Below are 144,179 nucleotides of genomic sequence, written 5' to 3'. Positions count from 1 at the left end.
CACCTGTACATAAAGAGAGGAGCAACAATGTCACCTGTACATAAAGAGAGAGCCAACAATGTCACCTGTACATAGAGAGAGGGTGACGGAGAGAATAGACAATGAAGAGAAGCGAAAATCGCCATCTTCCTGCTCCAAATAATGCAGAGAAGTTCCCCTGCAACCAAATTATTCCCCCAGCATGCACCTGCACCCAAACCCTCACATAGGTCACCTGCAGCCACACATGCAGCACAGGGGGAGGGGTCACCTGCAGCCACACATGCAACACAGGGGGAGGGGTCACCTGCAGCCACACATGCAGCACTGGGGGAGGGGTCACCTGCAGCACAGGGGGAGGTGTCACCTGCAGCCACACATGCAGCACAGGGGGAGGGGTCACCTGCAGCCACACATGCAACACAGGGGGAGGGGTCACCTGCAGCCACACATGCAGCACAGGGGGAGGGGTCACCTGCAGCACAGGGGGAGGGGTCACCTGCAGCCACACATGCAGCACAGGGGGAGGGGTCACCTGCAGCCACACATGCAGCACTGGTGGAGGGGGTCACCTGCAGCACAGGGGGAGGGGTCACCTGCAGCACAGGGGAGGTCACCTGCAGCCACACATGCAGCACAGGGGGAGGGGTCACCTGCAGCCACACATGCAGCACAGGGGGAGGGGTCACCTGCAGCCACACATGCAGCACTGGGGGAGGGGTCACCTGCAGCACAGGGGGAGGGGTCACCTGCAGCCACACATGCAGCACAGGGGGAGGGGTCACCTGCAGCTACACATGCAGCACTGGTGGAGGGGGTCACCTGCAGCACAGGGGGAGGGGTCACCTGCAGCACAGGGGGAGGGGTCACCTGCAGCCACACATGCAGCACAGGGGGAGGGGTCACCTGCAGCCACACATGCAGCACTGGGGGAGGGGTCACCTGCAGCACAGGGGGAGGGGTCACCTGCAGCACAAGGGAGGTCACCTGCAACCACACATGCAGCACCGGGGAGGTCACCTGCTCCCCCTAGTGTCAGTCATACACATTACACCTACATAAGACCAATAGATACAACATACAGAGTAAAAACTAAACTAGTGCGCGGGGAGGGGCTATCTATAACGACCAATCACACTCCGGCTCTCACTTCCCGGAGGTCAGTTTCGAAATGAAAGCAGTGATGTGATTGGCTGTAACAGACAGACATCCAAACTATTCTATATAATGTGAAAACCATAGACAGACCCGGGATCACAGCCGCCGCTCTCCAATATCGGGGCTGAGACTCTGCCGCTAGTACTCCGGCTGTAACGTTTAAACCCGGCGCCGGTGTCTGCGGGCGCGTACTAGTGACGTCACTGAGATACTTAACCCCCTCAGTGAAGACCTGAGTCTCCGATAAAATGGCGCCCGCGCGCAGACTTAGACACCGGCCATATTATCAGAGTCCCGGCTACAAAAACATGGAGGGGGCGGCATGTATCGGGAGGATCTGTGCGGACACCACGTGATGCTGGGCTCGTTCTGTAAAAGACTTCAGCGCTTCCCGCTGCTCCTCCCTGGTCCCAGCTTCCTCCAGTCATGAATGGTCGAGTTCTGTCCTCAGAGTTATTAATACACCGGATACCAACAGATCAGGAGGAAACTGCGCCAAAGTGGGACAGGGCGCTAACCGGGGACGTTACGACTCCTCAGACCCTTTATATAGACGCCTCTAAAAACTCCAGAGAGGCGCAAAACACGTCTGACGGCCGCGATCTACGACACGTTTATGAGCAAAAGAATTGTGGATTATTTTGTGTAGAAAAAACGTTAAAAAATAAACCTGCCAGGAAATGACATCACCAGTCTCCGCCTCCTGCCATGAGATTCCATCACCAGTCTCCGCCTCCTGCCATGAGATGACATCATCGGTTTCCGCCTCCCGCCATGGAATGACATCATCAGTCTCCGCCTCCCGCCATGACATCACCAGTGTCCGCCTCCCGCCATGAGATTACATCACTAGTCTCCTCCCGCCATTAAATTACATCACTAGTCTCCGCCTCCCGCCATGAAATTACATCACTAGTCTCCGCCTCCCGCCATGAGATTATATCACTAGTCTCCGCTTTGAGATTACATCACTAGTCTCCTCCCTCCAAGAGATTACATCACAAGTCTCCGCCTCCCGCCATGAGATTACATCACTCGTCTCCGCCCCCCACCATGAGATTACATCACTAGTCTCCGCCTCCCGCCATGAGATTACATCACTAGTCTCCGCTTTGAGATTACATCACTAGTCTCCTCCCTCCAAGAGATTACATCACAAGTCTCCGCCTCCCGCCATGAGATTACATCACTAGTCTCCGCCCCCCGCCATGAGATTACATCACTAGTCTCCGCCTCTCGCCATGAGATTACATCACTAGTCTCCGCCTCCCACCATGAGATTACATCACTAGACTCCGCCTCCGGCCAGATTACATCACCAGTCTTTGCCTCCCACAATGAGATTACATAACCAGGCTCCGCCTCCGGCAATGAGATTACATCACTAGTCTCCGCCTCCCGCCATGAAATGACATCACTAGTCTCCACCTCCCGCCATGATGGCATAGATGACGGGGGCTGGGTCACCAGTGAATCACAATTGGAACATGGTGCAGATGCCTGAATTCAGTCCCTGCAATTGATCTTGGAGGTTTATTAGGACGCAATGTTCAGGATTACCGCAATGTCCAGTTTTATGAAGATCTCTGGGGTAAGCTGCGCCGGATTTATGAAGATCTCTGGGGTAAACTGCGCCGGATTTATGAAGATCTCTGGGGTAAACTGCGCCGGATTTATGAAGATCTCTGGGGTAAACTGCGCCGGATTTATAAAGATCTCTGGGGTAAGCTGCGCCGGATTTATGAAGATCTCTGGGGTAAACTGCGCCGGATTTATAAAGATCTCTGGGGTAAGCTGCGCCGGATTTATGAAGATCTCTGGGGTAAACTGCGCCGGATTTATAAAGATCTCTGGGGTAAGCTGCGCCGGATTTATGAAGATCTCTGGGATAAGCTGCGCCGGATTTATGAAGATCTCTGGGGTAAGCTGCGCCGGATTTATGAAGATCTCTGGGATAAGCTGCGCCGGATTTATGAAGATCTCTGGGGTAAACTGCGCCGGATTTATGAAGATCTCTGGGGTAAACTGCGCCGGATTTATAAAGATCTCTGGGGTAAGCTGCGCCGGATTTATGAAGATCTCTGGGGTAAACGGCGCCGGATTTATGAAGATCTCTGGGGTAACCTGCGCCGGATTTATGAAGATCTCTGGGATAAGCTGCGCCGGATTTATGAAGATCTCTGGGGTAAACTGCGCCGGATTTATCAACATCTCTGGGGTAAGCTGCGCCGGATTTATGAAGATCTCTGGGGTAAACTGCGCCGGATTTATGAAGATCTCTGGGGTAAACTGCGCCGGATTTATGAAGATCTCTGGGGTAAGCTGCGCCGGATTTATGAAGATCTCTGGGATAAGCTGCGCCGGATTTATGAAGATCTCTGGGATAAGCTGCGCCGGATTTATGAAGATCTCTGGGATAAGCTGCGCCGGATTTATGAAGATCTCTGGGATAAGGTGCGCCGGATTTATGAAGATCTCTGGGGTAAGCTGCGCCGGATTTATGAAGATCTCTGGGGTAAGCTGCGCCGGATTTATGAAGATCTCTGGGATAAGGTGCGCCGGATTTATGAAGATCTCTGCGGTAACCTGTGCCGGATTTATGAAGATCTCTGGGGTAAGCTGCGCCGGATTTATGAAGATCTCTGGGATAAGCTGCGCCGGATTTATGAAGATCTCTGGGATAAGCTGCGCCGGATTTATGAAGATCTCTGGGATAAGCTGCGCCGGATTTATGAAGATCTCCGGGATAAGGTGCTCTGGATTTATGAAGATCTCTGCGGTAACCTGCGCCGGATTTATGAAGATCTCTGGGGTAAACTGCGCCGGATTTATGAACATCTCTGGTATAAGCTGCGCCGGATTTATGAAGATCTCTGGGGTAAGCTGCGCCGGATTTATGAAGATCTCTGTGATAAGGTGCTCTGGATTTATGAAGATCTCTGGGGTAACCTGCGCCGGATTTATGAAGATCTCTGGGGTAACCTGCACCGGATTTATGAAGATCTCTGGGGTAAACTGCGCCGGATTTATGAAGATCTCTGGGGTAAACTGCGACGGATTTATGAAGATCTCTGGGATAAGCTGCGCCGGATTTATGAAGATCTCTAGGGTAAGCTGCGCCGGATTTATGAAGATCTCTGGGGTAAGCTGCGCCGGATTTATGAAGATCTCTGGGGTAAACTGCGCCGGATTTATAAAGATCTCTGGGGTAAGCTGCGCCGGATTTATGAAGATCTCTGGGGTAAACTGCGCCGGATTTATAAAGATCTCTGGGGTAAGCTGCGCCGGATTTATGAAGATCTCTGGGATAAGCTGCGCCGGATTTATGAAGATCTCTGGGGTAAGCTGCGCCGGATTTATGAAGATCTCTGGGATAAGCTGCGCCGGATTTATGAAGATCTCTGGGGTAAACTGCGCCGGATTTATGAAGATCTCTGGGGTAAACTGCGCCGGATTTATAAAGATCTCTGGGGTAAGCTGCGCCGGATTTATGAAGATCTCTGGGGTAAACGGCGCCGGATTTATGAAGATCTCTGGGGTAACCTGCGCCGGATTTATGAAGATCTCTGGGATAAGCTGCGCCGGATTTATGAAGATCTCTGGGGTAAACTGCGCCGGATTTATCAACATCTCTGGGGTAAGCTGCGCCGGATTTATGAAGATCTCTGGGGTAAACTGCGCCGGATTTATGAAGATCTCTGGGGTAAACTGCGCCGGATTTATGAAGATCTCTGGGGTAAGCTGCGCCGGATTTATGAAGATCTCTGGGATAAGCTGCGCCGGATTTATGAAGATCTCTGGGATAAGCTGCGCCGGATTTATGAAGATCTCTGGGATAAGCTGCGCCGGATTTATGAAGATCTCTGGGATAAGGTGCGCCGGATTTATGAAGATCTCTGGGGTAAGCTGCGCCGGATTTATGAAGATCTCTGGGGTAAGCTGCGCCGGATTTATGAAGATCTCTGGGATAAGGTGCGCCGGATTTATGAAGATCTCTGCGGTAACCTGTGCCGGATTTATGAAGATCTCTGGGGTAAGCTGCGCCGGATTTATGAAGATCTCTGGGATAAGCTGCGCTGGATTTATGAAGATCTCTGGGATAAGCTGCGCCGGATTTATGAAGATCTCTGGGATAAGCTGCGCCGGATTTATGAAGATCTCCGGGATAAGGTGCTCTGGATTTATGAAGATCTCTGCGGTAACCTGCGCCGGATTTATGAAGATCTCTGGGGTAAACTGCGCCGGATTTATGAACATCTCTGGTATAAGCTGCGCCGGATTTATGAAGATCTCTGGGGTAAGCTGCGCCGGATTTATGAAGATCTCTGTGATAAGGTGCTCTGGATTTATGAAGATCTCTGGGGTAACCTGCGCCGGATTTATGAAGATCTCTGGGGTAACCTGCACCGGATTTATGAAGATCTCTGGGGTAAACTGCGCCGGATTTATGAAGATCTCTGGGGTAAACTGCGACGGATTTATGAAGATCTCTGGGATAAGCTGCGCCGGATTTATGAAGATCTCTAGGGTAAACCGCCGGATCTATGAAGATCTCTGGGGTAACCTGCGCCGGATTTATGAAGATCTCTGGGGTAAACTGTGCCGGATTTATGAAGATCTCTGGGGTAAGCTGCGCCGGATTTATGAAAATGTCTGGGGTAAACTGAGCCAGATTTATGATGATCTCTGGGGTAAGCTGCGCCGGATTTATGAAGATGTCTGGGGTAACCTGCGCCGGATTTATGAAGAGCTCTGGGGTAAGCTGCGCCGGATTTATGAAGAGCTCTGCGGTAAGCTGCGCCGGATTTATGATGATCTCTGGGGTAAGCTGTGCCGGATTTATGAACATCTCTGGGGTAAGCTTTGCCGGATTCATGAACATCTCTGGGGTAACCTGCGCCGGATTTATGAACATCTGTGGGGTTACCTGCGCCGGATTTATGAAGATCTCTGGGGTAAACTGCGCCGGATTTATGAAGATCTCTGGCATAAGCTGCGCCGGATTTATGAAGATCTCTGGGATAAGGTGCTCTGGATTTATGAAGATCTCTGGGGTAAACTGCGCCGGATTTATGAAGATCTCTGGGATAAGGTGCTCTGGATTTATGAAGATCTCTGGGATAAGCTGCGCCGGATTTATGAAGATCTCTGTAATGAAGGGGGTAGAGAAACGGACAAGTGAGCCCTAATCTACCCGCCACTCTGTCCCTGCCTACTTGCAACGACCCGCCCTAGGCGACGGGGTACAACTGGGCGGCGGTCCCTACGCTCAGTAAGTGCACGACAGACAAACAGACAAGGGTACACAAGGCTAAGGGAAATGGGGCAGTTGCCCACGCCAACACCCTGAGCAACAAGAGTGGTGAACGAGCCGAGTCAAACCAGGAGTGAACGAGGTACCAAACGCAGAGCAGGAGAGTAGTCAGTAAGCCAGGGTCAGTATGGAGCAGGATCAAATAGTTAGAAGCTGTAGCTGGGCCAGGAAACCACACGAGAAGAATCACAAGCAAAGTAGGAACAGGAAAGGCAGGTATAAATAGACAGAGGGCGGGAGCTAGCTCCGTCTGGCCAGGCTGCGATAGGCTCTCCCACTCCTAAGCCTGCCATCCTGAGTGGTGGAAGATGGAGTCGGTCTCAGAGACATAGACTCAGGTACAGACTGATTACCTATGGGCGTATACACAGAAGTTGTGCCTGGCAGATCCTTTACAATCTCTGGGGTAACCTGCGCCGGATTTATGAAGATCTCTGGGGTAAGCTGCGCCGGATTTATGAAGATCTCTGGGGTAAGCTGCGCCGGATTTATGAAAATCTCTGGGGTAAACTGCGCCGGATTTATGAAGATCTCTGGGGTAAGCTGCGCTGGATTTATGAAGATCTCTGGGATAAGCTGCGCCGGATTTATGAAGATCTCTGGGATAAGCTGCGCCGGATTTATGAAGATCTCTGGGATAAGCTGCGCCGGATTTATGAAGATCTCTGGGATAAGCTGCGCCGGATTTATGAAGATCTCTGGGATAAGGTGCTCTGGATTTATGAAGATCTCTGCGGTAACCTGCGCCGGATTTATGAAGATCTCTGGGGTAAGCTGCGCCGGATTTATGAAGATCTCTGGGATAAGCTGCGCTGGATTTATGAATATCTCTGGGATAAGCTGCGCCGGATTTATGAAGATCTCTGGGATAAGCTGCGCCGGATTTATGAAGATCTCCGGGATAAGGTGCTCTGGATTTATGAAGATCTCTGCGGTAACCTGCGCCGGATTTATGAAGATCTCTGGGGTAAACTGCGCCGGATTTATGAACATCTCTGGGATAAGCTGCGCCGGATTTATGAAGATCTCTGGGGTAAGCTGCGCCGGATTTATGAAGATCTCTGTGATAAGGTGCTCTGGATTTATGAAGATCTCTGGGGTAACCTGCGCCGGATTTATGAAGATCTCTGGGGTAAACTGCGCCGGATTTATGAAGATCTCTGGGGTAAACTGCGCCGGATTTATGAAGATCTCTGGGGTAAACTGCACCGGATTTATGAAGATCTCTGGGGTAAACTGCGCCGGATTTATGAAGATCTCTGGGGTAAACTGCGACGGATTTATGAAGATCTCTGGGATAAGCTGCGCCGGATTTATGAAGATCTCTAGGGTAAACCGCCGGATCTATGAAGATCTCTGGGGTAACCTGCGCCGGATTTATGAAGATCTCTGGGGTAAACTGTGCCGGATTTATGAAGATCTCTGGGGTAAGCTGCGCCGGATTTATGAACATCTCTGGGGTAACCTGCGCCGGATTTATGAAGATCTCTGGGGTAAGCTGCGCCGGATTTATGAAAATGTCTGGGGTAAACTGAGCCAGATTTATGATGATCTCTGGGGTAAGCTGCGCCGGATTTATGAAGATGTCTGGGGTAACCTGCGCCGGATTTATGAAGAGCTCTGGGGTAAGCTGCGCCGGATTTATGAAGAGCTCTGCGGTAAGCTGCGCCGGATTTATGATGATCTCTGGGGTAAGCTGTGCCGGATTTATGAACATCTCTGGGGTAAGCTTTGCCGGATTCATGAACATCTCTGGGGTAACCTGCGCCGGATTTATGAACATCTGTGGGGTTACCTGCGCCGGATTTATGAAGATCTCTGGGGTAAACTGCGCCGGATTTATGAAGATCTCTGGCATAAGCTGCGCCGGATTTATGAAGATCTCTGGGATAAGGTGCTCTGGATTTATGAAGATCTCTGGGGTAAACTGCGCCGGATTTATGAAGATCTCTGGGATAAGGTGCTCTGGATTTATGAAGATCTCTGGGATAAGCTGCGCCGGATTTATGAAGATCTCTGTAATGAAGGGGGTAGAGAAACGGACAAGTGAGCCCTAATCTACCCGCCACTCTGTCCCTGCCTACTTGCAACGACCCGCCCTAGGCGACGGGGTACAACTGGGCGGCGGTCCCTACGCTCAGTAAGTGCACGACAGACAAACAGACAAGGGTACACAAGGCTAAGGGAAATGGGGCAGTTGCCCACGCCAACACCCTGAGCAACAAGAGTGGTGAACGAGCCGAGTCAAACCAGGAGTGAACGAGGTACCAAACGCAGAGCAGGAGAGTAGTCAGTAAGCCAGGGTCAGTATGGAGCAGGATCAAATAGTTAGAAGCTGTAGCTGGGCCAGGAAACCACACGAGAAGAATCACAAGCAAAGTAGGAACAGGAAAGGCAGGTATAAATAGACAGAGGGCGGGAGCTAGCTCCGTCTGGCCAGGCTGCGATAGGCTCTCCCACTCCTAAGCCTGCCATCCTGAGTGGTGGAAGATGGAGTCGGTCTCAGAGACATAGACTCAGGTACAGACTGATTACCTATGGGCGTATACACAGAAGTTGTGCCTGGCAGATCCTTTACAATCTCTGGGGTAACCTGCGCCGGATTTATGAAGATCTCTGGGGTAAGCTGCGCCGGATTTATGAAGATCTCTGGGGTAAGCTGCGCCGGATTTATGAAAATCTCTGGGGTAAACTGCGCCGGATTTATGAAGATCTCTGGGGTAAGCTGCGCTGGATTTATGAAGATCTCTGGGATAAGCTGCGCCGGATTTATGAAGATCTCTGGGATAAGCTGCGCCGGATTTATGAAGATCTCTGGGATAAGCTGCGCCGGATTTATGAAGATCTCTGGGATAAGCTGCGCCGGATTTATGAAGATCTCTGGGATAAGGTGCTCTGGATTTATGAAGATCTCTGCGGTAACCTGCGCCGGATTTATGAAGATCTCTGGGGTAAGCTGCGCCGGATTTATGAAGATCTCTGGGATAAGCTGCGCTGGATTTATGAATATCTCTGGGATAAGCTGCGCCGGATTTATGAAGATCTCTGGGATAAGCTGCGCCGGATTTATGAAGATCTCCGGGATAAGGTGCTCTGGATTTATGAAGATCTCTGCGGTAACCTGCGCCGGATTTATGAAGATCTCTGGGGTAAACTGCGCCGGATTTATGAACATCTCTGGGATAAGCTGCGCCGGATTTATGAAGATCTCTGGGGTAAGCTGCGCCGGATTTATGAAGATCTCTGTGATAAGGTGCTCTGGATTTATGAAGATCTCTGGGGTAACCTGCGCCGGATTTATGAAGATCTCTGGGGTAAACTGCGCCGGATTTATGAAGATCTCTGGGGTAAACTGCGCCGGATTTATGAAGATCTCTGGGGTAAACTGCACCGGATTTATGAAGATCTCTGGGGTAAACTGCGCCGGATTTATGAAGATCTCTGGGGTAAACTGCGACGGATTTATGAAGATCTCTGGGATAAGCTGCGCCGGATTTATGAAGATCTCTAGGGTAAACCGCCGGATCTATGAAGATCTCTGGGGTAACCTGCGCCGGATTTATGAAGATCTCTGGGGTAAACTGTGCCGGATTTATGAAGATCTCTGGGGTAAGCTGCGCCGGATTTATGAAAATGTCTGGGGTAAACTGAGCCGGATTTATGAAGATCTCTGGGGTAAACTGCGCCGGATTTATGAAGATGTCCGGGGTAACATGTGCCGGATTTATGAAGATCTCTGGGGTAACCTGTGCCAGATTTATGAAGATCTCTGGGATAAGGTGCTCTGGATTTATGAAGATCTCTGGGGTAAACTGCGCTGGATTTATGAAGATCTCTGGGGTAAACGGTGCCGGATTTATGAAGATCTCTGGGGTAACCTGCGCCGGATTTATGAAGATCTCTGGGGTAACCTGCGCCGGATTTATGAAGATCTCTGGGGTAACCTGCGCCGGATTTATGAAGATCTCTGGGATAAGGTGCTCTGGATTTATGAAGATCTCTGGGATAAGCTGCGCCGGATTTATGAAGATCTCTGTAATGAAGGGGGTAGGGAAACGGACAAGTGAGCCCTAATGTACCCGCCACTCTGTCCCTGCCTACTTGCAACGACCCGCCCTAGGCGACGGGGTACAACTGGGCGGCGGTCCCTACGCTCAGTAAGTGCACGAGACAAACAGACAAGCGTACACAAGGCTAAGGGAAATGGGGCAGTTGCCCACGCCAACACCGTGAGCAACAAGAGTGGTGAACGAGCCGAGTCAAACCAGGAGTGAACGAGGTACCAAACGCAGAGCAGGAGAGTAGTCAGTAAGCCAGGGTCAGTATGGGGCAGGATCAAATAGTTAGAAGCTGTAGCTGGGCCAGGAAACCACACGAGAAGAATCACAAGCAAAGGAGGAACAGGAAAGGCAGGTATAAATAGACAGAGGGCGGGAGCTAGCTCCGTCTGGCCAGGCTGCGATAGGCTCTCCCACTCCTAAGCCTGCCATCCTGAGTGGTGGAAGATGGAGTAAGTCTCAGAGACATAGACTCAGGTGCAGACTGATTACCTATGGGCGTATACACAGAAGTTGTGCCTGGCAGAGCCTTTACAATCTCTGGGGTAACCTGCGCCGGATTTATGAAGATCTCTGGGGTAAGCTGCGCCGCATTTATGAAGATCTCTGGGGTAAGCTGCGCCGGATTTATGAAAATCTCTGGGGTAAACTGCGCCGGATTTATGAAGATCTCTGGGGTAAGCTGCGCTGGATTTATGAAGATCTCTGGGGTAAACTGCGCCGGATTTATGAACATCTCTGGGGCAAACTGCGCCGGATTTATAATGATCTCTGGGGTAAGCTGCGCCGGATTTATGAACATCTCTGGGGTAAGCTGTGCCGGATTTATGAAGATCTAAGGGGTAAGCTGCGCCGGATTTATGAAGATCTCTGGGGTAAGCTGCGCCGGATTTATGAAGATCTCTGGGGTAAGCTGCGCCGGATTTATGAAAATCTCTGGGGTAAGCTGCGCCGGATTTATGAACATCTCTGGGGTAAGCTGTGCCAGATTTATGAAGGTCTCTGGGGTAAACTGCGCCGGATTTATGAAGATCTCCGGGGTAACCTGTGCCGGATTTATGAAGATCTCCGGGGTAACCTGCGCCGGATTTATGAAGATCTCTGGGATAAGGTGCTCTGGATTTATGAAGATCTCTGGGATAAAGGTGCTCTGGTTTTATGAAGATCTCTGGGATAAAGGTGCTCTGGATTTATGAAGATCTCTGGGATAAGGTGCTCTGGATTTATGAAGATCTCTGGGGTAAACTGCGCTGGATTTATGAAGATCTCTGGGGTAAACTGCGCCGGATTTATGAAGATCTCTGGGATAAACTGCGCCGGATTTATGATGATCTCTGGGGTAAGCTGCGCCGGATTTATGAAGATATCTGGGGTAAACTGCGCCGGATTTATGAAGATCTCTGGGGTAACCTGCGCCGGATTTATGAAGATCTCTGGGGTAACCTGCGCCGGATTTATGAAGATCTCTGGGGTAACCTGTGCCGGATTTATGAACATCTCTGGGATAAGGTGCTCTGGATTTATGAAGACCTCTGGGATAAGGTGCTCTGGATTTATGAAGATCTCTGGGGTAAACTGCGCCGGATTCATGAAGATCTCTTGGGTAAACTGCGCGGATTTATTAACATCTCTGGGGTAAACTGCGCCGGATTTATGAAGATCTCTCGGGTAAACTGCGCCGGATTTAGGAACATCTGTGGGGTAACCTGCGCTGGATTTATGAAGATCTCTGGGGTAAACTGCGCCGGATTTATGAACATCTCTGGGGTAAGCTGCGCCGGATTTATGAAGATCTCTGGGTAAACTGCGCCGGATTTATGAAGATCTCTGGGATAAGGTGCTCTGGATTTATGAAGATCTCCGGGGTAACCTGCGCCGGATTTATGAAGATCTCTGGGATAAGGTGCTCTGGATTTATGAAGATCTCTGGGATAAAGGTGCTCTGGATTTATGAAGATCTCTGGGATAAGGTGCTCTGGATTTATGAAGATCTCTGGGGTAAACTGCGCCGGATTTATGAAGATCTCTGGGATAAGCTGCGCCGGATTTATGAAGATATCTGGGGTAAACTGTGCCGGATTTATGAAGATCTCTGGGGTAACCTGCGCCGGATTTATGAAGATCTCTGGGGTAACCTGCGCCGGATTTATGAAGATTTCTGGGGTAAGCTGCGCCGGATTTATGAAGATTTCTGGGGTATGCTGCGCCTGATTTATGAAGATCTCTGGGATAAGCTGCGCCGGATTTATGAAGATCTCTGGGGTAAGCTGCGCCGGATTTGTGAAGATCTCTGGGATAAGTTGCTCTGGATTTATGAAGATCTCTGGGATAAGGTGCTCTGGATTTATGAAGATCTCTGGGGTAAACGGCGCCGGATTTATGAAGATCTCTGGGATAAGCTGCGCCGGATTTATGAATTTCTCTGGGGTAAACTGCGCCGGATTTATGAAGATCTCTTGGGTAACCTGCGCCGGATTTATGAAGATCTCTGGGGTAACCTGCGCCGGATTTATGAAGATCTCTGGGGTAAACTGCACCGGATTTATAAATATCTCTGGGGTAAACTGCGCCGGATTTATGATGATCTCTGGGGTAAGCTGCGCTGGATTTATGAAGATCTCTGGGGTAACCTGCGCCGGATTTATGAAGATCTCTGGGGTAAGCTGCGCCGGATTTATGAAGATCTCTGGGGTAAACTGCGCCAGATTTATGATGATCTCTGGGGTAAACTGCGCCGGATTTATGATGATCTCTGGGGTAAGCTGCGCCGGATTTATGAACATCTCTGGGGTAAGCTGTGCCGGATTTATGAAGATCTCTGGGGTAAACTGTGCCGGATTTATGAAGACCTCTGGGGTAACCTGCTCCGGATTTATGAACATCTGTGGGGTAACCTGCGCCGGATTTATGAAGATCTCTGGGGTAAACTGCGCCAGATTTATGAAGATCTCTGGGATAAGCTGCGCCGGATTTATGAAGATCTCTGGGGTAAGCTGCGTCGGATTTATGAAGATCTCTGGGGTAAGCTGCGCCGGATTTATGAAGATCTCTGGTGTAAACTGCGCCGGATTTATGATGATCTCTGGGGTTAGCTGCACCGCATTTATGAACATCTCTGGGGTAACCTGCGCCGGATTTATGAAGATCTCTGGGATAAGGTGCTCTGGATTTATGAAGATCTCTGGGATAAAGTGCTCTGGATTTATGAAGATCTCTGGGGTAAGCTGCGCCGGATTTATGAAGAGCTCTGGAATAAGGTGCTCTGGATTTATGAAGATCTCTGGGATAAGCTGCGCCGGATTTATGAAGATCTCTGGGGTAAGCTGCGCCGGATTTATGAAGATCTCTGGGGTAAACTGCGCCGGATTTACAGTATACCTCCCTCAAGCCTGGATTACTCAGTTGCTTGTTATACAGTTTCTGGCATGTGATAAAATCTCTCCAGATTCTATTTGGTAACTTTGTTCTTGTCTATGTTTTTGTTTGTACTGTGGGACGTGTTGGTCCTCTGAGAGATCTAGTTTTTGTATAGTGGTTTTATGTACACACACACACACACACTACTGTGCAAACATTTTAGGCAGTCGTGGGCAAATTCTGTAAAGAAAGAATGCTTTTTAAAAATAGTGTTGTTAATAGTTTATTTTATCAAATAAAATCCAAAATGAAGGAACAGAAGAGAAATCAAAAGCAAATTTATAATTGGTGTGACCACCCTTTGCCTTCAGAACAGCATCAATTCTTCTAGGTACACTTGCACACAGTCCTGGATTGTGTAGGATTATAGTCAGGTGTATGATTAACCAATTAAACCAAACAGGTGATAATGATTATCATCTTCATATGTGGGGTGAAACAAAGTCATTAACTGTAACAGAAACCACTGTGTAGAAGGCTTAAAACGAGGAACAGCCAAACTCTGCTACAAAGGTGAGGTTGTGGAAGACACTTTCATGTCACAGGTCCAACATCACAAGACTGAGCAGAGCAACAAGACACAAGGTAGTTATACTGCATCAGCAAGGTCTCTCCCAGGCAAAGATTTCACAGCAAACGGGGGTTCAAGATGTGTTGTTCAAGCTGTTTTGAAGAAGCACAAAGAGACGGGCAACGCTGAGAACTGTAGACACAATGGTTGGCCAAGGAAACTTAGTGCTGCACATCAAAGACACATCAGGATTACTTCCCTTCAAAACATATTTCTGTATTTTATGATGACCTGTGCGCTCACCTTCTCTCCAGCAGGCCTCTTTATTGTGATAAATGGGAGGGTGAATTACGTTCCTCCTTCTCTTGGTGTTCAGCTTTCTCCTGGACTAGGAAAGTCTCTAAATGGGTGAAACATTGGGAGTATTCCCAAAAATTGATGTTACGATGGTGCATGACTCCTTCGCAAATTGCGCAAAATATGATCCTACATACTCGGTGGTGTGCTGGAGGGGATGCGGGTGCAAAGGCTCTTACTTTCATATGTGGTGGCAATGTCCCGAGGTCCATTCCTTTTGGATAAAGGTATTCTATATGATTTCTCGAATGTCCTCCTGTACTATTAGACCGGACCCGGCCAAGGCCTTGTGCTTTAAGATGTCAGAGATTCCGCTAGTGTCACGGAGAGTTTCTAGTCACATTATTATTGGGGCCCCTCTATTGATTGCTAAGTCTTGGAAACTTAATGCCATTATTTCCACTTCCGAACTTATTAACCAGGTAAATGTCTCCTTCATGATGGAACGTATGTACGCGTTGAGGACACACCGGTTGCCTAAAATTATATTGCTCCGGGAACCTTGGCATACTTATTTAGCTTCCCTCCCCCCGGGTTCTAACCCTGTATCCTTAGCATCTCTCATTGTTTGATTACTACTCAACCTAGTTGGCATAGACTATCTTACATTGTGGTTGCTGGACTCATCCTACTATCCTTTGTAGGGTGGCATGGCTGTAGCCATGTGAAGGTATTGGTCTTTCCACATGTATATTGGCTGCATATTAACCTTATTAGAGTTTGTAAAGGGGTACACTACATGGGTTTATGCCACATTTCCGTTTCTGCAGGATTGCTGCAGCTCTTGAGCTATGTTATGTTCTGGATGGACAATGTATGTTTGTTTTTCTTTGTTTTATTCATCGACCTATTTTGCAATTTCCTTTGCTCTATGTCTCAGTAAGTACGACGTGAGACAAGACGTCTAGTTATTATTACTACTCTGTCTGCTTATGTATATTATGTGCTCATTTTTGTATCTTTGGCCTGATTTTAGATGTATTGCATTATTCTTTTCTTTGTATTTTCTGAAAACATTAATAAAAATCTAATGTTCAAAAAAAATTTAAATAATATTAACACTTCTATTTTTGGAAGCATTCTTACTTTACAGCATTTTTCCACAACTGCCTAAAACTTTTGCACAGTTCTGTATATAAATGTCAAACGTTAAGTCAAACTTGGGAAGGTGCCAACGACGTCACAAAGATCTGGGTCTGAACGTAAAATATGCCTATGTTTTTGAAGAATGTTTGTTATTTCGGATGTGTAGGTTTACATGTTATCACCTTTGCTGGATAAGGTTTGATTCTACTACAGAAAAGATCCTTTCGTTGAGTCGCTCTGGCTTAGGCCCTAGGTAAGTTTTTTGGGGTAATCATGTGTCCGAAATTTTAGATGCAGGGAGTCACACTCCTTTGTAAATCTAGAGGAGTTGGAGCAGTTTCCCTTGGCTCTTTAGGGGGCTGTTCTCCGGCTTCCACCAGCATCATTTACCTTTGCGCCGGCATCCTCTTCCCCGGCATGTACTACTTCCGTGCGCGCCCTGGTAACCTCTTAAAGGGCCAGCGCGCACACCACTATAAACCTCTCTGTCCCATCCCTGTGCAACCTGCCCTATTTAAATCCATCCTGCCCTCCTTCCTGTGCCTGAGTGTTGTTGTGTTTACCCATGCTCGTATAGCAAATGGTTCCTTAGTTGTATACTGTTTTCCGTATCCTGTAACTGTGTTTGTTCCTGAGCGCAGTCTAGTGTTGGAGTCAAGTTCATCCTCACTGCCACGCCAAGCATCATCTGTCACGCCAAGTGTCTTCTGTCACGCCAAGAGGATCCAGGAACATGCTCAGGAGGTCCGCTGGGAGAGATGGGCCTATAGACTGGCACCCAAGTTCCAGAGACCCCTACTGCCTACTTCAGTTGTTCCACCAGGAGAGCCAATGCAGGTGGACAGACTGAAATTGACCAAAAAGGAGAAACAGCGCAGACACTCTTCAGGCCACAAAGGCCATTTTGTGTGTCAATGTCCACAGAAGCCGGGAAAGGTTGGTTGGAGAGACAACCCTAGGTGGAACTACGCCAAATGCCAAATACGCTACCAAACTATCCATTCCAGGAACCATTGTCTCTGGTGAAAAATCACAGCCTGTCTCTGCTTATCTGGACTCCAGAGCGACTGCAAATTTTATTCTGCAGGACCTAGTAGATCGTTTCACTGGAGAGACCCCTGGTAGTTGTCTCTGTGAATGACCGACCTCTGCACGATCCTATTCTGTCTTTCACTAAACCGCTTAGACTACAAGTCGGAATCCTCCACTCGGAACAGATGGCCTTCTTCGTCTTGCCAAAAGCTATCAACCCTATTCTGCTGGGCCTGGCTTCATCTACAAGCTCCGGTTCTCGACTGGAGTTCCGGAGAGGTCCTCCAATGGGAATACAAGTGTCTTCACCGCTGCCTGTCACAGGTTCGTCCTGTTCTGCCTCCACTACTTCAGTCACTCTCTGGACTACCCACACATTTAATCAGCTTTGCGGACGTCTTTAGCAAGAAGGAGGCAGAGGTTCTTCCTCCACCTCATTTCTACGATTGGCCTATTGAACTGCTCCCGGACGTCTTACCTCCTCGTGGACGGAACTATCCTCTCTCCTTGCCATTAACCAAGGCCATGTTGGCTTACGTCAAGGAAAACCTTGAGGGGGTTCATTCAGAAATCTTCTTTGGATTCTTCTTTGTTGAGAAAAAAGATGGATCACTTTGACTATGTATCGATTACCGTGGTTTAAACTAAATCATGGCCAAAAACAAGTACCCATTGCCGCTAATCTCGGAGCACTTCGATCAAATTCGTGGAGCCAAGATTTTTACAAAGCTGGATCTACGTGGGGCTTATAACCTGATCTGGATCCGTCAAGGTAACGATTGGAAGACCGCATTCTACACCCGGGACGGTCACTACGAATATCTCGTGATGCCCTTTGGTCTGTGTAACGCTCCAGCTATATTTCAGGAGTTTGTGAATCACATCTTCCGGGATCTACTGTATGTCTGTGTGGTGGTATATTTGGACGACATTCTGATCTACTCAGATCTGACAACGCATAGGAAACCATGTTCACCAAGTTCTGTTGCGGTTAAGAGGGAATTGCCTATACACAAAACTCGAAAAGTGTATGTTTGAGAGAACTCTCTGCCCTTCCTGGGCTACATTTTCTCTGATCCAGTGGCGTAACTAGTGCTGTAGCAGCCATAGCGTCTGCTACGGGGCTTGCGGCATGAGGGGACCCGTACCGCCCACCATGGCTGCTGCAGCAGTAGCACCACCACATTCAATAGTATCTGCGTCCGAAGGGATCTCCCTGCTCTGCCATAGGCTGCAGGCCGGATGGCTTGTAGCCAATCAGGCGCAGGGACGCGATCCCTGCGCAGGCCGGCGTGATGTCGTCACTGTATCATGCCGGTCTACGCAAGGATCCTGTGAGCGTTGAGAAGGTGTGTGTAGAAGCTTCGTTCATTGCGGGAACCGGACCTAGGTGAGTAGAACGTATTTTTGTTTTATTTTTTTGGGGGGTGCCAGCTACAGGCGGGGAGCTGTATGGCACTATCTACAGTGGGGAGGGGCTGTATGGCAGTATCTACAGTGGGGTATTGTATGGCAGTATCTACAGTGGGGAGGGGCTGTATGGCAGTATCTACAGGGGGTTGTATGGCACTGTCTGCAGAAGAAGCTGTATGGCGCTATCTACAGGGGGGGCTGCATGGCCCTATGAACAGAAGGGGCTGTATGGCGCTATGTACAGGGGGGCTGTATGACGCTATCTATAGAGGGCTGTATGGCAGTATCTATAGGGGCTGTATGGCAGTATCTATAGGGGACTGTAGGACAGTATCTATAGGGGCTGTAGGGCAGGATCTACAGTGGGGAGGCTGTATGGCGCTATCTACAGAAGGGGCTGTATGGCGCTATCTACAGAAGGGGCGGTATGGCGCTATCTAAGGGGGGATCTTGTATGACGCTATCTATAGGGGGCTATATGGCAGTATCTATAGGGGGCTGTTTAGCAGTATCTACAGTGGGGGGCTGTATGGAAGTATCTACAGTGGTGGGGCTGTATGGCAGTATCTACAGTGTGGGGGGCTCTATTGCACCATCTACAGGGGGGTCTGTATGGCACTGTCTACAGAAGCTGTATGGCGCTATCTACAGGGCGGCGGCTACATGGTGCTATCTACAGAGGGGGCTGATTGGCGCTATCTATAGGGGGCTGTATGGCAGTATCTACAGTGGGGAGGCTGTATGACGCTATCTACAGGGGGGGTTGTACGGTGCTATCTAGAGGGGGCTGTATGGTGCTATCTACAGGCTGGCTGTATGACACTATCTACAGGGGAGGAAGTATGGCACTATCTACAAAGGGGAGATGGGGGGCACTATCTACAAGAGGGGCTGCATGGCACGGTATACAAGGGGGTCACTATTTACAAGGGGTTGTTGCACTGTCTACAGGGGGGCTGTATGGCACAACCTATGGGGTGGCACTATCTACCGGGGAGGCTGCGTATGGCACCCAGGGGAGGGGCCGTCTTTCCTAGTTATGCCCCTGCTCCGATCGTGGACTCAAGATGATCCAGAAAAGGTAAAGTCCATCTTAGTGTGGCCACATCCACAGGGCCTTCGGGCTATAGAGCGATTTTTGCGATTCGCTAATTTTTACCTTCAGTTTAGCCAAAACTTCTCGTATCTGACTGCTCCAATCTCTGCTCTCACTAAGAAGGGGATGAATGCCAAGATTTGTACTCCGGAGGCAGAGGTATAAGTTACCAGCCTTAAAGAGGGTCTGTCACCAGATTATAAGTGCCATCAATTCAGCCTCAGTTCTTCACTATCCTGACGTGTTATGACAGTTCTCTCTAGAGGTTGACGCTTCTTCCTTTGGTGCTGGAGCATTTCTGTTTCAAAGAAACTCCAAAAAGGTAAGGCAGTGGTTTGTGGCTTCTTCTCAAAATTGTTCTCTCCTGCAGAGCGCAATTACTCCATTGGAGATCTGGAGTTGCTGGCCATCAAGTTGGCCTTGGATGAATGGAGACATCTGCTGGAGGGCACTATTAACCCCTTTATCATCTATATGGACCACAAAAATCTCACGTAGCTACAGTCTGCGCGACGATCAAATCCTCGCCAAGACAAATGGTCATGGTTCTTCACCCGATTCTAGTACCTTCTCCACTTCCACATTCCCCCTGTTGGTCCTGGAGATCGGAAGAGAATTCTCCTCTGAGGACACAATTCCAAACTGGCTGGTGTCACGTTGGGTTCGTGGACCCACTAGGCCGTACCGCCTTCACACTAAGGCAGCTGGCCAACAGGGCGCAGGTCAGAGTCTATAGTTTGTATAGTGTACCTGTGGCAGCACGGACAGTAGCAAGGCAGGCTCGGCTGGGACTAGGCAGCAGGTAGACATCAGGCGTGGAGTAGAAGGACAGGTGTGGAATACAGCCCAGCACGACTACAGCTCAGCACAGCACTTGACCAGGATAGCACGGGGTACAGGATACAGGTACGGGGAACACTGGGAACTGGAAAACACTAGGAGACCATTTGCACAGACAAACTCTGGATACGACAAACAACGCTCAGGCATTGCAGGGAGGGGCACAACCCTTCTTATACAGTGAAGGAAATAAGTATTTGATCCCTTGCTGATTTTGTAAGTTTGCCCACTATCAAAGACATGAACAGTCTAGAATTTTTAGGCTAGGTTAATTTTACCAGTGAGAGATAGATTATATAAAAAAAAAAAAAGAAAATCACATAGTCAAAATGATCTCTATTTATTTGCATTGTGCACAGAGAAATAAGTATTTGACCCCCTACCAACCATTAAGAGTTCAGCCTCCTCCAGACCAGTTACACGCTCCAAATCAACTTGGTGCCTGCATTATAGACAGCTCTTACATGGTCACCTATATAAAAGACTCCTGTCCACAGACTCAATGACTCAGTCTGACTCTAACCTCTACAACATGGGCAAGACCGAACATGGGCAAGACCGAAGAGCTTTCTAAGGATGTCAGGGACAAGATCATAGACCTGCACAAGGCTGGAATGGGCTACAAAACCATAAGTAAGACGCTGGGTGAGAAGGAGACAACTGTTGGTGCAATAGTAAGAACATGGAAGACATACAAAATGACTGTCAATCGACATCGATCTGGGGCTCCAGGCAAAATCTCACCTCGTGGGGTATCCTTGATCCTGAGGAAGGTGAGAGCTCAGCCGAAAACTACACGGGGGGAACTTGTTAATGATCTCAAAACAGCTGGGACCACAGTCACCAAGAAAACCATTGGTAACACGTTACGCCGTAATGGATTAAAATCCTGCAGTCCCCGCAAGGTCCCCCTGCTCAAGAAGGCACATGTACAGGCCCGTGTGAAGTTTGCAAATTAACATCTGGATGATTCTGAGAGTGATTTTGTGAAGGATCACCACTATGTATATTTGTGTGCTTGCAAAAATTATTATTATTCTTACATAAAGCTTCTCAGTATATCATATTCTGCTATAATGCTATGTAGTATCATAAAATGGCACAAGATGGCGCCGGAGCAATGCCCTGGAATGTGAAAAAAGCAACATGAAGTTTTAACCCACAAACTTCTATAAACTTACTGAACAAATAAGAAAAGGGCATGTTTGAACAAGAACCAATTAGCACCTTGGAGGTGTCACAAGATCATATACTGATAATTGACGCTATATAAATTTTGCATTGTTTTAACTAAAGTTGTTGTGCTCCTATCTCATCGAGAGAGGATATTCTACCTGAGCTCTGCTTCTGGTGTAATTCTTCCCGCGCTACTCGGTGAAAACCAGGCTGACTAACTGGGAACGAGGATCTAAAACTTCACATTTGGCGCCCAACGTGGGGCTGTATTAGCCACTGACCGGTCCTTCCCATGACCTGACGTTTACATCTTCCTGATCGATCCGGGGACACTCACTGAGCTTGATCACCTCTAGGACACGGTAAGTTGCTGATAATATCGGCATCTTACTTGTTATCCGTGAGTGTTTCTGCAGATTGTGACGGATTGTGTTAGTCAGTCTGGGGAGGAGAGTCTGAACAACAGAGACTGTGTTAGTTGGCATACAGTCCCAAGAACCTAGTGTAAAGAACTGTTGTTTCCCTTTAAGTCAGCCTGTAGGTAAAATATAAATTCAAGATAAAGAAGAGACTGGTAATATTTGCGAAAATAACACACGAGAGATAGCTTTTAGAGGTAGGAGGTAAAACCTATAGATAGCATTAGTGGTAGGGGGTTGAAAACCCAAATTTAGTGGTAGGAGGTATAACCTGAATCAATTTAGTGGTAGGATTTAGTGGTAGGATTAGTGGTAGGAGGTATAACCTGAATCAATTTAGTGGTAGGATTAGTGGTAGGGGGTTGAAAACCCAGATTTAGTGGTAGCATTAGTGGTAGGAGGTAAAAACCTATAGTGGTAGGGACGTGTAGGGACGATGGAAGTCCTAAAAAGTGTGTTTAAAACAAAAGGAGGGACGCCTCCCAACTTTAAGTTCAGCGCGCGCAAGTTAGTTGAAAAAAAAAAAAAGGAAAAAAAAATATGTTGGTAAGATGAAGAAACTGATGGGAATATGCGGATTGCCCGCTGAAGGTAGATTGCAGCCTGAAAAATGGCCGGGAATTGTGAAAGAATTTAAAGACAAGAAAGGACAAGTAAATCATTATTTGTATGGAAAGAATGAACAGCCACCGCGTTAAAATGGCTGCCAATGTTAGTTATGTCCACAATGTGGACAACAGAACCCCCTAGTGGCAGAAATTTGTGCAGTATGTGGATTGGCCCGCCCATACCCAGTCCCCCCTTGTGTTCCACCAGGTGATGCAACTCAGGCCCCTCCACTGCAGCCCAAAACACGAAGCCCCCACCCCATACTGGTGGAACGCACCAGAACACTCCCCCCAGCGGCCATCTTGCTACCCCACAGGAAACTCCCACCCAGAAGCCATCCCCTTCCGCCCACAGCGGCCATTTTGCTACTCCTTCCGGACCCTATACACCCATATTCCCTCTCCTGACTCCGGAAGGTACTTATTATGTACCTCTAAAGCCCGTAACACCCCTATTTCCAGCGATAGAGACGACGCCCACCACCCTACAATCCGCACTACTCAATAGTGCTGCATTCCAAAGTCATCAATGTCAAAGGTCAATGGAGACACCCGACCTGCCCATTTTGTCTCCATATGCACCAATGCGACTGAATATCCATGACACACAATCCATTGTCTCCCGTATGTTAGTGTCACCACACACTCCCGACAATTTATTGGGGACAGATGTACTCAGTGCCCTGGGAGCCGCATTGGACTTTTCTTCTGGCACATCTACATTAACTTCTGCCATTCTATGCAAACTCCTTAGAATGGCAAATATGCCGGACACTGAAAAAGCCCCCAGTACCCCTCCCCTGTGGTTGGCAGACATTCCAGAAAAACTATGAGCACAAGATAAGATGGATGTAGGAGTTTTAAATGTGCCGCCTGTACAAGTAAATTTAAAACCAGACATGCAGAACCGTCCTGTCTGTATAAAGCAATATCCTCTGAGTCCACAGCAAGACGCTGCTATAGAAAAGATATTAACTCCTTACTGGAAAACAATCTCATAGTGCCCATAATCTCGCCTTTCAACACTCCTCTTTACCCAGTAAGGAAAAAGACACCGCCCGGTCAACCTGTACAGTAATGGATGGTACATGACCTACGGGCTGTGAATGCTGTGACAAGTGCATAACCCACATCCGCCGCTCAGCCAGGTCCCGGCACTGCAGTCTATTTCACAGGTATAACCCACATCCCCCGCTCAGCCAGGCCCCGGCACTGCAGTCTATGTCACAGGTATAACCCACATCCCCCGCTCAGCCAGGTCCCGGCACTGCAGTCTATCTCACAGGTATAGACTTAGCCAATGCTTTCTTCTCCATCCCGCTGGATAAAGAGTGCCAGCAGTATTTTGCATTTACACATAGGGGAAGACAGTATTCTTGGGTAGTGCTGCCACAGGGTGCCGCAAACTCCCCTGATATCTTCTCACACACCATGAAAGATATTCTGGACACCTGGCAGCCCACCAATCAGTCCTCAGTTCTACTGCAATATGTAGATGATTTGTTACTTTGTAGTGAGAGTCTGGAGAACAGTGAAACAGATTCTAAATCACTATTAATGTTCCTAGAAGAAGTGGCTGTAAAGCGAGCAAGCACAAGTTGCAATTATGTGCCAAAACCGTTGTTTTCCTTGGTCACTATTTCCCAAGGTATGAAATACTTAACCCCTGACAGGCTGGAAATCCTACAGAAACACCCAGTCCCTAGAAACCCCAAACAATTGAGAACCTTCCTGGGGTTAATAGAGTCCTGCAGAGCCTGGATCATGGAGGCCTCTGCTATGATGCAACCATTATATGACTGCCTCACCGCTGACCCATTTGTACTGTCACATGAGGCAATTGATAATTTTCACTCCCTGAAGCTGTCCCTGACTACAAGGCCAGCACTGGGACTTCCTGACTACAAGGCCAGCACTGGGACTCCCTGACTACAATAAGCCATTGACTCTGTTCTGCCATGAACAGGCAGGCCATGCCTCTGGAGTACTAGCCCAAGATCATGGAGGCCAGATGCGACCTCTTGCTTATTACTCCCTTGCTCTGGATCCCATTGTACTAGGATCCCCGACATGCATACGCGCTGTCTCAGCAGCAGCAGCTTTACTGGATAAAGCAACAGATATTGTTCTCCAACATTACATTATTGTGCAAGTCCCACACGCAGTGCAAGAAATGATGAACAGTCAAGACAAACACTTCAGTTACAAGACTTACTAAAACTGAACTTCCTCTTCTGTCCCCTAATGTGACTATTAAACGTTGTGTTGTTCTGAATCCAGCTACACTCCTGCCCCTAGATTCTGAACAAAAGGGGGGAGGAGTGGGGTGACAGGGACATGGACACCCCCTTATTGGAGTGGGGGGACAGGGACACCCCCTTATTTTTCAACTATCCACTGATGATGAACTATTTAATTTTGAACATGAACATGACTATCAAAGCCTAGTGGATATGGAATCAAACGGCATAAACAGTATATTTGATGTTGCTCTGATTAACCCTTATGCTGAGTATTTTGTAGATGGATCTCAATATTGGAGCGAAGATAAAAGGACATTTCCTCACTGGGTTTGCCGTGGTCCACAATGGTAAGGCCGTCATACAACAGTCCCCCCTCCACCAGCTCAGCTCAGGAGGCAGAACTACAAGCACTCGCTGAGGCGTGTAAATTGGGTAAGGGACATCGTGTCAACCATACACTGACTCCAGATATGCCTTTGGAGTTGCACATGACTTTGGGACAATATGGAGAGCCAGAGGCTCCATGACCTCGGCAGGTAAACCTATAAAGAATGCAAAAGCAGTAGAAGAACTTTTAGAATCACTGCACATGCCAGACCAAGCAGCTACAGTCAAAGTTCAGGCACACACTAATAACAGTGATCTCCTATCAAAAGGGAATGAGGCTGCGGATGCAGCGGCAAAGGACGCTGCTGCTCTCCCTCTGATGATGTGTGCCCTAGCCCATGGGAAAAAACACTGTGCAAAGGGAGCCATGAGCCAGCTAGTGTTACAGACATGGCGTGCTCCAGCCGCCAAATATACAGAGGGCTGCATGACATGTGCACAACACAAGCCTGGTAAAACCACCAAAACACCAGCTAAACCCACACCGAAGTCCTACTACCCCTTTCAGCGATTACAGGTGGGAATGTACCAATATGTACTTGTTTGCACTGATTTATTTTCAGGATGGCCAGAAGCTTTTCCAGTGGCTAAAGCAAATGCAGATACCAGAGCAAAGACACTGATAGCAGAGGTAGTGTGCCGCTATGGAGTACCAGAGTTACTGACTTTACCCAAGAACTATTGAGGAACATATTAAAAAGCCTTGGGATAGAACAAGCATTTCACACTCCCGATCACCCACAAAGCACTGGTAAGGTAAAAAGACTAAATGGAACTTTGAAATTGAAAATCCAGAAGGCCATGAATGAAACTTCTTTACCGTGAACACAATGTCTACCCCTGGCTTTATACTCTGTAAGAACCGCACCAAGAGGGAACTTTCTCCCTATGAAACATTGTTTGAAAATATGCCGAAGACAGGACTGTATTTCCCTCAGCAGTTACAAAAGCATTATGACAATATGACCACATACTTGGCTGCCCTACACAAACAACTGGAGAGGACACATAAACTAATCCTTCTATTCCAGATCCAAACTTTCTTTCAGGTACCCACTCACTACAACCTGGAGACTGGTGGTAACAAAGATACACAACAGGAGCAGTCTGGAGCCAAGGTACAACCAACCAGTAAAAGTACAGCTGGTCACCGCCACATCAGTGAAGCTCCAAGGACGAGCCAATCGGATACATGCAAGCCATTGTAAAAAAGGTTATCAGCCCAGATGACGTCGTCTCGATCGATGATGTTGCCCCTCGTGGGGACGATGACTCAAGTTCTCAAGGAGGAAGTGGACAATAAATTCATAAAATATCATCAAATTATAACAGCATTAACAAACTTATCTGATTGTTGGATATGCACACACAGTCCCATAAGCTCAAAATCCATGCCATACATGGCTGTGCCCCTTAGTGAGAAAGAACTTCTTAACACTACATGTTGGGATCCCTCAAAAGGTAAAGGATAACATTAAAAAGGTATACATGGTCTAATAGCAGTGTCCCTTACCCATAGCAGGATGGATGGAGGATCCCTGCTGGCAGGTAAATCTAACCCTGATACCTGGTAAGGCACGGATTCTCACACAAAAGGAAAATGGAACATGGGTCCCTAAAAAATGTCACTAAAACACTGACACTAGGTGAGATCCCCATAACAGAAATAAAGATAAGCTTCAATAAAACCCAACATTTACCGGTTTATTTGCTTATATTCTCTGTATGAAGTTACATTATAAATTATTAAGTAGGATGCCGAATTATTTTGTTTGATTTAGTTTAAGGGCCTGACATTGTTATTGTATGTACTTGGAACAACTTTTATATTACGTAGATGAGATCACCAAATTAGTATTTATTTTAACAATTGACAAGGGTTGGGGGTCCCCGGCAAGTGCCAGTAATTATGAACTAAAAGACTTTTAACAAGATTAACTCCATCACTGAGGTGCGGCAGGTGCAGCCGGAGCCAGTACAACGCGTTTATCATGAACTGACGGCAGTGTCACAATTCCAAGCAGCCGCCCAGACAAGTAACTTACCGGAGGAAAAGAATATATACGGAGGGTTTGTGGTGGTCACAATAAAACTCCACTAATCCGTCTATGTGGGAACTCACCCCAGGCTCATAGCACGAGGTGTTATGTACAGCCCGATGACGTAAACTAAAGGAGACGGTGTCTGACAGATGAGAAGGACCAAACCAAGTCCTGATGACATCAGCAAAGATCAAAGTAAAGACCAAAGACCTGAGTGAATCCGTCAGCAGCATCAAGTGTTTTAATCAGAAGACAGGAGAAGAAGAGGACAATGATGTACAAGACTTGTCAATACACTGGTGGGACCCCATACCCAAACCGGACATTGGTGATGGTATCATATTAGTTGTGGCCCTATTGATATATTGTTTAAGTTTTATAATCATAATATATAATTTCTGTAATTTAATATGAGGAAAGGGGGGTCCCAGATGAGTTCAAAGCACGTGATCTAGTGGCAGCAGGGTTTGAATCCATACTCCCAATAATTACAGTGAACAAGAATGTAGATTGGATAAATTATCTTTATTAGAACGAACAACGCTATGCCAATTACACTCGTGACGCATTACAGGGATTGGGAGACCAGTTAGGGCCCACTACAATTGTGGCTTTCCAAAATAGGTTAGTGTTAAATATGGTTCTAGCCGAGAAAGGAGGTGTATGCGCTATGGTAAAAAGGAGTTTACTGTACATACATTCCCGATAACACCGGCCCTAACAGTAAAACTACTATGGCAATTAAAAAACTGGAGAACTTGTCAGCTAAACTTAAGCAGAATTCTGGAATAAATAATCCTTGGGACCAGTATTTCAAATGGTTTTCCGACTGGAAGAGTGCCCATGCACAAGTAGAGGTCATTATTTTAATAATAATCGTTATTCTTTTGGTAATTGCAGGTTGTGTAGTTCCTTGTGTAAGAAAACTTATCACAAAGACTGTTGACCAGGCGATTCCCGATGTCGCTTTAACCTGCCTAGAGGAAAAAGATCTCTACACCGACGCAGAATCCGCTATTCCCCTTAAAACATTTATGTATTATCAGAACAATTAATCCAAAGGTAGGGAAAGTTAGGATCATTCAGGAACCAGGATAGTCCAGGTACAAAGGGGGGTCACTCATAAGGAGTAGCTCGTCTCAAACTGGTGAAGAAATCCAAAACCCCTACCCACCTGGTTTGAGTGACCAGTAGGTTGCTAAACTAATTCAGGGGCAGCAAGGGATGATAATAATAATAATTTTTAGGGGGGTCTGTGAAGGATCACCACTATGTATAGTTGTGTGCTTGCAAAATCATTATTATCCTTACATAAAGCTTCTCAGTATATCATATTCTGCTATAATGCTATGTAGTATGATAAGATGGCACAAGATGGCGCCGGCTTATGAGACAACGCCCTGGAATGTGAAAAAAGCAACATGAAGTTTTAACCCACAAACTTCTATAAACTTACTGAACAAATAAGAAAAGGACATGTTTGAACAAGAACCAATTAGCACCTTGGAGGTGTCACAAGATCATATACTGATAATTGACACCATTTTTGCTATATAAGTTTTGCACTGTTTTAAATAAAGTTGTTGTGCTCCTATCTCATCGAGAGAGGATATTCTACCTGAGCTTTGCTTCTGGTGTAATTCTTCCCGCGCTACTCGGTGAAAACCAGGCTGACTAACTGGGAACGAGGATCTAAAACTTCACAATTGGGAGAAGGTGCTGTGGTCAGATGAGACTAAAATTGAGCTCTTTGGCATAAACTCAACTCGCCATGTTTGGAGGAAGAGAAATGCTGCCTATGACCCAAAGAACACCGTCCCCACTGTCAAGCATGGAGGTGGAAACATTATGTTTTGGGGGTGTTTCTCTGCTAAGGGCACAGGACTACTTCACTGCATCAATGGGAGAATGGATGGAGCCATGTACCGTCAAATCCTGAGTGACAACCTCCTTCCCTCCACCAGGACATTAAAAATGGCTCGTGGCTGGGTCTTCCAGCACGACAATGACCTGAAACATACAGCCAAGGCAACAAAGGAGTGGCTCAAAAAGAAGCACATTAAGGTCATGGAGAGGCGTAGCCAGTCTCCAGACCTTAATCCCATAGAAAACTTATGGAGGGAGCTGAAGATCCGAGTTGCCAAGCGACAGCCTCGAAATCTTAATGATTTACAGATGATCTGCAAAGAGAAGTGGGCCAAAATTCCATCTAACGTGTGCAAACCTCATCATCAACTACAAAAAACGTCTGACTGCTGTGCTTGCCAACAAGGGTTTTGCCACCAAGTATTAAGTCTAGTTTGCCAAAGGGATCAAATACTTATTTCTCTGTGCACAATGCAAATAAATATATATAATTTTGACAATGTGATTTTCTGTTTTTTTTTTTTTTAAATCTATCTCTCACTGGTAAAATTAACCTAGTTTAAAAATGCTAGACTGTTCATGTCTTTGACAGTGAGCAAACTTACAAAATCAGCAAGGGATCAAATACTTATTTCCTTCACTGTAGCCCAGGGTGCTCTGGGAGTAATCAGCTCAATTTCCCACCTGCGTGTGCTTTGGCTTCTTAAGTCTGGACTCAGCTCGCGATCGCACCCTGGTGGTCACTGTGGAACAGGATGGCCTTATGTGCAGACATCTCTGGAGCGAAGGGCGTCTACTGGATGGCAGGAGTTCGTGGTCAGCGGCCACGAACGTTACAGCATCCCCCCTCTTAACCCCCTCCTCTTGGGACCAGAACAAAAGAGAAACCTCTTAATGAGGGTAGGAGCGATGAGATTCTCCTCTGGCTCCCATGACCGCTCTTCTGGACCAAACCCCTTCCAATCTACTAAATAAAAGGTTCTTTTAGTGTCCAGGATCTCCTTAACCTCTAAGGTGTCTGAAGAACCGCTGGAGGCAACCGCAGGGCTAGGAATCTTGGTATAGCGGTTCAGAACCACTGGCTTCAGGAGGGAGACATGGAAGGAGTTGGGGATCTTGAGGGTAGGAGGCAGCCGAAACTTGTAGGTGACAGGGTTGTTCTGCTGTAGGATCTCGAAGGGTTCGAGGAACCTGGGAGCAAATTTGTATGATGGCACCCTTAGTCGTACATTCCTAGAGGACAGCCAGACCTTTGTGCCAGGGAGAAATTGAGGAGGTTCTCGTCTCCTCGTGTCAGTCTTCCGTTTCATGCGGTCGACTGCCAATAGGATCGAGTCTGCTACCAGAGCTGCAGGAAGTCTCTAAAAGCGAAGTCTGCCACTGGAACCTCGGACGTATCGGGCACCGGGAGAGGAATTCGTGGGTGTTGACCATAGACAATGAAGAACGGTGTATTCCTTGTGGACTCGCCGCTATGATTATTACTTGAGAACTCAGCCCACGGAAGCAGCTGCACCCAGTCATCATGCTGCTTGGAGATAAAGTGGCATAGGTGGTTCTCCAAAATCTAATTAATCCTCTCGACCTGACCATTAGACTGAGGATGGTAGGCTGAGGAAAAGTCCAACTTCACACCGAGGAGTCCGCAGAGGGCTTTCAAGAACTTCGAGGTGAACTGAACCCACCGATCAGACACAATATGCTGCGGCAAGCCGTGCAGGCGGAGGATGTGTTGGATGAAAAGTTTGGCCAGTTGAGGAACAGGCGGAAGACCGGTCAGCGAAACGAAGTGGGCCATCTTCGAAAATCGGTCCACCACCACCCAGACAGTACTGCATCCCGCAGAGAGAGGCAGGTCCGTAACAAAGTCCATAGCTATATCCTGCCAGGGAGCATCGGGCACAGGCAACAGCTGGAGCAGGCCAGCAGGTCTGGAGTGAGCGACCTTGTTAGCTTCACACACTGGGCAGGAAGAAACAAAGTCCATAATGTCTTTGGGCAGCGTGCGCCACCAGAAATGACGGGCAATCAGGTCTCGGGTTTTACGGGTCCCCGCGTGACCTGCCAGTCTAGAGCAGTGTCCCCAGCGGAGGATTCTCCTTCTGTCAGCCAGGCGCTCAAAGGTCCTCCCTGGTGGAATGTCCCCAACTTGCAGGGGGTTGACAGAGACAACGCAAGACGGGTCAATAATATTCTGTGGAATTTCCATGGTGTCTTCCGTCTCGAAAAGATCTGGACAAGGCATCGGCCCTCAAATTCTTGTTAGCCGGGCGATAATGGAGCTCAATCTGGAACCTGGTAAAGAACAGCGACCACCTGGCCTGACGAGGATTCAGCCGTTGGGCCGTCTGGAGATAGGTAAGATTCTTGTGGTCCGTAAAAATTAGGATGGGATGAGCTGCGTCCTCTAGTAGATGTCCCCAATCGAGTAGTAGATGTCCCCAATCGAGTAGTTGTGTTCTGCAGAAGAGAACTTAGAGAAATATCCACATTCCATTGACTTGCCCTTGGGACCTGTCTGGAAGAGGAGTACACCAGCACCGACAGAGGATGCGTCCACCTCCAACGAGAACTGTAGAGACATCCGGATGATGGAGGATAGGGGCTGACGTGAAGGCACTCTTCAGGCTATTGAATGCGGACTCTGCCTCAGAAGTCCACACCTTGGCGTTCGCGCCCTTCTTAGTGAGGTTAGAGATGGGAGAAGTCAGTGAGAAGAAGTTTGGGATGAACGGTATGTAAAAATTGGCGAATCCCAGAAAGCGCTGTATGGCCCTCAAGCCTTGAGGACGTGGCCATTCCAGGACGGACTTTACCTTTTCAGGATCCATCTTGAGACCACGATTCGAGACGATGTAGCCCAGGAAGCGTAGAGCATCTTTCTCAAACACGCACTTCTCCAACTTGGCGTACAGATGATTCTCCCTTAATCGTAGCAGAACATGTCTCTGGTGCGTTATAGGATCTGGAGAAAAAAAATCAAGATATCATCAAGGTAGACCACAACACAAACAGAGGTGGTCACGGAAGATGTCATTCACAAAATCCTGGAAGACCGCGGGAGCATTACACAGGCCGAAGGGCATTACTAGATACTCATAGTGTCCATCACGGGTGTTAAATACGGTCTTCCATTCGTCACCCCGGCGAATCTGGATTAGGTTGTAAGCCCCACGCAGGTCTAGTTTGGAGAAAATCTTGGCACCCCGTAGACGATCAAACAGTTCTGAGATTAATGGCAACGGATACTTATTTTTCACCGTGATCTGGTTGAGACCCCAGTAGTCGATACAAGGACGCAGGGAACCATCCTTTTTCTTGACAAAAAAGAACCCGGCTCCTGCTTGGAAGCAAGACTTCCGTACGAAGCCCCGCTCCAAGTTCTCTTTAACATAGGCGGACATGGACAGAGTCTCTGGCAAGGAGAGAGGATATACCCTACCAAAGGGAAGGGATGCACCAGGAATCAGCTCGATAGGACAGTCATACGCCTGGGGTGGGGGCAGCGTCTCCACCTTCCTCTTGCTGAAGATGTCCGAAAATGTAGCATAATGACCAGGTAATCCTGCCACTGACTGAGACAGAGGAGGCTGAGCCGAACGAATCTGTATCAGGCAACGGTTGTGACACTCGGGGACCCACTGGAGAACCTCTCCAGAGTTCCAGTCCAGAACTGGGGCATGCAGTCGGAGCCAAGGCAGGCCCAGCAGCATGGAGTTAACAGCAAGACAAAGAATGAGAGGAGGGGGGCGTGGCCAGCTGCTGATGTGAGAGGACGTGTGTGGCGATAGCTCCGGGCCAGCATCCTGTCTAAAATCCTCCTGACGGTGCTGTAATCCTTGAAATCAGCCAAAATTCCTTACCAGCTGCGTCGGAAGGGAAGGACATCTTCCAGGAAAAAGATGAGCCCGCCTAAAGCGATGGACGCGGCGGAAAAGCTGAAATCATATGCCCGCGTGGTGATCCAAGATGGCGCCGGCGGGAGTTCTTCTGCGCCGGCCGCGGCAGGGACATCCACCCCTGCTCCCTCGGAACAGGATGCAGGAATCACGCTGCAGGAGGCATCGGATAAGCTGCTGACAGCCATCCTCAAAACACGTACGACACGAACGGCTAAGATCGATGAGGTGAGAGTGGACGTGGGCCTATTGAGGCAGGATCTGCAAAATGTGCGGGAGAGAGTCACGGAGACGGAGGGCAGGATTTCAACCTTGGAAGACCTTACTGCTAACATGCCGGCGGCTATTCAAGATCTGCACCGTAAAGTTGATCTGTGGCGCCAGAAAGCCGACGATTTAGAAAATAGATCGCGCCGCAATAATCTCCGCATTGTGGGATTGCCGGAGAGGGCAGAGGCCTGGAGAATTCGTGGAAAAATGGCTGAAGGAGATCTTTCCAGTTGCCTCCTTCTCGTTGGCATATGCGGTGGAAAGGGCGCACAGGGTTCCAGCACGGTTACCAGTTCCGGGTGCTCCCCCAAGACCACTGCTTGCTCGGATGTTGAATTGCAAAGATCGGGACACGGTTCTGTTGGAAGCTCGGAAGGCCGGCGGGATTCGATTTGAAAATGCCTCTGTGTCCATATATCCGGACTTTTCTCCTGATTTGCAGCGACAGAGGGCGTCATATGTCCCTATCAAGCGCCGACTCCAGGACATGCAGATTCCATATTCTATGACCTATCCGGCTAGATTGCGGGTTGTGGATGGAGATCGAGCCATATTTTTTACGGATCCAACTGAGGCGGAAGAATGGCTTACGAGCAAGCATAGGCGATCTCCTCGACGCTGATCGCTGTGCAGGCTGGGAGGTCATTGCCGATATATGGAACTCATGGATACCCCATATTGCGTGTAGTACAGAAGTTCCAGTTGAAAGTATCCTTATAAGATAATGATGTGATGTTGTAACATGTTATCTGCAACCTGCTATGGGGGGCCTGAGGTTCGTGTTATAAGCTGGGCAGTTTAGTCCTCATAATCTCTTCCTTATGTGTTCTGAATAAGAGAGATGGGGGACCGTTAATACGAGTCAGGTTTTAAAATGTTTTATAATATCTGGTGGATGGGATGCTGGTCGGGAGAAACGCTACTTATATAGATAGTGTGTTTGCGGCAGAAATACGCTAGCCGTAGAAACTACCCCCTAGAGTATTGGCTACAAAGGTTTGCTCCTGTTGAGCAATGTCTGTTCCTGATGTTGTTATGAAGGATACTGAGTCAACTCACATTACCGCAGAAATTGGCATAAATATTGTACACCTACGAGACATAGAGGGAACTGCAGACGGGGTCAGGACAATTGTCACTCAGGGGCTTGTGGTTAGGATCCTGGGCTACGGTTCTCCAATATGTGTTAACAGTACGAAATGGCAGGATTACGGTTAATGTCCTGGAAAGTCCGGGGAATGGGGTCTCCTGAAAAGAGGCATATGATATTCGCTGCTGTGCGGAGACAGCGTCCACATTTAACGTGTCTACAGGAAACACACATGACACCTGATACCGTGAGGAGTTTGAGTAAGCCCTGGGTGCAGTGGGTGGGACATGCCTCACACACCTCGTACTCTAGAGGGGTGGCCATCTTAGTGCATGTGGAGCTCCGTTGGAAATTGCTACAATCCAACATGGACCCAGAGGGGCGGTACATTTTTCTACATGCGGTTCTTGATGAATGTCCATATGTGATCTTGGGGGTGTATAATCCTCCACCAGCTTCACTGGCAATAATCCAGGAAGCCGTCCGATTTGTGTCAGCATACCCGGGTGATTATGATGGGGGATCTCAACTTGGTTATGGACCCTGGTATAGATAGATTTCAGGGGAATGGGAGTAGAGGTCCTGGAAGCCCCACCCAGTTAAGTCTCCTTGTAAAGGAAATGGGATGGATTGATCTGTGGAGAGCGACACAGAGGGATCAGAGAGTACACATGCCACACCCCACAATACAATGCGCTGTCCAGAATTGATTATATATTTGGATCGCCTGTGGTTTTCCAGGAGGTAGATTCTGTGGATCATTTACCGAGGGGGATCTTGGATCACAGCCCGATCTTTCTAACATTGAAAAGGCCACAGGCAGGCAGAAGGGGTATGGGTAAAATTCACCCGTTTTGGCTTCAGCTCATTCAACAAAACGATCGTATACCGGATCATCTATCAATATTTATAGAAGCACATGCTCAGATGGAAAATCGGTCGCTGGTGTGGGATACCCTCAAGGCCTATTTGAGGGAATGTCTCCGATCCTCCATATCCTATGTAAAACGAGCTTCCGCCCTGCAGGAGGAGGACTTAGCATATCAATGTTTACAGGCGGAAGGGGCATTTGTTCAGGATCCCACACCAGCTAACCGGAATGCCTGGCTGGATTTGGGTAGACAGTATCTACAGGTCTTGAGGGATAAGACTTCGCGCAGTCTATTCTTTAGTAAACAATCTCATTTTGAATTGGGCAATCAATCAGGTAAAATTCTTGCTCATATGGTGCGGAACAGTTCTAGATCCCCCCCGGTGATGGGTATAGTGGGGCCTGGCGATAGAACCTACACCTCCTCGAGGGATGTTCTCGAACAATTCACACAGTTTTATGATCAGCTGTATGCTTCAAAAGTTGATTATAGGATGGATGAGATGGAGAAGTATTTGGATGGAATATCGTTTCCTACATTGACAGCCGAGCGGGTGGCAATGCTTGATGCTCCATTTACGGTAGACGAGATTTTGGAGGGGATGGCGTCTATGGCTAAGGGGAAATCCTCAGGGCCGGATGGTATCCCCTTTGAGGTATATCTACAGTATGGGGAGCTGCTGGCCCCCCAATTGCTGGCCCTGTTTGAGCATAGCTACTGGAGCTCTGCTCTTCCGGAATCCATGTGTGATGCCACCATAATTGTACTGCTGAAACCAGGCAAAAATCCAGATGAATGTGGGTCATATAGACCGATCTTGCTGCTGACAGTGGATTACAAAATTTTGACTAAAATGCTAGCTAATAGGCTATGTAATGTGATAAAGGAGATCATCCATTCAGACCAGTGTGGCTTTATACCCGGCCAGTCCACTTCAGAGAATATTAGACGGGTACAGGTGGTGACACAGATTGGATGGGAGGAGCAGCAGGACTGGGCTGTGGCATCTCTAGATGCGGCAAAGGCATTTGACTCGGTAGAATGGCCTTATCTGCTGGCAGTGCTGCGAAGATTTGGGTTTGGGGATGGATTCATTAATTGGGTCTCCTTGTTGTATAAATCTCCACGAGCGCAGGTGTTGGTGAATGGGGTCCTGTCCCCTTCCTTTGGCCTCCATAGGGGCACGAGGCAGGGGTGCCCACTTTCGCCACTTCTTTTCGCATTGGCCATTGAACCACTGGCTCTTAACATCAGGAGGGATCCCGCATATATGGGAATTAGAATAGGAGACAGAGAGGACCGGATAGGGTTATATGCGGATGACATGGCGTTGTTTATGGCGAACCCCAATGCCACCCTTCCTAGGGCCATATCCCTCATTAACGTTTTTGGAAGGTATTCCGGGTTACTAATTAATTGGTCCAAATCATATCTGATGCCTTTGAGGCAGGATAACTGTGGATGGGGCACCCAGTTCTGCGGACTGCCAGTAAGACCAGAGTTCAAATACTTGGGGATTAACATTGCTAGGGATAGCTCTAGATCGTACGGGTTAAATGTAGAGCCCTTGGTCACGTACCTAAGGGATAAAATACAGGTGTGGAAAGGTCTGCCTTTGTCAGTGGCAGGACGCGTGAATCTATTAAAGATGATAGTATTGCCGAAGTTTTTGCATGTGTTGGAGCATATGGATGTGTAGGTGCCTAAAAGCTTCCTTAAAATAATAAATTCGCTGTTCGCGCCGTTTGTATGGGGGTGGGGGAGATCTAAACTCAAGCTGTCGATTATACAAAGACCTAAAGATGAGGCCGGAGCTGCGTTACCGGATGTTTTTCTATATTACTTGGCAGGTCAGCTCAGGTACTTGACTTCGTGGGTCTCCCCCCCCCCCCCTAACGACTAATGCTGAGTGTCATTTAGCCCGGGTGTTGGGCTTGAAAACCCTGTGGCCGATATTGGAACCGCATGATTTTAGACACCGCTCCCTGTTACCCTTGCATAAGTTGGCCAGACGAGTCTGGCAACAGGCTAAAGATCTACTGGGGTTTGTGGGGGTGGTGGCGGAGAGTCCGCTGTGGGATAATCCGAGTTTTTCCCATTTACACGGGATGGTGGGGAAACGTTACTGGTCCTCTAGAGAGGTAGCTGCTCTATCACAATTGCTAACGGAAGAAGGGTCGGTCATGACGGTGAATGAGATTCGGGCAGCATTCAATATACCACCGGGGGATGAATTATATTGCATACAGCTCCATCATGCTCTATTAGCACAATTCCCACTGAACTCCGTGACGTACTCTAGCTGTGATTTGGTGGTGAGGTTGAACACGCCGTTTACACGTGGAGTCGTTTCTCAAATTTATTCCTTTCTACTGGAGGCTAAAATGCGAATGGAGCCCCTTGTGGCTGAAGATAGGTGGCGTGCACTAATTCCACAACTCACAGCGGAGGAATGGAGGGAGGCTCAGGGTTCCCATTTGCTGGTTTCACCAGCGGCAAACAATAAACTAGTGCAACTGTTCTTCATCCACCAATGTTATTTGACACCCATAAGATTACATCATATGGGAAGAATGGCGTCCTCACAATGTCATAGGTGTGGAGAGATACGGGCTGATTTTATTCACCTAATGTGGAGTTGTCACTGGATTCTTAGCTTTTGGGAGGAGGTGGTTGCATTATTGACAGCAGTGCTGGGGAGGACGATACCTTGTAGGCCGGAGGTGTGTTTGCTGGGACTGCTCAATGAGGAGCAATGGTCAATATATGAGAGGACTTTCCTCAGAGAAACACTATTCATGGCAAGGAAGGCGGTGGCCATGATGGATGGCGGATAGGGCCCCGACAGTAGCGCAATGGCGTAAATTGGTCAATGACATACTTCCATTTGAGAAAATAGTGTATAAACACCGGGGGAAACCGGCTAAATTTGATTTGATCTGGAATGGTTGTTGCTCATCGAATCTCACTCACTGTACAGTCCAAGGGCTATCAGCTGCTCTGATTCAAGCTGGGGGTGGGAGCGGGTAAAGAAGTCGGGAGGTGGACACTTCCAGGTGCTTTGTTTTATGTCGTACAAGATGATGGGTGCGTTATTGCAGAACATAGAACTGGGGGCGTATTCCTACTTTCGTGATGTACCGGATTAAAAGTTTTGTTAGAATGATTTGATCAATCTGTAGTATGTATATGTGGTCTGCGAACCACGGTCTAACATCATGGGTACCTGCGAGTATTCCCTTTGTATGTATTGATTCTTCTGACATATGTACTATTGAGTGTATAATGTTATCCTGATGTATGTGATGGTTTGACTCTGACAGTTACTTTTAATAAAACGAGTTTAAAAAAAAAAGAATGAGAGGAGCTCGGAGTGGAGAGCTCCTACTTGAAGCCTCAGCGGCTTGGTCACAGCAATAAATGGGTCTGGCAGAGATAGTCCATTCACAGATGCAACCAACAACAGCCTCTCCAGAGGGGTAGTGGGCAATTGAAGACTATCCACCAGGTCTCTATGAATGAAATTAGCAGCAGATCCAGAGTCCTGATACGCAGAGCTCCGATGAGTTTTCTCGCTGGACACTATGGTCACGGGGATGGATAATTTAGATGGAAGTCCTTCTTTACTCAAGGTTGTCTCTCCTACCAACCCTAGGCTTTGGGGCTTTTGGGGACACAGACGCACAAGATGGCCTCCGAGGCCGCAATATAGACGGAGAGTCTCGAAGTGCATCTGCATGGTCTCTGCTGGGTAGAAAGCTTACACTGGTCCATCCTCAAACTCCTTAGGAGGGTCCGCATCAAAGGATAGCAGGGGTTGCTGCAAGGTAGAGACCGGACTAGGGAGGCCTCCCGACGAGCTTCTAGGAGCCGTTCTCGGATCCTTATATCAATCCGGGTAGTCAGAAGGATGAGGTCATCCAGGGTAGACGGTAGATCTTGAGCGGCAAGCTCGTCCTTAATCTTGGGAGACAGTCCCTGCCAGAATGTAGCTACCAGGGCCTTATTGTTCCACAACAGTTCTCCCACCAGGCGTAGGTTCAGCAAGGAAGCCGCTGCAGACGAGACTCGTCCAGGCTCCTCGAATACCATGCAAAATGTCCGGAGGAACCCCTGGAAGTCACGGGTCTCTGGTCCTCGTCTCTCCCAGATGGGACTTGCCCATGCAAGGGTCTTGCCAGTGAGGAGAGAGATGATGAAAGCGACCCTTGCGCCATCAGATGACAATGCCCTTGCATACAGGCTGAAGTGGATCTGCCAATGGTTCAAAAATCCACGACAGGTCCCTACGTCTCCATCCTAGCGGTCAGGAAGTGGCAAAGAAAAATGGGGATCAACACTGCCTGGAGGTGTAGTGGGAGGAACGGCAGCTAGCGCCTCCTGTCGACGTGCAATAATGTTCAAGGCCTGGAGGAGTTGGTCCTGTCCAGACCAGAGGTCTAGCATATCCGTCCATAGACGTCAGGCGTGGAGTAGCAGGACAGGCGTGGAATACAGAACAGCACGACTTCAGCTCAGCACGGCACTTCACCAGGATAGCACGGGATACAGGTACGGGGAACACTGGGAACTGGAAAACACTAGGAGACCATTTGCATAGACAAACTTTGGATACGACAAACAACACTCAGGCATTGCAGGGAGGGGCACAGCCCTTCTTATAGCCCAGGCTGCTCTGGGAGCAATCAGCTTAATCTCCCACCTGCGTGCGCTTTGGCTTCTTAAGTCTGTACTACTGAGCTCGCGAGCGCACCCTGGTGGTCACTGTGGAACAGGACAGCCGTATGTGCAGACATCTCTGGAGAGAAGGGCGTCGACTGGATGGAAGGAGTTTGCGACCACGGACGTTACAGCTGGGCACTCTGGTGTTCGTAAGACACGGGACTTTATATCTCATCCTTACTGGTGGCCCACTCTGCCTAGAGATATTGTGGACTGTGTTGCTTCTTGTACCAATTGCGCCCAAGACAAGTCCTCTCATTCCAAGCCTGCTGGTCTGCTCCAACCTCTGCCCATTCCTGATGGACCTTGGCAACACATTGCCATGTATTTTATCACTGATCTTCGTCCTCCTGCAGGTTGCACTACTGCCTGGGTCGTGGTGGACCGCTTCTCTAAGATGGCACATTTCATCACACTGACCGGTCTAACCCCTGCTCATCTGGCAAAGTTATTTATACAGCATATCTTTCGTCTGCACGGTCTGCCCCTCCATATCGTGTCTGATCGGGGTGTACAATTTACATCTAAATTCTGGAGAGCCCTCCGTAAGCTTGATGTAAAATTGGACTTTTCTTCTGCCAAGTTGAAAGAAATAATCAAATACTGGAAAATTCTCTTCATTTTATTTCTGTTCAACAGGACAACTGGGAGCAGCTCCTTCCTTGGGCCGAGTTCTCCTACCACAAACACACGAGTGAATCTACTGCCTCTTCCTCATTCATTATTGTACACAGCCATCATCCACGTGTTCCTCTTCCTTTGCCTGCTACATCTCAAGTACCTGCTGCTAACTTTTCATTTGGAGACTTTCTTCATATCTGGCAGCAAACCAAGTCCTCTATCCTACAGGTGGTAAACCGCCTGAAGAAAAATGCTGATAGAAAAAAGAAAATCCCTCCTCAATTTCTTCCTGGAGTCAAAGTCTGGTTGTCATAAAAAAATATTCGGTTGAAAATCCCCTTACAAATTTGCTCCCAGATTTCTTGGTTCTTTTGAGGTTCTCCTTCAGATCAATCCTGTGTCGTATAAGCTTACGACTGCCTCCCACTCTAAAAATTCCCAACTACTTTCATGTTTCCCTCCTAAAGCCCGTGGTCCTGAATCGCTGTAATTTCTCCCAGTGGTGAATCTGACACCTTCGCAGTCAAGGAGACTCTGGACTATAAGAAGGGAGGAGGAACCTTCTTCTACCTGGTTGACTGGAAGGGGTGTGTTCCTGAGGGAAGATCATGGGAACCTGAAGATAATGGAAAGTTCCCAGTTAGTAATGAACGGACTGGTTCCCGTTATTCCTTCCAGTTAGGATTAGATTATAAAGGTTAGAAGGAGTAAATATAAAACGTTGCTTTTATTAAGCGGTTAAAACGTGGAACATCAGACATTTACTTATAAAGACATCTACTGACATACAGAACATATTAGTGTCAATTAGATATCATGTACCGGTTCCTGTGTTAAGATTTTTGTTCCGAGTATAGTCCGAGTCTTATACGAGGATCATATATCGCATCCTTCCCCTCCCCTCTATCTGCGTAGTCCAGCTCATTGTGAGGTATTGAGGTCAGGTCCGCAATCAGACTCAGCCAATAAATTGTGAACTGGAACACGTCCCTGATATCGAACAGTTACATTTCACTAGATAGAACTCCTACTCTTACATGTTTCGCCCTATCGGGCTCGTCAGGGAGACATCTGGAGTTACTGATGACTAAATTCCTAGTGTTCGGCAGTGGCGCCTTGTGCCTCGCTCTCACATGCTTTATGTGTCAGTTGGACCCTCCCCGTCTAGAGGCTCGGCCGTGAAGCTGCCAATCAGCGGAGAGCTTCATCATCGTCATTACCTTCTGTGATTCTAATGTCATCATTGGAGCGATTACGTCCACGTCAGTATGGTGGTGTTTTTGCGTCACCCCTATTGGCCTCTAGCTTTGTCTATCAGTGATCGTCGTCCAGAACATTGTGCTCAGTTGCTATTAATCTTGCAGGTTCAGATAGGATGGCTCTTGTATTATTGGAGAGGTCCATCCCAGATCTATTATACACGTCTTACACTACAGAGGAGATTCCTGATAGTGCATGCCATACATATACACAGAGAGGGGGAGGGGAGGTTCAGTCAATCCGTTATTTCCCATCATTCCAATGTTACATATTCTCTAAGCCAAGTTTCTCTCTCGTGTGGTCGCGCGGGCTCGCTTTCCTCTCTCGTGCGGTCGCGCGGGCTCGCTTTCCTCTCTCGTGCGGTCGCGCGGGCTCGCTTTCCTCTCTCGTGCGGTCGCGCGGGCTCGCTTTCCTCTCCCGTGCGGTCGCGCGGGCTCGCTTTCCTCTCCCGTGCGGTCGCGCGGGCTCGCTTTCCTCTCCCGTGCGGTCGCGCGGGCTCGCTTTCCTCTCCCGTGCGGTCGCGCGGGCTCGCTTTCCTCTCCCGTGCGGTCGCGCGGGCTCGCTTTCCTCTCTCGTGCGGACGCGCGGGCTCGCTTTCCTCTCTCGTGCAGTCGCGCGGGCTCGCTTTCCTCGGTCTCGTCTAGTATAAGGTGGGGGGACAGGAGACGTGACGGCCGCTCACACCTATATTTTCTTCTTGGACGGGGTGAAAGCCATCGTATGTGGTAAACCTTTTGCGCTACGTCAGGTCCTAGATCCATAGTTCTGCGAGACAGCACCCACCACCATCCTTCTCCCCTATCCCTGCATAGACAGCACCCACCACCATCCCCCTCCCCCATATCCCTGCCGACAGCACCCACCCCCATCATAGACTACACCCCCCATATCCCAGCAGACAGCACCACCCACCATATCCCAGCATAGACAGCACCACCCAACATCCCCCACCCCATATCCCAGCATAGACAGCACCCACCACCATCCCCCTCCCCCATATCCCAGTATAGACAGCACCCAACACCATCCCCCTCCCCCATATCCCAGCATAGACATCACCCACAACCACCCCCTCCCCCTTATCCCAGCATAGACAACACCCACCACCCCCTCCCCCATATCCCAGAATAGACAGCACCCTACACCATCCCCCTCCTCCATATCCCAGCATCCACCACCACCCCCTCCTCCATATCCCAGCATCCACCACCACCCCCTCCGCCATATCCAGCATAGACAGCACCCACCACCATCCCCCTCCCCATATCCCAGCATAGAGAGCACCCACCACCATCCCCCTCCCCATATCCCAGTATAGAGAGACGGCGACTCAGTAACATCAGATCCACGTTTAATATTACAGAGACCCCCGATTCTTCCTCTACTGCTCCCCGCTCTTGACTCGCAGCACCACCGGCACCGAGGTGCAGGGGATCATCCCGAGGTCCGTGATCACCAGGTCCACCAGGTCCGGGGGGGTGACGTCATACACCAGGTTCAGGAGCCGCAACCACTGGTTCTTCTCCCACTCGTGTAACGGACATTTACCCTTCCGGGTCACGATCAGGTCATCGGGGTCATCTGCAACCAGAGAAGCGGCAGGTCACGGGACTACACCCCTCAATATCCACCCCAACATGTAGTCTCCATTATTAGTTATACCCGGGATGGAGGAAAGACGGCCGCCATTACTGGGGGTGTCGCCACGGCGTGAAGAAGATGTGACGTCTTCAGGGACAGCTGTGCCGGTGCAGCGCTCCGACCCGATCACATGATGGATCCAACAAGCCGAACCAGCGATCTGTCCCCCGAGGTGAGAGACGTCACAGAACGCGCTCAACCTCGCCCCCAGCCACCATACAAAATACCAGCACTTGATGTGTATGTGAGAAGACACCCCCCCCCCCCACTGCCGTTTCTACGGAATACCAGACATGGAAAAAAAGAAAAAGTCCAGAAAAAAAAATCGGCCAAAAAGTGAGCGCACGAGGCGGACGGAGCAGATCGTCCACGCCGGCCGCGATCATCGTCCTCCCAAACAACGGGTTAAATGGACGGACTACAAACCCCATCATCCAACACGAGACACTGTGTCGGCTTTACAACCCGCAAATTCAGTGGAGACAAAAGGACCAAACGGCGCTGCTCAGAAAGGATGTCAGATGTAATGAAATGTGAATAAATAAATTTATTAGGAAATATAATAGGCTACGCGTTTCGACGCCGGACCGGCGTCTTCATCAGGCCTGATGAAGACGCCGGTCCGGCGTCGAAACGCGTAGCCTATTATATTTCCTAATAAATTTATTTATTCACATTTCATTACATCTGACATCCTTTCTGAGCAGCGCCGTTTGGTCCTTTTTTCTCCGCTGAATTTGCAGTACCTCTTGACAACAAACTTGCTTTGTTTGTGCACGGATCTGGCAGCAGCTCTCATACGTTTGTGACATCTTAACCGGTGTCCACAACCCTAGGTGAGCAAATTTTCTTTCCATTTGCCCCTTGGTTTTATCGCTCTTATTTTGCACTATGTGGCGCCGTGTCTGTTTTATCTGTTTCTGGCTTTACAACCCGGGGACTGTGAGCAGCCACAGGACGCGACCAGATCTGACAACCACGAGAGGTGACGGCCGTCACCCGATACCGCAAAGGACCCGGCCCTGACCGTTCATCGCCTGGATCCGAGTTCATGACGCTCAGTCTCATCGTGCGTCGCCCAATCCTGTGTCCGGGACGTCACACGCCGCTGCAATCCGGTCAGTAGGACGGGGGTGGAGGAGACCAGATAAAATAACGGTGCGCCCCTCATGAGCCTCCGCCGCCGCCATCACTGCTGATCACAAACAGCTCAACACCCTCATAAAGCTGCAGCAAATAATTCATCTGTGTCCGCGCCAAACCACGTTCCGTGGAAAACGAAGAAGATTGAGACGGCAGCACAAAATGAAGTCATTCATCCACAGCTCGTCCATCATCATCGTTACCGATACATGGGGGCGGGGGGAGGGGCAGCCTCTAGGCGTGCGCCGCGCTCTCACCCAGTTCATTGGAGACGAAGGAGTCGGTCTGGACCTTCTCACAGAACTTGTAGGTCTCGCAGCAAACCAGCACCGGGACGTTATGTGCTCTGGCGATCAGCGCGATCTGGGAGGTTCCCACTCGAGACATCACATATCCGTTCGCCAGCAGAGCGTGTGCCCCCAGGAAAACCTTAGACACCTGAGGGTAAAACACAAAAAAACGCCAATCATGTACAGACCCTGCGCCAATCACATCACCGTGCACCATTCACATGACCCTGCATCTACCAATCACATACAGAGCCCTGCGCCAATCACATGACCCTGCATCTACCAATCACATACAGAACCCTGCACTAATCACATGACCCTGCATCTACCAATCACATACAGAACCCTGCACCAATCACGTGACCCTGCATCTACCAATCACATACAGAGCTCTGCGCCAATCACATGACCCTGCATCTACCAATCACATACAGAGCTCTGCGCCAATCACATGACCCTGCATCTACCAATCACATGACCCTGTATCTACCAATCACATAGAGAGCCCTGCACCAATCACGTGACCCTGCATCTACCAATCACATACAGAACCCTGCGCCAATCACATGACCCTGCATCTACCAATCACATGACCCTGTATCTACTAATCACATACAGAGCCCTGCATCTACCAATCACATACATAGCCCTGCATCTACCAATCACATGACCCTGCATCTACCAATCACATACAAAGCCCTGCGCCAATCACATGACCCTACATCTACCAATCACATACAGAGCCCTGCGCCAATCACATGACCCTACATCTACCAATCACATACAAGCCCTGGGCCAATCACATGACCCTGCATCTACCAATCACATACAGAACCCTGCGCCAATCACATGACCCTGCATCTACCAATCACATGACCCTGCATCTACCAATCACATACAGAGCCCTGCGCCAATCACATGACCCTGCATCTGCCAATCACATGACCCTGCATCTATCAATCACATACAGAACCCTGCGCCAATCATATGACCCTACATCTACAAATCACATACAGAGCCCTGCGCCAATCACATGACCCTACATCTACCAATCACATACAGAGCCCTGCGCCAATCACATGACCCTGCATCTACCAATCACATACAGAGCCCTGCGCCAATCACATGACCCTGCATCTACCAATCACATACAGAGCCCTGCGCCAATCACATGACCCTGCATCTACCAATCACATACAGAACCCTGCGCCAATCACATGACCCTGCATCTACCAATCACATACAGAGCCCTGCGCCAATCACATGACCCTGCATCTACCAATCACATACAGAACCCTGCGCCAATCACATGACCCTGCATCTACCAATCACATACAGAACCCTGCGCCAATCACATGACCCTGCATCTACCAATCACATACAGAGCCCTGCGCCAATCACATGACCCTGCATCTACCAATCACATACAGAACCCTGCGCCAATCACATGACCCTGCATCTACCAATCATACAGAGGCCTGCGCCAATCACATGACCCTGCATCTACCAATCACATACAGAACCCTGCGCCAATCACATGACCCTGCATCTACCAATCACATACAAGCCCTGCGCCAATCACATGACCCTGCATCTACCAATCACATACAAAGCCCTGCACCAATCACATGACCCTGCATCTACCAATCACATACAAAGCCCTGCGCCAATCACGACCCTGCATCTACCAATCACATACAAAGCCCTTTGCCAATCACATGACCCTGCATCTACCAATCACATACAAGCCCTGCGCCAATCACATGACCCTGCATCTACCAATCACATAGAGAGCCCTGCGCCAATCACATGACCCTGCATCTACCAATCACATACAGAGCCCTGCGCCAATCACATGACCCTGCATCTACCAATCACATACAGAGCCCTGCACCAATCACATGACCCTGCATCTACCAATCACATGACCCTGCATCTACCAATCACATACAGAGCCCTGCGCCAATCACATACAGAGCCCTGCGCCAATCACATGACCCTACATCTACCAATCACATACAGAACCCTGCGCCAACCACATGACCCTGCATCTACCAATCACATACAAAGCCCTGCGCCAATCACATGACCCTGCATCTACCAATCACATGACCCTGCATCTACCAATCACATACAGAGCCCTGCATCTACCAATCACATGACCCTGCATCTACCAATCACATACAAAGCCCTGCGCCAATCACATGACCCTGCATCTACCAATCACATAGAGCCCTGCGCCAATCACATGACCCTACATCTACCAATCACATACAAGCCCTGCGCCAATCACATGACCCTACATCTACCAATCACATACAAGCCCTGCGCCAATCATATGACCCTGCATCTACCAATCACATACAGAGTCCTGCGCCAATCACATGACCCTACATCTACCAATCACATACAAGCCCTGCGCCAATCACATGACCCTGCATCTACCAATCACATGGCCCTGCATCTACCAATCACATGGCCCTGCATCTACCAATCACATGGCCCTGCATCTACCAATCACATACAGAGCCCTGCGCCAATCACATGACCCTACATCTACCAATCACATACAAGCCCTGCTCCAATCACATGACCCTACATCTACCAATCACATACAAGCCCTGCGCCAATCACATGACCCTGCATCTACCAATCACATACAGAGCCCTGCGCCAATCACATGACCCTACATCTACCAATCACATACAAGCCCTGCGGCAATCACATGACCCTGCATCTACCAATCACATGGCCCTGCATCTACCAATCACATGGCCCTGCATCTACCAATCACATACAAAGCCCTGCGCTAATCACATGACCCTACATCTACCAATCACATACAGAGCCCTGCGCCAATCAAATCACCGTGAGTGAGTGTGTGCAGCTCTGGATGGGACTGGAGTAGATGATGTAAGTAGAGGCGAGTGCAGCTCTGGATGTGACTGGAGTAGAGGGCGCCAATCAAATCACCGTGAGTGGGTGCAGCTCTGGATGGGACTGGAGTAGATGACACTCACCTCGGGCAGGATGTAGGAGATGGCGGTGATCATGATGTAGGTGCAGTGAGTGCAGCTCTGGATGTGACTGGAGTAGATGATGTAAGTAGAGGTGGGTGCAGCTCTGGATGTGACTGGAGTAGATGATGTAAGTAGAGGTGAGTGCAGCTCTGGATGTGACTGGAGTAGAGGACACTCACCTCGGGCAGGATGTAGGAGATGGCGGTGATCATGATGTAGGTGCAGTGGATGCCGCAGGTCACCAGTCTCCTCAGGGTCTCTCTTCCCTCTAGTTTCGGCCGGCTGTCCACCACGATCACCCGGAACCTCTTGCCGCTATTATGAGCTTCACAGAGCGTAAAATTCACCAGCGAGGAGCTGCGACGGGTAAACACATAGAGGGGGGGGGGTCACTGACCGGAGACCCCGAAGGGGGGTCACTGAACGGAGACCCGGGGGGCACTCACCAGCCGTACACCAGGATGACGTCGTCCTCGCTGATCTTCTCGGCTGCAAGTTTGGCGATGGCCTGCGCCGCCAGCCCGATCTTCTCGTGGATGAAGCCATCGATGCACTGGAACAGCTGCTTCTTAGCCTGAGAAGAACCATCAGTGACACGTGTGCGCCCCCTACAGGTCATCACGGAGACCGTTTACCATTCAGATTATATCCTCCCACAATTCCCTGCCTATAGTTCTCTTCATCTTCAGTCTCCTCATTTATGAAGAGAATGCCAGAACTACAGTGACGACTGACACCCCAGAGACAGAGCAATAGGAGGGGGGTGGGGTGCAGGCTTACTATCTATTGGAGGTCTGTGGGACTCTCGTGCTGCATCCTCTCCTCCCATTACAGTGCAAGGACCCCAGCCCTGCCAACTACAGCGCGAGACCCTGGCCCAGACCACCGCAAGGACCCCGGCCCAGCTCACTACAGCGCGAGACCCCGGCCCAGCCCACTACAGCGCGAGACCCCGGCCCAGCCCACTACAGCGCGAGACCCCGGCCCAGCCCACCACGAGACCCCGACCCTAGCCCAGCCCACCGCGAGACCCCGGCCCAGCCCACCGCGAGACCCCGGCCCAGCCCACTACAGCGCGAGACCCCGGCCCAGCCCACTACAGCGCGAGACCCCCGACCCAGCCCACTACAGCGCGAGACCCCAGCCCACTACAGCGCGAGGCCCCGGCCCAGCCTACTACAGCGCGAGACCCCGGCCCAGCCCACTACAGCGCGAGACCCCGGCCCAGCCCACTACAGCGCGAGACCCCGGCCCAGCCCACTACAGCGCGAGACCCCGGCCCAGCCCACTACAGCGCGAGACCCCGGCCCAGCCCACTACAGCGCGAGACCCCGGGTATAAGGGATGAACAGCACTCACCTCCTCCTCCCCCATTTGCCGGCTGATATTGGAGATCTCCTTCTTTATGTACTTGATAGCATTTCCCATACTCACTGATAGAGGGCGACACTGAGTCAGAAAGCTGCAATATAAAGAAACAGCCTTATAACCAGACAACCCCAATATAAACTACCACCCTCATCATCCAGACAACCCCAATATACACTACCACCCTCATCATCCAGACCACCCCCAATATACACTACCACCCCCATCATCCAGACCACCCCCAATATACACTACCACCCCCAATATACACTACCACCCTCATCATCCAGACCACCCCCAATATACACTACCACCCCCATCATCCAGACCACCCCCAATATACACTGCCACCCCATCATCCAAACCACCCCCAATATACACTACCCCCCCATCATCCAAACCACCCCCATCATCCAGACCACCCCCAATATACACTACCACCCTCATCATCCAGACCACCCCCAATATACACTACCACCCTCATCATCCAGACCACCCCCAATATACACTACCACCCCCATCATCCAGACCACCCCCATCATCCAGACCACCCCAATATACACTACCACCCTCATCATCCAGACCACCCCCAATATACACTACCACCCCCATCATCCAGACCACCCCAATATACACTATCACCCCCATCATCCAGACCACCCCCAATATACACTATCACCCCCATCATCCAGACCACCCCCAATATACACTACCACCCCCATCATCCAGACCACCCCCAATATACACTACCACCCCCATCATCCAGACCACCCCCAATATACAGAGCTCCACTACCACCCTCATCATCATCCAGACCACCAGAACACTTGCACATTAGGCTGGTGGTGGCAGTAGTGCTGTACTGGGCAAATCAGCGGCTACCAGTAACCCCATCTTACCGGGTACACTGGATCCAAATATCACTAATCTCCTCTCCCACCAGCTCCCCTCACCCTTCCCCCTGGCGTGCAGCCTGCTCCTAGCCCCCCCCCAGTACCGCCGGCTCCCCACTCCCCCCCCCCCCCCCGAGTACCACCGGCTCCCCTCACCCTTTCCCCTGGCATGCAGCCTGCTCCCCCCCTCCTCAGTACAGCCGGCTCCCCCCCCTCCTCAGTACAGCCGGCTCCCCCCCCCTCCTCAGTACCGCCGGCTCCCCCCTCTCCCACCAGTACCGCCGGCTCCCCCCTCTCCCACCAGTACCGCCGGCTCCCCCCGCTCCTCAGTACAGCCGGCTCCCCCCCCTCCTCAGTACAGCCGGCTCCCCCCCCCTCCTCAGTACCGCCGGCTCCCCCCCCCTCCTCAGTACCGCCGGCTCCCCCCTCTCCCACCAGTACCGCCGGCTCCCCCCTCTCCCACCAGTACCGCCGGCTCCCCACTCCTCCTCCCCCCAGTACCGCCGGCTCCCCACTCCTCCTCCCCCCAGTACCGCCGGCTCCCCACTCCCGAGTACCACCGGCTCCCCTCACCCTTTCCCCTGGTATGCAGCCTGCTCCCCCCCCTCTGTACAGCTAGCTCCCCCCCCTCCTCAGGACAGCCAGCTCCCCCCCCCTCCTCAGGACAGCCAGCCCCCCCCCCCCTCCTCCTCAGGACAGCCAGCCCCCCCCCCCCTCCTCCTCAGGACAGCCAGCCCCCCCCCCTCCTCCTCCTCAGGACAGCCAGCCCCCCACCCCTCCTCCTCCTCAGGACAGCCAGCCCCCCACCCTCCTCCTCAGTACAGCCAGCCCCCCACCCTCCTCCTCAGTACAGCCAGCCCCCCCCCCTCCTCCTCAGTACAGCCAGCCCCCCCCCCTCCTCCTCAGTACAGCCAGCCGCCCCCCCCTCCTCAGTACAGCCAGCGCCCCCCCCTCCTCAGTACAGCCAGCGTCCCCCTCCTCCTCCTCAGTACAGCCACCCCCCCCCTCCTCCTCCTCCTCAGTACAGCCACCCCCCCCCTCCTCCTCCTCAGTACAGCCACCCCCCCCTCCTCCTCCTCAGTACAGCCAGCGCCCCCCCCTCCTCAGTACAGCCAGCCCCCCCCCCTCCTCAGTACAGCCAGCCCCCCCCCCCTCCTCAGTACAGCCAGCCCCCCCCCTCCTCAGTACAGCCAGCCCCCCCCCTCCTCAGTACAGCCAGCTCCCCCCTCCTCAGTACAGCCAGCTCCCCCCTCCTCAGTACAGCCAGCTCCCCCCTCCTCAGTACAGCCAGCTCCCCCCTCCTCAGTACAGCCAGCTCCCCCCCTCCTCAGTACAGCCAGCTCCCCCCTCCTCAGTACAGCCAGCTCCCCCCTCCTCAGTACAGCCAGCTCCCCCCTCCTCAGTACAGCCAGCTCCCCCCTCTCCCACCAGTACCGCCGGCTCCTCTCCCTTCCCCCTGGCGTTCCGCCTGCTCCTCCCTCCCCCGCTTACCTGATGGAAGGCTTCAGCTTGTTGACCAGGTCACGTGACAGCTCCTCTTGGGGTGGAGTGCTATAGTCCCGAATCACCTGTCATACAAGAAAGCAGCAGTGTGATTGGTGGAGGGCAGGAGCGGGGGCATGAGGGCGGAGCTGGGTGTTTCGGGTGGAGTCATGTTACCTGTTTGAAGCAATGTAATAACGCGATACAGCGGGAGTTGGAGCCGGTGACGATGCCCTGGGAGTACTGGAGTCCGAGCCGCACCACGGCCGGGTGTATTCCGGAGTGCGGTATGCTGGGAGACAAGGGCAGGTTATGACGGGGAACTCACCGTACATCGCGCCGCACACTGCGGGCGACACTCACCTCATCTGCTGGGTGAGCGGCATCTTGCGGCTGTACTGGTGCAGGTGGGAGAACAGGCTGACTTTTCTACCATAGTCCTGGCGGTAAGGAACCTGCAGACAAAGTAACCAGGAACAGTTCTACACCAGTTATAACCAAAGCTGCATCCTGGAATCTGAGAGCTAACCGGGTAATAGATTCCACTCCGTACAGTACACGACATATTCCGCAATACTAAAGCAGCAGAGTCTGCTATGAACACTACGTCTCCTACAATGCACCACAGCAGGGCAGTCAGGTGAAGCCCAGCAGCATAAACACCAACAGAAAAATAGCAGAATTGAGAGTGCAGCTCTGGATGTGACCGGAGTATCAGGAGAACCAGAGTTTAAAACAAAAGCCAGGGGTCAATCATAGCAGCCGAAACGCTAAACACGCCCACAGCACACTGCGGACCAACCTCCAGCGCCCGCACATCAATTACCCGCTCACCCCATGTCCTCTATGGGGCAAAGAGGGCAATTAATGCAATCCTGTAAAATATATTAAGATCAGGGGGAGCCGCCGCCAGAGACAGCCCCGCGAGAGGGAGGAGGAGGAGCAGCCGCCGCCAGACACAGCCCTGCGAGAGGGGGGAGGAGGAGCAGCCGCCGCCAGACACAGCCCTGCGAGAGGGGGGGAGGAGGAGGAGCAGCTGCCGCCAGACACAGCCCTGCGAGAGGGAGGAGCAGCTGCCGCCAGACACAGCCCTGCGAGAGGGAGGAGGAGGAGGAGCAGCTGCTGCCAGACACAGCCCTGCGAGAGGGAGGAGGAGCAGCCGCCGCCAGACACAGCCCTGCTAGAGGGAGGAGGAGGAGCAGCCGCCGCCAGACACAGCCCTGCGAGAGGGAGGAGGGAGCCATGGTTACACATCAAGACACTGCTCCGGGCCCACCTGTTGCCTTTCCAGTTTCTTTGCCAACTTCTTCTGTGCAGCTGGATCATCCACAAGGACGTGTTCTGGAAGACGCTTCACTGCAGAAGAAAAATCATCAAAAATTCACAACAATTACAGAGAAACTTTCACCTTCCCCTCCAGGTGCAGCGAGTGCCGTGTGTAACGGGCAGGGCTGCAGATATCGGTGCCGCTCTATTTGGCGCCCGATGTTTATATAACTCCCTGAACTGACAAGGGGGCGTGTGATGACAAGGGGGCGTGTGATGACAAGGGGGCGTGTGATGACAAGGGGGCGTGTGATGACAAGGGGGCGTGTGATGACAAGGGGGCGTGTGATGACAAGGGGGCGTGTGATGACAAGGGGGCGTGTGATGACAAGGGGGCGTGTGACTACAGTTGACTGTCCAATGCGCGCTCCCTCCTCCAGCTCTTGCACTGTCCGTAGCAGAGACACGCCCCCTTGCCAGATCGCAGACAAGTACAAGACTGATCTCTCGCTGAAGAGTAAGAGCGTGCGCGCACACACGTTCTCCTCTCTCCAGCTCTTGCTGTGGACCTGTCCTTAGCTGATTGGACAGTGTCACAAGCATAGTAACACGCCCCCTTGCCAGTTGAGGGGGTTATATAAATATTGTGCGACAAATATAACGGCGCCGATATCTAAATAACGGAGGAGGAAAGAAAAAAAAAAAGTAAAGTGCCCCAGGGTTTGTGCAGCCTGGTCTATTACATGCTGCACATCTATGGGCAGGTGAAAGGTTCTCTTGAAGGAGGAAACCACAGGGGTCGAAGACACAGAGGAGAAGATGCCGGGCGTACAGAAGGAGAGACCCAGAGGAGAAGATGCCGGGCATACAGAAGAAGGAGAGACACAGAGGAGAAGATGCCGGGCGTACAGAAGAAGGAGAGACACAGAGGAGAAGATGCCAGGCATACAGAAGAAGGAGAGACACAGAGGAGAAGATGTCAGGCATACAGAAGAAGGAGAGACACAGAGGAGAAGATGCCAGGCATACAGAAGAAGGAGAGACACAGAGGAGAAGATGCCGGGCGTACAGAAGAAGGAGAGACCCAGAGGAGAAGATGCCGGGCGTACAGAAGAAGGAGAGACCCAGAGGAGAAGATGCCGGGCATACAGAAGAAGGAGAGACCCAGAGGAGAAGATGCCGGGCATACAGAAGAAGGAGAGACCCAGAGGAGAAGATGCCGGGCATACAGAAGAAGGAGAGACCCAGAGGAGAAGATGCCGGGCATACAGAAGAAGGAGAGACCCAGAGGAGAAGATGCCGGGCATACAGAAGAAGAGCCGCAGAGGAGAAGATGCCGGGCATACAGAAGAAGAGACGCAGAGGAGAAGATGCCGGGCATACAGAAGAAGAGACGCAGAGGAGAAGATGCCGGGCGTACAGAAGAAGGAGAGAGACAGTGGAGAAGATGCCGGGCGTACAGAAGGAGAGACCCAGGGGAGAAAATGCCGGGCGTACAGAAGAAGGAGAGACCCAGAGGAGAAAATGCCTGATGTACAGAAGGAGAGACCCAGAGGAGAAGATGCCGGGCGTACAGAGGGAGAGACCAGAAAATGGCTGATGTACAGAAGGAGAGACCCAGAGGAGAAAATGCCTGATGTACAGAAAGTGAGACCCAGAGGAGAAGATGACGGGCGTACAGAAGGAGACACAGAGAAGAAGATGCCGGGCGTACAGAAGAAGAGACCTAGAGGAGAAGATGCCGGGCGTACAGAAGAAGGAGAGAAACAGGGGAGGAGATGCCGGTGGTACAGAAGGAAAGAGACCCAGAGGAGAAGATGCCGGGCGTACAGAAGAAGGAGAGACCCAGAGGAGAAGATGCCGGGCGTACAGAAGGAGAGACCCAGAGGAGTAGATGCCGGGCGTACAAAAGAAGGAGAGACACAGAGGAGAAGATGCCGGGCATACAGAAGGAGAGACAGAGGAGAAGATGCCGGGCGTACAGAAGCAGAGACAGAGAAGATCACAGTGTACAGTGGGAGACATGTAGGAGGAGCACATCTCTACCTGTTTGGCTCTCAGGGGGAGGAGCTTTCACCTTGCTGGGGGCTGGTCCTGCACTTGGCTCCGCCTTCTTGTTCTGCTTTTGGGCGCGCTCCGCCTCCTGTTTGGCTCTTCTCTCTGCTCGCAGCTCTGCCTTGGTCTTTCCTCCGGTTGGAGGAGGCTCACATGTGACTGCCGCAGGAGGTGGAGCTGCAGGAGTTGGAAACGGAGAGGAGTCCACTGCAAGAACAAAGAGAACATGGATGAGAAAGACCCCATAATGCCCTCCGGCCCTCACCAACCACCCCAATCTACCCACGAGGTCTGTCATACTCACCTCTCTGGTGGGCGCTTTCCTGCCCGCCTACCTGCGCCACCGCAGCGGCCTTCTCCTTGCTCCTCTTCTGAGTCTTCTTCTCCTTCCGTAAGCGGAGTTTTTCCTCTTTGGAGAGCTCCGGACCCTTCACCTGGACACAGAAAAGTACAACTCTCACCCGGCCTTTCCCGCAACACTAAAACGAATGAAAGTCGCCATACAGCAACCTCCGCCAGCGACTACAACACAGGACGTCAGGGCAGAGGAACACTAGAGCCTTATTCACACCAACTTATTTCTCAATCATGGGCGGTCCGTTTATACCGATCAAAATACAGAAAGAGACGAGAAAAACAAATGAGAAAACCAAAAGAACCAGCGGGAGAGGAAACAAACCTTCACCTGGACGGGATCCGTCCTCCGCTGCTCTCCACCTGTAAAAGAGAAACAATGAAGAGAAAGCGACTCCATCCCTGTAGTGATATAACTATATAATAGAGAGGAGGAGGAGGAGGAGACACTGCTGTAGTGATATATATATATATAATAGATAGGAGGAGGAGCAGACACTGCTGTAGTGATATAGATATATAATAGAGAGGAGGAGGAGGAGACACTGCTGTAGTGATATAGATATATAATAGATAGGAGGAGGAGGAGACACTGCTGTAGTGATATAGATATATAATAGAGAGGAGGAGGAGGAGGAGACACTGCTGTAGTGATATAGATATATAATAGATAGGAGGAGGTGACACTGCTGTAGTGATATAGATATATAATAGAGAGGAGGAGGAGGAGACACTGCTGTAGTGATATAGATATATAATAGAGAGGAGGAGGAGGAGACACTGCTGTAGTGATATAGATATATAATAGATAGGAGGAGGAGGAGACACTGCTGTAGTGATATAGATATATAATAGATAGGGGGAGGAGGAGACACTGCTGTAGTGATATAGATATATAATAGATAGGAGGAGGAGGAGACACTGCTGTAGTGATATAGATATATAATAGATAGGAGGAGGAGGAGACACTGCTGTAGTGATATAGATATATAATAGATAGGAGGAGGAGGAGGAGGTGACACTGCTGTAGTGATATAGATATATAATAGAGAGGAGGAGGAGGTGACACTGCTGTAGTGATATAGATATATAATAGATAGGAGGAGGAGGAGACACTGCTGTAGTGATATAGATATATAATAGATAGGAGGAGGAGGAGACACTGCTGTAGTGATATAGATATATAATAGATAGGAGGAGGAGGAGACACTGCTGTAGTGATATAGATATATAATAGATAGGAGGAGGAGGTGACACTGCTGTAGTGATATAGATATATAATAGATAGGAGGAGGAGGAGGAGACACTGCTGTAGTGATATAGATATATAATAGATAGGAGGAGGAGACACTGCTGTAGTGATATAGATATATAATAGATAGGAGGAGGAGGAGGAGACACTGCTGTAGTGATATAGATATATAATAGATAGGAGGAGGAGGTGACACTGCTGTAGTGATATAGATATATAATAGATAGGGGGAGGAGGAGACACTGCTGTAGTGATATAGATATATAATAGATAGGAGGAGACACTGCTGTAGTGATATAGATATATAATAGATAGGAGGAGGAGGAGACACTGCTGTAGTGATATAGATATATAATAGATAGGAGGAGGAGACACTGCTGTAGTGATATAGATATATAATAGATAGGAGGAGGAGGAGGAGACACTGCTGTAGTGATATAGATATATAATAGATAGGAGGAGGAGACACTGCTGTAGTGATATAGATATATAATAGATAGGAGGAGGAGGAGGTGACACTGCTGTAGTGATATAGATATATAATAGATAGGAGGAGGTGACACTGCTGTAGTGATATAGATATATAATAGATAGGAGGAGGTGACACTGCTGTAGTGATATAGATATATAATAGATAGGAGGAGGAGGAGACACTGCTGTAGTGATATAGATATATAATAGATAGGAGGAGGAGGAGACACTGCTGTAGTGATATAGATATATAATAGATAGGAGGAGGAGGAGGAGACACTGCTGTAGTGATATAGATATATAATAGATAGGAGGAGGAGGAGACACTGCTGTAGTGATATAGATATATAATAGATAGGAGGAGGAGGAGACACTGCTGTAGTGATATAGATATATAATAGATAGGAGGAGGAGGTGACACTGCTGTAGTGATATAGATATATAATAGATAGGAGGAGGTGACACTGCTGTAGTGATATAGATATATAATAGATAGGAGGAGGTGACACTGCTGTAGTGATATAGATATATAATAGATAGGAGGAGGAGGAGACACTGCTGTAGTGATATAGATATATAATAGATAGGAGGAGGAGGAGACACTGCTGTAGTGATATAGATATATAATAGATAGGAGGAGGAGACACTGCTGTAGTGATATAGATATATAATAGATAGGAGGAGGAGGAGACACTGCTGTAGTGATATAGATATATAATAGATAGGAGGAGGAGGAGACACTGCTGTAGTGATATAGATATATAATAGATAGGAGGAGGAGGATACACTGCTGTAGTGATATAGATATATAATAGATAGGAGGAGGAGGAGACACTGCTGTAGTGATATAGTTATATAATAGATAGGAGGAGTAGGAGGAGGAGGAGACACTGCTGTAGTGATATAGATATATAATAAATAGGAGGAGGAGGAGGAGACACTGCTGTAGTGATATAGATATATAATAGATAGGAGGAGGAGGAGACACTGCTGTAGTGATATAGATATATAATAGATAGGAGGAGGAGACACTGCTGTAGTGATATAGATATATAATAGATAGGAGGAGGAGGAGGAGACACTGCTGTAGTGATATAGATATATAATAGATAGGAGGAGGAGGAGGTGACACTGCTGTAGTGATATAGATATATAATAGATAGGAGGAGGAGGAGACACTGCTGTAGTGATATAGATATATAATAGATAGGAGGAGGAGGAGGTGACACTGCTGTAGTGATATAGATATATAATAGATAGGAGGAGGAGGTGACACTGCTGTAGTGATATAGATATATAATAGATAGGAGGAGGTGACACTGCTGTAGTGATATAGATATATAATAGATAGGAGGAGGAGGAGACACTGCTGTAGTGATATAGATATATAATAGATAGGAGGAGGAGGAGACACTGCTGTAGTGATATAGATATATAATAGATAGGAGGAGGAGACACTGCTGTAGTGATATAGATATATAATAGATAGGAGGAGACACTGCTGTAGTGATATAGATATATAATAGATAGGAGGAGGAGGAGACACTGCTGTAGTGATATAGATATATAATAGATAGGAGGAGGAGACACTGCTGTAGTGATATAGATATATAATAGATAGGAGGAGGAGGAGGAGACACTGCTGTAGTGATATAGATATATAATAGATAGGAGGAGGAGGAGGAGACACTGCTGTAGTGATATAGATATATAATAGATAGGAGGAGGAGGAGGAGGAGGAGACACTGCTGTAGTGATATAGATATATAATAGATAGGAGGAGGAGGTGACACTGCTGTAGTGATATAGATATATAATAGATAGGAGGAGGAGGAGACACTGCTGTAGTGATATAGATATATAATAGATAGGAGGAGGAGGAGGAGACACTGCTGTAGTGATATAGATATATAATAGATAGGAGGAGGAGGAGACACTGCTGTAGTGATATAGATATATAATAGATAGGAGGAGGAGGAGGAGGTGACACTGCTGTAGTGATATAGATATATAATAGATAGGAGGAGGAGGAGACACTGCTGTAGTGATATAGATATATAATAGATAGGAGGAGGAGGAGGTGACACTGCTGTAGTGATATAGATATATAATAGATAGGAGGAGGAGGAGACACTGCTGTAGTGATATAGATATGAGGAGGAGGAGACACTGCTGTAGTGATATAGATATATAATAGATAGGAGGAGGAGGAGGAGACACTGCTGTAGTGATATAGATATATAATAGATAGGAGGAGGAGGAGACACTGCTGTAGTGATATAGATATATAATAGATAGGAGGAGGAGGAGGAGACACTGCTGTAGTGATATAGATATATAATAGATAGGAGGAGGAGGTGACACTGCTGTAGTGATATAGATATATAATAGATAGGAGGAGGAGGAGGAGACACTGCTGTAGTGATATAGATATATAATAGATAGGAGGAGGAGGAGACACTGCTGTAGTGATATAGATATATAATAGATAGGAGGAGGAGACACTGCTGTAGTGATATAGATATATAATAGATAGGAGGAGGAGGAGACACTGCTGTAGTGATATAGATATATAATAGAGAGGAGGAGGAGGAGGAGACACTGCTGTAGTGATATAGATATATAATAGAAAGGAGGAGGAGGAGACACTGCTGTAGTGATATAGATATATAATAGATAGGAGGAGGAGGAGACACTGCTGTAGTGATATAGATATATAATAGATAGGAGGAGGAGGAGGAGACACTGCTGTAGTGATATAGATATATAATAGATAGGAGGAGGAGACACTGCTGTAGTGATATAGATATATAATAGATAGGAGGAGGAGGTGACACTGCTGTAGTGATATAGATATATAATAGATAGGAGGAGGAGGTGACACTGCTGTAGTGATATAGATATATAATAGATAGGAGGAGGAGGAGGAGACACTGCTGTAGTGATATAGATATATAATAGATAGGAGGAGGAGGAGACACTGCTGTAGTGATATAGATATATAATAGATAGGAGGAGGAGGAGACACTGCTGTAGTGATATAGATATATAATAGATAGGAGGAGGAGGAGGAGACACTGCTGTAGTGATATAGATATATAATAGATAGGAGGAGGTGACACTGCTGTAGTGATATAGATATATAATAGATAGGAGGAGGAGGTGACACTGCTGTAGTGATATATATATAATAGATAGGAGGAGGAGGAGACACTGCTGTAGTGATATAGATATATAATAGATAGGAGGAGGAGGAGACACTGCTGTAGTGATATAGATATATAATAGATAGGAGGAGGAGGTGACACTGCTGTAGTGATATAGATATATAATAGATAGGAGGAGGTGACACTGCTGTAGTGATATAGATATATAATAGATAGGAGGAGGAGGAGACACTGCTGTAGTGATATAGATATATAATAGATAGGAGGAGGAGACACTGCTGTAGTGATATAGATATATAATAGATAGGAGGAGGTGACACTGCTGTAGTGATATAGATATATAATAGATAGGAGGAGGAGGAGACACTGCTGTAGTGATATAGATATATAATAGATAGGAGGAGGAGGAGACACTGCTGTAGTGATATAGATATATAATAGATAGGAGGAGGAGGAGACACTGCTGTAGTGATATAGATATATAATAGGGAGGAGGAGGTGACACTGCTGTAGTGATATAGATATATAATAGATAGGAGGAGGAGGTGACACTGCTGTAGTGATATAGATATATAATAGATAGGAGGAGGAGGAGGAGGAGACACTGCTGTAGTGATATAGATATATAATAGATAGGAGGAGGAGGTGACACTGCTGTAGTGATATAGATATATAATAGATAGGAGGAGGAGGAGGAGACACTGCTGTAGTGATATAGATATATAATAGATAGGAGGAGGAGGAGGAGACACTGCTGTAGTGATATAGATATATAATAGATAGGAGGAGGAGGAGACACTGCTGTAGTGATATAGATATATAATAGATAGGAGGAGGAGGTGACACTGCTGTAGTGATATAGATATATAATAGATAGGAGGAGGAGGAGACACTGCTGTAGTGATATAGATATATAATAGATAGGAGGAGGAGGAGACACTGCTGTAGTGATATAGATATATAATAGATAGGAGGAGGAGACACTGCTGTAGTGATATAGATATATAATAGATAGGAGGAGGAGGAGACACTGCTGTAGTGATATAGATATATAATAGATAGGAGGAGGAGGAGACACTGCTGTAGTGATATAGATATATAATAGGGAGGAGGAGGTGACACTGCTGTAGTGATATAGATATATAATAGATAGGAGGAGGAGGTGACACTGCTGTAGTGATATAGATATATAATAGATAGGAGGAGGAGGAGGAGGAGACACTGCTGTAGTGATATAGATATATAATAGATAGGAGGAGGAGGTGACACTGCTGTAGTGATATAGATATATAATAGATAGGAGGAGGAGGAGGAGACACTGCTGTAGTGATATAGATATATAATAGATAGGAGGAGGAGGAGGAGACACTGCTGTAGTGATATAGATATATAATAGATAGGAGGAGGAGGAGACACTGCTGTAGTGATATAGATATATAATAGATAGGAGGAGGAGGTGACACTGCTGTAGTGATATAGATATATAATAGATAGGAGGAGGAGGAGACACTGCTGTAGTGATATAGATATATAATAGATAGGAGGAGGAGGAGACACTGCTGTAGTGATATAGATATATAATAGATAGGAGGAGGAGACACTGCTGTAGTGATATAGATATATAATAGATAGAAGTAGGAGGAGACACTGCTGTAGTGATATAGATATATAATAGATAGGAGGAGGAGGAGACACTGCTGTAGTGATATAGATATATAATAGATAGAAGTAGGAGGAGACACTGCTGTAGTGATATAGATATATAATAGATAGGAGGAGGAGGAGACACTGCTGTAGTGATATAGATATATAATAGATAGGAGGAGGAGGAGGAGACACTGCTGTAGTGATATAGATATATAATAGATAGGAGGAGACACTGCTGTAGTGATATAGATATATAATAGATAGGAGGAGGAGGAGGAGACACTGCTGTAGTGATATAGATATATAATAGATAGGAGGAGGAGGAGACACTGCTGTAGTGATATAGATATATAATAGATAGGAGGAGGTGACACTGCTGTAGTGATATAGATATATAATAGATAGAAGGAGGAGGAGGAGGAGACACTGCTGTAGTGATATAGATATATAATAGATAGGAGGAGGAGGAGGAGAGACTGCTGTAGTGATATAGATATATAATAGATAGGAGGAGGAGGAGACACTGCTGTAGTGATATAGATATATAATAGATAGGAGGAGGAGGAGACACTGCTGTAGTGATATAGATATATAATAGATAGGAGGAGGAGGAGGAGACACTGCTGTAGTGATATAGATATATAATAGATAGGAGGAGGAGGAGGTGACACTGCTGTAGTGATATAGATATATAATAGATAGGAGGAGGAGGTGACACTGCTGTAGTGATATAGATATATAATAGATAGGAGGAGGAGGAGACACTGCTGTAGTGATATAGAAATATAATAGATAGGAGGAGGAGGAGGAGACACTGCTGTAGTGATATAGATATATAATAGATAGGAGGAGGAGGTGACACTGCTGTAGTGATACAGATATATAATAGATAGGAGGAGGAGGAGACACTGCTGTAGTGATATAGATATATAATAGATAGGAGGAGGAGGAGGTGACACTGCTGTAGTGATATAGATATATAATAGATAGGAGGAGGAGGAGGTGACACTGCTGTAGTGATATAGATATATAATAGATAGGAGGAGGAGGAGACACTGCTGTAGTGATATAGATATATAATAGATAGGAGGAGGAGGAGGAGGAGGAGACACTGCTGTAGTGATATAGATATATAATAGATAGGAGGAGGAGACACTGCTGTAGTGATATAGATATATAATAGGGAGGAGGAGGTGACACTGCTGTAGTGATATAGATATATAATAGATAGGAGGAGGAGGAGACACTGCTGTAGTGATATAGATATATAATAGATAGGAGGAGGAGGAGACACTGCTGTAGTGATATAGATATATAATAGATAGGAGGAGGAGGAGGAGGAGGAGGAGACACTGCTGTAGTGATATAGATATATAATAGATAGGAGGAGGAGGTGACACTGCTGTAGTGATACAGATATATAATAGATAGGAGGAGGAGGAGACACTGCTGTAGTGATATAGATATATAATAGGGAGGAGGAGGTGACACTGCTGTAGTGATATAGATATATAATAGATAGGAGGAGGAGGTGACACTGCTGTAGTGATATAGATATATAATAGATAGGAGGAGGAGGAGGAGGAGGAGGAGACACTGCTGTAGTGATATAGATATATAATAGATAGGAGGAGGAGGAGGAGACACTGCTGTAGTGATATAGATATATAATAGATAGGAGGAGGAGGAGGAGAAACTGCTGTAGTGATATAGATATATAATAGATAGGAGGAGGAGACACTGCTGTAGTGATATAGATATATAATAGATAGGAGGAGGAGGTGACACTGCTGTAGTGATATAGATATATAATAGATAGGAGGAGGAGGTGACACTGCTGTAGTGATATAGATATATAATAGATAGGAGGAGGAGGTGACACTGCTGTAGTGATATAGATATATAATAGATAGGAGGAGGAGGTGACACTGCTGTAGTGATATAGATATATAATAGATAGGAGGAGGAGGAGACACTGCTGTAGTGATATAGATATATAATAGATAGGAGGAGGAGGAGACACTGCTGTAGTGATATAGATATATAATAGATAGGAGGAGGAGGAGACACTGCTGTAGTGATATAGATATATAATAGATAGGAGGAGGAGGAGACACTGCTGTAGTGATATAGATATATAATAGATAGGAGGAGGAGGAGACACTGCTGTAGTGATATAGATATATAATAGATAGGAGGAGGAGGAGACACTGCTGTAGTGATATAGATATATAATAGATAGGAGGAGGAGACACTGCTGTAGTGATATAGATATATAATAGATAGGAGGAGGAGGAGACACTGCTGTAGTGATATAGATATATAATAGAGAGGAGGAGGAGGTGACACTGCTGTAGTGATATAGATATATAATAGATAGGAGGAGGAGGTGACACTGCTGTAGTGATATAGATATATAATAGATAGGAGGAGGAGGAGGAGACACTGCTGTAGTGATATAGATATATAATAGATAGGAGGAGGAGGTGACACTGCTGTAGTGATATAGATATATAATAGATAGGAGGAGGAGGAGGAGACACTGCTGTAGTGATATAGATATATAATAGATAGGAGGAGGAGGAGACACTGCTGTAGTGATATAGATATATAATAGATAGGAGGAGGAGGTGACACTGCTGTAGTGATATAGATATATAATAGATAGGAGGAGGTGACACTGCTGTAGTGATATAGATATATAATAGATAGGAGGAGGAGGAGACACTGCTGTAGTGATATAGATATATAATAGATAGGAGGAGGAGGAGGAGACACTGCTGTAGTGATATAGATATATAATAGATAGGAGGAGGAGGAGACACTGCTGTAGTGATATAGATATATAATAGATAGGAGGAGGAGGAGACATTGCTGTAGTGATATAGATATATAATAGATAGGAGGAGGAGGAGGTGACACTGCTGTAGTGATATAGATATATAATAGATAGGAGGAGGAGGAGACACTGCTGTAGTGATATAGATATATAATAGATAGGAGGAGGAGGTGACACTGCTGTAGTGATATAGATATATAATAGATAGGAGGAGGAGACACTGCTGTAGTGATATAGATATATAATAGATAGGAGGAGGAGGAGACACTGCTGTAGTGATATAGATATATAATAGATAGGAGGAGGAGGAGGAGACACTGCTGTAGTGATATATATATATATAATAGATAGGAGGAGGAGGTGACACTGCTGTAGTGATATAGATATATAATAGATAGGAGGAGGAGGAGGAGGAGGAGACACTGCTGTAGTGATATAGATATATAATAGATAGGAGGAGGAGACACTGCTGTAGTGATATAGATATATAATAGGGAGGAGGAGGAGACACTGCTGTAGTGATATAGATATATAATAGATAGGAGGAGGAGGAGACACTGCTGTAGTGATATAGATATATAATAGATAGGAGGAGGAGGTGACACTGCTGTAGTGATATAGATATATAATAGATAGGGGGAGGAGGAGACACTGCTGTAGTGATATAGATATATAATAGATAGGAGGAGACACTGCTGTAGTGATATAGATATATAATAGATAGGAGGAGGAGGAGACACTGCTGTAGTGATATAGATATATAATAGATAGGAGGAGGAGGTGACACTGCTGTAGTGATATATATATATAATAGATAGGAGGAGGAGGTGACACTGCTGTAGTGATATAGATATATAATAGATAGGAGGAGGAGGAGACACTGCTGTAGTGATATAGATATATAATAGATAGGAGGAGGAGGACACTGCTGTAGTGATATAGATATATAATAGATAGGAGGAGGAGGAGACACTGCTGTAGTGATATAGATATATAATAGATAGGAGGAGGAGGAGGAGACACTGCTGTAGTGATATAGATATATAATAGATAGGAGGAGGAGGAGACACTGCTGTAGTGATATAGATATATAATAGATAGGAGGAGGAGGAGACACTGCTGTAGTGATATAGATATATAATAGATAGGAGGAGGAGGAGGAGGAGACACTGCTGTAGTGATATAGATATATAATAGATAGGAGGAGGAGGAGGTGACACTGCTGTAGTGATATAGATATATAATAGATAGGAGGAGGAGGAGGAGACACTGCTGTAGTGATATAGATATATAATAGATAGGAGGAGGAGGAGGTGACACTGCTGTAGTGATATAGATATATAATAGATAGGAGGAGGAGACACTGCTGTAGTGATATAGATATATAATAGATAGGAGGAGGTGACACTGCTGTAGTGATATAGATATATAATAGATAGGAGGAGGAGGAGACACTGCTGTAGTGATATAGATATATAATAGATAGGAGGAGGAGGAGACACTGCTGTAGTGATATAGATATATAATAGATAGGAGGAGGAGGTGACACTGCTGTAGTGATATATATATATAATAGATAGGAGGAGGAGGTGACACTGCTGTAGTGATATAGATATATAATAGATAGGAGGAGGAGGTGACACTGCTGTAGTGATATATATATATAATAGATAGGAGGAGGAGGTGACACTGCTGTAGTGATATAGATATATAATAGATAGGAGGAGGAGGAGACACTGCTGTAGTGATATAGATATATAATAGATAGGAGGAGGAGGACACTGCTGTAGTGATATAGATATATAATAGATAGGAGGAGGAGGAGGAGACACTGCTGTAGTGATATAGATATATAATAGATAGGAGGAGGAGGAGACACTGCTGTAGTGATATAGATATATAATAGATAGGAGGAGGAGGAGACACTGCTGTAGTGATATAGATATATAATAGATAGGAGGAGGAGGAGACACTGCTGTAGTGATATAGATATATAATAGATAGGAGGAGGAGGAGGTGACACTGCTGTAGTGATATAGATATATAATAGATAGGAGGAGGAGGAGGAGACACTGCTGTAGTGATATAGATATATAATAGATAGGAGGAGGAGGAGGTGACACTGCTGTAGTGATATAGATATATAATAGATAGGAGGAGGAGGAGGAGACACTGCTGTAGTGATATAGATATATAATAGATAGGAGGAGGAGGTGACACTGCTGTAGTGATATAGATATATAATAGATAGGAGGAGGAGGAGGTGACACTGCTGTAGTGATATAGATATATAATAGATAGGAGGAGGAGGAGGAGACACTGCTGTAGTGATATAGATATATAATAGATAGGAGGAGGAGGAGGTGACACTGCTGTAGTGATATAGATATATAATAGATAGGAGGAGGAGGAGACACTGCTGTAGTGATATAGATATATAATAGATAGGAGGAGGTGACACTGCTGTAGTGATATAGATATATAATAGATAGGAGGAGGAGGAGACACTGCTGTAGTGATATAGATATATAATAGATAGGAGGAGGAGGAGACACTGCTGTAGTGATATAGATATATAATAGATAGGAGGAGGAGGAGACACTGCTGTAGTGATATAGATATATAATAGATAGGAGGAGGAGGTGACACTGCTGTAGTGATATAGATATATAATAGATAGGAGGAGGAGGAGACACTGCTGTAGTGATATAGATATATAATAGATAGGAGGAGGAGGAGGAGACACTGCTGTAGTGATATAGATATATAATAGATAGGAGGAGGAGGAGACACTGCTGTAGTGATATAGATATATAATAGATAGGAGGAGGAGGAGACACTGCTGTAGTGATATAGATATATAATAGATAGGAGGAGGAGGTGACACTGCTGTAGTGATATAGATATATAATAGATAGGAGGAGGAGGAGACACTGCTGTAGTGATATAGATATATAATAGATAGGAGGAGGAGGAGGAGACACTGCTGTAGTGATATAGATATATAATAGATAGGAGGAGGAGGAGGAGACACTGCTGTAGTGATATAGATATATAATAGATAGGAGGAGGAGGAGGAGACACTGCTGTAGTGATATAGATATATAATAGATAGGAGGAGACACTGCTGTAGTGATATAGATATATAATAGATAGGAGGAGGAGGAGGAGACACTGCTGTAGTGATATAGATATATAATAGATAGGAGGAGACACTGCTGTAGTGATATAGATATATAATAGATAGGAGGAGGAGGTGACACTGCTGTAGTGATATAGATATATAATAGATAGGAGGAGGAGGTGACACTGCTGTAGTGATATAGATATATAATAGATAGGAGGAGACACTGCTGTAGTGATATAGATATATAATAGATAGGAGGAGGAGGTGACACTGCTGTAGTGATATAGATATATAATAGATAGGAGGAGGAGACACTGCTGTAGTGATATAGATATATAATAGATAGGAGGAGGAGGAGACACTGCTGTAGTGATATAGATATATAATAGATAGGAGGAGGAGCAGACACTGCTGTAGTGATATAGATATATAATAGATAGGAGGAGGAGCAGACACTGCTGTAGTGATATAGATATATAATAGATAGGAGGAGGAGGTGACACTGCTGTAGTGATATAGATATATAATATATAGGAGGAGGTGACACTGCTGTAGTGATATAGATATATAATAGATAGGAGGAGACACTGCTGTAGTGATATAGATATATAATAGATAGGAGGAGGAGGAGACACTGCTGTAGTGATATAGATATATAATAGATAGGAGGAGGAGGTGACACTGCTGTAGTGATATAGATATATAATAGATAGGAGGAGGAGGAGACACTGCTGTAGTGATATAGATATATAATAGATAGGAGGAGACACTGCTGTAGTGATATAGATATATAATAGATAGGAGGAGGAGGTGACACTGCTGTAGTGATATAGATATATAATAGATAGGAGGAGGAGACACTGCTGTAGTGATATAGATATATAATAGATAGGAGGAGGAGGAGGAGGAGGAGGAGGAGGGGGAGACACTGCTGTAGTGATATAGATATATAATAGATAGGAGGAGGAGGAGACACTGCTGTAGTGATATAGATATATAATAGATAGGAGGAGACACTGCTGTAGTGATATAGATATATAATAGATAGGAGGAGGAGGAGACACTGCTGTAGTGATATAGATATATAATAGATAGGAGGAGGAGACACTGCTGTAGTGATATAGATATATAATAGATAGGAGGAGACACTGCTGTAGTGATATAGATATATAATAGATAGGAGGAGGAGGAGGAGGAGACACTGCTGTAGTGATATAGATATATAATAGATAGGAGGAGGAGGTGACACTGCTGTAGTGATATAGATATATAATAGATAGGAGGAGGAGACACTGCTGTAGTGATATAGATATATAATAGATAGGAGGAGGAGGAGACACTGCTGTAGTGATATAGATATATAATAGATAGGAGGAGGAGGAGACACTGCTGTAGTGATATAGATATATAATAGATAGGAGGAGGAGGTGACACTGCTGTAGTGATATAGATATATAATAGATAGGAGGAGACACTGCTGTAGTGATATAGATATATAATAGATAGGAGGAGGAGGAGACACTGCTGTAGTGATATAGATATATAATAGATAGGAGGAGACACTGCTGTAGTGATATAGATATATAATAGATAGGAGGAGGAGGTGACACTGCTGTAGTGATATAGATATATAATAGATAGGAGGAGGAGACACTGCTGTAGTGATATAGATATATAATAGATAGGAGGAGACACTGCTGTAGTGATATAGATATATAATAGATAGGAGGAGGAGGAGACACTGCTGTAGTGATATAGATATATAATAGATAGGAGGAGGAGGTGACACTGCTGTAGTGATATAGATATATAATAGATAGGAGGAGGAGGTGACACTGCTGTAGTGATATAGATATATAATAGATAGGAGACACTGCTGTAGTGATATAGATATATAATAGATAGGAGGAGGAGGAGACACTGCTGTAGTGATATAGATATATAATAGATAGGAGGAGACACTGCTGTAGTGATATAGATATATAATAGATAGGAGGAGGAGGAGACACTGCTGTAGTGATATAGATATATAATAGATAGGAGGAGGAGGTGACACTGCTGTAGTGATATAGATATATAATAGATAGGAGGAGGAGGTGACACTGCTGTAGTGATATAGATATATAATAGATAGGAGGAGACACTGCTGTAGTGATATAGATATATAATAGATAGGAGGAGGAGGAGGAGACACTGCTGTAGTGATATAGATATATAATAGATAGGAGGAGGAGGAGGAGGAGGAGACACTGCTGTAGTGATATAGATATATAATAGATAGGAGGAGGAGACACTGCTGTAGTGATATAGATATATAATAGGGAGGAGGAGGAGACACTGCTGTAGTGATATAGATATATAATAGATAGGAGGAGGAGGAGACACTGCTGTAGTGATATAGATATATAATAGATAGGAGGAGGAGGTGACACTGCTGTAGTGATATAGATATATAATAGATAGGGGGAGGAGGAGACACTGCTGTAGTGATATAGATATATAATAGATAGGAGGAGACACTGCTGTAGTGATATAGATATATAATAGATAGGAGGAGGAGGAGACACTGCTGTAGTGATATAGATATATAATAGATAGGAGGAGGAGGTGACACTGCTGTAGTGATATATATATATATAATAGATAGGAGGAGGAGGTGACACTGCTGTAGTGATATAGATATATAATAGATAGGAGGAGGAGGAGACACTGCTGTAGTGATATAGATATATAATAGATAGGAGGAGGAGGAGGAGACACTGCTGTAGTGATATAGATATATAATAGATAGGAGGAGGAGGAGGAGACACTGCTGTAGTGATATAGATATATAATAGATAGGAGGAGGAGGAGACACTGCTGTAGTGATATAGATATATAATAGATAGGAGGAGGAGGAGACACTGCTGTAGTGATATAGATATATAATAGATAGGAGGAGGAGGAGACACTGCTGTAGTGATATAGATATATAATAGATAGGAGGAGGAGGAGGAGGAGACACTGCTGTAGTGATATAGATATATAATAGATAGGAGGAGGAGGAGGTGACACTGCTGTAGTGATATAGATATATAATAGATAGGAGGAGGAGGAGGAGACACTGCTGTAGTGATATAGATATATAATAGATAGGAGGAGGAGGAGGTGACACTGCTGTAGTGATATAGATATATAATAGATAGGAGGAGGAGGAGACACTGCTGTAGTGATATAGATATATAATAGATAGGAGGAGGTGACACTGCTGTAGTGATATAGATATATAATAGATAGGAGGAGGAGGAGACACTGCTGTAGTGATATAGATATATAATAGATAGGAGGAGGAGGAGACACTGCTGTAGTGATATAGATATATAATAGATAGGAGGAGGAGGTGACACTGCTGTAGTGATATATATATATAATAGATAGGAGGAGGAGGTGACACTGCTGTAGTGATATAGATATATAATAGATAGGAGGAGGAGGTGACACTGCTGTAGTGATATATATATATAATAGATAGGAGGAGGAGGTGACACTGCTGTAGTGATATAGATATATAATAGATAGGAGGAGGAGGAGACACTGCTGTAGTGATATAGATATATAATAGATAGGAGGAGGAGGACACTGCTGTAGTGATATAGATATATAATAGATAGGAGGAGGAGGAGGAGACACTGCTGTAGTGATATAGATATATAATAGATAGGAGGAGGAGGAGACACTGCTGTAGTGATATAGATATATAATAGATAGGAGGAGGAGGAGACACTGCTGTAGTGATATAGATATATAATAGATAGGAGGAGGAGGAGACACTGCTGTAGTGATATAGATATATAATAGATAGGAGGAGGAGGAGGTGACACTGCTGTAGTGATATAGATATATAATAGATAGGAGGAGGAGGAGGAGACACTGCTGTAGTGATATAGATATATAATAGATAGGAGGAGGAGGAGGTGACACTGCTGTAGTGATATAGATATATAATAGATAGGAGGAGGAGGAGGAGACACTGCTGTAGTGATATAGATATATAATAGATAGGAGGAGGAGGTGACACTGCTGTAGTGATATAGATATATAATAGATAGGAGGAGGAGGAGGTGACACTGCTGTAGTGATATAGATATATAATAGATAGGAGGAGGAGGAGGAGACACTGCTGTAGTGATATAGATATATAATAGATAGGAGGAGGAGGAGACACTGCTGTAGTGATATAGATATATAATAGATAGGAGGAGGAGGAGACACTGCTGTAGTGATATAGATATATAATAGATAGGAGGAGGAGGAGACACTGCTGTAGTGATATAGATATATAATAGATAGGAGGAGGAGGTGACACTGCTGTAGTGATATAGATATATAATAGATAGGAGGAGGAGGAGACACTGCTGTAGTGATATAGATATATAATAGATAGGAGGAGGAGGAGGAGACACTGCTGTAGTGATATAGATATATAATAGATAGGAGGAGGAGGAGACACTGCTGTAGTGATATAGATATATAATAGATAGGAGGAGGAGGAGACACTGCTGTAGTGATATAGATATATAATAGATAGGAGGAGGAGGTGACACTGCTGTAGTGATATAGATATATAATAGATAGGAGGAGGAGGAGACACTGCTGTAGTGATATAGATATATAATAGATAGGAGGAGGAGGAGGAGACACTGCTGTAGTGATATAGATATATAATAGATAGGAGGAGGAGGAGGAGACACTGCTGTAGTGATATAGATATATAATAGATAGGAGGAGGAGGAGGAGACACTGCTGTAGTGATATAGATATATAATAGATAGGAGGAGACACTGCTGTAGTGATATAGATATATAATAGATAGGAGGAGGAGGAGGAGACACTGCTGTAGTGATATAGATATATAATAGATAGGAGGAGACACTGCTGTAGTAATATAGATATATAATAGATAGGAGGAGGAGGTGACACTGCTGTAGTGATATAGATATATAATAGATAGGAGGAGGAGGTGACACTGCTGTAGTGATATAGATATATAATAGATAGGAGGAGACACTGCTGTAGTGATATAGATATATAATAGATAGGAGGAGGAGGTGACACTGCTGTAGTGATATAGATATATAATAGATAGGAGGAGGAGACACTGCTGTAGTGATATAGATATATAATAGATAGGAGGAGGAGGAGACACTGCTGTAGTGATATAGATATATAATAGATAGGAGGAGGAGCAGACACTGCTGTAGTGATATAGATATATAATAGATAGGAGGAGGAGCAGACACTGCTGTAGTGATATAGATATATAATAGATAGGAGGAGGAGGTGACACTGCTGTAGTGATATAGATATATAATATATAGGAGGAGGTGACACTGCTGTAGTGATATAGATATATAATAGATAGGAGGAGACACTGCTGTAGTGATATAGATATATAATAGATAGGAGGAGGAGGAGACACTGCTGTAGTGATATAGATATATAATAGATAGGAGGAGGAGGTGACACTGCTGTAGTGATATAGATATATAATAGATAGGAGGAGGAGGTGACACTGCTGTAGTGATATAGATATATAATAGATAGGAGGAGACACTGCTGTAGTGATATAGATATATAATAGATAGGAGGAGGAGGTGACACTGCTGTAGTGATATAGATATATAATAGATAGGAGGAGGAGACACTGCTGTAGTGATATAGATATATAATAGATAGGAGGAGGAGGAGACACTGCTGTAGTGATATAGATATATAATAGATAGGAGGAGGAGCAGACACTGCTGTAGTGATATAGATATATAATAGATAGGAGGAGGAGCAGACACTGCTGTAGTGATATAGATATATAATAGATAGGAGGAGGAGGTGACACTGCTGTAGTGATATAGATATATAATATATAGGAGGAGGTGACACTGCTGTAGTGATATAGATATATAATAGATAGGAGGAGACACTGCTGTAGTGATATAGATATATAATAGATAGGAGGAGGAGGTGACACTGCTGTAGTGATATAGATATATAATAGATAGGAGGAGGAGACACTGCTGTAGTGATATAGATATATAATAGATAGGAGGAGGAGGAGGAGGAGGAGGAGACACTGCTGTAGTGATATAGATATATAATAGATAGGAGGAGGCACTGCTGTAGTGATATAGATATATAATAGATAGGAGGAGGAGGAGACACTGCTGTAGTGATATAGATATATAATAGATAGGAGGAGGAGACACTGCTGTAGTGATATAGATATATAATAGATAGGAGGAGACACTGCTGTAGTGATATAGATATATAATAGATAGGAGGAGGAGGAGGAGGAGACACTGCTGTAGTGATATAGATATATAATAGATAGGAGGAGGAGGTGACACTGCTGTAGTGATATAGATATATAATAGATAGGAGGAGGAGACACTGCTGTAGTGATATAGATATATAATAGATAGGAGGAGGAGGAGACACTGCTGTAGTGATATAGATATATAATAGATAGGAGGAGGAGGAGACACTGCTGTAGTGATATAGATATATAATAGATAGGAGGAGGAGGTGACACTGCTGTAGTGATATAGATATATAATAGATAGGAGGAGACACTGCTGTAGTGATATAGATATATAATAGATAGGAGGAGGAGGTGACACTGCTGTAGTGATATAGATATATAATAGATAGGAGACACTGCTGTAGTGATATAGATATATAATAGATAGGAGGAGGAGGAGACACTGCTGTAGTGATATAGATATATAATAGATAGGAGGAGACACTGCTGTAGTGATATAGATATATAATAGATAGGAGGAGGAGGAGACACTGCTGTAGTGATATAGATATATAATAGATAGGAGGAGGAGGTGACACTGCTGTAGTGATATAGATATATAATAGATAGGAGGAGGAGGTGACACTGCTGTAGTGATATAGATATATAATAGATAGGAGGAGACACTGCTGTAGTGATATAGATATATAATAGATAGGAGGAGGAGGAGGAGACACTGCTGTAGTGATATAGATATATAATAGATAGGAGGAGGAGGTGACACTGCTGTAGTGATATAGATATATAATAGATAGGAGGAGGAGACACTGCTGTAGTGATATAGATATATAATAGATAGGAGGAGGAGGAGACACTGCTGTAGTGATATAGATATATAATAGATAGGAGGAGGAGGAGACACTGCTGTAGTGATATAGATATATAATATATAGGAGGAGGTGACACTGCTGTAGTGATATAGATATATAATAGATAGGAGGAGGAGGTGACACTGCTGTAGTGATATAGATATATAATATATAGGAGGAGGAGGTGACACTGCTGTAGTGATATAGATATATAATAGATAGGAGGAGACACTGCTGTAGTGATATAGATATATAATAGATAGGAGGAGGAGGAGACACTGCTGTAGTGATATAGATATATAATAGATAGGAGGAGGAGGTGACACTGCTGTAGTGATATAGATATATAATAGATAGGAGGAGGAGGAGGAGACACTGCTGTAGTGATATAGATATATAATAGATAGGAGGAGGAGGAGACACTGCTGTAGTGATATAGATATATAATAGATAGGAGGAGGAGGTGACACTGCTGTAGTGATATAGATATATAATAGATAGGAGGAGGTGACACTGCTGTAGTGATATAGATATATAATAGATAGGAGGAGGAGGAGACACTGCTGTAGTGATATAGATATATAATAGATAGGAGGAGGAGGAGGAGACACTGCTGTAGTGATATAGATATATAATAGATAGGAGGAGGAGGAGACACTGCTGTAGTGATATAGATATATAATAGATAGGAGGAGGAGGAGACATTGCTGTAGTGATATAGATATATAATAGATAGGAGGAGGAGGAGGTGACACTGCTGTAGTGATATAGATATATAATAGATAGGAGGAGGAGGAGACACTGCTGTAGTGATATAGATATATAATAGATAGGAGGAGGAGGTGACACTGCTGTAGTGATATAGATATATAATAGATAGGAGGAGGAGGAGACACTGCTGTAGTGATATAGAAATATAATAGATAGGAGGAGGAGGAGGAGACACTGCTGTAGTGATATAGATATATAATAGATAGGAGGAGGAGACACTGCTGTAGTGATATAGATATATAATAGATAGGAGGAGGAGGAGACACTGCTGTAGTGATATAGATATATAATAGATAGGAGGAGGAGGAGGAGACACTGCTGTAGTGATATAGATATATAATAGATAGGAGGAGGAGGTGACACTGCTGTAGTGATATAGATATATAATAGATAGGAGGAGGAGGAGGAGGAGGAGACACTGCTGTAGTGATATAGATATATAATAGATAGGAGGAGGAGACACTGCTGTAGTGATATAGATATATAATAGGGAGGAGGAGGAGACACTGCTGTAGTGATATAGATATATAATAGATAGGAGGAGGAGGAGACACTGCTGTAGTGATATAGATATATAATAGATAGGAGGAGGAGGTGACACTGCTGTAGTGATATAGATATATAATAGATAGGGGGAGGAGGAGACACTGCTGTAGTGATATAGATATATAATAGATAGGAGGAGACACTGCTGTAGTGATATAGATATATAATAGATAGGAGGAGGAGGAGACACTGCTGTAGTGATATAGATATATAATAGATAGGAGGAGGAGGTGACACTGCTGTAGTGATATATATATATAATAGATAGGAGGAGGAGGTGACACTGCTGTAGTGATATAGATATATAATAGATAGGAGGAGGAGGAGACACTGCTGTAGTGATATAGATATATAATAGATAGGAGGAGGAGGACACTGCTGTAGTGATATAGATATATAATAGATAGGAGGAGGAGGAGACACTGCTGTAGTGATATAGATATATAATAGATAGGAGGAGGAGGAGGAGACACTGCTGTAGTGATATAGATATATAATAGATAGGAGGAGGAGGAGACACTGCTGTAGTGATATAGATATATAATAGATAGGAGGAGGAGGAGGAGACACTGCTGTAGTGATATAGATATATAATAGATAGGAGGAGGGGGAGGAGGAGACACTGCTGTAGTGATATAGATATATAATAGATAGGAGGAGGAGGAGGTGACACTGCTGTAGTGATATAGATATATAATAGATAGGAGGAGGAGGAGGAGACACTGCTGTAGTGATATAGATATATAATAGATAGGAGGAGGAGGAGGTGACACTGCTGTAGTGATATAGATATATAATAGATAGGAGGAGGAGGAGACACTGCTGTAGTGATATAGATATATAATAGATAGGAGGAGGTGACACTGCTGTAGTGATATAGATATATAATAGATAGGAGGAGGAGGAGACACTGCTGTAGTGATATAGATATATAATAGATAGGAGGAGGAGGAGACACTGCTGTAGTGATATAGATATATAATAGATAGGAGGAGGAGGTGACACTGCTGTAGTGATATAGATATATAATAGATAGGAGGAGGAGGTGACACTGCTGTAGTGATATATATATATAATAGATAGGAGGAGGAGGTGACACTGCTGTAGTGATATAGATATATAATAGATAGGAGGAGGAGGTGACACTGCTGTAGTGATATATATATATAATAGATAGGAGGAGGAGGAGACACTGCTGTAGTGATATAGATATAAAATAGATAGGAGGAGGAGGACACTGCTGTAGTGATATAGATATATAATAGATAGGAGGAGGAGGAGGAGACACTGCTGTAGTGATATAGATATATAATAGATAGGAGGAGGAGGAGGAGACACTGCTGTAGTGATATAGATATATAATAGATAGGAGGAGGAGGAGACACTGCTGTAGTGATATAGATATATAATAGATAGGAGGAGGAGGAGACACTGCTGTAGTGATATAGATATATAATAGATAGGAGGAGGAGGAGACACTGCTGTAGTGATATAGATATATAATAGATAGTAGGAGGAGACACTGCTGTAGTGATATAGATATATAATAGATAGGAGGAGGAGACACTGCTGTAGTGATATAGATATATAATAGATAGGAGGAGGAGGAGACACTGCTGTAGTGATATAGATATATAATAGATAGGAGGAGGAGGAGGAGACACTGCTGTAGTGATATAGATATATAATAGATAGGAGGAGGAGGAGACACTGCTGTAGTGATATAGATATATAATAGATAGGAGGAGGAGGAGACACTGCTGTAGTGATATAGATATATAATAGATAGGAGGAGGAGGAGGAGACACTGCTGTAATGATATAGATATATAATAGATAGGAGGAGGTGACACTGCTGTAGTGATATAGATATATAATAGATAGGAGGAGGAGGAGACACTGCTGTAGTGATATAGATATATAATAGATAGGAGGAGGAGGAGACACTGCTGTAGTGATATAGATATATAATAGATAGGAGGAGGAGGAGGAGACACTGCTGTAGTGATATAGATATATAATAGATAGGAGGAGGAGGTGACACTGCTGTAGTGATATAGATATATAATAGATAGGAGGAGGAGGAGACACTGCTGTAGTGATATAGATATATAATAGATAGGAGGAGGAGGAGACACTGCTGTAGTGATATAGATATATAATAGATAGGAGGAGGAGGAGACACTGCTGTAGTGATATAGATATATAATAGATAGGAGGAGACACTGCTGTAGTGATATAGATATATAATAGATAGGAGGAGGAGGAGACACTGTGGTAGTGATATAGATATATAATAGATAGGAGGAGGAGGAGACACTGCTGTAGTGATATAGATATATAATAGATAGGAGGAGGAGGAGGAGACACTGCTGTAATGATATAGATATATAATAGATAGGAGGAGGTGACACTGCTGTAGTGATATAGATCTATAATAGATAGGAGGAGGAGGAGACACTGCTGTAGTGATATAGATATATAATAGATAGGAGGAGGAGGAGGAGACACTGCTGTAGTGATATAGATATATAATAGATAGGAGGAGGAGGAGACACTGCTGTAGTGATATAGATATATAATAGATAGGAGGAGGAGGAGGAGACACTGCTGTAGTGATATAGATATATAATAGATAGGAGGAGGAGGTGACACTGCTGTAGTGATATAGATATATAATAGATAGGAGGAGGAGGTGACACTGCTGTAGTGATATAGATATATAATAGATAGGAGGAGGAGGAGACACTGCTGTAGTGATATAGATATATAATAGGGAGGAGGAGGTGACACTGCTGTAGTGATATAGATATATAATAGATAGGAGGAGGAGGAGACACTGCTGTAGTGATATAGATATATAATAGGGAGGAGGAGGTGACACTGCTGTAGTGATATAGATATATAATAGATAGGAGGAGGAGGAGACACTGCTGTAGTGATATAGATATATAATAGATAGGAGGAGGAGGTGACACTGCTGTAGTGATATAGATATATAATAGATAGGGGGAGGAGGAGACACTGCTGTAGTGATATAGATATATAATAGATAGGAGGAGACACTGCTGTAGTGATATAGATATATAATAGATAGGAGGAGGAGGAGACACTGCTGTAGTGATATAGATATATAATAGATAGGAGGAGGAGGTGACACTGCTGTAGTGATATAGATATATAATAGATAGGAGGAGGAGGAGACACTGCTGTAGTGATATAGATATATAATAGATAGGAGGAGGAGGTGACACTGCTGTAGTGATATAGATATATAATAGATAGGAGGAGGAGGAGACACTGCTGTAGTGATATAGATATATAATAGATAGGAGGAGGAGGAGACACTGCTGTAGTGATATAGATATATAATAGATAGGAGGAGGAGACACTGCTGTAGTGATATAGATATATAATAGATAGGAGGAGGAGGAGACACTGCTGTAGTGATATAGATATATAATAGATAGGAGGAGGAGGAGACACTGCTGTAGTGATATAGATATATAATAGATAGGAGGAGGAGGAGACACTGCTGTAGTGATATAGATATATAATAGATAGGAGGAGGAGGAGGAGACACTGCTGTAAAGATATAGATATATAATAGATAGGAGGAGGTGACACTGCTGTAGTGATATAGATATATAATAGATAGGAGGAGGAGGAGACACTGCTGTAGTGATATAGATATATAATAGATAGGAGGAGGAGGAGACACTGCTGTAGTGATATAGATATATAATAGATAGGAGGAGGAGGAGGAGACACTGCTGTAGTGATATAGATATATAATAGATAGGAGGAGGAGGAGACACTGCTGTAGTGATATAGATATATAATAGATAGGAGGAGGAGGAGACACTGCTGTAGTGATATAGATATATAATAGATAGGAGGAGGAGACACTGCTGTAGTGATATAGATATATAATAGATAGGAGGAGGAGGAGACACTGCTGTAGTGATATAGATATATAATAGATAGGAGGAGACACTGCTGTAGTGATATAGATATATAATAGATAGTAGGAGGAGGAGACACTGCTGTAGTGATATATATATAATAGATAGGAGGAGGAGGAGGAGGTGACACTGCTGTAGTGATATAGATATATAATAGATAGGAGGAGGAGGAGACACTGCTGTAGTGATATAGATATATAATAGATAGGAGGAGGAGGTGACACTGCTGTAGTGATATAGATATATAATAGATAGGAGGAGGAGGAGGAGACACTGCTGTAGTGATATAGATATATAATAGATAGGAGGAGGAGGAGGTGACACTGCTGTAGTGATATAGATATATAATAGATAGGAGGAGGAGACACTGCTGTAGTGATATAGATATATAATAGATAGGAGGAGGAGGAGGAGACACTGCTGTAGTGATATAGATATATAATAGATAGGAGGAGGAGGAGACACTGCTGTAGTGATATAGATATATAATAGATAGGAGGAGGAGGAGACACTGCTGTAGTGATATAGATATATAATAGATAGGAGGAGGAGGAGGAGACACTGCTGTAGTGATATAGATATATAATAGATAGGAGGAGGAGGTGACACTGCTGTAGTGATATAGATATATAATAGATAGGAGGAGGAGGAGACACTGCTGTAGTGATATAGATATATAATAGATAGGAGGAGACACTGCTGTAGTGATATAGATATAAAATAGATAGGAGGAGACACTGCTGTAGTGATATAGATATATAATAGATAGGAGGAGACACTGCTGTAGTGATATAGATATATAATAGATAGGAGGAGGAGGAGGAGACACTGCTGTAGTGATATAGATATATAATAGATAGGAGGAGGAGGAGGAGACACTGCTGTAGTGATATAGATATATAATAGATAGGAGGAGGAGGAGACACTGCTGTAGTGATATAGATATATAATAGATAGGAGGAGGAGGTGACACTGCTGTAGTGATATAGATATATAATAGATAGGAGGAGGAGACACTGCTGTAGTGATATAGATATATAATAGATAGGAGGAGGAGGAGACACTGCTGTAGTGATATAGATATATAATAGATAGGAGGAGGAGGAGACACTGCTGTAGTGATATAGATATATAATAGATAGGAGGAGGAGGAGACACTGCTGTAGTGATATAGATATATAATAGATAGGAGGAGGAGGAGACACTGCTGTAGTGATATAGATATATAATAGATAGGAGGAGGAGACACTGCTGTAGTGATATAGATATATAATAGATAGGAGGAGGAGGAGACACTGCTGTAGTGATATAGATATATAATAGATAGAAGTAGGAGGAGACACTGCTGTAGTGATATAGATATATAATAGATAGGAGGAGGAGGAGACACTGCTGTAGTGATATAGATATATAATAGATAGGAGGAGGAGGAGACACTGCTGTAGTGATATAGATATATAATAGATAGGAGGAGGAGGAGACACTGCTGTAGTGATATAGATATATAATAGATAGTAGGAGGAGACACTGCTGTAGTGATATAGATATATAATAGATAGGAGGAGGAGACACTGCTGTAGTGATATAGATATATAATAGATAGGAGGAGGAGGAGGAGACACTGCTGTAGTGATATAGATATATAATAGATAGGAGGAGGAGGAGACACTGCTGTAGTGATATAGATATATAATAGATAGGAGGAGGAGGAGACACTGCTGTAGTGATATAGATATATAATAGATAGGAGGAGGAGGAGGAGACACTGCTGTAATGATATAGATATATAATAGATAGGAGGAGGTGACACTGCTGTAGTGATATAGATATATAATAGATAGGAGGAGGAGGAGACACTGCTGTAGTGATATAGATATATAATAGATAGGAGGAGGAGGAGACACTGCTGTAGTGATATAGATATATAATAGATAGGAGGAGGAGGAGGAGACACTGCTGTAGTGATATAGATATATAATAGATAGGAGGAGGAGGTGACACTGCTGTAGTGATATAGATATATAATAGATAGGAGGAGGAGGAGACACTGCTGTAGTGATATAGATATATAATAGATAGGAGGAGGAGGAGACACTGCTGTAGTGATATAGATATATAATAGATAGGAGGAGGAGGAGACACTGCTGTAGTGATATAGATATATAATAGATAGGAGGAGACACTGCTGTAGTGATATAGATATATAATAGATAGGAGGAGGAGGAGACACTGCTGTAGTGATATAGATATATAATAGATAGGAGGAGGAGGAGACACTGCTGTAGTGATATAGATATATAATAGATAGGAGGAGGAGGAGGAGACACTGCTGTAATGATATAGATATATAATAGATAGGAGGAGGTGACACTGCTGTAGTGATATAGATATATAATAGATAGGAGGAGGAGGAGACACTGCTGTAGTGATATAGATATATAATAGATAGGAGGAGGAGGAGGAGACACTGCTGTAGTGATATAGATATATAATAGATAGGAGGAGGAGGAGACACTGCTGTAGTGATATAGATATATAATAGATAGGAGGAGGAGGAGGAGACACTGCTGTAGTGATATAGATATATAATAGATAGGAGGAGGAGGTGACACTGCTGTAGTGATATAGATATATAATAGATAGGAGGAGGAGGAGACACTGCTGTAGTGATATAGATATATAATAGGGAGGAGGAGGTGACACTGCTGTAGTGATATAGATATATAATAGATAGGAGGAGGAGGAGACACTGCTGTAGTGATATAGATATATAATAGGGAGGAGGAGGTGACACTGCTGTAGTGATATAGATATATAATAGATAGGAGGAGGAGGAGACACTGCTGTAGTGATATAGATATATAATAGATAGGAGGAGGAGGTGACACTGCTGTAGTGATATAGATATATAATAGATAGGGGGAGGAGGAGACACTGCTGTAGTGATATAGATATATAATAGATAGGAGGAGACACTGCTGTAGTGATATAGATATATAATAGATAGGAGGAGGAGGAGACACTGCTGTAGTGATATAGATATATAATAGATAGGAGGAGGAGGTGACACTGCTGTAGTGATATAGATATATAATAGATAGGAGGAGGAGGAGACACTGCTGTAGTGATATAGATATATAATAGATAGGAGGAGGAGGAGACACTGCTGTAGTGATATAGATATATAATAGATAGGAGGAGGAGGAGACACTGCTGTAGTGATATAGATATATAATAGATAGGAGGAGGAGGAGACACTGCTGTAGTGATATAGATATATAATAGATAGGAGGAGGAGACACTGCTGTAGTGATATAGATATATAATAGATAGGAGGAGGAGGAGACACTGCTGTAGTGATATAGATATATAATAGATAGGAGGAGGAGGAGACACTGCTGTAGTGATATAGATATATAATAGATAGGAGGAGGAGGAGACACTGCTGTAGTGATATAGATATATAATAGATAGGAGGAGGAGGAGGAGACACTGCTGTAAAGATATAGATATATAATAGATAGGAGGAGGTGACACTGCTGTAGTGATATAGATATATAATAGATAGGAGGAGGAGGAGACACTGCTGTAGTGATATAGATATATAATAGATAGGAGGAGGAGGAGACACTGCTGTAGTGATATAGATATATAATAGATAGGAGGAGGAGGAGGAGACACTGCTGTAGTGATATAGATATATAATAGATAGGAGGAGGAGGAGACACTGCTGTAGTGATATAGATATATAATAGATAGGAGGAGGAGGAGACACTGCTGTAGTGATATAGATATATAATAGATAGGAGGAGGAGACACTGCTGTAGTGATATAGATATATAATAGATAGGAGGAGGAGGAGACACTGCTGTAGTGATATAGATATATAATAGATAGGAGGAGACACTGCTGTAGTGATATAGATATATAATAGATAGTAGGAGGAGGAGACACTGCTGTAGTGATATATATATAATAGATAGGAGGAGGAGGAGGAGGTGACACTGCTGTAGTGATATAGATATATAATAGATAGGAGGAGGAGGAGACACTGCTGTAGTGATATAGATATATAATAGATAGGAGGAGGAGGTGACACTGCTGTAGTGATATAGATATATAATAGATAGGAGGAGGAGGAGGAGACACTGCTGTAGTGATATAGATATATAATAGATAGGAGGAGGAGGAGGTGACACTGCTGTAGTGATATAGATATATAATAGATAGGAGGAGGAGACACTGCTGTAGTGATATAGATATATAATAGATAGGAGGAGGAGGAGGAGACACTGCTGTAGTGATATAGATATATAATAGATAGGAGGAGACACTGCTGTAGTGATATAGATATATAATAGATAGGAGGAGGAGGAGACACTGCTGTAGTGATATAGATATATAATAGATAGGAGGAGGAGGAGGAGACACTGCTGTAGTGATATAGATATATAATAGATAGGAGGAGGAGGTGACACTGCTGTAGTGATATAGATATATAATAGATAGGAGGAGGAGGAGACACTGCTGTAGTGATATAGATATATAATAGATAGGAGGAGACACTGCTGTAGTGATATAGATATAAAATAGATAGGAGGAGACACTGCTGTAGTGATATAGATATATAATAGATAGGAGGAGACACTGCTGTAGTGATATAGATATATAATAGATAGGAGGAGGAGGAGGAGACACTGCTGTAGTGATATAGATATATAATAGATAGGAGGAGGAGGAGGAGACACTGCTGTAGTGATATAGATATATAATAGATAGGAGGAGGAGGAGACACTGCTGTAGTGATATAGATATATAATAGATAGGAGGAGGAGGTGACACTGCTGTAGTGATATAGATATATAATAGATAGGAGGAGGAGACACTGCTGTAGTGATATAGATATATAATAGATAGGAGGAGGAGGAGACACTGCTGTAGTGATATAGATATATAATAGATAGGAGGAGGAGGAGACACTGCTGTAGTGATATAGATATATAATAGATAGGAGGAGGAGGAGACACTGCTGTAGTGATATAGATATATAATAGATAGGAGGAGGAGGAGACACTGCTGTAGTGATATAGATATATAATAGATAGGAGGAGGAGACACTGCTGTAGTGATATAGATATATAATAGATAGGAGGAGGAGGAGACACTGCTGTAGTGATATAGATATATAATAGATAGGAGGAGGAGGAGACACTGCTGTAGTGATATAGATATATAATAGATAGAAGTAGGAGGAGACACTGCTGTAGTGATATAGATATATAATAGATAGGAGGAGGAGGAGACACTGCTGTAGTGATATAGATATATAATAGATAGGAGGAGGAGACACTGCTGTAGTGATATAGATATATAATAGATAGGAGGAGGAGGAGACACTGCTGTAGTGATATAGATATATAATAGATAGGAGGAGGAGGAGGAGACACTGCTGTAGTGATATAGATATATAATAGATAGGAGGAGACACTGCTGTAGTGATATAGATATATAATAGATAGGAGGAGGAGGAGGAGACACTGCTGTAGTGATATAGATATATAATAGATAGGAGGAGGAGGAGACACTGCTGTAGTGATATAGATATATAATAGATAGAAGTAGGAGGAGACACTGCTGTAGTGATATAGATATATAATAGATAGGAGGAGGAGGAGACACTGCTGTAGTGATATAGATATATAATAGATAGGAGGAGGAGACACTGCTGTAGTGATATAGATATATAATAGATAGGAGGAGGAGACACTGCTGTAGTGATATAGATATATAATAGATAGGAGGAGGAGGAGACACTGCTGTAGTGATATAGATATATAATAGATAGGAGGAGGAGGAGGAGACACTGCTGTAGTGATATAGATATATAATAGATAGGAGGAGACACTGCTGTAGTGATATAGATATATAATAGATAGGAGGAGGAGGAGGAGACACTGCTGTAGTGATATAGATATATAATAGATAGGAGGAGGAGGAGACACTGCTGTAGTGATATAGATATATAATAGATAGAAGGAGGAGGAGGAGACACTGCTGTAGTGATATAGATATATAATAGATAGAAGGAGGAGGAGGAGGAGACACTGCTGTAGTGATATAGATATATAATAGATAGGAGGAGGAGGAGGAGACACTGCTGTAGTGATATAGATATATAATAGATAGGAGGAGGAGGAGGAGACACTGCTGTAGTGATATAGATATATAATAGATAGGAGGAGGAGGAGGAGACACTGCTGTAGTGATATAGATATATAATAGATAGGAGGAGGAGGAGGTGACACTGCTGTAGTGATATAGATATATAATAGATAGGAGGAGGAGGTGACACTGCTGTAGTGATATAGATATATAATAGATAGGAGGAGGAGGAGACACTGCTGTAGTGATATAGAAATATAATAGATAGGAGGAGGAGGAGACACTGCTGTAGTGATATAGATATATAATAGATAGGAGGAGGAGGTGACACTGCTGTAGTGATATAGATATATAATAGATAGGAGGAGGAGGAGACACTGCTGTAGTGATATAGATATATAATAGATAGGAGGAGGAGGAGGTGACACTGCTGTAGTGATATAGATATATAATAGATAGGAGGAGGAGGGGACACTGCTGTAGTGATATAGATATATAATAGATAGGAGGAGGAGGAGGAGGTGACACTGCTGTAGTGATATAGATATATAATAGATAGGAGGAGGAGGAGACACTGCTGTAGTGATATAGATATATAATAGATAGGAGGAGGAGGAGGAGGAGACACTGCTGTAGTGATATAGATATATAATAGATAGGAGGAGGAGACACTGCTGTAGTGATATAGATATATAATAGGGAGGAGGAGGTGACACTGCTGTAGTGATATAGATATATAATAGATAGGAGGAGGAGGAGACACTGCTGTAGTGATATAGATATATAATAGATAGGAGGAGGAGGAGACACTGCTGTAGTGATATAGATATATAATAGATAGGAGGAGGAGGAGGAGGAGGAGGAGGAGACACTGCTGTAGTGATATAGATATATAATAGATAGGAGGAGGAGACACTGCTGTAGTGATATAGATATATAATAGGGAGGAGGAGGTGACACTGCTGTAGTGATATAGATATATAATAGATAGGAGGAGGAGGTGACACTGCTGTAGTGATATAGATATATAATAGATAGGAGGAGGAGGAGGAGGAGACACTGCTGTAGTGATATAGATATATAATAGATAGGAGGAGGAGGTGACACTGCTGTAGTGATATAGATATATAATAGATAGGGGGAGGAGGAGGCACTGCTGTAGTGATATAGATATATAATAGATAGGAGGAGGAGGAGGAGACACTGCTGTAGTGATATAGATATATAATAGATAGGAGGAGGAGGAGACACTGCTGTAGTGATATAGATATATAATAGATAGGAGGAGGAGGTGACACTGCTGTAGTGATATAGATATATAATAGATAGGAGGAGGAGACACTGCTGTAGTGATATAGATATATAATAGATAGGAGGAGGAGACACTGCTGTAGTGATATAGATATATAATAGATAGGAGGAGGAGGTGACACTGCTGTAGTGATATAGATATATAATAGATAGGAGGAGGAGGAGGAGACACTGCTGTAGTGATATAGATATATAATAGATAGGAGGAGGAGACACTGCTGTAGTGATATAGATATATAATAGATAGGAGGAGGAGGAGACACTGCTGTAGTGATATAGATATATAATAGATAGGAGGAGGAGGAGACACTGCTGTAGTGATATAGATATATAATAGATAGGAGGAGGAGGAGACACTGCTGTAGTGATATAGATATATAATAGATAGAAGTAGGAGGAGACACTGCTGTAGTGATATAGATATATAATAGATAGGAGGAGGAGGAGACACTGCTGTAGTGATATAGATATATAATAGATAGGAGGAGGAGACACTGCTGTAGTGATATAGATATATAATAGATAGGAGGAGGAGGAGACACTGCTGTAGTGATATAGATATATAATAGATAGGAGGAGGAGGAGGAGACACTGCTGTAGTGATATAGATATATAATAGATAGGAGGAGGAGGTGACACTGCTGTAGTGATATAGATATATAATAGATAGAAGGAGGAGGAGGAGGAGACACTGCTGTAGTGATATAGATATATAATAGATAGGAGGAGGAGGAGGAGACACTGCTGTAGTGATATAGATATATAATAGATAGGAGGAGGAGGAGACACTGCTGTAGTGATATAGATATATAATAGATAGGAGGAGGAGGAGACACTGCTGTAGTGATATAGATATATAATAGATAGGAGGAGGAGGAGGAGACACTGCTGTAGTGATATAGATATATAATAGATAGGAGGAGGAGGAGGTGACACTGCTGTAGTGATATAGATATATAATAGATAGGAGGAGGAGGAGACACTGCTGTAGTGATATAGAAATATAATAGATAGGAGGAGGAGGAGGAGACACTGCTGTAGTGATATAGATATATAATAGATAGGAGGAGGAGGTGACACTGCTGTAGTGATATAGATATATAATAGATAGGAGGAGGAGGAGGAGACACTGCTGTAGTGATATAGATATATAATAGATAGGAGGAGGAGGTGACACTGCTGTAGTGATATAGATATATAATAGATAGAAGGAGGAGGAGGAGGAGACACTGCTGTAGTGATATAGATATATAATAGATAGGAGGAGGAGGAGGAGACACTGCTGTAGTGATATAGATATATAATAGATAGGAGGAGGAGGAGACACTGCTGTAGTGATATAGATATATAATAGATAGGAGGAGGAGGAGGAGACACTGCTGTAGTGATATAGATATATAATAGATAGGAGGAGGAGGAGGAGACACTGCTGTAGTGATATAGATATATAATAGATAGGAGGAGGAGGAGGTGACACTGCTGTAGTGATATAGATATATAATAGATAGGAGGAGGAGGAGACACTGCTGTAGTGATATAGAAATATAATAGATAGGAGGAGGAGGAGGAGACACTGCTGTAGTGATATAGATATATAATAGATAGGAGGAGGAGGTGACACTGCTGTAGTGATATAGATATATAATAGATAGGAGGAGGAGGAGACGCTGCTGTAGTGATATAGATATATAATAGATAGGAGGAGGAGACACTGCTGTAGTGATATAGATATATAATAGATAGGAGGAGGAGACACTGCTGTAGTGATATAGATATATAATAGGGAGGAGGAGGTGACACTGCTGTAGTGATATAGATATATAATAGGGAGGAGGAGGAGGTGACACTGCTGTAGTGATATAGATATATAATAGGGAGGAGGAGGTGACACTGCTGTAGTGATATAGATATATAATAGATAGGAGGAGGAGGAGACACTGCTGTAGTGATATAGATATATAATAGGGAGGAGGAGGTGACACTGCTGTAGTGATATAGATATATAATAGATAGGAGGAGGAGGTGACACTGCTGTAGTGATATAGATATATAATAGATAGGAGGAGGAGGAGGAGGAGACACTGCTGTAGTGATATAGATATATAATAGATAGGAGGAGGAGGAGACACTGCTGTAGTGATATAGATATATAATAGATAGGAGGAGACACTGCTGTAGTGATATAGATATATAATAGATAGGAGGAGGAGGAGGAGACACTGCTGTAGTGATATAGATATATAATAGATAGGAGGAGGAGGAGGAGACACTGCTGTAGTGATATAGATATATAATAGATAGGAGGAGGAGACACTGCTGTAGTGATATAGATATATAATAGATAGGAGGAGGAGGTGACACTGCTGTAGTGATATAGATATATAATAGATAGGAGGAGGAGGTGACACTGCTGTAGTGATATAGATATATAATAGATAGGAGGAGGAGGAGACACTGCTGTAGTGATATAGATATATAATAGATAGGAGGAGGAGGAGACACTGCTGTAGTGATATAGATATATAATAGATAGGAGGAGGAGGAGACACTGCTGTAGTGATATAGATATATAATAGAGAGGAGGAGGAGGTGACACTGCTGTAGTGATATAGATATATAATAGATAGGAGGAGGAGGTGACACTGCTGTAGTGATATAGATATATAATAGATAGGAGGAGGAGGAGGAGACACTGCTGTAGTGATATAGATATATAATAGATAGGAGGAGGAGGTGACACTGCTGTAGTGATATAGATATATAATAGATAGGAGGAGGAGGAGGAGGAGACACTGCTGTAGTGATATAGATATATAATAGATAGGAGGAGGAGGAGACACTGCTGTAGTGATATAGATATATAATAGATAGGAGGAGGAGGAGACACTGCTGTAGTGATATAGATATATAATAGATAGGAGGAGGAGGAGACACTGCTGTAGTGATATAGATATATAATAGATAGGAGGAGGAGACACTGCTGTAGTGATATAGATATATAATAGATAGGAGGAGGAGGAGACACTGCTGTAGTGATATAGATATATAATAGATAGGAGGAGGAGGTGACACTGCTGTAGTGATATAGATATATAATAGATAGGAGGAGGTGACACTGCTGTAGTGATATAGATATATAATAGATAGGAGGAGGAGGAGACACTGCTGTAGTGATATAGATATATAATAGATAGGAGGAGGAGGAGACACTGCTGTAGTGATATAGATATATAATAGATAGGAGGAGGAGGAGACACTGCTGTAGTGATATAGATATATAATAGATAGGAGGAGGAGGAGACACTGCTGTAGTGATATAGATATATAATAGATAGGAGGAGGAGGAGACACTGCTGTAGTGATATAGATATATAATAGATAGGAGGAGGAGGAGGTGACACTGCTGTAGTGATATAGATATATAATAGATAGGAGGAGGAGGAGACACTGCTGTAGTGATATAGATATATAATAGATAGGAGGAGGAGGTGACACTGCTGTAGTGATATAGATATATAATAGATAGGAGGAGGAGGAGACACTGCTGTAGTGATATAGAAATATAATAGATAGGAGGAGGAGGAGGAGACACTGCTGTAGTGATATAGATATATAATAGATAGGAGGAGGAGACACTGCTGTAGTGATATAGATATATAATAGATAGGAGGAGGAGGAGACACTGCTGTAGTGATATAGATATATAATAGATAGGAGGAGGAGGAGGAGACACTGCTGTAGTGATATAGATATATAATAGATAGGAGGAGGAGGTGACACTGCTGTAGTGATATAGATATATAATAGATAGGAGGAGGAGGAGACACTGCTGTAGTGATATAGATATATAATAGATAGGAGGAGGAGGAGGAGGAGACACTGCTGTAGTGATATAGATATATAATAGATAGGAGGAGGAGACACTGCTGTAGTGATATAGATATATAATAGGGAGGAGGAGGTGACACTGCTGTAGTGATATAGATATATAATAGATAGGAGGAGGAGGAGACACTGCTGTAGTGATATAGATATATAATAGATAGGAGGAGGAGGTGACACTGCTGTAGTGATATAGATATATAATAGATAGGGGGAGGAGGAGACACTGCTGTAGTGATATAGATATATAATAGATAGGAGGAGACACTGCTGTAGTGATATAGATATATAATAGATAGGAGGAGGAGGAGACACTGCTGTAGTGATATAGATATATAATAGATAGGAGGAGGAGGAGACACTGCTGTAGTGATATAGATATATAATAGATAGGAGGAGGAGGAGGAGACACTGCTGTAGTGATATAGATATATAATAGATAGGAGGAGGAGGTGACACTGCTGTAGTGATATAGATATATAATAGATAGGAGGAGGAGACACTGCTGTAGTGATATAGATATATAATAGATAGGAGGAGGAGGAGACACTGCTGTAGTGATATAGATATATAATAGATAGGAGGAGGAGGAGACACTGCTGTAGTGATATAGATATATAATAGATAGGAGGAGGAGGAGGAGACACTGCTGTAATGATATAGATATATAATAGATAGGAGGAGGAGACACTGCTGTAGTGATATAGATATATAATAGATAGGAGGAGGTGACACTGCTGTAGTGATATAGATATATAATAGATAGGAGGAGGAGGAGACACTACTGTAGTGATATAGATATATAATAGATAGGAGGAGGAGGAGGTGACACTGCTGTAGTGATATAGATATATAATAGATAGGAGGAGGAGGAGGAGACACTGCTGTAGTGATATAGATATATAATAGATAGGAGGAGGAGGTGACACTGCTGTAGTGATATAGATATATAATAGATAGGAGGAGGAGGTGACACTGCTGTAGTGATATAGATATATAATAGAGAGGAGGAGGAGGAGACACTGCTGTAGTGATATAGATATATAATAGATAGGAGGAGGAGGAGACACTGCTGTAGTGATATAGATATATAATAGATAGGAGGAGGAGGTGACACTGCTGTAGTGATATAGATATATAATAGATAGGAGGAGGAGGAGGAGACACTGCTGTAGTGATATAGATATATAATAGATAGGAGGAGGAGGAGGAGACACTGCTGTAGTGATATAGATATATAATAGATAGGAGGAGGAGGAGGAGACACTGCTGTAGTAATATAGATATATAATAGATAGGAGGAGGAGGAGGAGACACTGCTGTAGTGATATAGATATATAATAGATAGGAGGAGGAGACACTGCTGTAGTGATATAGATATATAATAGATAGGAGGAGGAGACACTGCTGTAGTGATATAGATATATAATAGATAGGAGGAGGAGGAGGAGACACTGCTGTAGTGATATAGATATATAATAGATAGGAGGAGGAGGAGACACTGCTGTAGTGATATAGATATATAATAGATAGGAGGAGGAGACACTGCTGTAGTGATATAGATATATAATAGATAGGAGGAGGAGGAGGAGACACTGCTGTAGTGATATAGATATATAATAGATAGGAGGAGGAGGAGACACTGCTGTAGTGATATAGATATATAATAGATAGGAGGAGGAGGAGACACTGCTGTAGTGATATAGATATATAATAGATAGGAGGAGGAGGAGGTGACACTGCTGTAGTGATATAGATATATAATAGATAGGAGGAGGAGACACTGCTGTAGTGATATAGATATATAATAGATAGGAGGAGACACTGCTGTAGTGATATAGATATATAATAGATAGGAGGAGACACTGCTGTAGTGATATAGATATATAATAGATAGGAGGAGGAGGTGACACTGCTGTAGTGATATAGATATATAATAGATAGGGGGAGGAGGAGACACTGCTGTAGTGATATAGATATATAATAGATAGGAGGAGGATGAGGAGACACTGCTGTAGTGATATAGATATATAATAGATAGGAGGAGGAGGAGACACTGCTGTAGTGATATAGATATATAATAGATAGGAGGAGGAGACACTGCTGTAGTGATATAGATATATAATAGATAGGAGGAGGAGGAGACACTGCTGTAGTGATATAGATATATAATAGATAGGAGGAGGAGGAGGTGACACTGCTGTAGTGATATAGATATATAATAGATAGGAGGAGGAGGAGACACTGCTGTAGTGATATAGATATATAATAGATAGGAGGAGGAGGAGACACTGCTGTAGTGATATAGATATATAATAGATAGGAGGAGGAGGAGACACAGCTGTAGTGATATAGATATATAATAGATAGGAGGAGGAGGTGACACTGCTGTAGTGATATAGATATATAATAGAGAGGAGGAGGAGGAGACACTGCTGTAGTGATATAGATATATAATAGATAGGAGGAGGAGGTGACACTGCTGTAGTGATATAGATATATAATAGATAGGAGGAGACACTGCTGTAGTGATATAGATATATAATAGATAGGAGGAGGAGGAGACACTGCTGTAGTGATATAGATATATAATAGATAGGAGGAGACACTGCTGTAGTGATATAGATATATAATAGATAGGAGGAGGAGGAGACACTGCTGTAGTGATATAGATATATAATAGATAGGAGGAGGAGGAGGAGACGACACTGCTGTAGTGATATAGATATATAATAGATAGGAGGAGGAGGTGACACTGCTGTAGTGATATAGATATATAATAGATAGGAGGAGGAAACACTGCTGTAGTGATATAGATATATAATAGATAGGAGGAGGAGGAGGTGACACTGCTGTAGTGATATAGATATATAATAGATAGGAGGAGGAGACACTGCTGTAGTGATATAGATATATAATAGATAGGAGGAGGAGGAGACACTGCTGTAGTGATATAGATATATAATAGATAGGAGGAGGAGGAGGAGACGACACTGCTGTAGTGATATAGATATATAATAGATAGGAGGAGGAGGTGACACTGCTGTAGTGATGTAGATATATAATAGATAGGAGGAGGAGACACTGCTGTAGTGATATAAATATATAATAGATAGGAGGAGGTGACACTGCTGTAGTGATATAGATATATAATAGATAGGAGGAGGAGGAGACACTGCTGTAGTGATATAGATATATAATAGATAGGAGGAGGAGGAGGAGACACTGCTGTAGTGATATAGATATATAATAGATAGGAGGAGGAGGAGACACTGCTGTAGTGATATAGATATATAATAGATAGGAGGAGGAGGAGGAGACACTGCTGTAGTGATATAGATATATAATAGATAGGAGGAGGAGGAGACACTGCTGTAGTGATATAGATATATGATAGATAGGAGGAGGAGGAGACACTGCTGTAGTGATATAGATATATAATAGATAGGAGGAGGAGGAGACACTGCTGTAGTGATATAGATATATAATAGATAGGAGGAGGAGGAGACACTGCTGTAGTGATATAGATATATAATAGATAGGAGGAGGTGACACTGCTGTAGTGATATAGATATATAATAGAGAGGAGGAGGAGGAGACACTGCTGTAGTGATATAGATATATAATAGATAGGAGGAGGAGACACTGCTGTAGTGATATAGATATATAATAGATAGGAGGAGGAGGAGACACTGCTGTAGTGATATAGCTATATAATAGATAGGAGGAGGAGGCGACACTGCTGTAGTGATATAGATATATAATAGATAGGAGGAGGAGGTGACACTGCTGTAGTGATATAGATATATAATAGATAGGAGGAGGAGGAGGAGACACTGCTGTAGTGATAAAGATATATAATAGATAGGAGGAGGAGACACTGCTGTAGTGATATAGATATATAATAGATAGGAGGAGGAGGAGACACTGCTGTAGTGATATAGATATATAATAGATAGGAGGAGGTGACACTGCTGTAGTGATATAGATATATAATAGATAGGAGGAGGAGACACTGCTGTAGTGATATAGATATATAATAGATAGGAGGAGGAGGAGACACTGCTGTAGTGATATAGATATATAATAGATAGGAGGAGGAGGAGGAGGAGACACTGCTGTAGTGATATAGATATATAATAGATAGGAGGAGGAGGAGGTGACACTGCTGTAGTGATATAGATATATAATAGATAGGAGGAGGAGGAGGAGACACTGCTGTAGTGATATAGATATATAATAGATAGGAGGAGGAGGAGACACTGCTGTAGTGATATAGATATATAATAGATAGGAGGAGGAGGAGACACTGCTGTAGTGATATAGATATATAATAGATAGGAGGAGGAGGAGACACTGCTGTAGTGATATAGATATATAATAGATAGGAGGAGGAGGAGGTGACACTGCTGTAGTGATATAGATATATAATAGATAGGAGGAGGAGGTGACACTGCTGTAGTGATATAGATATATAATAGATAGGAGGAGGAGGAGGAGGAGGAGGAGACACTGCTGTAGTGATATAGATATATAATAGATAGGAGGAGACACTGCTGTAGTGATATAGATATATAATAGATAGGAGGAGGAGGTGACACTGCTGTAGTGATATAGATATATAATAGATAGGAGGAGGAGGTGACACTGCTGTAGTGATATAGATATATAATAGATAGGAGGAGGAGGAGGAGACACTGCTGTAGTGATATAGATATATAATAGATAGGAGGAGGAGGTGACACTGCTGTAGTGATATAGATATATAATAGATAGGAGGAGACACTGCTGTAGTGATATAGATATATAATAGATAGGAGGAGGAGGAGACACTGCTGTAGTGATATAGATATATAATAGATAGGAGGAGGAGGAGGAGACACTGCTGTAGTGATATAGATATATAATAGATAGGAGGAGGAGACACTGCTGTAGTGATATAGATATATAATAGATAGGAGGAGGAGACACTGCTGTAGTGATATAGATATATAATAGATAGGAGGAGGAGGAGGAGGAGACACTGCTGTAGTGATATAGATATATAATAGATAGGAGGAGGAGACACTGCTGTAGTGATATAGATATATAATAGATAGGAGGAGGTGACACTGCTGTAGTGATATAGATATATAATAGATAGGAGGAGGAGGAGGAGGAGACACTGCTGTAGTGATATAGATATATAATAGATAGGAGGAGGAGGAGACACTGCTGTAGTGATATAGATATATAATAGATAGGAGGAGGAGGTGACACTGCTGTAGTGATATAGATATATAATAGATAGGAGGAGGAGACACTGCTGTAGTGATATAGATATATAATAGATAGGAGGAGGAGGAGACACTGCTGTAGTGATATAGATATATAATAGATAGGAGGAGGAGGAGACACTGCTGTAGTGATATAGATATATAATAGATAGGAGGAGGTGACACTGCTGTAGTGATATAGATATATAATAGATAGGAGGAGGAGGAGGAGACACTGCTGTAGTGATATAGATATATAATAGATAGGAGGAGGAGACACTGCTGTAGTGATATAGATATATAATAGAGAGGAGGAGGAGGAGACACTGCTGTAGTGATATAGATATATAATAGAGAGGAGGAGGAGGAGACACTGCTGTAGTGATATAGATATATAATAGAGAGGAGGAGGAGGAGACACTGCTGTAGTGATATAGATATATAATAGATAGGAGGAGGAGGAGGAGACACTGCTGTAGTGATATAGATATATAATAGATAGGAGGAGGAGGAGGAGACACTGCTGTAGTGATATAGATATATAATAGATAGGAGGAGGAGGAGGAGGAGACACTGCTGTAGTGATATAGATATATAATAGATAGGAGGAGGAGGAGACACTGCTGTAGTGATATAGATATATAATAGATAGGAGGAGGAGGAGACACTGCTGTAGTGATATAGATATATAATAGATAGGAGGAGGAGGAGGAGACACTGCTGTAGTGATATAGATATATAATAGATAGGAGGAGGAGGAGACACTGCTGTAGTGATATAGATATATAATAGATAGGAGGAGGAGGAGGAGAAGACACTGCTGTAGTGATATAGATATATAATAGATAGGAGGAGGAGGAGACACTGCTGTAGTGATATAGATATACAATAGATAGGAGGAGGAGGTGACACTGCTGTAGTGATATAGATATATAATAGATAGGAGGAGGAGGAGACACTGCTGTAGTGATATAGATATATAATAGATAGGAGGAGGAGGAGACACTGCTGTAGTGATATAGATATATAATAGATAGGAGGAGGAGGAGGAGACACTGCTGTAGTGATATAGATATATAATAGATAGGAGGAGGAGGTGACACTGCTGTAGTGATATAGATATATAATAGATAGGAGGAGGAGACACTGCTGTAGTGATATAGATATATAATAGATAGGAGGAGGAGGAGACACTGCTGTAGTGATATAGATATATAATAGATAGGAGGAGGAGACACTGCTGTAGTGATATAGATATATAATAGATAGGAGGAGGAGGTGACACTGCTGTAGTGATATAGATATATAATAGATAGGAGGAGGAGGAGGTGACACTGCTGTAGTGATATAGATATATAATAGATAGGAGGAGGAGGAGGTGACACTGCTGTAGTGATATAGATATATAATAGATAGGAGGAGGAGGAGGAGGAGACACTGCTGTAGTGATATAGATATATAATAGATAGGAGGAGGAGGAGACACTGCTGTAGTGATATAGATATATAATAGATAGGAGGGGGAGGAGACACTGCTGTAGTGATATAGATATATAATAGATAGGAGGAGGAGGTGACACTGCTGTAGTGATATAGATATATAATAGATAGGAGGAGGAGGTGACACTGCTGTAGTGATATAGAAATATAATAGATAGGAGGAGGTGACACTGCTGTAGTGATATAGATATATAATAGATAGGAGGAGCAGACACTGCTGTAGTGATATAGATATATAATAGATAGGAGGAGGAGGAGACACTGCTGTAGTGATATAGATATATAATAGATAGGAGGAGGAGGAGACACTGCTGTAGTGATATAGATATATAATAGATAGGAGGAGGTGACACTGCTGTAGTGATATAGATATATAATAGATAGGAGGGGGAGGAGGAGGAGACACTGCTGTAGTGATATAGATATATAATAGATAGGAGGAGGAGACACTGCTGTAGTGATATAGATATATAATAGATAGGAGGAGGAGGAGACACTGCTGTAGTGATATAGATATATAATAGATAGGAGGAGGAGGTGACACTGCTGTAGTGATATAGATATATAATAGATAGGAGGAGGAGGAGACACTGCTGTAGTGATATAGATATATAATAGATAGGAGGAGGAGGAGACACTGCTGTAGTGATATAGATATATAATAGATAGGAGGAGGAGGAGACACTGCTGTAGTAATATAGATATATAATAGATAGGAGGAGGAGGAGGAGACACTGCTGTAGTGATATAGATATATAATAGATAGGAGGAGGAGGAGGAGACACTGCTGTAGTGATATAGATATATAATAGATAGGAGGAGGAGGAGGAGACACTGCTGTAGTGATATAGATATATAATAGATAGGAGGAGGAGGAGACACTGCTGTAGTGATATAGATATATAATAGATAGGAGGAGGAGGAGGAGACACTGCTGTAGTGATATAGATATATAATAGAGAGGAGGAGGAGGAGGAGACACTGCTGTAGTGATATAGATATATAATAGATAGGAGGAGGAGGAGACACTGCTGTAGTGATATAGATATATAATAGATAGGAGGAGGAGACACTGCTGTAGTGATATAGATATATAATAGATAGGAGGAGGAGGAGACACTGCTGTAGTGATATAGATATATAATAGATAGGAGGAGGAGGAGACACTGCTGTAGTGATATAGATATATAATAGATAGGAGGAGGAGGAGGAGACACTGCTGTAGTGATATAGATATATAATAGATAGAAGGAGGAGGAGACACTGCTGTAGTGATATAGATATATAATAGATAGGAGGAGGAGGTGACACTGCTGTAGTGATATAGATATATAATAGATAGGAGGAGGAGGAGACACTGCTGTAGTGATATAGATATATAATAGATAGGAGGAGGTGACACTGCTGTAGTGATATAGATATATAATAGATAGGAGGAGGAGGAGACACTGCTGTAGTGATATAGATATATAATAGATAGGAGGAGGAGACACTGCTGTAGTGATATAGATATATAATAGATAGGAGGAGACACTGCTGTAGTGATATAGATATATAATAGATAGGAGGAGGAGGAGACACTGCTGTAGTGATATAGATATATAATAGATAGGAGGAGGTGACACTGCTGTAGTGATATAGATATATAATAGATAGGAGGAGGAGGAGGAGGAGACACTGCTGTAGTGATATAGATATATAATAGATAGGAGGAGGAGGTGACACTGCTGTAGTGATATAGATATATAATAGATAGGGGGAGGAGGAGACACTGCTGTAGTGATATAGATATATAATAGATAGGAGGAGACACTGCTGTAGTGATACAGATATATAATAGATAGGAGGAGGAGGAGACACTGCTGTAGTGATATAGATATATAATAGATAGGAGGAGGAGGAGACACTGCTGTAGTGATATAGATATATAATAGATAGGAGGAGGAGGAGACACTGCTGTAGTGATATAGATATATAATAGATAGGAGGAGGAGGAGGTGACACTGCTGTAGTGATATAGAAATATAATAGATAGAAGGAGGAGGTGACACTGCTGTAGTGATATAGATATATAATAGATAGGAGGAGGAGGAGGAGACACTGCTGTAGTGATATAGATATATAATAGATAGGAGGAGGAGGAGACACTGCTGTAGTGATATAGATATATAATAGATAGGAGGAGGAGGAGACACTGCTGTAGTGATATAGATATATAATAGATAGGAGGAGGAGGTGACACTGCTGTAGTGATATAGATATATAATAGATAGGAGGAGGAGGAGACACTGCTGTAGTGATATAGATATATAATAGATAGGAGGAGGAGACACTGCTGTAGTGATATAGATATATAATAGATAGGAGGAGGAGGAGACACTGCTGTAGTGATATAGATATATAATAGATAGGAGGAGGAGGAGACACTGCTGTAGTGATATAGATATATAATAGATAGGAGGAGGAGGAGGAGACACTGCTGTAGTGATATAGATATATAATAGATAGGAGGAGGAGGTGACACTGCTGTAGTGATATAGATATATAATAGATAGGAGGAGGAGGAGGAGGAGGAGACACTGCTGTAGTGATATAGATATATAATAGATAGGAGGAGGAGGAGACACTGCTGTAGTGATATAGATATATAATAGATAGGAGGAGGAGACACTGCTGTAGTGATATAGATATATAATAGATAGGAGGAGACACTGCTGTAGTGATATAGATATATAATAGATAGGAGGAGGAGACACTGCTGTAGTGATATAGATATATAATAGATAGGAGGAGGAGACACTGCTGTAGTGATATAGATATATAATAGATAGGAGGAGGAGGAGACACTGCTGTAGTGATATAGATATATAATAGATAGGAGGAGGAGACACTGCTGTAGTGATATAGATATATAATAGATAGGAGGAGGAGGAGGAGGAGACACTGCTGTAGTGATATAGATATATAATAGATAGGAGGAGGAGGAGACACTGCTGTAGTGATATAGATATATAATAGATAGGAGGAGGAGGAGGAGGAGACACTGCTGTAGTGATATAGATATATAATAGATAGGAGGAGGAGACACTGCGTTAGTGATATAGATATATAATAGATAGGAGGAGGAGACACTGCTGTAGTGATATAGATATATAATAGATAGGAGGAGACACTGCTGTAGTGATATAGATATATAATAGATAGGAGGAGGAGACACTGCTGTAGTGATATAGATATATAATAGATAGGAGGAGGAGGGGACACTGCTGTAGTGATATAGATATATAATAGATAGGAGGAGGAGACACTGCTGTAGTGATATAGATATATAATAGATAGGAGGAGGAGGAGGAGACACTGCTGTAGTGATATAGATATATAATAGATAGGAGGAGGAGACACTGCTGTAGTGATATAGATATATAATAGATAGGAGGAGGAGGAGGAGACACTGCTGTAGTGATATAGATATATAATAGATAGGAGGAGGAGGAGACACTGCTGTAGTGATATAGATATATAATAGATAGGAGGAGGAGGTGACACTGCTGTAGTGATATAGATATATAATAGATAGGAGGAGGAGGAGACACTGCTGTAGTGATATAGATATATAATAGATAGGAGGAGGAGACACTGCTGTAGTGATATAGATATATAATAGATAGGAGGAGGAGGAGACACTGCTGTAGTGATATAGATATATAATAGATAGGAGGAGGAGGTGACACTGCTGTAGTGATATAGATATATAATAGGGAGGAGGAGGAGACACTGCTGTAGTGATATAGATATATAATAGATAGGAGGAGGAGACACTGCTGTAGTGATATAGATATATAATAGATAGGAGGAGACGGAGACACTGCTGTAGTGATATAGATATATAATAGATAGGAGGAGGAGGAGGAGACACTGCTGTAGTGATATAGATATATAATAGATAGGAGGAGGAGGAGGAGACACTGCTGTAGTGATATAGATATATAATAGATAGGAGGAGGAGACACTGCTGTAGTGATATAGATATATAATAGATAGGAGGAGGAGGAGACACTGCTGTAGTGATATAGATATATAATAGATAGGAGGAGGAGGAGACACTGCTGTAGTGATATAGATATATAATAGATAGGAGGAGGAGGAGACACTGCTGTAGTGATATAGATATATAATAGATAGGAGGAGGAGACACTGCTGTAGTGATATAGATATATAATAGATAGGAGGAGGAGGAGACACTGCTGTAGTGATATAGATATATAATAGATAGGAGGAGGAGGAGACACTGCTGTAGTGATATAGATATATAATAGATAGGAGGAGGAGGAGGAGGAGGAGACACTGCTGTAGTGATATAGATATATAATAGATAGGAGGAGGAGGAGGAGGAGGAGACACTGCTGTAGTGATATAGATATATAATAGATAGGAGGAGGAGGTGACACTGCTGTAGTGATATAGATATATAATAGATAGGAGGAGGAGGTGACACTGCTGTAGTGATATAGATATATAATAGATAGGAGGAGGAGGAGGAGACACTGCTGTAGTGATATAGATATATAATAGATAGGAGGAGGAGGAGGAGACACTGCTGTAGTGATATAGATATATAATAGATAGGAGGAGGAGGAGGAGACACTGCTGTAGTGATATAGATATATAATAGATAGGAGGAGACACTGCTGTAGTGATATAGATATATAATAGATAGGAGGAGACACTGCTGTAGTGATATAGATATATAATAGATAGGAGGAGGAGACACTGCTGTAGTGATATAGATATATAATAGATAGGAGGAGGAGGTGACACTGCTGTAGTGATATAGATATATAATAGATAGGAGGAGGAGGAGGAGGAGGAGGAGACACTGCTGTAGTGATATAGATATATAATAGAGAGGAGGAGGAGGAGGAGACACTGCTGTAGTGATATAGATATATAATAGATAGGAGGAGGAGGAGACACTGCTGTAGTGATATAGATATATAATAGATAGGAGGAGGAGGAGACACTGCTGTAGTGATATAGATATATAATAGATAGGAGGAGGTGACACTGCTGTAGTGATATAGATATATATAGATAGGAGGAGGAGGAGGAGGAGACACTGCTGTAGTGATATAGATATATAATAGATAGGAGGAGGAGGAGGAGGAGGAGACACTGCTGTAGTGATATAGATATATAATAGATAGGAGGAGGTGACACTGCTGTAGTGATATAGATATATAATAGATAGGAGGGGGAGGAGGAGGAGACACTGCTGTAGTGATATAGATATATAATAGATAGGAGGAGGAGGAGGAGGAGGTGACACTGCTGTAGTGATATAGATATATAATAGATAGGAGGAGGAGGAGACACTGCTGTAGTGATATAGATATATAATAGATAGGAGGAGGAGGTGACACTGCTGTAGTGATATAGATATATAATAGATAGGAGGAGGAGGAGGAGACACTGCTGTAGTGATATAGATATATAATAGATAGGAGGAGGTGACACTGCTGTAGTGATATAGATATATAATAGATAGGAGGAGGTGACACTGCTGTAGTGATATAGATATATAATAGATAGGAGGAGGTGACACTGCTGTAGTGATATAGATATATAATAGATAGGAGGAGGAGGAGGAGGAGACACTGCTGTAGTGATATAGATATATAATAGTCCGGGGTGTCTCCGGTTCTCACCCGGTTTTCTGCCGTCCTCCATGTTTCTGTGGTCAGGATCTTCCGGTGTCACAGCGCAGACACGTGGTTTGAGGACGGAGCCGCCATGTTGGAGTCTGGCATGTTCCTGCAGTTATTGGCAGAGCGGCCATCCAGCGGAGACAGGCACGAACTTAGGGACGCCGCCATGTTTACTCAGGGCAACAGCGAGAGGGCGGGGAAGTGTCGCCTCATATTACAACATTATTTACTAATTTACTACAGGGTAGTACAGGCAGGGTACAGGCAGAGCACAGGTAGGGTACAGGCAGAGTGCAGGCAGAGCACAGGTAGGGTACAGGTAGAGTGCAGGCAGGGTACAGGAAGAGTACAGGCAGAGCGCAGGCAGAGCACAGGTAGAGTACAGGCAGAGTGCCGGCAGAGTGCAGGCAGGGTACAGGAAAAGTACAGGCAGGGTACAGGCAGAGTGCAGGCAGGGTACAGGAAAAGTACAGGCAGAGTGCAGGCAGAATACAGGCAGAGCGCAGGCAGGGTACAGGAAGAGTACAGGCAGAGCGCAGGCAGAGCACAGGTAGAGTACAGGCAGAGTGCCGGCAGAGTGCAGGCAGGGTACAGGAAAAGTACAGGCAGGGTACAGGCAGAGTGCAGGCAGGGTACAGGAAAAGTACAGGCAGAGTGCAGGCAGAATACAGGCAGAGCGCAGGCAGGGTACAGGAAGAGTACAGGCAGAGTGCAGGCAGAGTGCAGGCAGGGTACAGGCAGAGTATAGGCAGGGTACAGGAAGAGTGCAGACGGAGTACAGGCAGAGTACAGGAGGAGTACAGTCAGGGTACAGGCAGAGTCCAGGCAGAGCGCAGGCAGAGCACAGGCAGGGTACAGGCAGAGTGCAGGCAGGGTACAGGCAGAGTGCAGGCAGGGTACAGGCAGAGTATAGGCAGGGTACAGGAAGAGTGCAGACGGAGTACAGGCAGAGTACAGGAGGAGTACAGTCAGGGTACAGGCAGAGTCCAGGCAGAGCGCAGGCAGGGTACAGGCAGAGTGCAGGCAGGGTACAGGAAGAGTACAGGCAGGGTACAGGCAGAGTGCAGGCAGGGTACAGGAAGAGTGCAGGCAGGGTACAGGAAGAGCGCAGGCAGGGTACAGGCAGAGTGCAGGCAGGGTACAGGAAGAGCGCAGGCAGAGCACAGGCAGGGTACAGGTAGAGTACAGGCAGAGTGCAGGCAGGGTACAGGCAGAGTGCAGGCAGGGTACAGGAAGAGCGCAGGCAGAGCACAGGCAGGGTACAGGTAGAGTACAGGCAGAGTGCAGGCAGAGTGCAGGCAGAGCGCAGGCAGAGCACAGGCAGGGTACAGGCAGAGTGCCGGCAGGGTACAGGAAGAGTACAGGCAGAGTGCAGGCAGGGTACAGGAAAAGTACAGGCAGAGTGCAGGCAGGGTACAGGCAGAGTGCAGGCAGGGTACAGGAGGAGTACAGGCAGAGTGCAGACAGAATACAGGCAGAGCGCAGGCAGGGTACAGGAAGAGTACAGGCAGAGTGCAGGCAGGGTACAGGCAGAGTACAGGCAGGGTACAGGCAGAGTACAGGCAGGGTACAGGAAGAGTCCAGGCAGGGTACAGGCAGAGTGCAGGCAGGGTACAGGAGGAGTACAGGCAGGGTACAGGCAGAGTCCAGGCAGGGTACAGGCAGAGTGCAGGCAGGGTACAGGAGGAGTACAGGCAGGGTACAGAGTGCAGGCAGGGTACAGGAAGAGTGCAGACAGAATACAGGCAGAGCGCAGGCAGGGTACAGGCAGAGCACAGGAAGAGTGCAGGCAGGGTACAGGCAGAGTGCAGGCATGGTACAGGAAAAGTACAGGCAGGGTACAGGAAGAGTCCAGGCAGGGTACAGGCAGAATGCAGGCAGGGTACAGGAGGAGTATTTACATTCTCGGGTGTTGGTACAGGTTTATGTTCTCAGGTGTTGGGTACAGGTTTACGTTCTCGGGTGTTGGGTACAGGTTTACGTTCTCAGGTGTTGGGTACAGGTTTACTTTCTCGGGTGTTGGTACAGGTTTACGTTCTCGGGTGTTGGGTACAGGTTTACATTCTCGGGTGTTGGTTACAGGTTTACGTTCTCGGGTGTTGGTACAGGTTTACGTTCTCAGGTGTTGGGTACAGGTTTACTCTCTCGGGTGTTGGGTACAGGTTTACGTTCTCGGGTGTTGGGTACAGGTTTACTTTCTCAGGTGTTGGGTACAGGTTTACTCTCTCGGGTGTTGGGTACAGGTTTACGTTCTCGGGTGTTGGGTACAGGTTTACTTTCTCAGGTGTTGGGTACAGGTTTACGTTCTCGGGTGTTGGTACAGGTTTACACTCTCAGGTGTTAGGTACAGGTTTACATTCTCAGGTGTTGGGTACAGGTTTGCGTTCTCGTGTGTTGGGTACAGGTTTACACTCTCGGGTGTTGGGTACAGGTTTACGTTCTCAGGTGCTGGGTACAGGTTTACGTTCTCGGTGTTGGGTACAGGTTTACGTTCTCAGGTGTTGTGTACAGGTTTACGTTCTCGGGTGTTGGGTACAGGTTTACTTTCTCAGGTGTTGGGTACAGGTTTACGTTCTCGGGTGTTGGGTACAGGTTTACATTCTCAGGTGGTAGGTACAGGTTTACGTTCTCAGGTGTTGGGTACAGGTTTACGTTCTCAGGTGTTGGGTACGGTTTGCGTTCTCGGGTGTTGGGTACAGGTTTACGTTCTCGGTGTTTGGTACAGGTTTACGTTCTCAGGTATTGGTACAGGTTTACGCTCTCGGGTGTTGGTACAGGTTTACGTTCTCAGGTGTTGGGTACAGGTTTATTCTCTCGGGTGTTGCATACAGGTTTACGTTCTTAGGTGTTGGGTACAGGTTTACGTTCTCGGGTGTTGGTTACAGGTTTACGTTCTCGGGTGTTGGTACAGGTTTACGCTCTCGGGTGTTGGTACAGGTTTACGTTCTCAGGTGTTGGATACAGGTTTATGTTCTCAGGTGTTTGATACAGGTTCACGTTCTTGGTTGTTGGATACAGGTTTACGTTCTCAGGTGCTGGGTACAGGTTTACGTTCTCAGGTGTTGGGTACAGGTTTACGTTCTCGGGTGTTGGTACAGGTTTACGTTCTCGGGTGTTGGGTACAGGTTTACGTTCTCAGGTGCTCGGTACAGGTTTACGTTCTCAGGTGATGGGTACAGGTTTACGCTCTCAGGTGGTAGGTACAGGTTTATGTTCTTGGGTGTTGGGTACAGGTTTACGTTCTCAGGTGATGGGTACAGGTTTATGTTCTCAGGTGTTGGGTACAGGTTTACGTTCTCGGGTGTTGGTACAGATTTACGTTCTCGGGTGTTGGGTACAGGTTTACGTTCTCGGGTGCTGGGTACAGGTTTACGTTCTCGGGTGTTGGGTACAGGTTTACGTTCTCGGTGTTGGGTACAGGTTTATGTTCTCAGGTGTTGGGTACAGGTTTACGTTCTCGTGTGTTGGTACAGGTTTACGTTCTCAGGTGCTGGGTACAGGTTTACGTTCTCGGGTGTTGGGTACAGGTTTACGTTCTCGGGTGCTGGGTACAGGTTTACATTCTCGGGTGTTGGGTACAGGTTTATGTTCTCAGGTGTTGGGTACAGGCTCACGTTCTCAGCTGTTGGGTACAGGTTTGCGTTCTCAGGTGCTGGGTACAGGTTTATGTTCTCAGGTGTTGGGTACAGGTTTACGTTCTCGGGTGTTGGTACAGGTTTACGTTCTCGGGTGTTGGGTACAGGTTTACGTTCTCGGGTGTTGGGTACAGGTTTACGTTCTCGGGTGCTGTGTACAGGTTTATGTTCTCAGGTGTTGGGTACAGGTTCACGTTCTCAGGTGTTGGGTACAGGTTTGCGTTCTCAGGTGCTGGGTACAGGTTTATGTTCTCAGGTGTTGGTTACAGGTTTACGTTCTCAGGTGTTGGTTACAGGTTTACGTTCTCGGGTGTTGGGTACAGGCTTACGTTCTCAGGTGCTGGGTACAGGTTTACTTCTCGGGTGTTGGATACAGGTTTACGTTCTTAGGTGTTGGGTACAGGTTTACGTTCTCGGGTGTTGGTTACAGGTTTACGTTCTCGGGTGTTGGTACAGGTTTACGTTCTCGGGTGTTGGTACAGGTTTACGTTCTCGGGTGTTGGTACAGGTTTACGTTCTCGGGTGTTGGTACGGGTTTACGTTCTCGGGTGTTGGTACGGGTTTACGTTCTCGGGTGTTGGGTACAGGTTTACGTTCTCGGGTGTTGGTTACAGGTTTACGTTCTCGGGTGTTGGGTACAGCTTTACATTCTCAGGTGGTAGGTACAGGTTTACGTTCTCAGGTGTTGGTACAGGTTTACGTTCTCGGGTGTTGGTACGGGTTTACGTTCTCGGGTGTTGGGTACAGGTTTACGTTCTCGGGTGTTGGTTACAGGTTTACGTTCTCGGGTGTTAGTACAGGTTTACGTTCTCAGGTGTTGGGTACAGCTTTACATTCTCAGGTGGTAGGTACAGGTTTACGTTCTCAGGTGTTGGTACAGGTTTACGGTCTCAGGTGTTGGTACAGGTTTACGTTCTCGGGTGTTGGTACGGGTTTACGTTCTCGGGTGTTGGGTACAGGTTTACGTTCTCAGGTGATGGGTACAGGTTTACGTTCTCGGGTGTTGGGTACAGGTTTACGTTCTCAGGTGTTGGTACGGGTTTACGTTCTCGGGTGTTGGGTACAGGTTTACGTTCTCGGGTGTTGGTTACAGGTTTACGTTCTCGGGTGTTGGTACAGGTTTACGTTCTCGGGTGTTGGTACGGGTTTACGTTCTCGGGTGTTGGATACAGGTTTACGTTCTCTGTGTTTTCTGTATCGCAGGACATTCTGCACTCTGGATGTTTCTCTGCTAAACAAATAGAAGAATCCTCCAAATCTCTGTTTGCTGTTTTCACATTAACCAGCTGATAAGCAGGACCTCTGAGCCCTTGTACTATCACAGAGTTAGACAGCTACGGTGGTAGTCCCTGATTTTCCAGCCACCATGTCAGTCTACATCCGGCTCATCCTCATCATCGTCGGCACTGCAGCACATATTGAAGGTGGGTCTCAGCAGCTTCTTAACTGAGGAAAACTGGCTTTAGTCTCTGTCCCCAAAGTCCCAGAGGAGCTGAAAATTAGGACATGGTCATTCTGGGTCTACGAGAGACCAAGGTAATTGAAGGTGGCTGAGGTTTCAAAACCAGGTTTACTCATGGTCCAAAAAGTTTTACTATCGGGGTTCATGAGTAGTATTGAGAAGAGTTAGAGTTGTCCACTAGAGTTCTGATGACTGAAAAGGGGAGCTTGCTAGGGTCCTACATGGATTCAGAACATGACATCCTGAACATATTTATGTGGGGTCCCCAAGATTATGTTATTACATAATAAACACAAATATTAGGTAGTATTGCCCACTGCTCACTACTGCTGCTACAACCAAACACATACACCAAATTCATACACTACCTTTCACCTGCTCATAAACCTCTCCTGCTCATACCCGACCCTTCACTTGCTCATAGACCTCTCCTGCTCATACCCGACCCTTCACTTGCTCATAGACCTCTCCTGCTCATACCCCACCCTTCACTTGCTCATAGACCTCTCCTGCTCATACCCCACCCTTCACTTGCACATAGACCTCTCCTGCTCATACCCCACCCTTCACTTGCTCATAAACCTCTCCTGCTTATACCCGACCCTTCACTTGCTCATAAACCTCTCCTGCTCATACCCGACCCTTCACTTGCTCATAGACCTCTCCTGCTCATACCCCACCCTTCACTTGCTCATAGACCTCTCCTGCTCATACCCCACCCTTCACTTGCTCATAGACCTCTCCTGCTCATACCCCACCCTTCACTTGCTCATAGACCTCTCCTGGTCATATTTTATCCATCATCTGCTCATAGACCTCTCTTGCTCATACTTCACCCTTTCCTGTTCATAGACTTCTGTTGCTCCACCTGAGCTCCTCATAAACTTCTCCTGCCTTACTCTTTACCTCCTCATAGACCTCTTCAGCTCATGCCTTACTCGTCACCTCCTCATAGACCTCTCCTGCTCATGCCTTACTTGTCACCTCCTCATAGACCTCTCCTGCTCATGCCTTACTTGTCACCTCCTCATAGACCTCTCCTGCTCATGCCTTACTCGTCACCTCCTCATAGACCTCTCCTGCTCATCCTTTACTCTTCACCTCCTCATAGACCTCTCCTGCTCATGCCTTACTCGTCACCTCCTCATAGACCTCTCCTGCTCATCCTTTACTCTTCACCTCCTCATAGACCTCTCCTGCTCATCCTTTACTCGTCACCTCCTCATAGACCTCTCCTGCTCATGCTTTACTCTTCACCTCCTCATAGACCTCTCCTGCTCATGCTTTACTCGTCACCTCCTCATAGGCCTCTCCTGCTCATGCCTTACTCGTCACCTCCTCATAGACCTCTCCTGCTCATCCTTTACTCTTCACCTCCTCATAGACCTCTCCTGCTCATCCTTTACTCGTCACCTCCTCATAGACCTCTCCTGCTCATGCTTTACTCTTCACCTCCTCATAGACCTCTTCTGCTCATGCCTTACTCTTCACCTCCTCATAGACCTCTCCTGCTCATCCTTTACTCGTCACCTCCTCATAGACCTCTCCTGCTCATGCTTTACTCTTCACCTCCTCATAGACCTCTTCTGCTCATGCCTTACTCTTCACCTCCTCATAGACCTCTTCTGCTCATGCCTTACTCTTCACCTCCTCATAGACCTCTCCTGCTCATGCTTTACTCTTCACCTCCTCATAGACCTCTCCTGCTCATGCCTTACTCGTCACCTCCTCATAGACCTCTCCTGCTCATGCCTTACTCGTCACCTCCTCATAGACCTCTCCTCCTCATAGACCTCTCCTGCTCATGCCTTACTCGTCACCTCCTCATAGACCTCTCCTGCTCATGCTTTACTCGTCACCTCCTCATAGGCCTCTCCTGCTCATGCCTTACTCGTCACCTCCTCATAGGCCTCTCCTGCTCATGCCTTACTCGTCACCTCCTCATAGACCTCTCCTGCTCATGCTTTACTCGTCACCTCCTCATAGGCCTCTCCTGCTCATGCCTTACTCGTCACCTCCTCATAGGCCTCTCCTGCTCATGCCTTACTCGTCACCTCCTCATAGACCTCTCCTGCTCATGCCTTACTCGTCACCTCCTCATAGACCTCTCCTGCTCAAGCCCTCATCTTCACCTCCTCATAGACCCTGCTCATGCCTTACTCTTCACCTCCTCATAGACCTCTCCTGCTCATGCCGTTATCTTCACCTCCTCATAGACCGTGCTCATGCCTGACCCTTCACTTGTTCATAGACCTCTCCTGCTGCTACTTGACTTTCCACTTGTTCACAGACCTGTTCTGCTATTACCTAACCTCCTGTTCATGTACCGACCGTTTCTTCTCAAACTTGACCTTTTGTCAGTTTATAGACCTCTCCTGCTCAAACATCTCTCCTACTCATGCCTGACCCTTCACATGTACAAAGACCTGTCCTGTTCATACTTGTCCCTTCACCTGCTCAGATTCCTTTTGCTCTTCCCTGAACCTTCACCTATTTAGACCTCTCCTGCCCTACTCTTAAAGGGAATGTGTTGCCAGCAAAACATGATTTTTTTTTTTTTAGTTAAACAATTAGTGTGTAGGTGATTAAACATTGTTCTAATTTATTTTATTTTTTTCACGAGTCAGGAAATATTATAAATGGGATTCAATTGGATTCTAATTTATAATATTTCCCATTGCTGGTCACTAGATGGAGCCATTCCCAAAATTGCAGCATTGCATGTGGTAAAGCAACCACATTGCTTTATGCTGCAAAATTGGGTAAAAAGCCCTCGCTCTAGTGAGCTCTGAGAATCCCCCCCTCCTTTATCCTGGCTAGTGCCGGGAGAAACGAGGGGTTTGAACGGTCTAACCTCCTACACTGTGTGTCGCCATTTTTTGAGCTAACACACAGTGTAGAAGTTTTACATACAGTAGTAAACACACACTGAACACAAACATACATAGAAATCCCTTACCTGCTCCAGTCACCGCCGCTCCCTCCGGTTCATCCGCTCCGTCTGCTGCCGCTGCTCCATGTGCACAAGTCCGGAAGCCGCGACCGGAAGTAGTAATCTTACTGTCCGGCCGCGACTTCCGGTCCACAGGAAAATGGCGCCGGATGGCGCGCATTTCAAATTGAACTGTGTGGGAGCGGCGCATGCGCCGTTCCCACACAGCGGCGTACATGTTAGTGGATGGAACGGGCCCCGTTCGCAGTCCCTATGGGACTGGAGCTGCCGTATTCCATGTCTGTATGTGTCGTTAATCGACACATACAGAAATGGAAAAAAAAATGGCAGCCCCCATAGGGAAGAAAAAGTAACACACAAATTAATCCAAACGTTTTTAATAAAGCACTAACATCTTTAACATTAAAAAAAAATTGTGGTAACACTGTTCCTTTAACCCTCGCACAGAACTTTTCTGCTCATACTTGATGCATCACCAACTCCTTGATTTATCCTGCTCAGACCAGACACTTCACCTGCTCAATGATCTCCTCTAATTATACCTGACCCTTCAGCTGCTTATAGACTACTCCTGCACATATTCACCCCTAACTTACTTATAGACTTTTTCTTCTCACCTCTGCTGCTCACAGACCTCTACTGCTCATACCCGACCCTGCACATGCTCATAGACCTCTACTGCTCATACCCGACCCTGCACATGCTCATAGACCTCTACTGCTCATACCCGACCCTGCACATGCTCATAGACCTCTACTGCTCATACCCGACCCTGCACATGCTCATAGACCTCTACTGCTCATACCCGACCCTGCACATGCTCATAGACCTCTACTGCTCATACCCGACCCTGCACATGCTCATAGACCTCTCCTGCTCATACCCGACCCTGCACATGCTCATAGACCTCTCCTGCTCATACCCGACCCTGCACATGCTCATAGACCTCTACTGCTCATACCCGACCCTGCACATGCTCATAGACCTCTACTGCTCATACCCGACCCTGCACATGCTCATAGACCTCTACTGCTCATACCCGACCCTGCACATGCTCATAGACCTCTACTGCTCATACCCGACCCTGCACATGCTCATAGACCTCTACTGCTCATACCCGACCCTGCACATGCTCATAGACCTCTACTGCTCATACCCGACCCTGCACATGCTCATAGACCTCTACTGCTCATACCCGACCCTGCACATGCTCATAGACCTCTACTGCTCATACCCGACCCTGCACATGCTCATAGACCTCTACTGCTCATACCCGACCCTGCACATGCTCATAGACCTCTACTGCTCATACCCGACCCTGCACATGCTCATAGACCTCTACTGCTCATACCCGACCCTGCACATGCTCATAGACCTCTACTGCTCATACCCGACCCTGCACATGCTCATAGACCTCTACTGCTCATACCCGACCCTGCACATGCTCATAGACCTCTACTGCTCATACCCGACCCTGCACATGCTCATAGACCTCTCCTGCTCATACCCGACCCTGCACATGCTCATAGACCTCTACTGCTCATACCCGACCCTGCACATGCTCATAGACCTCTACTGCTCATACCCGACCCTGCACATGCTCATAGACCTCTACTGCTCATACCCGACCCTGCACATGCTCATAGACCTCTACTGCTCATACCCGACCCTGCACATGCTCATAGACCTCTACTGCTCATACCCGACCCTGCACATGCTCATAGACCTCTACTGCTCATACCCGACCCTGCACATGCTCATAGACCTCTACTGCTCATACCCGACCCTGCACATGCTCATAGACCTCTACTGCTCATACCCGACCCTGCACATGCTCATAGACCTCTACTGCTCATACCCGACCCTGCACATGCTCATAGACCTCTACTGCTCATACCCGACCCTGCACATGCTCAGACCTCTACTGCTCATACCCGACCCTGCACATGTTCATATTCCTCTACTGCTCATACCTGACACTGCACATGATCATAGAAATCTACTGCTCATACCTTAACCTGCCCATCCCCGACTCTTCACCTTCTCATCCCCGACCCTTCACCTGCTGATCCCCGATCCTTAACCTGCTCATCCCCGACACTTAACCTGCTCATCCCCGACCCTTAACCTGCCCATGCCCGAACCTTTACCTGCTCATCCCCGACCATTCACTTGCTCATCCCCGACCCTTCACCTGCTCATCTCCGACCCTTCACCTGCTCATCCCCGACCCTTCACCTGCTCATCCCAGACCATTCACCTGCTCATCCCCGACCCTTCACCTGCTCATCCCCTGACCCTTCACCTGCACATCCCTGACCCTTCACCTGCACATCCACGACCCTTCACCTGCTCATCCCCTGACCATTCACCTGCTCATCCCCGACCCTTCACCTGCTCATCCCCTGACCCTTCACCTGCACATCCCTGACCCTTCACCTGCACATTCCCGACCCTTCACCTGCACATTCCCGACCCTTCACCTGCACATTCCCGACCCTTCACCAGCTCATCCCCGACCCTTCACCTGCTCATCCCCGACCCTTCACCTGCTCATCCCCGACCCTTCACCTGCTCATCCCCAGACCCTTCACTTGCACATTCCCGACCCTTCACCTGCACATTCCCGACCCTTCACCTGCTCATCCCCGACCCTTCACCTGCTCATCGGCCCCTCCGGCTAAAGATAGGTTATGAAATTGACAAGTTTGATAGTGAATCAATAACTCATCTATAGATTATTATTATTTTAATGTAACTTTGCTTAAGATCTCATGGAACACAATACACATAATATACATTACAGCTAGCATGTAAAACAGATGTACAAATGTACCAGAATACAAGAGGCCAATTAAAATACATAAAAGAAACAGCATGGTATACACAATGGATCATATTATGTAGAAAAGAGAACCATCTTTACAAAACCTAGAAAATAAGGGAGCAGGCAGTCTGTGGGGGCGTTAATATTTGCCTAAAACCAAAGGAGCATTTCTGAGGCTCCCATAAGAGATCATGACGAGTTTCGGGGTTCGCTGTCCATGGCGCCATATGTTTGTGTGTTTACCAGGACGACCTCCCGCTTCATGTAAGTTTAAAGAGCGGAAGATTGAGATTTACCATTGAGATCAACGCCTATAGAACGGAACCTCGGGTGTTTCCGATGGGTGAGAATCGTTTTCTTGGTATAAAATAAGAGAAGAATCATCAGAGATCTGGACACCACAGGACGTAGAAGCTCCTCTACCAACGTCAGAAAATCTTTGGCTTCAGGACTCACAAGAGATGATTAAACTCAAGAAATTCCATAATATCTGCCCAAAAGCTAAAGATAACTGGTCATTCCCAGAACACATGCAGAAAAGATCAGTGAGGGCGAGAAGGGGAGGGTAATCTACCCATCCTAAATAATTTAGAGGGAGTGTAGAAGATTTGTCACACAGCCCCCCTCCCTGGTATATAGAGCTACACAGCCCCCCTCCCTTGTATATAGAGCTACACAGCCCCCCCCTCCCTTGTATATAGTGCCACACTCCCCCCCCCCCAAAAAACCCTAATATTGTATTTACCTTGGCCTGTTCCCGCAATGGACAGAGCAGGGATTCTTCCCAACGCATAATATGCTGCAGGCCTAACGTGGCCCATAGCCTATAGTATTCATTTGTATCTGCGTCCTGAGGAGGCAGATACAAGTGAATGTGGCTGTTGCTAGAACCGGGGCCCCCTCTGGTGCTAGTGACGCTTCCAAGCATGAATGTTATGGGACGGGCGGCGCGGGATTCCTCGGACTCCGTAGCAGCCACGGGCAGGATGGAGGCCCTGGGCAATTGCCCAGTTTGCCCCCCCTAACGTCAGCCATGTGTGCTGGTGATAGACTGATGTTTGAAATGTGAAGACATTAATATTCTGGATTAATTCCAGGCCCGGGGGGGGGGTGACATTTGCTTGTTCTCTGCTCATCTTCGGGTATCTCAAGGATACTAGTCAGGCTACAGAGCCCGAGAGAAGGTGGGATACTGCTGTAGAGCGTTGCAACATCTCGAGTAAGAAAGAGGACGTCCTCGGACCAAAAGTGGCTATTTTATCCTCCACATCATGCAAATTCAGAATAGTTACATAGTAGTTACATAGTTAGTACGGCTGAAAAAAGACACATGTCCATCAAGTTCAACTCCATAAAGGGGGCCGAAGAGCGTTATACCATAAGGGAGTGGCGGGAGTCCGTCTGGAGAGCAGCGATTTCTTCTGTTAGTTCAGTGAGAGATTCGGTAATGGCTCTCAGAACATCCAGCATGGACGGCTCCGCAGGTAGATCAGTGGTGGTGGAGGATCCAGGCGGACGGGTATTGCGGGGGTCCAGCCGCACCACCAGACGTTGCCTCCATTTTGTCAATAATTTTAGATTGTGTAGACGTACAAACAGCAGATAAGACTCAGGTCGGGGCACATATCGGTATATTCAGAGGATCACTAGCATAGGAGAGGAGGGAGAGTCTGTCAGGTATCGCGGCACACTCAAAAGAACGAGTCCACAGCTCCAAGGAACCCCATATGGCAGATAACAAAGAATAGTAGCACTGGGTGAATATGAAGATATTTGAGTAATCATTTTCAAATCAGGATAGGCCCCTTGAGAGTCCAGCGAGCAGCCCCTGCTCACTGAGTGGGGGGCCCCTGCTCACTGAGTGGGGGATTGTCAGGGCCCGATTGGGGTGTTATACTGCCCCAGAGAGTCGCTGCAGGGCTGGCTGTCAGAAATCAAGACCGTGGCTTCTAAGGCCTAGTAGGCCACAATAGCGGTTGCAGATGGTGGTAAGACCAGGCTATAATATTCCCCTTGGTGGAGTCGTGGAGAGTCGAGTATGGGTGACAGGGTAGTGGGTAACTGGTCGATTATCCCAGCAGGAGGCCTGAAGGGAACAGGGTAGGAACAACGCACCCTCACCTCCCCTCCTTGTAAGCAGCAACCAGCCAGGGTCCTCCTCAAAGGCAGTAGAGGTGATCCAGAGGGCCTCCGTAGTGTCCAGGGAGACTTCGGTGCGGCCATGACTGCGCCTTATCCAGACGCTGCTGTAGATCTAGGCCGCGGTCTCCCACCGAGTGGTAGGCTGCACCTTCCCTGCTCTAGCTTTCGTCCACCGGTGGGCCAGTCTGACCCTGCTGGTAAATCCCAGTGATGGTGAAGGGAGCAGCCTTGCCCTTTGTGACAATTTGCGATAACCTGACCATTGTCCCCATTCTGCCTCTCGCAGGTTGTTCCCATGGGGTCCACAGTTCTGCAGAGATTATGGTCTACATTGACCGCTTTCTATACGGCGATAATTACCATAACTTGGAGACAGTCAGAAGGTTTGTAGAAGAGATGCAGAATGACGCAAAGCATCAGGTAACGCTCCACTTGCACGATTCTAATCTGAAGACAATCAAGGAGCATTTCCGCAGCCATCAAGACTTGGGGACGGTCAGATACATCATACAGGAAAATTACATAGTCAATTTCATTAACTCCATGACATGGAAACCACAGCCGGGCACCTACCACACGTCATACGTCCTCATCCTCCTGCTTGATGGCTACCACCCCTATCTGTTTATGAAGCCCAAAATACACAAACTGAAGAGAGCTGGCGTGGAGATATTTGCAGTGACATTCAAGAAATCCCAGGACTATAAATTGTATGAGGTGGTGTCATTCCCACCAAAGACCCATTTATATCACCTGCTGGAGTATCCGAGTCCTGACAGAGCTCTGTCTGCAGTGGCGCAATCAGTGTGTCGCAGCATCGAGGGGAAGGAACGAAGCGCCAAGAAAGCTCGTAAGTCCCATCTGTACGTACTGGAGAGCACTGGTCCCTAAATCACGCCCCCCCCCCCCCCCCCAGGGAACGTCAGTCCCGGTGCCATCCTCCCCTGTTCTCAATATGTTGCAGATTTGACATTTAGGAGTTTAGAAAAGCTGATGACCAATGTGGGAGCTGCGATGGTGTCGAGAAACGGCTTGTAAGATGAGGATCAATCCAGGGGTGTACATAGAAGAGAAGGGGCCACATAGCAAAAATCCTGATGTCATCCAGGCCCCATTAGAGAAATGCAGAATGATGCAGGACAATTCTCTCCGCAATTGTTCAAATTTTGAGGTTTATGTGGAGAAGGGGGGGGGGGGGGCTTGTCAATGGGTCTCAAACAGCCTGAGCTGGGACCCATGGGCCCCATAACTTTATGGTCGCTGGTATTGTATGTACACCCTTGTTCAATAACAATTCTGTTTGGATATCTCCGAGCAGTCTTTGTCACTTCCACCACTCATCTATTACCCATTAATTGCCCATAGTGACCTCTGTAAGTAACAGAATTTAAGGTGCAGCTTTCATGGCCAGCTTAGAAGTCAAGGAACGAGACTCCCTCGCCAGTGAGACCTTGTTTTGGCCGCTGGGTAATTGAAATGTGACCTCAGCTCCTTCTACTCTTCCCTAGTTTTGTCTCAGGTGAGGTTGGCAGATGGCGGTGACCACTGCCGGGGGAGAGTGGAGCTTCTCTACAACAATTCCTGGGGCTTGTTGAGTGATAAACACTGGGACAGACATGGAGCGGATGTCATCTGCAGGCAGCTGAAGTGTGGTCCTTCTCTGGAGGCCTTGGACAGAGATGCATTTGGGCCAGCACCTGGGAGTGTCCTGGAGAAGGTGGATTGTACTGGCGATGAGCATGACGTTTCAGAGTGTTTACTGGGAACGTGGACTGACCAGGACCCAACGAGACCTCAACAAAGTGCAGGAGTCAGCTGCTTATCTTCTGGTGAGTCTCATGTGTACCTATCATTAATGTTCTCTCTTCAGGTTACTAACATGGTTTCTCTCCCCTCTCCATCCCTCCTCCGGTTACACAGGTTTCAACAAGGTTCAACTGGTCAATGGCTCTGGACCTTGCGATGGGATAGTGGAAATTTCCCTCAATAACACATGGAATAGATTCTGCCTCTGGAGCTTTGGAGAGCGGGTTGCTTCAGTTGTATGCAGACAGATGGGCTGTGGACCTCTTCTGAAGATCCAGGAGAATATGGTTGGAGAAGCTGGTTCTGCGTGGAGGACGGTGGAGGAAACACATTGTTCTGGGGCAGAATCTCAGATATCTGAATGCAGCCTCAGTCTCTGGAGCACACAGCCATGCCTCTACAACATCCATGCGGGAATTGTCTGCTCTACATCAGGTGTGATATACTCTATGTATATACGGGAAGGTTATCATCCCATACATCACATGGGTCATCATGTCAGAGGCCACGTGGAGGGTGGAGGTCAGTGCCACACACTGCAGATCAAAGTCCCGGGTCTACTCTGGATATGACATTGAGGGAATTATCTTCTATCAGACCGCTCCTTGAAATGTGTCTTTGACATATAGACCCTTTATAGTCACCTGAGGCCCTTACACGAGTCGATGATTGAACGCTCATATGAACATGTGTAAACGTGGCAGCGATCAGCCGATGAATGAGCAAATGCTCGTTTGTTGGCTGATTGGATCTTTTATCCTACCATAAAAATGTTCGTTTGTGGGCAGCACATCTCACCGTGTAAAGAAAGGAGCCCTCAAGAAGCAAAATGCGTGGGGACGGATGATCCTATTAACAATCGTTTGTTTCCACATAACCGTGATCATTGCTTCATGTAAATAGAGCAAACGTGCGCCAGTCGACAAATCATTACTGACGATCAGCGCTCGTTATCGGGCAGTGCCCATGTAAAAACACTCTCATCTCCAATGCACTGCACCCTGGTAACATAAAACTGTGAAAATTGTGGATGCAGCTCTGGGTAGGACTGGAGCATAAGGCTTGATGTAATAGTGGAATTGTACAAAGTGATCAGGGCGGAGGGACTGGGCAACTGGGCATGTGAGATCACCCGAACTCCTGTACAGCTCAAAGTAGACACATCCACACCACCAGCTGGTCCTCCACAGCTCAGCTCCACCACTGATATCTTCTGTGGAGCTCAAAGTAGAGACATCCACACCAGCAGCTGGTCCTCCACCGTTCAGCTCCACCACTGACATCTTCTGTAGAGCTCAAAGTAGAGACATCCACACCAGCAGCTGGTCCTCCACCGTTCAGCTCCACCACTGGTGTCTTTACCTGTAGAACTTATAGTAGACACGTCTATACCATCAGATAGTACCACACAGCTCAGCTCCACCACTGACATCTTCTGTAGAGCTCAAAGTAGAGACATCCACACCACCAGCTGGTCCTCCACCGTTCAGCTCCACCACTGGTGTCTTTACCTGTAGAACTTATAGTAGACACGTCTATACCATCAGATAGTACCACACAGCTCAGCTCCACCACTGACATCGTCTGTAGAGCTCAAAGTAGAGACATCCACACCACCAGCTGGTCCTCCACCGTTCAGCTCCACCACTGACATCTTCTGTAGAGCTCAAAGTAGAGACATCCACACCACCAGCTGGTCCTCCACCGTTCAGCTCCACTACTGGTGTCTTTACCTGTAGAACTTATAGTAGACACGTCTATACCATCAGATAGTACCACACAGCTCAGCTCCACCACTGACATCTTCTGTAGAGCTCAAAGTAGAGACATCCACACAAGCAGCTGGTCCTCCACCGTTCAGCTCCACCACTGGTGTATTTACCTGTAGAACTTATAGTAGACACGTCTATACCATCAGATAGTACCACACAGCTCAGCTCCACCACTGACATCTTCTGTAGAGCTCAAAGTAGAGACATCCACACCACCAGCTGGTCCTCCACCGTTCATCTCATCTTCTTGTATTGTCTTCGTCTTGTACAGCTATTTCCAAGGTGTCGTTAACGGGGGGCAGCAGCGCTTGTTCCGGTAAAGTGACGGCTTTCCAGGATACTAAGTGGAATATAGTGCCTGCCATGGAATGGGATGTGGAGGAGGAGGCTGTGCTGTGTAGGCAGTTAGGCTGCGGCCTCGCTATTGAGCGTGCTCATGTCAAGACAATGTCAATACGTAAAGACCCCGAATCCCAAACTGATCTGCGCAGCGTCTACTGTGCCGGCCATGAAGCAAGTCTATCTGAATGCAGCTCTGTCATGTCCAAAGGGCACACTTGCGAGACCGGTGAAGCGGAGGCGATGTGTTCACAATCAGGTATAAAGACCCACAGCAACCAGAGGACAAATCTCAGCCGAAGTCAAGGCCCAAAGCCCGCCAGGGGCAGTGTTGTCATGGGGACACCATCCACATCAATGTCCACATCCTGCTAGAGGTGAATAGCCGCAGCTAAGTGTGAATATGTGGACATTGATGTCTGGTAGGGCTCCTTTTAATGCCTGACTTATTCATATATATCAGTATACATCATGCATGCTTGACCTGCTACATCATACTTCCGTCATACGTCTTGCAGGGGTATCTAAGGTGAGACTGGTTGGTGGGAATTCCTCGTGCTCAGGACGGGTGGAGGTCTTCTACAACCAGGCCTGGGGCACCGTGTGTGATGACACCTGGGATCTCTTCGATGCTCGTGTGGTGTGCAGACAAGTTGGTTGCGGACCTGCACAACGAGCCCACGGAGGAGCTTATTTCAGCCCCGGGAACGGATCAATATGGCTGGAAAAACTGTTCTGTAATGGCACCGAGTCATCGTTATCCCAATGCGGAGGAGTTGTATCCAAAAATAGTCTCTGTATCCACTCCCAGGATGCGGGTGTGATCTGTACAGGTGAGCATGGAGTCATGTTCATACATGACAGCAGTCCTAAGATATGTAATACACATGTCACTGTGAAATATCGCATGTAATACTAATGCTCCCCGTCTAGTATGATACATGTAATACAGATGCACCTCAACGATTACTTATGCAAAGTAGATGCACCCCGTGTGATAGCCCATGTGTAATACTGATGCACCCCGGGTGATATCCCATGTGTAATACTGATGCACCCCATGTAATATGATGCATGTAATACAGATGCACCCCGTGTAATATCCCACGTGTGAAACAGATGCACCCTGTGTAATACAGATGCACCCCGTGTAATACAGACACTTCAGTGTAAAATCCCACATGTAATACAAACACATCCCCAATGTAACAATACATGAAATACAAATGCTCCGTATGTAATATCACACATCTCATACAGGCACTCCCATGTAATAAATACACATGTTATACAGATGTCTCATATAATATCACACATGTAATACAGATAATCCCCCTGTAATATCACACATGTAATACAGATAATCCCCCTGTAATATCACACATGTAATACAGATTCGTTCCCTGTAATATGTCACATCAAATACAGATTCTTCCCATGTGATATCACACGTTATACAGACACTCCGTGTAATATCCCGCATGTAATACAGACTCTCCCCGTGTAATATCACACATGTAATACAGACTCTCCCCGTGTAATATCACACATGTAATACAGACACTCCCCGTGTAATATCACACATGTAATACAGACGCTCCCCCGTGTAATATCACACATGTAATACAGACGCTCCCCCGTGTAATATCACACATGTAATACAGACACTCCCCGTGTAATATCACACATGTAATACAGACACTCCCCGTGTAATATCATATATGTAATACAGACACTCCCGTGTAATATCACACATGTAATACAGATGCTCCCCGTGTAATATCACACATGTAATACAGACGCTCCCCCGTGTAATATCACACATGTAATACAGACGCCCCCCCGTGTAATATCACACATGTAATACAGACGCTCCCCCGTGTAATATCACACATGTAATACAGACGCTCCCCCGTGTAATATCACACATGTAATACAGACGCTCCCCCGTGTAATATCACACATGTAATACAGACACTCCCCGTGTAATATCACACATGTAATACAGACACTCCCCGTGTAATATCACACATGTAATACAGACACTCCCCGTGTAATATCACACATGTAATACAGACGCTCCCCCGTGTAATATCACACATGTAATACAGACGCTCCCCGTGTAATATCACACATGTAATACAGACGCTCCCCCGTGTAATATCACACATGTAATACAGACGCTCCCCCGTGTAATATCACACATGTAATACAGACACTTCCCCGTGTAATATCACACATGTAATACAGACACTTCCCCGTGTAATATTACGCATGTAATACAGACAGTCCCCGTGTAATATCACACATGTAATACAGACGCTCCCCCGTGTAATAACACACATGTAATACAGACACTCCCGTGTAATATCACACATGTAATACAGACGCCCCCGTGTAATATCACACATGTAATACAGACGCTCCCCGTGTAATATCACACATGTAATACAGACGCTCCCCGTGTAATATCACACATGAAATACAGACGCCCCCCGTGTAATATCACACATGTAATACAGACGCTCCCCCGTGTAATATCACACATGTAATACAGACGCTCCCCGTGTAATATCACACAAGTAATACAGGCGCTCCCCGTGTAATATCACACATGTAATACAGACGCTCCCCGTGTAATATCACACATGTAATACAGACAATCCCCGTGTAATATCACACATGTAATACAGACGCTCCCCGTGTAATATCACACATGTAATACAGACACTCTCCCGTGTAATATCACACATGTAATACAGACGCTCCCCGTGTAATATCACACATGTAATACAGACGCTCCCCGTGTAATATCACACATGTAATACAGACGCTCCCCGTGTAATATTATACATGTAATACAGACCTCCTCGTGTAATATCACACATGTAATACATACGCTCCCCCTGTAATATCACACATGTAATACAGACGCCCCAGTGTAATATCACACATGTAATACAGACGCTCCCCGTGTAATATCACACATGTAATACAGACGCCCCCGTGTAATATCACACATGTAATACAGACGCTCCCCGTGTAATACCACACATGTGATACAGACGCTCCCAGTGTAACATTACACATGTAATACAGACGCTCCCCGTGTAATATCACATATGTAATACAGACGCTCCCCGTGTAATATCACACATGTAATACAGACGCTCCCCGTGTAATATTATACATGTAATACAGACCTCCTCGTGTAATATCACACATGTAATACATACGCTCCCCCTGTAATATCACACATGTAATACAGACGCCCCAGTGTAATATCACACATGTAATACAGACGCTCCCCGTGTAATATCACACATGTAATACAGACGCCCCCGTGTAATATCACACATGTAATACAGACGCTCCCCGTGTAATACCACACATGTGATACAGACGCTCCCAGTGTAACATTACACATGTAATACAGACGCTCCCCGTGTAATATCACACATGTAATACAGACACTCTCCCGTGTAATATCACATGTAATACAGACACTCCCCATGTAATATCACACATATAATACAGACGCTCCCCGTGTAATATCACACATGTAATACAAATGCTCCCCGTGTAATATCACACATGTAATACAGACGCTCCCCGTGTAATATTATACATGTAATACAGACGCTCCCCGTGTAATATTATACATGTAATACAGACACTCCCCGTGTAATATCACACATGTAATACAGACGCTCCCCGTGTAATATCACACATGTAATACAGACGCTCCCCGTGTAATATCAGACATGTAATACAGACATCCCCAGTGTATTATCACACATGTAATACAGACATCCCGTGTAATATCACACATGTAATACAGACACTCCCGTGTAATATCACACATGTAATACAGACGCTCCCCCGTGTAATATCACACATGTAATACAGACGCTCCCCGTGTAATATCACACATGTAATACAGACACTCCCCGTGTAATATCACACATGTAATACAGAGGCTCCCCGTGTAATATCACACATGTAATACAGACGCTCCCCGTGTAATATCACACATGTAATACAGACTCTCCCCGTGTAATATCACACATGTAATACAGACGCTCCCCGTGTAATATCACACATGTAATACAGACTCTCCCCGTGTAATATCACATGTAATACAGACACTCTCCCGTGTAATATCACATGTAATACAGACACTCCCCATGTAATATCACACATGTAATACAGACGCTCCTCCCCGTGTAATATCCCACATGTAATACAGACGCTCCCCGTGTAATATCATACATGTAATACAGACACTCCCCGTGTAATATCACACATGTAATACAGGCGCTCCCCGTGTTATATCACACATGTAATACAGACATCCCCATGTAATATCACACATGTAATACAGACGCTCCCCGTGTAATATCACACATGTAATACAGACGCTCCCGTGTAATATCACACATGTAATACAGATGTTCCCCGTGTAATATCACACATGTAATACAGACGCTCCCCGTGTAATATAACACATGTAATACAGACGCTCCCCGTGTAATATTATACATGTAATACAGACACTCCCCGTGTAATATCACACATGTAATACAGACGCTCCCCGTGTAATATCACACATGTAATACAGACGCTCCCGTGTAATATCACACATGTAATACAGACGCTCCCGTGTAATGTCACACATGTAATAAAGACGCTCCCCGTGTAATATCACACATGTAATACAGACGCTCCCCGTGTAATATCACACATGTAATACAGACGCTCCCCGTGTAATATCACACATGTAATACAGACTCTCCCCGTGTAATATCACAGATGTAATACAGACGCTCCCCGTGTAATATCACACATGTAATACAGACACTCTCCCGTGTAATATCACATGTAATACAGACACTCCCCATGTAATATCACACATATAATACAGACGCTCCCCGTGTAATATCACACATGTAATACAAATGCTCCCCGTGTAATATCACACATGTAATACAGACGCTCCCCGTGTAATATTATACATGTAATACAGACGCTCCCCGTGTAATATCACACATGTAATACAGACGCTCCCCGTGTAATATCAGACATGTAATACAGACACTTCCCCGTGTAATATCACACAAGTAATACAGACGCTCCCCGTGTAATATCACACATGTAATACAGACATCCCCAGTGTAATATCACACATGTAATACAGACATCCCGTGTAATATCACACATGTAATACAGACACTCCCGTGTAATATCACACATGTAATACAGACGCTCCCCGTGTAATATCACACATGTAATACAGACGCTCCCCGTGTAATAACACACATGTAATACAGACGCTCCCCGAGTAATATCACACATGTAATACAGACGCCCCCGTGTAATATTATACATGTAATACAGACACTCCCCCTGTAATATCACACATGTAATACAGACGCTCCCCCTGTAATATCACACATGTAATACAGACGCTCCCCGTGTAATATCACACATGTAATACAGACGCTCCCTGTGTAATATCACACATGTAATACAGACTCCCCCGTGTAATATCACACATGTAATACAGACGCTCCCCGTGTAATATCACACATGTAATACAGACGCTCCCCCGTGTAATATCACACATGTAATACAGACGCTCCCCGTGTAATATCACACATGTAATACAGACGCTCCCCGTGTAATATCACACATGTAATACAGACGCCCCCGTGTAATAACAGACATGTAATACAGACACTCCCTGTGTAATGTCACACATGTAATACAGACACTCCCCGTGTAACATCACACATGTAATACAGACGCTCCCCGTGTAATATCACACATGTAATACAGACGCTCCCCGTTTAATATCACACATGTAATACAGACGCTCCCCCTGTAATATCACACATGTAATACAGACACTCCCCCGTGTAATATCACACATGTAATACAGACGCTCCCCCGTGTAATATCACACATGTAATACAGACACTCCCCATGTAATATCACACATGTAATACAGACGCTCCCCATGTAATATCACACATATAATACAGACGCTCCCCGAGTAATATCACACATGTAATACAGACGCTCCCGTGTAATATCACACATGTAATACAGACGCTCCCCGTGTAATATCACACATGTAATACAGACACTGCCCCCGTGTAATATCACACATGTAATACAGACGCTCCCCGTGTAATATCACACATGTAATACAGACGCTCCCCGTGTAATATCACACATGTAATACAGACATCCCCAGTGTAATTTTACACTTGTTAAACAGACACTCAGTTTGATATCACACAGATGGTCATGTGTCTCCTTCTATGTTTGTTACATGGGTTCACATAGTTATCAGTATTCCTCTGCTGTGGGTTGCTCTTTTTCGGATATTATTGGAGCAGGTTATAAATAAGATGGTTTCACTATTACAGAAAATAATGCAATATAACTTGGACAATGCAGCGGATGTCTCGTGACCGGTTGACGTGTGATGTCACCGCGACGACTTCTCCTCCGGAGTCTTCATCAATGACCTGCACTCATTTGTTTACGGTCATAACCCCCGCCACATGGGCTCTACAAGGCGTCATGCAATAAATAATCGTAATTAAAGACAGAAGATCAGAAATTATTGTCATAGTCACAAAGTTAAAAACCTGGAAGATCCAGAGAAAGGCAAGAATATAGCAGAATCAGAGCACGAAACATCCGCTGGCGACAGATCGCGTGATCATTCCATGTTATTAACCCCAAATATTTCCTTACAATTTTTGCAAAAAACTTCTCTAGTAATAATTACCTAGAAATCAATTTCCAAACATGGGATGGTCCCCACCTCTCCCACCTCTCCACCGCCCCCATCTCTCCCGCCTCTCCCACCTCTCCACCGCCCCCATCTCTCCCGCCTCTCCCACCTCTCCACCGCCCCCATCTCTCCCGCCTCTCCCACCTCTCCACCTCTCCCATCTCCCCACCTCTCCACCGCCCCCATCTCCCCACCGCCCCATCTCTCCACCGCCCCCATCTCTCCACCGCCCCCATCTCTCCACCTCTCCCATCTCCCACCGCCCCATCTCTCCACCCCCCCATCTCTCCACCCCCCATCTCTCCCGCCTCCCCCATCTCTCCACCGCCCCCATCTCCCCCACCTCTCCACCGCCCCCATCTCTCCACCGCCCCCATCTCCCCACCGCCCCATCTCCCCACCGCCCCCATCTCTCCACTGCCCCCATCTCCCCACCGCCCCATCTCCCCACCGCCCCCATCACTCCACCCCCCCATCTCTCCCGCCTCCCCCAGCTCTCCACCGCCCCCATCTCTCCCGCCTCTCCCACCTCTCCACCTCTCCCATCTCCCCACCTCTCCACCGCCCCCATCTCCCCACCGCCCCATCTCTCCACCGCCCCCATCTCTCCACCGCCCCCATCTCTCCACCTCTCCCATCTCCCACCGCCCCATCTCTCCACCCCCCCATCTCTCCACCCCCCATCTCTCCCGCCTCCCCCATCTCTCCACCGCCCCCATCTCTCCCACCGCCCCACCTCTCCACCGCCCCCATCTCTCCACCGCCCCATCTCCCCACCGCCCCATCTCCCCACCGCCCCCATCTCTCCACTGCCCCCATCTCCCCACCGCCCCATCTCCCCACCGCCCCCATCACTCCACCCCCCCATCTCTCCCGCCTCCCCCAGCTCTCCACCGCCCCCATCTCTCCCGCCTCCCCCATCTCTCCCGGCTCCCCCATCTCTCCACCGCCCCCATCTCTCCCGCGTCTCCCACCTCCCCCACCTCTCCACCGCCCCCATCTCTCCACCGCCCCATCTCTCCACTGCCCCATCTCTCCACCGCCCCCATCTCTACACCGCCCCCATCTCTCCACCCCCCATCTCTCCCGCCTCCCCATCTCTCCCGCCTCCCCATCTCTCCACCGCCCCCATCTCTCCCGCGTCTCCCACCTCCCCCACCTCTCCACCGCCCCCATCTCTCCACCGCCCCATCTCTCCACCGCCCCATCTCTCCACTGCCCCCATCTCTCCACCGCCATATCTCTCCACCGCCCCATCTCTCCACCGCCCCCATCTCTCCACCGCCCCCATCTCTCCACCGCCCCCATTTCTCCACTGCCCCCATCTCTCCACCACCCCCATCTCTCCACTGCCCCCAACTCTCCACCGCCCCCATCTCTCCCACCGCCCCCATCTCTCCCGCCTCCCCCATCTCTCCACCGCCCCCATCTTTCCCACCGCCCCCATCTCTCCACCCGCCCCCATCTTTCCCACCTCCCCCATCTCTCCACCGCCCCCATCTCTCCACCGCCCCCATCTCTCCACCACCCCCATCTCTCCAACGCCCCCATCTCTCCCGCCTCCCCCATCTCTCCCGCCTTCCCCATCTTTCCGCCATTAGTTTCTTCCTGCTATCATAGCTGGCTGTAGCTTCTCTATCTCCAGTAGGAATCACATAGATGCCGGCAGGTTTATATTGTGTTACACAGAACCACACACTGACATTACAGCAGTTTATATAGCCAATAAGAATTAGTATGTAGACCTGTTCTATTGGATAACACAATGTGGTCAAGATAAGGTTAATTTATCATATACAAAGTGGTCAATATAACAGATGGACGTCCTGCCACTTCCTGTCTGTTATATGACAAAAGAAACAAAATATTGTTGCTTTGTGTTTTCTTAAAAGATACGTTATCATTCTCTACAGTGTTACATTAGTGAAAAGTTTAATTTATGAATTTGTCACCGGCCTTCTCTATCTTCCTGCCTTTCCCACTCTGTCAGAATGTGAGGCAGATATGGAGACCATAGAACAGAATCTGAGGGAGACATATAGAGACTAGACAGCAGAATGTGAGGGAGACATATAGAGACTATACAGTAAAATCTGAGGGTGACATATAGACTATACAGTAGAATGTGAGGTAGACCTATAGAGACTATACAGTAGAATGTGAGGTAGACCTATAAAGACTATACAGCAGAATGTGAGGGAGACATATAGAGACTATACAGCAGAATGTGAGGGAGACATATAGAGACTATACAGCAGAATGTGAGGGAGACATATAGAGACTATACAGCAGAATTTGAGGGAGACATATAGAGACTATACAGCAGAATGTGAGGGTGACATATAGAGACTATACAGCAGAATATGAGAGAGACATATAGAGACTATAGAGTAGAATGTGAGGGAGACATATAGAGACTATACAGCAGAATATGAGAGAGACATATAGAGATTATACAGCAGAATGTGAGGGTGACATATAGACTATACAGTAGAATGTGAGGTAGACCTATAGAGACTATACAGTAGAATGTGAGGTAGACCTATAGAGACTATACAGTAGAATGTGAGGGAGACATATAGAGACTATACAGCAGAATGTGAGGGAGACATATAGAGACTATAGAGCAGAATATGAGAGAGACATATAGAGACTATAGAGTAGAATGTGAGGGAGACATATAGAGACTAGACAGCAGAATATGAGAGAGACATATAGAGACTATAGAGTAGAATGTGAGGGAGACATATAGAGACTATACAGCAGAATATGAGAGAGTTATATAGAGAATATAGAGTAGAATATGAGAGAGACATATAGAGACTAGACAGCAGAATGTGAGGGTGACATATAGAGACTATACAGCAGAATGTGAGGGAGACATATAGAGACTATACAGCAGAATGTGAGGGTGACATATAGAGACTATACAGCAGAATGTGAGGGTGACATATAGAGACTATACAGCAGAATTTGAGGGTGACATATAGAGAAAATAGAGCATAATGTGAGGGAGACATATAGAGACTAAACAGCAGCATGTGAGGGAGACATATAGAGACTATACAGCAGAATGTGAGGGTGACATATAGACTATACAGTAGAATGTGAGGGAGACAAATAGACTATACAGCAGAATGTGAGGGAGACATACAGAGACTATACAGTAAAATCTGAGGGAGACATATAGAGACTAGACAGCAGAATGTGAGGGCGACATATAGACTATACAGTAGAATGTGAGGGAGACCTGTAGAGACTATACAGTAGAAAGTGAGGGTGACATTTAGAGACTATACAGCAGAATGTGAGGGTGACATATAGACTATACAGTAGAATGTGAGGGTGACATATAGAGACTATACAGTAGAATGTGAGGGTGACATATAGACTATACAGCAGAATGTGAGGGAGACATATAGAGACTATACAGCAGAATGTAAGGGAGACATATAGAGACTATAGGGTAGAATGTGAGGGAGACATATAGAGACTATACAGTAGAATGTGAGGGAGACATATAGAGACTGTACAGCATAATGTGAGGGAGACATATAGAGACTATACAGCAGCATGTGAGGGAGACATATATAGACTATACAGTAGAATGTGAGCTAGACCTATAGAGACTATACAGTAGAATGTGAGGTAGACCTATAAAGACTATACAGCAGAATGTGAGGGAGACATATAGAGTCTATACAGCAGAATGTGAGGGAGACATATAGAGACTATACAGCAGAATGTGAGGGAGACATATAGAGACTAGACAGCAGAATGTGAGGGTGACATATAGAGACTATACAGCAGAATGTGAGGGTGAGATATAGAGACTATACAGCAGAATTTGAGGGTGACATATAGAGAAAATAGAGAATAATGTGAGGGAGACATATAGAGACTAAACAGCAGCATGTGAGGGAGACATATAGAGACTATACAGCAGAATGTGAGGGCGACATATAGACTATACAGTAGAATGTGAGGGAGACCTGTAGAGACTATACAGTAGAAAGTGAGGGTGACATTTAGAGACTATACAGCAGAATGTGAGGGAGACATATAGAGACTATACAGCAGAATGTAAGGGAGACATATAGAGACTATAGGGTAGAATGTGAGGGAGACATATAGAGACTATACAGTAGAATGTGAGGGAGACATATAGAGACTGTACAGCATAATGTGAGGGAGACATATAGAGACTATACAGCAGCATGTGAGGGAGACATATATAGACTATACAGTAGAATGTGAGGTAGACCTATAGAGACTATACAGTAGAATGTGAGGTAGACCTATAAAGACTATACAGCAGAATGTGAGGGAGACATATAGAGTCTATACAGCAGAATGTGAGGGAGACATATAGAGACTATACAGCAGAATGTGAGGGAGACATATAGAGACTATACAGCAGAATGTGAGGGAGACATATAGAAACTATACAGCAGAATGTGAGGGTGACATATAGAGACTATACAGCAGAATATGAGAGAGACATATAGAGACTATAGAGTAGAATGTGAGGGAGACATATAGAGACTATACAGCAGAATATGAGAGACATATAGAGACTATACAGCAGAATGTGAGGGAGACATATAGACTATACAGTAGAATGTGAGGTAGACCTATAGAGACTATACAGTAGAATGTGAGGTAGACCTATAGAGACTATACAGTAGAATGTGAGGGAGACATATAGAGACTATACAGTAGAATGTGAGGGTGACATATAGACTATACAGCAGAATGTGAGGGAGACATATAGAGACTATAGAGCAGAATATGAGAGAGACATATAGAGACTATAGAGTAGAATGTGAGGGAGACATATAGAGACTAGACAGCAGAATATGAGAGAGACATATAGAGACTATAGAGTAGAATGTGAGGGAGACATATAGAGACTATACAGCAGAATATGAGAGAGTTATATAGAGACTATAGAGTAGAATATGAGAGAGACATATAGAGACTAGACAGCAGAATGTGAGGGTGACATATAGAGACTATACAGCAGAATGTGAGGGTGACATATAGAGACTATACAGCAGAATTTGAGGGTGACATATAGAGAAAATAGAGCATAATGTGAGGGAGACATATAGAGACTAAACAGCAGCATGTTAGGGAGACATATAGAGACTATACAGCAGAATGTGAGGGTGACATATAGACTATACAGTAGAATGTGAGGGAGACAAATAGACTATACAGCAGAATGTGAGGGAGACATACAGAGACTATACAGTAAAATCTGAGGGAGACATATAGAGACTAGACAGCAGAATGTGAGGGCGACATATAGACTATACAGTAGAATGTGAGGGAGACCTGTAGAGACTATACAGTAGAAAGTGAGGGTGACATATAGAGACTATACAGCAGAATGTGAGGGTGACATATAGACTATACAGTAGCATGTGAGGGTGACATATAGAGACTATACAGTAGAATGTGAGGGTGACATATAGACTATACAGCAGAATGTGAGGGAGACATATAGAGACTATACAGCAGAATGTAAGGGAGACATAGAGACTATAGGGTAGAATGTGAGGGAGACATATAGAGACTATACAGTAGAATGTGAGGGAGACATATAGAGACTGTACAGCATAATGTGAGGGAGACATATAGAGACTATACAGCAGCATGTAAGGGAGACATATAGAGACTATAGAGTAGAATGTGAGGGAGACATAGAGACTATACAGCAGAATGTGAGGGAGACATATAGGGACTATACAGCAGAATGTGAGGGAGACATATAGAGACTATAGAGTAGAATGTGAGGGAGACCTATATAGACTATACAGCAGAATGTGAGGGAGACATCTAGAGACTATACAGCAGAATGTGATGGAGACATATAGAGACTATACAGCAGAATGTGAGGGAGACATATAGAGACTATACAGCAGAATGTGAGGGAGACATATAGGGACTATACAGGAGAATGTGAGGAAGACATATAGAGACTATACAGCAGAATGTGAGGAGACATATAGACTATACAGTAGAATGTGAGGGAGACATATAGAGACTATACAGCAGCATGTGAGGGAGACATAGAGACTAGAGTAGAATGTGAGGGTGACATATAGACTATACAGCAGAATGTGAGGGAGACATATAGAGACTATACAGCAGAATGTGAGGGAGACATATAGGGACTATACAGCAGAATGTGAGGGAGACATATAGAGACTATACAGCAGAATGTGAGGAGACATATAGACTATACAGTAGAATGTGAGGGAGACCTATAGAGACTATACAGTAGAATGTGAGGGAGACATATAGAGACTATACAGCAGAATGTGAGGGAGACATATAGAGACTATACAGCAGAATGTGAGGAGACATATAGACTATACAGTAGAATGTGAGGGAGACCTATAGAGACTATACAGTAGAATGTGAGGGTGACATATAGAGACTATACAGCAGAATGTGAGGGTGACATATAGACTATACAGTAGAATTTGTGGGAGAACTATAGAGACTATACAGTAGAATGTGAGGGTGACATATAGAGACTATACAGCAGAATGTGAGGGTGACATATAGACTATACAGTAGAATGTGAGGGTGACATATAGAGACTATACAGTAGAATGTGAGGGAGACCTATAGAGACTATACAGTAGAATGTGAGGGTGACATATAGACTATGCAGCGGAATGTGAGGGAGACATATAGAGACTATACAGCATAATTTGAGGGTGACATATAGACTATACAGTAGAATGTGAGGGTGACATATAGAAACTATACAGTAGAATGTGAGGGTGACATATAGAGACTATACAGTAGAATGTGAGGGTGACATATAGACTATACAGCAGAATGTGAGGGAGACATATAGAGACTATACAGCAGAATGTGAGGGAGACATATAGAGACTATACAGCAGAATATGAGGGAGACATATAGGGACTATACAGCAGAATGTGAGGGAGACATATAGAGACTATACAGCAGAATGTGAGGAGACATATAGACTATACAGTAGAATGTGAGGGAGACCTATAGAGACTATACAGTAGAATGTGAGGGAGACATATAGAGACTATACAGCAGAATGTGAGGGAGACATATAGAGACTATACAGCAGAATGTGAGGAGACATATAGACTATACAGTAGAATGTGAGGGAGGCCTATAGAGACTATACAATAGAATGTGAGGGTGACATATAGAGACTATACAGCAGAATATGAGGGTGACATATAGACTATACAGCAGAATGTGAGGGAGACATATAGAAACTATAGAGTAGAATGTGAGGGTGACATATAGACTATGCAGCAGAATGTGAGGGAGACATATAGAGACTATACAGCAGAATGTGAGGGAGACATATAGGGACTATACAGCAGAATGTGAGGGAGACATATAGAGACTATAGAGTAGAATGTGAGGGTGACATATAGACTTTACATCAGAATGTGAGGGAGACATATAGAAACTATACAGCAGAATGTGAGGGAGACATATAGGGACTATACAGCAGAATGTGAGGGAGACATATAGAGACTATACAGCAGAATGTGAGGGAGACATATAGGGACTATACAGCAGAATGTGAGGGAGACATATAGAGACTATACAGCAGAATGTGAGGATACATATAGACTATACAGTAGAATGTGAGGGAGACCTATAGAGACTATACAGTAGAATGTGAGGGTGACATATAGAGACTATACAGCAGAATGTGAAGGTGACATATAGACTATATAGTAGAATGTGAGGGAGACCTATAGAGACTATACAGTAGAATGTGAGGGTGACCTATAGAGACTATACAGCAGAATGTGAGGGTGACATATAGACTATACAGTAGAATGTGAGGGTGACATATAGAGACTATACAGTAGAATGTGAGGGAGACCTATAGAGACTATACAGTAGAATGTGAGGGTGACATATAGACTATACAGCAGAATGTGAGGGAGACATATAGAGACTATACTGCAGCATGTGAGGGAGACATATAGAGACTATAGAGTAGAATGTGAGGGAGACATATAGAGACTATACAGCAGAATGTGAGGGAGACATATAGAGACTATAGAGTAGAATGTGAGGGTGACATATAGACTATACAGCAGAATGTGAGGGAGAGATATAGAGACTATACAGCAGAATGTGAGGGAGACATATAGGGACAATACAGCAGAATGTGAGGGTGACATATAGAGACTATACAGCAGAATGTGAGGAGACATATAGACTATACAGCAGAATGTGAGGGTGACATATAGAAACTATACAGTAGAATGTGAGGGTGACATATAGACTATACAGCAGAATGTGAGGGAGACATATAGAGACTATACAGCAGAATGTAAGGGAGACATATAGAGACTATAGAGTAGAATGTGTGGGAGACCTATAGAGACTATACAGTAGAATGTGAGGGTGACATATAGACTATACAGCAGAATGTGAGGGAGAGATATAGAGACTATACAGCAGAATGTGAGGGAGACATATAGGGACTATACAGCAGAATGTGAGGGAGACATATAGAGACTATACAGCAGAATGTGAGGGAGACATATAGAGACTATACAGCAGAATGTGAGGGAGACATATAGAGACTATAGAGTAGAATGTGAGGGAGACCTATAGAGACTATACAGTAGAATGTGAGGGTGACATATAGACTATACAGCAGAATGTGAGGGAGACATATAGAGACTATACAGCAGAATGTGAGGGAGACATATAGAGACTATACAGCAGAATGTGAGGGAGACATATAGAGACTATACAGCAGAATGTGAGGGAGACATATAGGGACTATACAGCAGAATGTGAGGGAAACATATAGAGACTATAGAGCAGAATGTAAGGGAGACATATACAGACAATAGAACAGAATGTGAGGGAGAGATATAGAGACTATACAGCAGAATGTGAGGGTGACATATAGAGACTATACTGCAGAATGTGAGGGACACATATAGAATCTATAGAGCAGAATGTGAAGGAGACATATAGAGACTATAGAGTAGAATGTGAGGGAGACATATAGAGACTATACAGCAGAATGTGAGGGAGACATATAGGTACAATACCGCAGAATGTGAGGAGACATATAGAGACTATAGAGCAGAATGTAAGGGAGACATATACAGACAATAGAACAGAATGTGAGGGAGAGATATAGAGACTATACAGCAGAATGTGAGGGTGACATATAGATACTATACAGCAGAATGTGAGGGACACATATAGAGACTATACAGTAGCATGTGAGGGAAACATATAGAGACTATATAGCAGAATGTGAGGGAGACATATAGAGACTATATGTAGCGTCCATGGCCGCGGGCCGTCGGGTTTACTCACCTCCCGACGCCCGCAGCCATGGATCTGTGAGCGCTGGTCCCCGTCTCCCTCCTAGGAGACGCCAGCGCTCACTTCCGCTCCGTTCGGCTGTGTCACGTAGGGTGCGCGCGCAACTAGGAAATCGTCATCATCATCATCAACTGCCACGATTTCCTGGTCTATAAGAAGGCCCCTGGCCTTCTAATCCTTGCCTGAGCGTTGTTAGTTTTCCCAGTCTGTCTTGCAAATCGTCCCTTAGTGTTTCCCGTTCCTGTTGTTACCCGTACCTTGTTCCCCGTTCCTGTTTCCCGTACTTTGCCTTAGTATCAAGTCGTGCCACGTCCTGTGTCATCTGCCACGTCCAGAGGAATCTGCCACGTCCTGTGTCATCTGCCACGTCCTGTGTCATCTGCCACGTCCGGAGGAATCCGCCACGTCCTGTGTCATCTGCCACTTCCGGAGGAATCCGCCACGTCCTGTGTCATCTGCCACGTCCTGAGGAATCCGCCACGTCCTGTGTCACCTGCCACGTCCGGAGGAATCCGCCACGTCTGGCGCAACTTGCGGCTCCTGTGTCATCCACCACGTTTGGCGCCATCTGCTGCACCCATCTCATCAGTGCCAGAGCTGCGGCCACCGTCTGGACTATCCAGGTACCCTTGTGCGGGACATTGTATTTCTGGGGTTTCCTGTGGTTTGGCCAGCTGCCATCTCGCTACGGCGGTACGGCCTAGTGCGTCCACTAAACCGCTTCGTGACACTCTACAGTAGAATGTGAGGGAGACACATAGAAACTACAGAGCAGAATGTGAGGGAGACATATAGAGACTATATAGCAGAATGTGAGGGTGATATATAGAGACTACAGCAGAATGTGAGGGTGACATATAGAGACTATACAGTAGAATGTGAGGGAGACATAGAATCTATAGAGAAGAATGTGTGGGAGACATATAGAAACTATACAGTAGAATATGAGGGAGACATATAGAGACTATACAGTAGAATGTGAGGGAGACATATAGGGACTATACAGCAGAATATGAGGGAGACATATAGAGACTGTACAGCAGAATGTGAGGGAGACATATAGAGACAATACAGTAGAATGTGAGGGAGACCTATAGAGACTATACAGCAGAATGTGAGGGAGACAAATAGAGACTATACAGTAGAATGTGAGGGAGACATATAGAAACTACAGAGCAGAATGTGAGGGAGACATATAGAGACTATATAGCAGAATGTGAGGGTTATATATAGAGACTATACAGCCGAATGTGAGGGTGACATATAGAGACTATACAGTAGAATGTGAGGGAGACATATAGAATCTATAGAGCAGAACGTGTGGGAGACATATAGAAACTATACAGTAGAATGTGAGGGAGACATATAGAGACTATACAGTAGAATGTGAGGGAGACATATAGAGACTATACAGCAGAATATGAGGGAGACATATAGAGACTGTACAGCAGAATGTGAGGGAGACATATAGAGACTATACAGTAGAATGTGAGGGAGACATATAGAGACAATACAGTAGAATGTGAGGGAGACATATAGAGACTATACAGCAGAATGTGAGGGAGACAAATAGAGACTATACAGTAGAATGTGAGGGAGACATATAGAAACTACAGAGCAGAATGTGAGGGAGACATATAGAGACTATATAGCAGAATGTGAGGGTGATATATAGAGACTATACAGCAGAATGTGAGGGTGACATATAGAAACTATACAGTAGAATGTGAGGGAGACATAGAATCTATAGAGCAGAATGTGTGGGAGACATATAGAAACTATACAGTAGAATGTGAGGGAGACATATAGAGACTATAAAGTAGAATGTGAGGGAGACATATAGAGACTATACAGCAGAATATGAGGGAGACATATAGAGACTGTACAGCAGAATGTGAGGGAGACATATAGAGACTATACAGTAGAATGTGAGGGAGACATATAGATACTATACAGCAGAATGTGAGGGAGACAAATAGAGACTATACAGCAGAATGTGAGGGAGACATATAGAAACTATACAGTAGAATGTGAGGGAGACATATAGAGACTATACAGTAGAATGTGAGGGAGACATATAGAAACTATAGAGCAGAATGTGTGGGAGACATATAGAGACTATACAGCAGAATGTGAGGGAGACATATAGAAACTATACAGTAGAAATTGAGGGAGACGTATAGAGACTATAGAGCAGAATGTGAGTAATATAAATTAGATTAGGAGAAGCTGAGTCGGCTCCCGTTGATTTGTGATCGCTCTTTGTAGAGATTGATGATGATCTGGTTTGAGGTCAGTCAGGAGATGGACGTCTTCTCTTGTAGTCTTCCTCCCTCCTCCCTAATATCGATCCCAGGGCTCCTCAGTCAGTATTTTTGGCCTTCACATTTTATCATTGACCAGAACAATCAGGAAATGAAGAGTCTTTATAAACAATCAGAAGACATTTCACTACAAAATCTTCAGAAACCAAGGAAAAACCACAAGGAGCCATTGACTATAGTGTGAGAAGAACAGACTCCATCTCAGCACACGTGAAAAAAACCTATATTACCTCCATGGAGAGACCTGACGGACGACTACTAAGCCCATCAGACTTCACACTAGCCATCAGTCAGAACTCATTACTACAAGCCGCAGTCTGGTGGACCTCAGGTCTGAGACAGGAGGTCCTAATGATTGAAGGGTGACCAAAATAATGAGGAGACCCAACAAGTGTGACCTCTGGGACTGTACATGTGGATGGTTACAGGAGACCTTGGTCATGTAAACAGTCCAGGGACACGTCAGTCAGGAGACAGTCACTTGAGACAGGCATCAGTCCTGGTATTACATGGTCATGGGACAGACATTTATAGATTAAGACTAAACGGAGACCATGGCCTGAGCACAGCAACCACAGGACCGAAGATGTAGAGATCTACAGACAGCAGATCCGAGACCAAGACATGAAACAATATGAAAAATCCACAAGAGTTAAATGTTCGTGTCTCAGGGAGCAAGAAAAGAAAAAACATGAAGTGCAAATATTGATAAAACCGAAAACATAAGAGGGCGGCGGAAGCAGCAGGAAAAGAGGGAAATAAGAGAAGTGATAAGAGGGGGAAGGAATGCGAGACACGGAGGCCAACAATGAGCAGGAATAAAGGCCCAGCAGGACACAGTGGCCAACAATGCGCAGGAATAAAGGCCCGGCAGGACACGGAGGCCAACAATGAGCAGGAATAAAGGCCCAGCAGGACACAGTGGCCAACAATGCGCAGGAATAAAGGGCCGGCAGGACACGGAGGCCAACAATGCGCAGGAATAAAGGCACAGCAGGACACGGTGGCCAACAATGAGCAGGAATAAAGGCCCGGCAGGACACGGAGGCCAACAATGCGCAGGAATAATGGCCCGGCAGGACACGGAGGCCAACAATGAGCAGGAATAAAGGCCCAGCAGGACACAGTGGCCAACAATGCGCAGGAATAAAGGGCCGGCAGGACACGGAGGCCAACAATGCGCAGGAATAAAGGCACAGCAGGACACGGTGGCCAACAATGAGCAGGAATAAAGGCCCGGCAGGACACGGAGGCCAACAATGCGCAGGAATAATGGCCCGGCAGGACACGGAGGCCAACAATGCGCAGGAATAAAGGCCCGGCAGGACACGGAGGCCAACAATGCGCAGGAATAAAGGCCCGGCAGGACACGGAGGCCAACAATGCGCAGGAATAAAGGCCCGGCAGGACACGGAGGCCAACAATGCGCAGGAATAAAGGCCCGGCAGGACACGGAGGCCAACAATGCGCAGGAATAAAGGCCCGGCAGGACACGGCGGCCAACAATGCGCAGGAATAAAGGCCCGGCAGGACACGGAGGCCAACAATGCGCAGGAATAAAGGCCCGGCAGGACACGGAGGCCAACAATGCGCAGGAATAAAGGCCCGGCAGGACACGGCGGCCAACAATGCGCAGGAATAAAGGCCCGGCAGGACACGGAGGCCAACAATGAGCAGGAATAAAGGCCCAGCAGGACACAGTGGCCAACAATGCGCAGGAATAAAGGGCCGGCAGGACACGGAGGCCAACAATGAGCAGGAATAAAGGCCCAGCAGGACACAGTGGCCAACAATGCGCAGGAATAAAGGGCCGGCAGGACACGGAGGCCAACAATGCGCAGGAATAAAGGCACAGCAGGACACGGTGGCCAACAATGAGCAGGAATAAAGGCCCGGCAGGACACGGAGGCCAACAATGCGCAGGAATAATGGCCCGGCAGGACACGGAGGCCAACAATGCGCAGGAATAAAGGCCCGGCAGGACACGGAGGCCAACAATGCGCAGGAATAAAGGCCCGGCAGGACACGGAGGCCAACAATGCGCAGGAATAAAGGCCCGGCAGGACACGGAGGCCAACAATGCGCAGGAATAAAGGCCCGGCAGGACACGGAGGCCAACAATGCGCAGGAATAAAGGCCCGGCAGGACACGGAGGCCAACAATGCGCAGGAATAAAGGCCCGGCAGGACACGGCGGCCAACAATGCGCAGGAATAAAGGCCCGGCAGGACACGGAGGCCAACAATGCGCAGGAATAAAGGCCCGGCAGGACACGGCGGCCAACAATGCGCAGGAATAAAGGCCCGGCAGGACACGGAGGCCAACAATGCGCAGGAATAAAGGCCCGGCAGGACACGGCGGCCAACAATGCGCAGGAATAAAGGCCCGGCAGGACACGGCGGCCAACAATGCGCAGGAATAAAGGCCCGGCAGGACACGGAGGCCAACAATGCGCAGGAATAAAGGCCTGGCAGGACACGGCGGCCAACAATGCGCAGGAATAAAGGCCCGGCAGGACACGGAGGCCAACAATGCGCAGGAATAAAGGCCCGGCAGGACACGGAGGCCAACAATGCGCAGGATTAAAGGCCCGGCAGGACACGGTGGCCAACAATGCGCAGGAATAAAGGCCCGGCAGGACAGGGAGGCCAACAATGCACAGGATTAAAGGCCCGGCAGGACACGGTGGCCAACAATGCGCAGGAATAAAGGCCCGGCAGGACAGGGAGACCAACAATGCGCAGGAATAAAGGCCCGGCAGGACACGGAGGCCAACAATGCGCAGGAATAAAGGCCCGGCAGGACAGGGAGAGTGGGAGAGCAAAGAAATGTACAAGAGTCACCCAGGATCCCACAATACATCCAAAAAGTGTGTAGGGGCCCGAGCTATTCACTGCCAAGAATACAAAGTCAAAGGAGGCTCCGGGGACATGCTGTACTCTATGCTACTACTACTGCTGACACCAAAACATCAGCACCTGACTACAAAGAATACCAAACCGATAACCAGCAGAGCAACGTATCAGGTCCGAGACCCTTCATGAGAACATTGTACGAGTGTGACCAACACCACAACACGACCGAACGAGACAACGTGACGCAATATTATATATTCTCCATGACAGATCCACAAGAAGAGACCACACACTATATATATATATCTACACCACACACTATATATATCTACACCACACACTATATATATCTACACCACACACTATATATATATATTAACACCACACACTATATATATATCTACACCACACACTATATATATATATCTACACCACACACTATATATATCTATATATATCTATACCACACACTATATATATCTATACCACACACTATATATATCTACACCACACACTATATATATATCTACACCACACACTATATATATATCTATACCACACACTACATATATATCTACACCACACACTATATATATATCTACACCACACACTACATATATATCTACACCACACACTATATATATATCTACACCACACACTATATATATATATATATCTACACCACACACTATATATATCTATCTACACCACACACTATATATCTACACCACACACTATATATATCTACACCACACACTATATATATATCTACACCACACACTATATATATATATCTACACCACACACTATATATATATCTACACCACACACTATATATATATCTACACCACACACTATATATATATCTACACCACACACTATATATATATCTACACCACACACTATATATATCTACACCACACACACTATATATATATATACACCACACACTATATATATATCTACACCACACACTATATATATATATCTACACCACACACTATATATATATCTACACCACACACTATATATATATATCTACACCACACACTATATATATATATATCTACACCACACACTATATATATCTACACCACACACACTATATATATATATCTACACCACCACTATATATATATCTACACCACACACTATATATATATATCTACACCACACACTATATATATCTACACCACACACTATATATATATATCTACACCACACACTATATATATATACCCACACACTATATATATATATATCTACATTACACACTATATATATATCTACACCACACACTATATATATATATCTACACCACACACTATATATATATCTACACCACACACTATATATATATCTACACCACACACTATATATATATCTACACCACACACTATATATATATCTACACCACACACTATATATATCTACACCACACACTATATATATATATATCTACACCACACACTATATTATATCTACACCACACACTATATATATATTATCTACACCACACACTATATATTATATCTACACCACACACTATATATATATATCTACACCACACACTATATATATATCTACACCACACACTATATATATATCTACACCACACACTATATATATATATCTACACCACACACTATATATATATCTACACCACACACTATATATATATATCTACACCACACACTATATATATATATCTACACCACACACTATATATATATATCTACACCACACACTATATATATATATCTACACCACACACTATATATATATCTACACCACACACTATATATATATCTACACCACACACTATATATATCTACACCACACACTATATATATATCTACACCACACACTATATATATCTACACCACA

At 45.4% G+C, this 144,179-nt stretch overlaps 4 protein-coding genes across 4 annotated transcripts in view; 2 read left to right on the top strand and 2 right to left on the bottom strand.

Moving 5' to 3' along the window:
* LOC142683575 (general transcription factor 3C polypeptide 2-like) overlaps positions 1-1,338 on the bottom strand; it is a 34,642-nt gene extending 33,304 nt beyond the window's left edge. The window contains exon 1 of the mRNA XM_075847419.1: positions 1,228-1,338. The gene's annotated coding sequence lies outside the window, so the exon portion shown is untranslated. The remainder of the gene's footprint in view (positions 1-1,227) is intronic.
* A 41,732-nt stretch (positions 1,339-43,070) lies between these two features.
* Positions 43,071-104,071, bottom strand: EIF2B4 (eukaryotic translation initiation factor 2B subunit delta). The gene is made up of 13 exons (XM_075847430.1): positions 103,990-104,071; positions 55,574-55,611; positions 55,199-55,328; positions 54,886-55,101; positions 52,850-52,929; positions 51,937-52,028; positions 51,751-51,865; positions 51,583-51,659; positions 49,190-49,292; positions 48,277-48,404; positions 48,010-48,187; positions 44,778-44,958; positions 43,071-43,317 (listed from the first exon to the last, which is right to left on the bottom strand). The coding sequence occupies exons 1-13, from the start codon at positions 104,009-104,011 to the stop codon at positions 43,118-43,120; spliced, it is 1,560 nt and encodes a 519-aa protein (XP_075703545.1). The 5' UTR covers positions 104,012-104,071; the 3' UTR covers positions 43,071-43,117.
* Positions 104,072-108,850: 4,779 nt separating this feature from the next.
* On the top strand, positions 108,851-127,547 carry LOC142683589 (scavenger receptor cysteine-rich domain-containing group B protein-like). The gene is made up of 7 exons (XM_075847438.1): positions 108,851-109,048; positions 117,295-117,858; positions 118,517-118,837; positions 118,929-119,249; positions 120,858-121,184; positions 121,444-121,758; positions 127,360-127,547. Exons 1-7 carry the CDS (start codon positions 108,991-108,993, stop codon positions 127,374-127,376), a joined length of 1,923 nt encoding a protein of 640 aa, XP_075703553.1. The 5' UTR covers positions 108,851-108,990; the 3' UTR covers positions 127,377-127,547.
* A 106-nt stretch (positions 127,548-127,653) lies between these two features.
* On the top strand, positions 127,654-129,624 carry LOC142683591 (uncharacterized). The gene has a single exon (XM_075847439.1). The coding sequence runs from the start codon at positions 127,753-127,755 to the stop codon at positions 129,361-129,363; it is 1,611 nt and encodes a 536-aa protein (XP_075703554.1). The 5' UTR covers positions 127,654-127,752; the 3' UTR covers positions 129,364-129,624.
* The last annotated feature ends 14,555 nt before the right edge of the window (positions 129,625-144,179 follow it).

This window comes from Rhinoderma darwinii (assembly GCF_050947455.1).
Source record: "Rhinoderma darwinii isolate aRhiDar2 chromosome 4 unlocalized genomic scaffold, aRhiDar2.hap1 SUPER_4_unloc_1, whole genome shotgun sequence".
Classification (NCBI taxonomy): Eukaryota; Metazoa; Chordata; class Amphibia; order Anura; family Rhinodermatidae; genus Rhinoderma; species Rhinoderma darwinii.
Note: the sequence above shows the minus strand (reverse complement) of the source record. Positions and strands in the feature narration are given on the sequence as shown.

Bases quoted from the DNA above. Each gene is read 5' to 3' on its own strand.
- LOC142683589 (XM_075847438.1), top strand. From the start codon at position 108,991: ATGTCAGTCTACATCCGGCTCATCCTCATCATCGTCGGCACTGCAGCA. The intron at 118,838-118,928 runs GTGAGTCTCATG...CCGGTTACACAG, and splicing joins AGTCAGCTGCTTATCTTCTG to GTTTCAACAAGGTTCAACTG. The intron at 121,185-121,443 runs GTATAAAGACCC...TACGTCTTGCAG, and splicing joins GGCGATGTGTTCACAATCAG to GGGTATCTAAGGTGAGACTG.
- LOC142683591 (XM_075847439.1), top strand. From the start codon at position 127,753: ATGGTCCCCACCTCTCCCACCTCTCCACCGCCCCCATCTCTCCCGCCT.
- EIF2B4 (XM_075847430.1), bottom strand. From the start codon at position 104,011: ATGGAGGACGGCAGAAAACCGG. The intron at 52,930-54,885 runs GTAGAGATGTGC...TTTCTTCTGCAG, and splicing joins TCCCCCTGAGAGCCAAACAG to TGAAGCGTCTTCCAGAACAC. The intron at 44,959-48,009 runs GTGAGTGTCCTC...TTTTACCCTCAG, and splicing joins TCTCCTACATCCTGCCCGAG to GTGTCTAAGGTTTTCCTGGG.